The sequence below is a fragment of the Melopsittacus undulatus genome, chromosome 4, assembly GCF_012275295.1.
Source record: "Melopsittacus undulatus isolate bMelUnd1 chromosome 4, bMelUnd1.mat.Z, whole genome shotgun sequence".
Taxonomy (NCBI): Eukaryota; Metazoa; Chordata; class Aves; order Psittaciformes; family Psittaculidae; genus Melopsittacus; species Melopsittacus undulatus.
In genome coordinates this window covers 704,628-815,516 of record NC_047530.1, presented here as the reverse complement: position 1 = coordinate 815,516, position 110,889 = coordinate 704,628, and the positions used below count along the sequence as shown (strand labels likewise).

At 49.1% G+C, this 110,889-nt stretch overlaps 3 protein-coding genes across 7 annotated transcripts; 1 reads left to right on the top strand and 2 right to left on the bottom strand.

Moving 5' to 3' along the window:
• Positions 1–5,354: 5,354 nt before the first annotated feature.
• Positions 5,355–6,283, bottom strand: INAFM2 (InaF motif containing 2). The gene has a single exon (XM_034061591.1). The coding sequence runs from the start codon at positions 6,157–6,159 to the stop codon at positions 5,761–5,763; it is 399 nt and encodes a 132-aa protein (XP_033917482.1). The 5' UTR covers positions 6,160–6,283; the 3' UTR covers positions 5,355–5,760.
• A 1,770-nt stretch (positions 6,284–8,053) lies between these two features.
• Positions 8,054–62,207, top strand: PLCB2 (phospholipase C beta 2). 3 transcript variants are annotated; one of them, XM_034061463.1, is made up of 32 exons: positions 8,054–8,076; positions 23,852–23,929; positions 26,213–26,281; positions 36,018–36,158; positions 36,910–36,989; positions 37,586–37,639; positions 39,877–39,952; positions 40,558–40,658; positions 41,051–41,217; positions 41,397–41,543; positions 41,812–41,969; positions 43,847–43,929; positions 44,310–44,394; positions 45,632–45,803; positions 46,410–46,507; positions 47,612–47,708; positions 48,565–48,649; positions 49,137–49,261; positions 50,204–50,358; positions 50,743–50,907; positions 52,182–52,281; positions 52,765–52,869; positions 53,787–53,872; positions 53,972–54,065; positions 54,577–54,630; positions 56,057–56,267; positions 56,427–56,595; positions 58,138–58,214; positions 59,804–59,899; positions 60,346–60,403; positions 60,733–60,819; positions 61,387–62,207. In XM_034061463.1, exons 3-32 carry the CDS (start codon positions 26,216–26,218, stop codon positions 61,657–61,659), a joined length of 3,465 nt encoding a protein of 1,154 aa, XP_033917354.1. In that variant the 5' UTR covers positions 8,054–8,076; positions 23,852–23,929; positions 26,213–26,215; the 3' UTR covers positions 61,660–62,207. The 3 variants fall into 3 exon arrangements, with proteins under 3 accessions (XP_033917354.1, XP_033917352.1, XP_033917353.1); XM_034061461.1 differs by lacking the exon at positions 8,054–8,076 and adding an exon at positions 19,670–20,086; XM_034061462.1 differs by lacking the exons at positions 8,054–8,076; positions 54,577–54,630 and adding an exon at positions 19,670–20,086.
• Positions 62,208–66,834: 4,627 nt separating this feature from the next.
• Positions 66,835–106,632, bottom strand: PAK6 (p21 (RAC1) activated kinase 6). Of its 3 annotated transcripts, XM_034061499.1 has the most exons (12): positions 106,291–106,632; positions 94,381–94,700; positions 93,910–94,108; positions 93,260–93,323; positions 84,248–84,456; positions 79,233–79,850; positions 75,369–75,857; positions 74,597–74,730; positions 71,887–72,013; positions 71,592–71,717; positions 70,854–70,988; positions 66,835–68,923 (listed from the first exon to the last, which is right to left on the bottom strand). In XM_034061499.1, the coding sequence occupies exons 5-12, from the start codon at positions 84,449–84,451 to the stop codon at positions 68,756–68,758; spliced, it is 2,001 nt and encodes a 666-aa protein (XP_033917390.1). In that variant the 5' UTR covers positions 84,452–84,456; positions 93,260–93,323; positions 93,910–94,108; positions 94,381–94,700; positions 106,291–106,632; the 3' UTR covers positions 66,835–68,755. The 3 variants fall into 3 exon arrangements, with proteins under 3 accessions (XP_033917390.1, XP_033917391.1, XP_033917392.1); XM_034061500.1 differs by lacking the exons at positions 93,260–93,323; positions 93,910–94,108; positions 94,381–94,700; positions 106,291–106,632 and adding an exon at positions 88,356–88,476; XM_034061501.1 differs by lacking the exons at positions 93,260–93,323; positions 93,910–94,108; positions 94,381–94,700; positions 106,291–106,632 and adding an exon at positions 88,359–88,434.
• Between the last annotated feature and the right edge of the window lie 4,257 nt (positions 106,633–110,889).

The window sequence follows — 110,889 nt, the reverse complement described above, 5'->3', positions numbered from 1 at the left end:
ATTTACTATTCATTTCTACATCAGGCCCTGACCTCAGCCTGGTCCAGACAGCGCGAGCCATTACCAGCACACACCAGAACTGGTTTGCCTCGTGGTCCACACAAAACAGTCTCAGATGAAGAGCTTGTTGCCCTTCGGCAACAGTTGGATACACAATCAGACAGGCACTGACACTGCCCCTGGTCCAGCCCTGCTGCTGTTCACTGCCCCAGGCTCCTTTCTGAAAGGAAAACCATCACTTTTCCCCCTTTCTTCCCCTTTTTCTCCTGCAAATCCAAGTAACTTTGCATACAATGATGCCTGGGAAGTCTGTACCAAGCTCCAGGGGTGGAACTGCACAGGTAGTGCCTGTTCCAAGTGGATTTTTCCTGCTCTTTCCTACTTTGCTCAATGCACTTTTGGCTGGTGCCTGGGTTGGCGTTTTCACCGAGAACTGTGGCTGTTTCTTCTTGACAGTAAGACTGCAAGGTTGAAAAGCTGATGTAGAGGGATTATTTATATGAAATAAAAGTCATAATGAGGGAAAAGCTCCAGTTTCTTCATGTTTCTCAGTCCCACACGTTGAGTTTTCTGCATTGAATCAGTCATCTCTGCTTTCTATAATCAGTAATCTCTGCTTTTTCTATAGCAGCAGCTCCAATTCAGACTGCTCTCCCCTTAGGATAGAGCCTAACCCACCCCAGGAGCTGAGAACCTGCACCTCTCCCTGCAGGCAAATGGGATGCTGGCAGCTTGCAGAGTGCAGAGTCATCTGTCTGCAGAGGCACCTGATTCCAGCAGTGGGGAGCTCAGGGATGTTGTTATTCCCACTCTTCCAGACAACAGGAAAGCAGCAGCACCTCACACAGAACACCTTGTTCTTTACAGCAGATGAACACTTGCTGCTGGACACCCCTCTGCTTGGCACAATTGAGCATCAGGTTCAGCACAGCAGCTCTGCAGCTTGAGGTCCTTTCCAATCCTAACTATTCTGTGATTCTATGATGCTCTGATCAAAATGGGTTTCAATACTAGCAAATCAACTGTGGTATAAAGAGAGCAATTTAAAACCCCTCAAGCCAAGGACAAAGCATACATATGGATAAAGTTGGAGATACTTCAGTATCCAAGACAATCACTGCAGGAGACAACCACACAAGATGTTGTCAGCAGCTCCAGCCCTGTCTCAGCAGCCTCATCCCTCCAGCAGCAGACCACAGTGAGGCCCTATAGACTCTGGAAGCAGAAAGCAGCATTCCGTGCTTCCCACACCAGCTCAGGTGGTTGCCAATGTTCCAGGAGCCCGAATCTAAACTGGCATTTAGTGAGAAATGTTTGCATTTAAAGCACACAATGCAGCAGTTGGTGCTTTGTATGTTATGTGAAAGCTTTCTAAGTCAATCAGAGGCACGGGGAAGTTCCAAATGTTGCCTGCTGCCTTCCCTGTACAGCCCCTGCAGTGACTGGTGCAAAGCTCATGCACTGGGAATGCCGCAGCCATTCCCTGAGCACAGCAGAGCAGCCCAGGTCCCAGCTGTCCCCAGCTCACAGCCAAGCTGCACCTCCTCACCGTGATGCTCCAGCTCAGGTACAAGTGTTTCTCACCCCATTCCCCTCTCCATACACTTGGTACCTGCAGGACTCAGGCAGGCATCACCCCCAAACCCCTTCCCACAGCAGCCCACTGAGATGAGCTTTGGCTCCTGTGAAGAGATCCCTGATACCCAGAAGCAGCCACTGATTGTTACCACCACTACACCAAGAGGCTGCTTCAAAGCCACACTCACAAGTTAAGCCAAGAGTAAAAATACCACATTCCTTGTCAGAAAGAGCCCAGCCCAGGATTGCAGGATGAAGAGAGGATGTGCAACATCAGTGGAACCCACGAGAGAATGTGCACAAGGAAAAGGTACCTTTTAGAAGCTGAAAGCAGGAGCCAGATGTTGGAATGCATTACATGCTCCAGTAACTTCTCCAGCTCTTCCCCCCCCTCCAGTCCCTCTGCATGTGAGTTACACCACATGCACTCACTGAGCTCAGTGCAACACCACCAGCGTGTGCAGGCAGAGGGCAAGTGGTGTGTGTCAGTAAATAGGTGTAAGCCCAGAGGCACCTACATCAAAGAACCGAGGTCTCTCTGATCCAGGTACGCCTTAGATTGGACATCAGTTAAGTCCTCACATCATTCCTTTTAGGGAATGCTTCCCATGGACAGAGCTTGCAGCTCAAATCCTCTTGTAAGGATCTATAGGGCAGAAGCTGTTCCCTGGGAGGGTGCTGAGGCGCTGGCACAGGGTGCCCAGAGAAGCTGTGGCTGCCCCATCCCTGGCAGTGCTCAAGGCCAGGTTGGACACAGGGGCTTGGAGCAGCTGCTCCAGTGGAAGGGGTTGGGGTTGGAACTGGAGGAGCTTTAAGGTCCCTTTCCCTCCCAGACCAGTTTGGGATTCTATGATCTAAGCAGAGGCCACATTACATGGGCTGGATGGACACCCTTGTCATGAGAGCTGGACAAGGCAGGAGCAGCACCAAGCTTCTCACAAGGAGGAATTGGAATTCCTCCCCAAGACTCAGTCAGAAAGGAGAAGCAGAACATGGCCTGGTCCTCTCTCCATCCTCCTCTTAAGTGATTAGGAGTGGAAAACTCAAAGCTGATGTACAGCAACCTCTGGAACCCAGGCCCTAACTGATACAGACTTAAAGCTTGGAGGAAAACTTGGCATCACAGAATTGAGCATGTTTTAGCAATAAAAACTGCTATAAAAAGATAGAAGCACTATGCCACTATTCCAGCTCTATTCTTACAATGATCATGCTTATGGGAGCATCCCACAGCTGGAAGGTTTGAGACCCAAAGGCAAGGGCCTGAGATACTGCACTCACAACCCCCTCACCACCAAGTCCAAGGAAGGAGTGTTCCCTGCCCATGGCAGGGGGGTTGAAACTTGATGATCTTAAGGTCCTTTCCAATCCTAACTATTCTATGAAGGAACATTAGGAATCATGTGGTTACAGTGAATTCTATCTAGGAAGCAACACAATATCCCCCCTCATGCAATGACACCAAGTGAACCGAGTTATTTTCCTGAGCAATGAAGGGGAAGGCTGAATTGGAGCTGAAGTAATACAGGAGAGAATAGTCTGCCTCTGAAACCTCAGGAGGTTGGGGACTGCACCATTTCAGGGCACTAAAGGATGATGTTCAGATGCAGATGACAGCATTATAGTGCTTAATTTGACAGCCCGAGATGACAATCCCACTGTTACCTGTTGCAGCCAACCTACTGCCCAAGAAACCCCTGAATGTAAAGCCAGTTACAGCTCAAACAGTCCAGATGAGCTAGTTTAGTTCACTTAGAGTGCACTTGGTCACTGATCCCCTGTGGTCTGCCACAAGGAGAGTAACAAGCACAGGGACTGGCTCCTCACAGGCAGGCACCAGTATCTGAGGGAACATCTTCCTCTGGAGGCCTGGGATTCCCGGCTGGGGAAGGGATGGACAAGGGGTTTTAGGTGAAGAACGGAGCTCCACAAGGGCTCTGGAAAGCAAGGGACTCACATCCCAGTGAGGCCCAGCAGCCCACGACCCTTCTGCATCTCTACAAGCTGCAGTTTCCCCTTCCTTGCACACTTAGTACAGCAGCAGTGCGGTACCAGGATCCTCCCAACCAGCTGTGACAGGTACAGCCAGACAAGGGTTTCATTCCAGTCTCAGTGTACGCAGAGGAGATGCAGAGCCTGGGAACTCCTCAAGCCTGCGCGCTCCTACAGGAACCAAGACAGCCACAACCATCTTCCGATGGGCTCATCAGCTATTTTTAGCAGCAGAAAGGGAGGCGACCATCAGCAGTGAGCCTGTTCCCTGGGACAACTCTATGTCACTGTCCCAAGGAGCCTCTGGCACCAAACCCACAGCTTGGGCAAGGAGCTTGAGGTTGCTGCTGCTCCCAAAGACATCTCTCTGCTGTTACATGAGGTTGGAAGAGGGCCATGCAGCCCATTTAATTCAATTCACTTCCTCTCCCATCTGCTCCACGCAGCCATGCTCTATGAGTCTTCTGAGAGCAATTGTATTGACAGTGATGAATGCGAGGAGTCCGGGCACACCAGCATGCATGGGATGTGCTACCAAAGCCACTGTGGACTCCCCAGGTCTGAGCTGCAGGCCAGGAGCACAGAAATACCTGCAATTCCACCCAGCTTCTGTTCATCCTCAAAGCTTTTAGGAGTTAAACTCCCCCCCAGAGACACTGCCCAACTGGTTCTGCATTTAGCACCAGAGCCAAGACTCAGCCTAAACTCAGCCGGCACCAGTGAGCCTGGTTTCTTCTTTACTCATTCCTCCCTGAGAGCTGCAGGACTCTCCCCTACGAGCAGAGGTGTATGCTGAGGACAAGAGCAGCTACTGCAGGTACGTGGCAGCCCCATGAGCTGCAGGCAGATGCACCAAGAGCACAGAATCAGCCACTGCTACACAACAGACACCATCAGCTGCCTCTGCACTGCATTAGAACACACAGGACCCCGTGTGCCCTCCAGAACACTGGAAAAGAGGGTGGAAGATCACATCCAAACCATCCCCTCCTTGCACCCGACTTCCTTCTGGGAGCCTGCTTTGTACCTTTAACAGAGGCTATGCTCAGCTGATGACACAAGCTTCGTGCCCCACCACCAGTCCAAAGCAGCTGATTTAGGTATGAAACACCTATTTCCCCCCCACCTTTACACAAGTCAAGGCTGTATGTTACAATACATTCATGACCTGCACCACTGAAGTACATACACCGTGTCAGAGCACATTTTATCCCTCAGCAGGGGGAATCTGAACTGCCAGGGTCGTTTCACCAGGACACAACAGCCCAGCAGCCTCCCAGTTAAGGCACTCAACCGAAAGCATCAACCTGACAAGCAGCTGCTCAGGACACAAGGCTTATGGTTCCTAGCTCACAGCCTGCAGCCCACAGCCACTGAAGGACAGGTTTTAGCTACACAGAACATCTCTGAAGGCTCCAGGGGACAGGAACACAGAGCTGGGAGCAGTCACATCACAGCTGGCATGGATGCACCTGAAGCACCAGCCCCAAGAGGCCACCAAGGACAGTCTGAGCTCTGCCATCCCTCATGGGCAGGAGCAGAGGGCAACAAGCCTCAAACATCACACACCACCAACACCAGTACTTCACCTGCTGTCCCCGAAGCTCAAACCTCCCTAGTGCTCAGTTACACCATCACCAGTACAGAGCCTTCTCCAGCATCACCTAAGGAGACCAACCAACATCAACCATCACCATCAGACCCCTTAGTGACCAAACCATTCCTGCTACCCAGAGGGCCCAGCTCTTCCTCCCAGCCCCGCAAACATAGTGCCTTACAGAGACTTTCATATTGGGAAAATACTTTAATATAGTAAACAAGTCAATTTACCTTCCACATGGTTTTAAATAAGTTGTGAAACAAAACGGGGTTACTGAAACAATGGGTTACAGCCTCTAAACTCGTATGGTCCCCAGCTGATCCAACAGCGAGGAGCTCTGGCCACCGAGATCCCTTCCTAGGTAACACACTGGCGTAAATAGCGCAGGAATTCGATGCAGGATCCACGGGAGACGCTAGCCCTGGTGCGGGGGATACCGAAGCCACAGCATTCCCTGCTGAGGAACAACGGGAGGAACGGAGGTACCGCAGTCCCACCGGTGAGCACAGTCCCTCGGCCCGAGCTCTTCGGGGCTCCTCCTCCGCCCCAAGCACAGTCCGGCAGCCCCGGCCTCCAGCCCCGGCCTGGCCTCAGGGGCCGCCCGCAGCGCCCACCTCAGCCCCGGTCGGCGGTGACGCGTCCGGCCGCTCCGTGTCCGTGGGGCCGGGCCCCGGTGCGGGCCGCGGTGTGGGGCCGGCCGGGGAGGCGGCCGCGGGGCCCTGCGGAGCGGAGCGGGGCTGCGAGGCGGTGGCAGCAGCGGGGCCAGGACCGGGTCCGGAGCCGGGACCGGAGCCTCCGCGCACCGGCTGCCAGATGAGGCTGTAGTAGACGGCGAGCACGATGGCGGCCAGCGACACGGACAGCACGTAGGCCAGCACGGTGGCGAGGCGCACCCACTTCTTGTTGGTCTTGGCCGCCATGCGCGCCTTCTTCTCGCCGGTGTACGTGGCCGGCTTGCCCCGCTCGGCCCCCGCCTCCTTGTCCTTCATGGGGGCCCGGCCCTTGGCCCGTTGCTCCACCGCCCCCTCCGTGCTGGGCCCCGGCTGCGGGCCCGGCTCCGCCGCCGCCGCCGCCTCAGGACATGCCGCGGCCGCGACCGCCCCGAGCCGCGGCCGGCGCCGAGGGGCGGGGCTGAGGGGAAGGGGCTACTCCGTGTGCCCCCCCCACCTGCGCATGCGCGGAGCTGGGGGTGCTCCTGAGGGGGGCTGAGGGGAAGGGGCTACTCCCTGTGCCCCCCCCACCTGCGCATGCGCGGAGCTGGGGATGCTCCTGAGGGGGCTGAGGGGTGGGAATGGCGGCGGTGGGTTCCTCATGGATCCCTCATGGATCCCTCATGGATCCTCATGGATCCTCATAGATCCCTCATGGATCCCTCATGGATCCTCATGGATTCCTCATGGATCCTCATGGATCCTCCTGGATCCCTCATGGATCCCTCATGGATCCTCATGGATTCCTCATGGATCCCTATGGATCCCTCATGGATCCTCATGGATCCCTCATGGATCCTTCATGGATTCCTCATAGATACTCATGGATTCCTCATGGATCCCTCATGGATCCCTCATGGATTCCTCATGGATCCTCATGGATCCCTCATGGATTCCTCATGGATTCCTCATGGATCCCTCATGGGTTCCTCATGGATTCCTCATGGATCCCTCATGGATCCCTCATGGATTCTCATGGATCACTCATGGATCACTCATGGATCCCTCATGGATCCTCATGGATTCCTCATGGATCCTCATGGATTCCTCATGGATCCTCATGGATCCTCATGGATTCCTCATGGATTCCTCATGGATCCTCACGGATTCTCATGGATCCCTCATGGATCCCTAATGGATCCCTCATGGATCCCTAATGGATTCGTCATGGATTCCTCATGGATCCCTCATGGGTTCCTCATGGATCCCTCATGGATCCTCATGGATCCCTCATGGATCCCTCATGGATCCTCATGGATCCCTAATGGATTCCTCATGGATCCTCATGGATCCCTCCTGGATCCTCATGGATCCTTATGGATCCTCATGGATCCCTCATGGATTCTCATGGATCACTCATGGATCACTCATGGATCCCTCATGGATCCTCATGGATTCCTCATGGATCCTCATGGATCCTCATGGATTCCTCATGGATTCCTCATGGATTCCTCATGGATCCTCATGGATCCCTCATGGATTCCTCATGGATCCTCATGGATTCCTCACGGATTCTCATGGATCCTCATGGATCCCTCATGGATCCTCATGGATCCTCATGGATCCCTCATGGATCCTCATGGATTCCTCATGGATCCCTCATGGATCCTCATGGATCCGGTTCTTCAGACCGGGACCCCCGCCTGTGCCCCCCCCACACCGGGGTGGGGGTAGGTACGAGGCTGATGGTGCCTTAGGGGTCCCTCTGCTGCGGGGGGGTCTGTGGGGCGGGCGGCACCCACCGAGCTGGGCTGAGGTGAGCAGGGCTCAGGGGGGTCCCCTCTGCTCCTGGGCCTCGCTTGTGCTTGTCCCTGCTGGTAACCCCTGTGGAGATCAGAGGGTGTCCTCATAAAGCAGAGCTGCCACAGAGAGCAAACCGGGTTTAATTCCCTTCAAATCGGGCCTATCCCTCACCTCCCTAAACCTGCCCTTAGGGAATGGGTTGATACAATCCCCTATGTGTTAATATCCCCTAAAGGCATCGCAGTCTTACACAGGAAACGTCTAAACCGCTGTTCTAGAGGCTGGGTTAGCCTGGTGCAAGGTGTTTCCTTTGCAGTGTGATTTAGTTGCTCCTTACACAGCTATTTTCTCCTTCCCTTCGCTCTCAGGTGTGCTGCAGCAGGAAACCTCTTGTAAGCAAGGAGACCTGGAGCAATGCAGAACTGACCGTCACCCAGATGGGCACCAGAGGAAGTGAGTGATTGAGGTCTCAGTAATGGCAGCGTTCTGGTTTGGCTCTCAATAGCAGGAAGAATGTGGGAGAGAAAGGGGAAAAGCTCTTGAGGTTTACAGGAGGATTTATGGGGTTTGCAGCTCTGAGGGGGAATAAAATGGAGTAAGTCCAGAACAGCTGTAGGTGTAAGAGGTGGATTGTGGTGGCTGAAGGCTCCAGGGCTGCTGTGTGGCAGAGCAGGGAGCTCCCAGTGCCCCTGCAAGGGGCTATGAGTGGCTCCTGGCTCATTGTTCCTATAAGGGCAAAGGGATGTGGGGACTGAACTGGCCGGGAGAAGGCAGCCGTGCACATGTGGGATGTTAGGAATCCAGATCCTGTGCTTGCCTGGAGGGAAGGGTTGAAGGGGGTGATGTTGTGGTGCCAGCTGCTTTTGGATGTGCTCTGGATTTTGGCCTCAGCACAAGCCTCATCTATAGGTTCATCATATATATATAGTGAGTGGATCCCTTTGTGACTCTGGCCAGCACTGGCAAGGGTAGCAGGGATTTCATTGCTTCTTTAAGGCAGGGGATGCTTATCTTCCACAGCAGGGAGACTGGACTAAAGGATTCTTAAGGGTCCTTCCCCATCCAAACAATGCTGAGCTACAGCCTCTACATGCTCTGTCTCTAACATGCTCTGAGCTATATGCTCTATCCTGAAATACTTAATTATCATGAAATATTGCTATAACCTTGTGTGTCATGGCAACATTTGTTAGTAGGCACCTTTCTGTGCCCCCCCCCCCAATCTCTTGCCCTCATTAGTTACAGCTGACTGCGTTCTTGCTGAAGTCAGGTTTCACACCTCTGAATAGCATGAACTGCCCCTTATCCCTTGCCCTGATGAATTACAAGTGACTGCATTCATATTGAAGTCAGATTTCACACACCTGAGCAGTGTGAGCAGATGGCATCCCACTGACAAAGCCTTCCTGGGGCAGAGGAAGGCATTTTGTGTGGTGTTCTATAGATTCTATACACAAATTCCCTTGAGCAGTATATGTTTAAGTGTAGTCGTATATGTGGATTTGTAGCAATTCCTGCAAAATGGATTTCCTACTGATATTCCAGGTCTGTAGTCACATTCTCGCTGGCCTTGGTTTTCCTGCTGTTGATGCTGCCAGGGCAGGTAAAGCCTTGCTGGCTGCTGCCTGTGTCTGCTCTCAGCTCTGCCTCAAATCATCTCTGCACAAATGGGCTCCTTGCAGACCCTTATGCTGTCTGTGATCTCTGATGTCGCCATTGGTACAGTCTGTCATGGTCTGTGGTTAAAGGCTGGTGAATTCCTACCTCCCACAAACCCTTCCCTATGCTCTTCCCCAGTGCCAGGTCTGGAATTTGGGGGGATTGACATGTACATCTTGTACATGGTTGAATGAGGTCTTGACAGTTTTTGCCTGGTGCTGTCTGTCCATGCTGTTTTCCCACATTTTAAGTCTATGCTTGGAGATGCTGTGTCCTCCTTTATTGCTGAACTCTACCCCGTTGTAGTGTCTAGAAGGTGGCAGACAGTATCACTGCTCACTGTTCAGATGGGTATTATGAGGAGATTGATAAAGGGTGTTTAAAAGAGTCAGCAAGTCGATACAGGAAACAGGCACGGAAGGGAACAGGGAGGTGATAGGGATCAATACGATAAAAAGCCATTATAGCTGCAGATCTCAGTCCTGTGTTCCCCACATTAATTTCCCCTCTCCTGGGAAGGAAACTGATCCTTCTTAATCTCTGCTGCTCTTTCATGGTGCTGCCTTTATCTCTGCTCACCAAAGCGTTGTTGATAAATCCAACAGTTCACAGCACTCCTTTGCACCAGTGGAGTCCTGGCAGTCTGGCTGGCCTAAGGGCTTGCACTGGAGGTGCAGAAATGGTCCCAGCAAAGGCAGTGAGTGTGGTCTGGTTGAGATCCTGCTACACCTCGTGTCATTTGAACTCTAGGAGCAACTAAAGATGTTCCAGCTACAAAATGTGGCAATAGCTGATTGCACGAGTTACTCTCCTTCCTTCCTTCCTTCCTTCCTTCCTTCCTTCCTTCCTTCCTTCCTTCCGTCCGTCCGTCTCTTGCTCCCTTCCCTTTACTCCTCAGCCCTACAGATCTGTAGCTGTCTTAAAACTGAACTGTGCCATTCTAGAGACATTCTGCCTTCAGTCTGACATCTTCATCTCCCTTTTGCACTTACTTATGGCTTATTTGGGCCGCAGTTTGCCTTCTGGCTGTGGTGTAGACTTACCCTTCATAGAATACAATTCTGTGGTGGTATTAAAGAGATTCAGAGTCTTCAGACAAGACTTATTAACTAAGTCTTGTTGGCTTTTGCTAAAGTGAGGTGCAAGCTTTTCTTTCTACTGTGATCAAACAGATGGGCGTGAGTTTCTCTGCAGGTCCTTTTGTTCACGTGCAGGCAGCTGCCAGAACGCGTGTGCCTTCTGTTCTTAAACTTAGGGCTTTGCTAACAACCACCCATAAAGGCAAATGAGAGCCAGGAAAGCAGAGCAGCAGTAATGATATTTCCTTTGTCATCTGGGTTTTAGCAGAACTACCAAGCTGTGTGTTGAGTAGGCTCCTGTGGTGCAGAAATAGAGCTCTGGGGTGCAGAGCCCAGAGGTCTTGTAAAGCCACTGCATGTGTCACACGCTAAACAGAGCTTGCAAATTGGGCCTCTCAGAGACTCCATTCCTAAAGAACACAGAGGAGATCGCTCACCTGAGGCAAATGCAGTTGAGGGCACACGGTGCACCACAGCAAAGGGGAGCCCTTTAACATGTAGCCTTCCTCCCACAGTTGTCCAAACACTGTATTCTTCAGGGTCCTATTGTTAATAAACTTTGGCCTGAAGGTCTGCTAGAAAACTTACCTATGAGCCTGCTAGTTCCTGCCTTACCCCCGTGTGTAGCTGAAAACCCAAGTGCTGAGGCAGACTGTTGAAGATCGGGTGTTCTGCCCACTGACTGAACAGCACTGCTTGAATTCTGCTGTTACCTGTTGCAGTGGGGTGTTTGCTTACTCTCCGAGGGCCCCTGAAGGATGGAGCTAAATAAACCTGTGGTATTGATTTCCCATGTTTGGAGTGAGTGGAGAGCATCCAGTGCTTCAGGACAGAGAAGACTTAATTAGAAGAAGATTATTGACCTAAGACATTACCTCTGTGCAGCCCTTGCTTCTCTAAGTGAGATGCTTGATTGCATTGCCTGGGAGGTAGCCAGGTCCCTACTGTTTGATCCTCCTGAGGCTCTCTGTACTGCTGTCTGTCAGAGCGGGTATGTCACAGCTCATCCTGCCCTGGGATGGGGTGGGCTGGATGGATTCCCTCAGCCCCATTGCCCCCCTGCTGTCATTACTCAGCCTTTCCTTCCTGTGCCCTGTCATTAAGAGGCAATTCCATGTGACACTCTACAAATGAGCAGGTCATTCCATGAGGTGTGTGGTCTGATTACTCCACTTGGGTTAGTCTGTGGAGCTCCCAAGCTCATAACTCACTGCCATGGTGCTGTACAGTGCCTTGTCTGAACCCTGCTTTTTGTTCTTGGTGGCTGCCTCCAGTAGTGTGACCTCTGTGGGTGGCTTATAGACTTAATAAAGAATTGTAACTTCTTTATTAGCTGTGTTGCTCTCTGAACTTTTATAGTGTCTCCTTGGTGCTGGGGAGGGGGGAGATGGATGGGTTCTTTCCACCTGCCTCCTGATGCTCTAAGGATGGAATAGGTACTATTAAATTCATCTCTCTTTCTCTTGGCTGAAGTCCTTGAGCTTTGCTAGGCTGGAGTCTTCTATCATAGAGGATGTCTGTGCTCTTGACAGGGGACAGTCTCTCGTGCTCTCCTGTCTGCTTTTCTAAAGGCTATATGCCTTATTCCACACTGTTATTCCAGTCTCCTGTTTGGAGCCTGAGGGAAGCAGATTCTGTTCTTCTCTGGCACTTCCTTAGGCTTTGCAATCTTCTCTGTCATACGTGGGAAGGTGCTGTCTCTCTTGTTAATCCAGTAACAGATGGGGGAGGTTGGGGATGTTCTTTTAATTCCTTCAGCTTCTGACTTAGTGGTGGTAGTGAAGTTTGCACAACCCACTGTCTTGCACTGACTTGGAAAGTGATCTGCAGAGATTATGTGGTGGGTGGGGGAGACAGGAAAAATGATGCTGAATTGGAGATGTAGTAGCAAGGTCTGGTTTGCCCAGGACAGAGGCCTAGGGCAGAAAGCTTCTGATAGGGTGGTGCATCAGCTTCAATCTTTGTATCTCCAATTTGGTGAGGCTCATTTTGAACCATCATCTTATGCTGTGAACCAATTGCATAGTATAGAGGATGTGTCAGTCCTTCCGGAGAGCCTTGCACGCTGTTTCCTTGGTGGGAAAACTCTTGAGAGTGATAATGATGCCTGAAAAGGATTTATTGGTTTGGTGTTAATGTTCAGAAACTCCAGTAAGTGGATACTGGTTCAGACTCTGCAGTGGTTCTTTGCCATTTGCTCTAATCCAGAGGTTTCCAGCACCCTGAGCTGTAGGTTTCACACATCAGGTTGTGGAGACTTGTTTCACTCCGTGCAGAATGTCAAGAGGGTGGATATTGTGGGTTTTAATGAGAAGTTCCTTTCTGTGTGTGAGCCTGTGCTGCCTGTAGCTGTGTCACAGTCTCTGCAGGAATCTGGAGTCAGAAATCAGCACTGCATTGTTCATCTTGCAAGGAGGAAATGTGCACGTTCACACCCTGAACACCCAAATGGGGTTCAGAGGGCTGTATTTCAAACATAGCCACCACTTCTTAAGGGATGGGACAGCAGTGATTAATGATTGTAATGTCTGAGTGCATCTTTGCTTCTGGTTTTCATGGTGTGAAGATGCTGATCTCACCTTTATGTGGAAAATGGATGTGTTGGTATTCTCCCATCTGCGCACAGATTCATATATACATATATATATATATATATAGTATTTGCTCCCAGGTCTGTGTGGGAGAGCACTGATACAGATTGTCTGAAAACACAACCTGTGATGTTTGCACAGTGACAGCTTGAATAAAGAGTTGCACCAGCTTGATTGTCCTTACAAGCACTGGGACAGGATTTCCTTGGGAAGCCTTGTCCACACTCTCATGATGCAGCCCCGAAGCCAGAGTGATCCTGGTTTGGTCTGGGTTGCTGCTGGGTTTCAATCTGAGATAGTTTAAATGGTTTTCTCCCCCTCTGGATGGAGAAGGGTGTTTATTCAGTAGTTCATTTTGCACTTGCTCCAGGCACTTAATGCAGCCAAGTTCTTGATGAGACCAACCAATGTGTTCATTTCAAAGTGAGCTTGACTCAGATTTGGGGCCTTGCTGAGGTACACTAAAGCAACATGAAGCTTAACTACTTTAAAGATGCAAATAGATTCTTTTATGAGGGCAGCATGGGGTTTCACCCAAGTTAAAATAATGGAGCTTTGGATGTGATAATGCTTCCTGATCTGTTAGGTTTTGACTTCTTCTGCTTGTGTGTGCTTGGCTTTGGCAGCTGACCTCCTCCTGGTAACCCTGTGCACGGGAGGGTTGTTTAACTAAGTTCAAATGGCAGCATGAAACCTCCTCCAGTTCTACTGGAGCTGGTTCTTGTCATATCTGACCGTCTTCATACTTCTGCCATCCTGCTTCAGGCTGCAACTGGAAGCTGTGAAGTCCTTGGAGAAAGGCTGTTTGTCAAAGGTCTTTTCCACCCTGGCTGGTTCTATGATTCCAGTAGCTATTTCCATTGCACTTGCTGCTTTTCCCTGTTCTGAACACAAAAGAATGGCTGGAGTTGCAGCAGGGTTAAGTATTTCCTAGAGAGCTCTTTGAGTCTGTAGTCCCTGTGTGTTTGTGTGGTATATGTTCCCTGCTTGAGAATGTGATGACAGAAAGCATTTTCAAGATCTAATTTTGACCTCTAGAAGGACAGGAGATGATTTAAAATATCCTGCACTGATTGCACTCATCAGGACTAGAAGAACTGTGTCAAAGTGACAAATAACCATAACCAAGGTAACAAGAAGGGCCTTTTCTGGTGAGATGAGTCTCTTGGAGAGTGGCAGTGGAGAGAAGCAATGGTCAGGCCGTGTGTGTACTTGTGTGCCCATTAGTTAAAGGCACAGGGCTGACTCTAGCTGCCTGTGTACATGGCAATATTGCCACAGCAGTGATGTGTCAGTAGAGCAAAAGTGAACAAAAATGGGTTTCATCATCTTTTTAGGATCTGATATAAAACCTTCATCCCACCCACAGATGATTATCATGAATCATAGAACGGTTCGGGTTGGAAAGGACCCTAATATCATCTGATTCCAACTCCCTGCCATGGGCATGGATGACTCACACTAGACCATATCAAAGGACAATGCTGAGGTAAGATCTTGCCCCTTCAGCTTCATATTTCCAGTTGCTGGGACTATCAGCTGGTGCAAATCAGCTCCATTTGGTGCCTTCCATGGACTATGGAGCCCTTTTGCCTTTTGAGATTTCTCAGCAATAGCTTCAATGATCTAAATGGAGGTTAATGAGAAACTTGTGGAGGTTCAAAGTGGTCCTTAGCTTGAAAAGCTTGTCAATGTCTGATTTTGCACTATTCACTTAAACAGTGAAAACCTACATGACATTTCTTTAGCAGCCTCTATTGGAAAATGCCTTCTTTCCTGCAGACCCAAACTTGAATCCATCACTGCTTCACAACTGCATTTCACCTCCAGGAGGTGGAGAGTTTGGAATATAGAATCATAGAATCATAGAATAGTTAGGACTGGAAAGGACCTCAAGATCATCCAGTTTCAGCCCCTGCCATGGGCAGGGACACCTCACACTAAACCATATCACCCAAGGCTTCATCCAACCTGGCCTTGAACACTGCCAGGGATGGAGCATTCACAACCTCCCTGGGCAACCCATTCCAGTGCCTCAGCACCCTCACAGTAAAGATTTTCTTCCTTATATCAAGTCTAAACCTCTGCTGTTTAAGTTTCAACCCATTACCCCTTGTCCTGTCACTACAGTCCCTAATGAAGAGTCCCTCCCCAGCATCCCTGTAGGCCCCCTTCAGATACTGGAAGGCTGCTATGAGGTCTCCATGCAGCCTTCTCTTCTCCAGGCTGAACAGCCCCAACTTTGATGTGCAAAGGCCTTTGCAGTGGGGAGGGGGATGCTTGGAAGGTTGAAGCTGGATATTACAGGTGCAGATTCTTGGCCTAACACCTGAAGAACTGGAGACCATAGCTGAAAGCTGTTCAGCTCCATTAGTGAATAGGCAGAGTGGTTCCTGGGCAGCATTCTGAGGCTGCTGGAAGTGGGAATTGGCAGATAGGAACAATGCAAAGAGGTCTTTCTTAGTTTTTATTGCTCTTTCATCCTGAATCTGAATAGTGCTGCAGCAGGAGCCTCTTTCTCTGGAATGGGATTCACTGGGGTGTGTTGCCTTTCAAAGTCAGTGCATTGGGGCTCATGTATATGGACACGGTTATATAAATCCACATGGTGCATTTGTGCTGACAAAAAGCTAGTGTGGGTGTATGGCCACATTATCCACTTTAATGTGGTTCTGGAACCAAGCTGATACCATTTGCTTCTCATGCAGCAGAGCTGAGAAGCAGAGCTCTCATCTCCGACCTGCATGAGTGGACATGCCTATCAGGTAAGCAGGGTTCAATCCTGCCCCAAAGACAAGATCAGGGTCTCAGCCAGGACTCGGAATCTGCTGTGGCAGCAGCAAATGCACCCACAAAAGACAGCTTATGGTTAGAATAAGTTGGGCTGATAGAGTAGGAAGAAAAAGTTGAGGTCAAGAGCTAAATGGGGCTTCCTCCCCAGTATGCTGATTCCCAGTTCAGCATTTGACACTGTGGGTAGACACAGTGGGCAGTCAGATGGATCCATCTCCAGATTTGGTAGAAGTCTCTTTGCTGCCCTTGCTGCTGTTACTGTGAGGTAGCAGGAGATGGGCACATGGTCTGGTTTGCTGCTGCCCTTCATCCTCCTTCCTCTTCTGTTAACGGCCCATCTTGGAAAGTTTTGTTCCTTTGCTAGCAGTTAGGAACTGGTGGTTCAGTCATCCCTGGGCAGCAGCTACTTTGTACCGCAGTGATGTGTAGGATGCTTAAACTGTGCATGAGCCTGTTTGCATCCATCTCCTGTGCAGTCTGGACATACACAGAAAGCCATCAGAGCTGGGATACACAGTACTCCTGCTGTGTATCCCCATGCAGTGAGCAGTTAATAGTGACCTAGCCATGTCTCAGAGGTTGATCTGAATTTTGTAGATTTTTATTACACAAAACCTCACTGCTTTTCATAGAATCAGAGTCCCAGACTGATTGCATTGGGAAGGACCTTAAAGCTCACCCAGTTCCAACCCCAACCCCTTCCACTGGAGCAGCTGCTCCAAGCCCCTGTGTCCAACCTGGCCTTGAGCACTGCCAGGGATGGGGCAGCCACAGCTTCTCTGGGCACCCTGTGCCAGCGCCTCAGCACCCTCCCAGGGAACAGCTTCTGCCTCAGAGCTCAGCTCAGTCTCCCCTCGGGCAGGTTCAAGCCATTCCCCTTGGCCTGTCAGTACAATCCCTGATGAAGAGTCCCTCTCTGAGGAACTCATATAGTATTGTGGCATCTGTGGCCACTTGCCTTTGTGTGCTGTAGTCCACTGCCCTCTGACTTTTGCAGGTCGAGTTGGAGTCATGCTGTCAGCTGAGAGCTGTCCTAAATCTTTGGCTTTGTGGTTTGGGCTCAAAGTAGGGCCCAATATGCCCTGGCAGACACCCTCAGCGCTTCTTCTCTCCAGCGTGGTGAGAATATTGGCCTTGTGGTCCTAATGGTGCCATTAATCCTTTCAGGATTGCTGGGGCTCAGAGGGCAGAGCAGGAAAAGGAGCAGCGGGATGAGCTCAGCTTAGTTTAGCTGTGAATTCCCCACTGGTGTTGGAGGGCAGTGCTCAAGGCTGTGTGTGCAGTATCGTCGCTGTTCACTAGAGGACAGCATTTCACATTGCAAGGTACAATTGTCATGGAACAGTGTTGGAAGGGGGTTCTTACAGGTTTGTGTGTGCTGGGAATAGATTGGGGTTGAGGTTACACAACAAGGTGCTAGAGCTCAGGAGCCATCCAGTGAAGGCTGTTCAGTAGAGCAGGGCTTAAATCACTGTCCACACACCCTGCCTTGTCAAATCTCTGATGGGTAATGCTGACTGCTGTGCTGCTGCATGGGCTCTGTGGCAGGTAGGGGCTGCTGAAGAGGTAGGGCAGGGACAGAAGGAAGTCTGCAGGAAAATAAGGTAAAAAATGGAGTTTTTGCATGTCAAAACTCTTGTAGAGGCTGGTGGGTGCATAGTGAAGGGCTGAAAGCAAAGGAGGTGCAGGGCCCTGCACAGAGGGGCTGCAGCATGAGTGGACATGGGGTGATGGGCCTTGCAGGAGAGAGAACATAAAGGGTGGTAGAATAAATACTGCTCAATGTGCTGCTGCTGCCTGCTGTGATATCAGAGCTCTCAGCAGAGGGCAGGACTGCTGCTCTGTTCTATCACTGTTCCATCAGCCATCTCTTCATGCAAGGGGCAGAAGCTCCCACATAGCACAAGGAGTGTGAAATGAAAGATAAGGAGGTTGGGTTATGCAAAAGGAAGCGAGCTTCAGCTTTTGTGACCAGCTCTAGGCAAGCAGGGACCTTGGCAGTTGGTGCAGGACAGCTCTGGCTTGGGTGCTGCTCTTCATGGTGCCTTTATTTTCAGTTCACTGATGTATTCCTTAGGGAAAGCTGATTTGAGTGACAAGGGAGTGAAGCTCTGGCAGGGTTCATGCTTGCTCTAGGTTTGTTGGTGAGACAAAGAAAGCTATTGAATAGCCAGGTCTGAGAGAATGCAGGGCAGAAGCTGCCTGTCTGTGAGGCCCTGGTTGTGACAGGAAGCAGACACAGTTCAGGAAGCAGTATTAACTGAGGTCAATTCCATTTGGGCCCCTGGAATCAGCAGCTGTGACTGATCTCACCTGCAGTCCCTCTGCTCTTGGCAGCTCATCCCACCTTTCACTGCTCACTGAGACCTCCATGGCCTTCCTTTGGTGCTTTCTGTGTGATGGAGGATGGGAGGAGTGCAGCACTTCTGAGCAAGATTGATTCTCTTTATCCTTTACACAACTATTCCCTAAGTTAAAGCTAAGCAGCACTGAAACTGCTCTGGTGTAGAGGGATCAGGTGAGGGCAGAGAAAACTTCTCACTGCAGGCTCCTGTGGCCTTTCTCTGTACATACCTGGGCCTCAGGGTTTGTTCCTTAGAAGAGCACAGAGAACAAACCCTGCCCTGCAGAGCCTGGCATTTCACTGGCATTTATACCAAATGCTGGGGTGTTGCTGACATCCCTGAGCACTTCCAGCTCAGCTTTTGAGATCTAGGCAGATGCTGGCATCTGCTGCTTGGGAATAACAGCAATCCCTGCAGGGGGGTGGTGGGGTGCTGTTCCTGGTGATGCTGTCTTTGCTGGGCCTGGAATACTGCTCTGTCAGTTGGCTGCTCTAGCAGCACGTGTCACACATGCAAAGGGAGCTTAGTACCACAAGGATGGCTTGGTTATAGGAACAGAGGTGATGGGTTTCCATGTCCTTAGTCTTGGCCCTGAGCAACCACAGCCTTGGGTAAGCCACCTCAGTTCACTGCCCCAGTAAAACAGAGCTGACAGCCTTAGCTTGGATAGCCAGTTCTTGGCAAGTATTCCATGCAGCTGCCTCCCTTTGCATAGCAGGAGGCTTTGTCCACCCTTGTTGGAGAATCTGCACTGCTTCCCACAGTGTCTTGTCCCTCTTGAGCAATGGGAAGTGCCACCCCTTGACACCTTGTTGTGTCCTTCCATAAGGAGAAAGGCTGAAATCCCACCATGTGGCTGGGAATCCCATTACAGCAGGGGTAATGCAGTTACTGACACTTGTAATTACATGTGGACCTCAGCCTTCTCGACTGACCTTGCCCATGTCAGCCCTCTTCACAAGCCACTCTCACCCTGGTTAGCCACATCTGCCACCAGAGCTGCTTTTCTCCTCTGCTGCTCACCAGTTAGTTCTCTTGAGCCAAGGTCAAGAACAGGGTCTTGGTTTTGCCCTGTTTGCCATTAACTTTCTGTTCTGCTTCTGTCACTTCCCTGCAGCTTCATCATTCTCTCACCTTAACTCATCTCTCCCATTCCATGTTCCCACAGTATCTGCAGTAGACCCAAGTGAGCCTGGGGGATAATGCAGTCCTCAGGACTCCTGTCAATGCTTCATTTCATCTCTCAGGGGGATTTCCATCTGCCTCACTTTTCAGGCTGACATTCAGAAGAACCCATGAGAAAAAGGAAGAAGGTTAAAGACTGGAAGTGCAACAAGTGGCCCCAGAAACAGCGGCTGTAGGGAGCAAAGAGTGAGTTTGTTTTACATGATATTTGGGCTGTTGCATGAAGGGGGCAGTCTGCTTGTAGCCAAAGCCCGAGTTGTTCTGTAAGCACATCTGCTGAACTAGTTTGAGTGTTGGCTGGTGATGTCTGCACTTCATCAAGACAACACTTAAGGAAGTTCAGTTGCGGAAGTGCTACGGAGTGAGCTTCACCAGCACAGCTCTGAGGAGTAGGTCCCTCCTGGAGCAGCAGCGTGCGTATAGGGCTGCCCACACGGGCATCCCAACCCATCACAGGCTTTCCTCTAGGTGACCTTGGGCTCAGCTTCTCGCTTGCTTGGAGAGCTGTTGATTTACAATGCAGATTCATCGGTCCTCGCCTGCCTGTCCCTGCCCCTCCTGAATTTGGCTGGGATATAAGAGGCTGTTTGCTTTCTGATGCCAACAGTGGCCATGGCAGAGAGCCCTGCCACGTGAGAGGCAGAGATAGAGGAGAGGGGGCCAAGGAGGAGTGAACTGTGCAGCAGCTATTGCTTCTGGTGGCTGAGGAGCACATCTGCAGGGCAGGATGTCAATGCTTACCCCTGTCCTGCAGCCGCCGGAGGTGAAGGAGTATCTGTCCAAGGGTGAGCGCTTCATCAAATGGGATGATGTGAGTACTATAGATTTTCCTTCATTGTTTTATGTATGGTGATGTGGTAGACACTGTGTTTTCATCTGGGGTTATGGGAGCATGTATTCAGTGCTGGGGTTGGGACATGGTGTGTTGTACCTGAGAGCAATGATGTCTGGATAAGAGGAGAGCTGAGGGGAAAACCAATGGGTGTATCTATTAGGAGTTGATGATGTGGCTTCTGCACCTCTTGTTACTGTGGAGGGTGGAAGTAGATGGAGTGTGCCACTGGGTCTGGTGTAGGACCTCAGGGTCCTGTCTGTGTCCCAGACCTTGGGAAGGTGTCACTGCTGGCAGCTTCTTTGGGGTGAGAGGCAAATGGCACATTTGGACCTGTCCAGAGGAGCCTGAGGGGCAGGATTTACTGAGAGGACTCTGTGCTTTGCAGATAGAGAGAAAATCAGGCTCCAAGTTGCTTCCTCTTATGGCTCTGTTGCAGTGGAGAGAGGGTGAGCCATGTCCTCCTGTGCCTGCTGGCTGTGGGTCTGTGAGCTACCAAGTGTGCAGTGGCTGAGTAGCAAAGGGCCAGAGCCTCAGAGGCTGCTGCAAGAAGCTGCTTCTTTCCAATTCAGTCTTCATCTATCTCTGCAGTCTCTGTTTGCCTTTCATTGTGAGGAGCAGAAAGTGGGAACAGCAGAATGTAAGAGCCCCCTCCTCACCGTCTAAGAAGGCAAAAGAGTATTTACCCCAGTCCCCACCTACCTGAGAAGGGGACAGCAGCTGCCCATCCATTCTGTCTGCAGTGTGAATTGTCTGCTATGGAGCAATGGTAAAACGGGGGCATGCCAGGTTATGATTATTCACCAAGCTCTGGGGAAAACATGTGATGTGGTATTGCAGCTGAGATGTGTTAAAAGGAGCCTTCAGTAGAAATAGGAGGGATTAATGCCTACTTTTGTGGGTGTGAAGCTTGAATAGAGTTTGAAGTCCCAAGGCAGTGTGTGTGGGGGATGTCAGTTACTTGTATGCGTGCTAAGCAGAGGTGGTCCAGAGACATAAAGAAATGTCACATACAGCTAGCAGAAAGGGTGGATGCTGAGGGATACACATTGGGATATTACCAGGCAGTTACTCCACTGGCTGTACAGGAACAGGAGGGCACCAGGGCATGGTGGCAAGTGCAGCCTTCCCATTCTTCCCAGTCTCCCACTGCCTGGAGAGTGCACATGTGGCTGCTTTGAACTTGAACAGGGGTTTGGTTTCTGAGAACAGCAGCAGCCAAACTTGTCTACAATTGCTGCTGACTTCCTATGCCCCATCCTTGGGGACCACCTTCCCAAAAGCTTAAAGCTGGTAAGTCTTTCACTGGGAATTCTGATGGCAGTGAGGCTCCCTTGAAATCCAATGTGAATTAACTTGGGCTTCCAAGCCCCAAGTGTTTTCTTTGCTGCTGCAACGATAGGATTGAGGGAGCTCAAGTCCTGTGTGGGGTTTTCACTATGGCTTATGGGTTTGTAAATGTTCCTAAAAGGTTGTCTCTGATGACTTAGTCCTTTACTGACCTGACCTCCAACAATGAGGAAAGCCACAAGTGTTCTGTTCTGGTCACATTGCTCCATCTCCTCATGCGTTCCCACTCCACAGTTAGGGCAAGCTACAAAGGATGGTGTAAGAGCTCCAGGCTGCAGGGTTGCTGCTCTTTAGGGGTCACAGGCCTGTGGGGTTTGTCTCACCTTTTGAATTGACCTGGCCATGTTACCGTAGGTAACAGGCTTGAACTCCTTCCACAGTATGAGAGGCAAGCAATGCAGGTAGATGAGACTGGTTCCTTACATCACTCTGTACAGTTTGGGACTGGAGTGGAGCCTTCACTGTACCCAACAGTTTGTTGAGGAAAACCAAAGCCCCCTTCTGTAGTGCCTTCACCTCATGCAGCATCTGCAATGTGCTCCTTAGAGCAGAGTGCAGTGGGGCTGTTCTGACCTGCCCCACAGAGTTACATTTGGGGTCAGGAGCAGCTCTGCTGTGCTTTGTTCAGCAGCCACCAAGCTGGGGCTGCTGAGCAGACTAAAGAGGTGAAGTCCTACCACATGCATGATAGTGTGTTTGAAGAACCAGCTTGGGAACACTTCCACACCTCAGATAGGGCACAGGGTAGTAGCTGACCTCTTCAGCAGAGCAGTTACATGTGGATTTGTCTCTATGCTGCCTCTCAGCCCTTGTAGTAGAAGCAAAACTGTTTCTGCCTCTCAAAGGTTATGGATTACATGACTTTACCACACAGTGCTTGCTTTTTGCCCTGCAGTTGAACTCTACAGTGTGAGCAGCAGCCAGTTTGGCTGCCAGACCATCTTCTATAGGATTCCCCATTTCCTTTGTTGTAGGAGAGCCCACCTGCACCCCACAGCCACCCATGTGCCTGCTCCAGAGGGGAACCCTGATCAGCTCTCACCAGTCCCTGCTGCAGCCTCACTTGCCTTCGAGAAAGCTGCTTCACAGGAGATAAGGTTAATCTAGAACATGGCCCAATACTTGGTGCCTGTTCTGCTTTTGTGGCCATGTGCTCAGGGAGCTAACCAGGAGCTCTGGAAACATGGGCATGATGCTGTTCAGGTCAACAGTGTCCCTGGTACAGCATGAGAAAGGCAGCAGGGAGTGAAAGCAGAAGATAGAGTGCTCTGTTGCATGGGCAGTTTGCTATAGTGGAGAATACTCAGTCTGAAAACTGAGAAATACAGATGCACTCTGGAGCAAAGTATGAGTTCAGTAACAAATGGGAGAACCCAAGGGCAAGTAATAGATACAGCTTCCAAATTGCAGTACTGGTTTCATCTCAGTAGCTGGGTATTTCAGCTTCATGGATTCAATCTGAAGCCATTCCCAGAAATGGATGGTAGACCTTGTGATCCTGTCTTGTGTTGCACCAGAGGTCAAGTGCAGTGAGGAGTTATGTAGAGTGAATGAGCAAATGAGCTGGGACCCAGCCAGAGCACCGAGCATCCTTCATCTCATTCTCCAAAGCGCTCATGCTAATCCATCTCTTCACACAGGCTTGCATGTGAGATGGGATTGTTGCCTTGAGAAGAGCTGTGAAGTTGCTTTAACTGGAAATGCAGAGGCAGTGCAATCATCCAGAGGTGAAGTGCACAGCCTCATGTGCAGTACATGCCTCAGCTCTGATCTGAGGGCCTCCCTGTTGTATTGGGGTCAGGATTGGCCCTGAATAATTCCATCTAATTTTGCTCCTGTAGTGTGGGTGTTTAAATAACTGCTGCTTTTCCTAGTCTGTGTAGAGCTAGTGCTTGGAGTTTGAATCACTGCCTAAAGCAGCCTCATGTGCTGTATTAGATGGACTCATTCTTGAGCCTTCCTGGCTTAGGTCACTCCCTGTAAAGACAGCCCAGATAACTCGTGTGAAGATGCCCCTGATGAAGGGTATCTCTGCTTTGCCTGGGCTACCCCTGGAGCTTGTGGAACACAGTCAATGCCTTGGGGGATAAGGCAGTTCAAATGAAACAGTTAATTTCATCCACAGCTACTTTCTTCTCTTAATTCATTGTACACAAGGCTCCAAGAGAGTTTTTAGCTAAATGTGTGGTGTTAGGTGAGACTCAAGCTTCAGCAGAGCTCAGGTTCTATAGCCTCACATGGAGATGTACTAAAATCATCTGGTTCATTTCCATAAGCCAGAGGATGATAGACCCAGAGAGGTCTGTATCTGAGCTGGAAACGTGCATCCCATGATGGGCTCTCCAGGTCACATAAGGTGTTAACCTGCTTTCTTCTGTTTGTCTTTTTTGTCAGGAAACAGGAAGTGCTTCCCCTGTGATTCTTCGAGTGGATCCAAAGGGCTTTTACTTATACTGGACCTACCAGAATAAGGTAAGTGCTAAGGCTTCACACTTGGTCTCCAAAGAGCCAGGTCAGGTTTGTGTAAGCTTAAAACACTTTAAGTGCTTGAGTTCTGCACTCCAGAGCAGACTGCCACCCTCATTCCCCTACAGAGGAGCTGGGAGTCCTGTGCTTCTTCCATGGCAGATGTGTCTTGTCTTCAGATATCCAGAAAAGAACAGGAGATAAAGCTGGCATGCCAGAGGGATGTGTGGCCTTTCTGTGCTTGTCATGCTGGCATCTTGTACCGGCAACGTTCACTAGATGTGCTTCCAAGGACTTTGGAGAGCAGAAGAGTTGGTATCCTTGTTACCCAGTACCCTGAAGGGTTCTCCCATCCAGTTCAATGGTACAGTTGGAAAGATCATGGCAAGACCTGCAATTACCTGTATGCAGCTTCAGCGAATGTGTACCTCATGCTGCCTATGTTATAATTAACTGATTTCTTGGGGGTTTTAGACATTTTAATTTAGCAAAGGGTAGTGACCATAGTGCTACAGAGACTACAACAAGTGTAGAGAGCGAGTTGTGCTCCTCTCGGGGCAGGGTGATGTGTAAACCACAGGATGCTGGAGGAGAGAGGGAGGCAACAAACAGAGGAAAGAGAATTCAGTTCCTCGCTGATGAGTAGCACTGGGTGGCAGAGAGATCTGGCTGCCTGGAGATGGAAGGCTGGGCTTACTTCTGCTTTCCAGAGCAGGGCTGTGGTTCAGCTCTACTTCCTCCTCGTGACCTACATGCTCAAGAGGCATGGGAGATAAAGAGACAGAGACATTAGTCCTGTCCAGCACCCTGGCCAGGAGACCTGATGTGATTTAGTGAGCTCTGCCTTTGCTGGAGATGTGCCCCAGTACAAGAACATTGTCACGGGGTGGGGACTGCCACATCCTCTAGAAGATGTGTTCTCTTTTCAGCCATCTCCATCACTCTCATTCCCCTCTCAATATCCACTCCTGGCAGTAGGATTTTTGCTGTACAGGTTCCAGCAGACAGTGGGAAGTGGTAGCACTGGAGGAGGTGCACAAAATGGGACAAGAGGAACTGTTATCACCATCAAAAGTGGGATATTTCCCTGGGTTGCTGGTACAAGAGATTTCACCTGGGAAAGGGCCCAGGGTAAGGAAGCAAAGCTCACATGAGGAAATCCAGACTTGAGTGGTCTCATTTTCCTGGCAATGCCATTGATCATCATCTAAACTGAACTAACACATAAGAGAGGTGCACTGGAGCAGCAGCCTGCTTTACATCCTCGGAGAAGCATGTATCTGGCATCTTTTGTATCCTCTGAGGGGCTCTGCAGGCAGGGTGAGCCAGCAGGAGTGAGAGGCAGCTGCTGGCTGTCATGGGGGGCTAGGGCAGGCTTGTGGAGGTCTTGTGCAGGCTGGCATGAGCCTTGTCAGGGATAAGAGATAGGCTGATACAGAGAATGATGTGGTATACTCAACAGCTTGTCTTTTGAGTTTGTGTGGCTTTATTAATCTTTGGCTGACTCATCCTAAGGTCTGCTTGTCATGAACAGCAAGACAGAAACTGCACCTCTTTTGCACTAGGGATTCAGAAAGGAGTGGGATTGGGAGTAAAACTTTGTCCTGCTTGACAATGAAGTGTTGCTACAGCCAGAAGACATGGTATCCACATTGTTCCTTATTGTGATCTTGGAAAATATTGCCTGTTGCAACAAGTATAATTTGTTCTCCAGATCCATGGTGAGGAGGCAAATTAGTAACAGAGGAAGGAAATTCAGGTTGGATATTAAAAGAACAAGCAACACAAACATGACAAGTAGCCAGCAATGAGGACATGGAGTGGGTTGCCTGGGGAATGTCCTCCATGGGAGTTGCTTTGGAACAGACGAGGTGAAGATCTGCTGGGATTGAGCTGGGCAGAGTGGTCCTGTCTGCCTTCCAGCTCAGCTGCTCCAGGTTGAATGTTGGAGGCAAAAGACAGGCTGAGAACAGGAGTGGGTTGTATGAGCACGTGGACTTGTAGCTGGGATAATGTTTCCCTGTATAAACCCACATGCATGTCATGCACTCCCTCTCACAGTGATCCACACCAAGCCTCTGGCCTCACCCTGAAGAGGACAGTGCTGCAGGCCACTGTCACCTCACACAGGCTAGCTTGGGTATCAGTGGCTAATGTGTCCCAGCCTGCACTGTTCTGGTGGGAGAGCTCTTCCCCAGTGAGCAGTGCTGACTGAGACTTGCTTTGCAGCTTCTGGGGGGTCTGCAGTGAGTTTATTTCCTCATCTTCCTTGTCCTTGTTCTGTTATAGGAGATGGAGATTTTGGATCTAACCAGCATCCGAGATACTCGAGTAGGGCGATTTGCCAAGATCCCCAAGGTGAGTGCATGGCTTCACTTCTGCTGCTTGCTCATGTGGGAAAGACAAGGCTGCCTTTGGCACAAGCTGAGGCAGTTTACCTGCCTTTCTGCTACAAGAAGGTGGAGAGGTCCCTGTCTTCTGCCATCACAACTATAGATCAGCAGGCTTTACTCTTGTCTGTGAACCCCCCAGGGGTCCTCTGTGCACCCAAAAGAAAGGCACTTCCAGACTGTGGTGTATGAGCTTTGGGAGAAGAATGTGCACAACAGCTCCCCTTCCAAAAGCCTGCCCAAAGGCTCAGTTCTCTTGCACACAGCAGCTGTATTCTCTCCCTGCCCTGCATCTGCCCAGCTTTGATGTGGGCCTGGGACACTGGGAAGCCCTGCAGGAGACTTGTGATGCTTCTCCATTGAGTCATCGGAGCTTCTCTCTTGTGTGAAGATGCCCAGACCCAGTCAAGGCAGCTACAAACCTGTAGTGAGTGAGATTCCAGCACAGTGTGTGGTGGGGATTTTTTCCCTTTAAAGGGAAGAAAATGCAGTTTCAGAAAAACTAGTGTTTCTTTATCTTTTTCTGTCCAAATAATTCCAATTGTCTGCTTGCAGGGGGCAGACTGAGGGAGGAACATGAGTATGGCTTTGTTCTTGCTTTCAGTTGTAATTCAAGCTTCCTGCAGCAAAGTTGTCCTTGTTAGGACTTTTTTCTGCATCTGTTTTTGGTTGTTTTTAACTTTCCCATGTATGGCAAAAAGGCAAGGAGAAAACCAGAGGAAAGCTGGAGCATGAAAAGGAAATGAGGGAGTACAGATAATGGCTGTGTATGGTAACACAGGTGATTAATGCAAAAGGGGAAGGTTTTGCAATGAGAGGCTCAAGCAGCCTCTTTGCGTAAGTAGGATGAGTGTTTGCTTAATACTGCTCTGTAAATGTGTATTCTGAGCTCCCTGAGCTCATGGTTCTGAAAGGACCATAATGAGGTGGATGCTCAGAGAGTTCCAGAACAGCTCACACAACTCTTAGAAGTCATCATTCCTTCTGAGACACTGTTTCCTTCTTGGAAATGCACTCAAATGAAAACTCAAATGGTTCATCAGCCTCAAGCTTTGTCTGCAATTGGGTTTGGGGCAATAATGATTGAGAAACGTTCTTGGAAGGTTTGGGTTTTTCACTTGAGAGAGTAAAACATTTGGAGCTGGTGGAGGTGGGTGCTGCAGTCAGGGCAGGATGCACTGAGGGGAAGGCCAACATAAGGGAGAGACATGAGACACTGTTTTCTAGGGTGTTAAAGTTGCAGGAATAACCTGTTTACAGAATGAATTCAGCTTTGATATGGTGTATAACTTGATGGTGTAAGTATGTGCTGAGGCCATAGGTGGAGATCCTTCTGGTGGCCGTGGGCAGGCCAGAGAAAAATGTCCTGGATTTGATCAATTGGTTAAGGAAAGTTAATTGGAGACTTCCAGGAGAAACCCATTGGCACAAGCAGTGTCAGAGCTGCCTCTAGGCACAGGAACTGCTACTCCAGCAGTATCTTCCCCTGAGGAGCCCCTGCTCACAAGCCCAACCCTGGTTTTTAAGAGTAAACCACAGTACAGGTTGGGGTGACCACATTCCATGTGCAGAGGAGAAACTATGATGGCCTTTTAAAAGAGATTTTTAGTGAAAGCACAAAGAAGTTTGTGAAAAGAATGAGGAATTTGATGAGCAGCAACAGGTACCAAAAGCAGAAGGGAAGCAGTGGCTGTGGGCCATAGTTAGCTCTAAATGTAGTCAGTAAAACTGGAAAGTGGCCCCTGTGTTTCCCATCATAAGCAAAGGGTCTTAAAGGACAGAGTAAGAGGGGACAACTTGGCATGGAAGAATTACTGTTGGAGAAGGCCTTTTGAGAGAGAACCAGCAGACTGTCAGTGCTTGGGCCTGTGGCATCACAAGGGGTGTTCATGGGTGACCTATAAGAGATGTGGAGAGGCCAGCCAAGGTTTCCCAATGGAACCGAGTTATTTGGGGTAATAAAATGAGGACTCACTGGTCTCCCAGTTGCTGATTGACTGCATCATCTAATAAGTGATACAGTTTAATACAGATAAAATCAGGCAATGCACACAGGAAAAAACTAATCCTAACCTTGTGTAAATAACAGGCTCTGAGTTGACTGTTGCTATTCACAAACAACATCATAAGGATGTGGTAAAATATCAACAGAGCAAGATTTGCTCAAAAGAGTAAGTTTTATGCTAGGAATTAGAAGGAAATAATTAGGAAGTCTCATGTGGAGCCTGAATGCACCCATATTTCTGTGCATCTCTAGTGTCTTCATGTCAAATGAGACAAGTGCTGGAACAGGTAGGGAAGAGCAGCAAGAATAAGGAGAGCATGGGGATGGCTACTGTGGGAAGAGATCTGAGTGGGCTGGGATTGGAGCCTGAGGGGGATGTGGAAGATGCTGTGCTGTAAGATCAGGAGTTGATGGAGAAGGTGAGCATGAAACAGTTACTCAGTTTCTTCCAATGTGAGAGCTCCACATCAAGTGGAATTTTCCAAAGGCAGGTTGAGTACAAGCAGAGGAGGAGCTGATGGTTTACACCTTGTGTCACTGGGCTGTGGGATGCACAAGTCCCACAAACGTGTGAGTTAGAAAGGACAAGAAGGAATTGCCCTTTGGGGGTGGTTAAAGGCAAGGTAATGCCTCTGGTTTAGGTGGCTGCAGAAATGTGCCAGGGAAGTATCACTGCCCTGTCATACTTTTATCCAGGTGTCTGGTTGGATCCATGGTCTGCCCTGGGTAGCTGCTGTGTTCTATCCGTTGCCATAACCCAGAGACAGTATTTTACAGTCCTGGGAATTGCCTACAGCTCATTTTGTACAGAGAGACAAAGGTCAAGCACCGAGTGATTTATGAAGCATTCTCCCCAGGCAGAGCGATGCTCCTGATGACAGCTTCTGCTGGGAAAATCCCAAAGGCTTCCTGAATCCTGCAATTCACAGAGATCCTTTTAAAATAAGTTGTATTTCCCTTTTCAGGCAGTTTTCTGGCATTTCTATGACAACATGTACTAAAATGCACTAAGCTGGCTCCTTATCCATCCTGTCCATGCTAGAGAGGGACTCTTCATCAGGGATTGCAGCGATAGGACAAGGGGTGATGGGTTCAGACTGAAACAGGGGAAGTTCAGGTTGGAGATAAGGCAGAAGCTGTTCCCTGGGAGGGTGCTGAGGCGCTGGCACAGGGTGCCCAGAGAAGCTGTGGCTGCCCCATCCCTGGCAGTGCTCAAGGCCAGGTTGGACACAGGGGTTGGAGCAGCTGCTCCAGTGGAAAGGGGTTGGGGTTGGGGCTGGAGGAGCTTTAAGCTCCCTTCCAATCCAAACCAGGCTGGGATTTGATGATTCTCTTCTGGGATGATGGGGAAGTGTTATGTGGGCACCAAAGTGGCCATTGAAGCAAAATGGTGGGAGAGATGTACTGGGAATGTCTTGCTTACACATGGCTGAGCTCTCCAGGATGCTCCTGCCGTCACCTGTGCATCCAACTGGCTTTCCTGGGAACAGAACCTGCTCGAAGGAACGCAGAAAGCAGGGAAAAGTTGTTCCCATGGATCACATCTCCACGCAGGGCAGCTCTGTCTCATGTGCCATTGCAAAGGGTATAGATATGAAAAACAGATGTGATGAAGCAAACACAGATCTGTTAGAGGTGAGGGGGGAAGAATGACAATGTGCTGCCTCCCATCACTAAACAGTGGCTTGGGATGCAACTGCTGAGATGAACACAAACTTACTTGTTTCATTGGCTAGAAATGGAGGAGAAGGGGCTAGCAGGTGATATTTAAGACAGTAAAAAGATCACAGCTGTTGGGAGCCTTAGTACCAATAGCAAATTGTGCATCCCATTCCCCTTCTCCACATCCTTCCCCCCCTATTCCTTGCAAGTGATGCCACAGTAAATCCACTGTTTCTGTGGGGCAGAGCTTGTTCTGCTTTTCACACTGAATTGTGGCTGAAGGAATTAACATTGAAGTGCTCTACTGAGAGTATCCATCCTGCTCCTCTGCAAGGTACAGAGCCCTTTCTGGCTGCGTGAGGGTGGAACATGCTGAGGTGGAAGAAATGAGTCTCCCTGCTAATGGGTGCTTGTACTGTGGATGCTGGGAGTAACCTGCTCTCAGCAGCACCTTCCTCCTGCTGCAAAGCAAGAGGTTTGGGGTTTGGTTTTGTAACCTCTCTATACACAGCAAGAAGCACCCCCCAAAAAGGCTCTTCTGTAAAGGCCTGGTGTCATATGCACTCCTATGCTGTCAGCATTGTCCCTGCGAGCTGGGAGGCAGGGTGTGGTGGAATGTCCTTCCTGAGCAGCAAGTGTTTAGGGAGTATAGTCAGTCTGTAAGGCAGAGTGGGACGTAGAATCATAGAATAGTTTGGGTTGGAAAGGACCTTAAGATCATCCAGTTCCAACCCCTGCCATGGGCAGGGACACCTCACACTAAACCATGGCACCCAAGGCTTCATCCAACCTGGCCTTGAACACTGCCAGGGATGGCATTGAAAAAGGGACAAGTCACTAAGGGCTGGCAGCAGTAGGAGCCACCTCTGGATCATAGAATCAACCATGCTGGAAAAGACCTTTAAGCTCATCCAGGCCAACCATTCCCCAGCACTGCCAGGGCCACCCCTAACCCATGTCTCCAAGAGCCACATCCACACATCCTCTAAGCACTTGCAGGGCCGGTGCCTGCAGCCCTGCCCTGGGCAGCCTGTTCCAATGCCTGAGCACCCTCTGGGGCAGGAATTGTTCCTCAGCTCCATCTAAACCTGCCCTGGTGCAGCTTGAGGCCGTTTCCTCTTGTCCCATCCCTTGTTCCTTGGGAGCAGAGCTCAGCCCCTCCTGGCTCCATCCTCCTCTCAGTCACTCCTATGGAGCCATCAGGTCCCCCCTGAGCCTTCTCTTCTCCATCTGAACCCCGCAGCTCCCTCAGCCCTTCCCCATCTCTTGTGCTCCAGGCCCTGCACCAGCTCCATTGCCCCCTGCCCCAGCCCCTCAATGTCTCTCTTGCAGTGAGGGTCCCAGAGCTGAGCACAGGGCACGAGCAGCAGCCTCAGCAGAGCCCAGTGCAGTGGGTGAGGACCACTGCTGTTGGCTCAATAGGAAGTGATTCCTGGAACTGACCCTGCCTGCAGTCAGGGGCTGCTGTGCTCTCCCTGTGAGCGCTCTCCTCTCTCTTCTGCCTGCATCCTGAGCCTTTGCTGACTGCCATATGAGGGCTAAGCATGCCCACAGCCCTCCATTCATCCTGTGACCTTCTCTATGCCTGTCTGGGTTTCCCCTTCTCACCCCCTTTGCTTTGTTTGCTCAGTGTTCTGCAGTGTTTCTTCTCCATGGCAATGTTTTTGAGGGACAGGGCAGAATGAACTCGGGCACATGGTCAAGAGGCATAAAGATAAGAATTCGCAGAGGCTTTGAACATAAATGAGACAAGATAAAGAGCTGTTGAATGTAGCTCAGCAGCCTGCCTGAGCACATCAGGATGTTATTTACAACACAATCCTGTGTTTTCCTTTCAGTATCTATGAACAGCAATGGCTGCTCCACTGTTGTCTTTGTGATGCACCAGGACCCAAGAACACTGACACAGAATGTCATAACTGAGCCCAAAACATGCAATGGTTTAGGCTGGGCTGGGCTGTTGGCTTCATCTTGGAGGTTGTTTAGACACTGCAGCAGGCGGTGGCTTTGACACAACATAGTTATTCATCAACCCAGAAGCTGTATTTTGTCATGAGCATAAACCAGCTTCATCCTTCACATATGTTTTGTTGTTACTGGAGTCAGAGATGCAGCCTCTGGATGTGTACAAGGGGGGAATGACACCAGAGTATTCCACATGTCATGCTAACAACGAGATGATAAAGCAGGGGTGAGTGGTGTTTAGGAACAGCACAGAGAGCACTCTCAGAGCCCAGGGCTGGGCCATGGACTCTAAACACAGTGTGGGTGGTCAGTGGCTGTGCTGCTTTGCAGGGGGAAGGCAGCAGCTCAGGGGCTGGAGCATCATCTCAGTGCTATGCCATGGACCCAGCAACGTGCCTGAGCACAGGATGGAGCTAAAGACAGTCTGATGTTCAGGCCTCCAAATAGAACAGTGATCACAAGAAGCTGCATGGAGACAAACTGATATGTGTGCGTGCAGCAGAAAAGCAGGTAGAAGCCTGTGGCCTGTAAAGGGTCTATAAACAGTGGAGCAAGGGAGCATCACATATGAATAACAGCCTTTTTCCAAGCTGGGCCCTCTTTCTACCTCTTCCATCTTCCCACAGCAGTGTGAGCTCTTAGACCAGAGGGGCAGCAGGAGCTGTGGATGCAGAGCCTGCATCTCTCCCTCAGTTCCAGCTTGATTCCAGAGCCTGCGGGTTGTTCTGTGCCTGTGAATCTCTGTGCTGCTGCATTTTCTGGTTCCTTTAGATAAGGCAGCAGTGAGAGCTGGGAGTGCTTCATCTGCCTGGGGTTTTCCTGCCTCTCCTGCTGAATCCCACCATCGAGCAGTGCTGCTAATGAGGACACGAGTGTTACCTGCAGAGCCAAAGGCATTTGGGTAATCTGAGTGCTCCTTTTCCCTTCTGGCAACTGAACAAGCCTTTTCTTCTCCAAAAGGGAAGATTTGTGGTCACATCCTGTCTTCTCTTACCACAAGCAGCACATCATGTACTGTGTTCATAAAGATACAAAGCTGTCAGGGTGCAGTGAGCTTGGCAAATCCCAGCTCTAGTTTGGCTCTATCCCATTCCAAGCAGTGAAAAGGCTGCCTCTGTCTCTTGCATTAGGCCTGGCTCTTTGTTTGTCTTTGCATGAGAATTTGCTTCTCTTTGGACTGTGGACCTGGTTTGGACAGATGAGGATTTTAGGGAAATGAGGAAGGTAGGAAGTGAAGTGCAAGCTGCAGCTGCTTGTCAGGTGGCTTGGTGTGTGTTTGGGGGGTTTAAGTGGATTTTCTAAGCCTGTTTTCCCTGCGGATTTGCATGGCTAATATGGTTGTCCTGCTTTTCACATAGCAATTCCTATTTTTCCCTTATGGCCACCTGCAGCATGGCACAGAGTAATTACATAGTGAAGCTGCAGCACGAGGTGCTGAAGGAGTGCAGGTTGTGGAAGAGCCAAGATGTGGCAGCAAGTTCCATGCTCTTGGACACAGCCCTTGGTTGCCTCTCAGCATCTTCACTCAGTGTTACACCATCAGCACTGTGTTTATCCCACAAGGGACATGATCCCCATGTGGAGTAGGGAGCATGGAGTAGGTGACTTGACTCTCTTAATGCCAGGCAGGAAATCAGTCACTGGGAAAATATGACCCAGTTCAGATCCCTGACAAGATCACAGAATCAACCAGGCTGGAAAAGCCCTTCAAGCTCATCCAGTCCAACCATTCCCAGCCCTGCCAAGGCCACCCCTAACCCATGGCACTGAGGGGGGTGAACCCTTGCAGGGCCGGTGCCTGCAGCCCTGCCCTGGGCAGCCTGTTCCAATGCTGAGCACCCTGTGGGGCAGGAATTGTTCATCAGCTCCATCTGAACCTGCCCTGGTGCAGCTTGAGGCCGTTTCCTCTTGTCCCATCCCTTGTTCCTTGGGAGCAGAGCTCAGCCCCTCCTGGCTCCATCCTCCTGTAGGGTATCCCCTGAGCCTTCTCCATCTGAACCCCCCAGCTCCCTCAGCCCTTCCCCATCACACTTATGCTCTAAAAGAGCATCCTTCCCCTGCTGCAGTCTGCTTCTCCTGACATGCAGCTATCAGCTTCACCAAGGTAGGCATCATAAGTTAATGCTGTTAAAGGGCATGGCTTCTAGAAAGTGGCACAGACAAAGAAGAATGGTGAACAACAGCTTCTGAGAAGGTGATGAGCTCTCAGGCTGTTACCAACAGGTAACAGGTATCAGGTTTGGCTGGTGGAGCACAGCTACAGAAAGGCAAAGGCTCTGATCACCATCACACTGGGACATGGTGAGCCAAGAGCCACCAGCATGCAGAGAAGGAAGGGCTGGGAGGAGCCTTCTGTAACAAATACAGGAAATGAGTTCAGCACAAACCACAAGTTCTCTATTGTCTCAGCTGGGTCTGATTTACAACACTGGAGGTAAGGAAACTGAACCAACGCCAGTGGCTTTGCAAGATGAAGTTAAGTTTGAAGTTGAAATCCGAACACTTTGCCACTTGGAGTGAGAACTCAAGCTCCATCAAGAAGTTGCTATGAGCACAGAAAGGTGTGGGTACATGGTGCTCACTTCTGCAAAGGAAGGATGCTCACAAAGCAGGAATGAAGCATCTTAGACATTCCCTATTAGAAAACAGGTGAATCCCCTGGGCAGGTGACTGCTTTCCCCTTCTCTCCTTCCAAATGCTCTTGGATTAGACATGTTTCAGTTAACCCCTGAGGAGAGTGGCTTTCCTGAAGTGAGAGGCAGGAATCAGTTGATCTTGGGTTAGGATCCAGCCCATCCCCTTCTTCCTAAAGGTGCCTGTTTGCTACAGATGTGTCAACATTGCAAATGCTCCATTGGAAAACTGCAGTGGGAAAAATCTGTGGACTTCCATATAAAATACATCTGCAGCTCTGTTTGTGACATGGGACTGATGTGAGAACATCTGGGGCTGTTGGTTTGGAGTCTAAATGTAGAGGAATGTCTGTCTATAGCAAACACAAAGGTAAAGTCATTTGGCTAAAGTGAATGGGTGCTGTGTTAGTGATGTTTTAAAGCTGTTCAAAGGCAGGAGCTCACAGGAACCCCTGTGTCTACCTGCAGGTTTGTGCATACAGGAGAGCTCAGCTCCAGCCCCAGTTCAGCTTCTGGGTCTGACCTGCACTGCCAACAGTTCCCCATCCTGAGTTCTGCCCTTAGTTTGGGAAGCAGCAGGTGCTCTGGCAGCCTCTCTCTTTGCTTTGATGTGGATTTAGCCTGTGCTTTAGATAATGAATTACTGTGCTTCATTCCAGGATGGGGGAATTTTATCTCTTCATACTAAATAGCAACCGTCAGTACAGCTCCAGGACAGCTCAGCTTAGTGATGCCTTATGGAGGAACACACGAGATGCTAAATCATTTAAAGGGATTCTAGAAATACTTTGATGGTGATGAAATCAAGTACCAGTAATAGGATGAGCCTTAGACTTCAACCAAATCTCTGGTGAGCCTTTGCTGGAGGATGCTGTGATTGCTATGGAAAAAGCCCACTTACAGCAACTGACAACCAGCTCAGAGGGAGAGAGCCCATCTCTCCAGTGACCCAGCTCTAGAGCTGGTAGACATTGCAGGCCCCAAACAGCATCTTCCTTGTGATGCACAGAGGTTACAGCAAAAGGTATCACACTGATCTAAAAGACTTTCTGTGTTCTGACAAAGGGCTCTTGCAGTAACCTGATTGTGCACCTCTGCTATGTGCACCTCTAATGCTCCTCTTGACTTGTCTGCAAGCTTAGGCTGAACTTCCAGAAGGAGTTTCCTGTTCAAACCTGGACGTTTTCAGACCCAAACAGCACTTTTGTGCAGTGATGTTAGTCACGATGTCGTGTTCCATGGAGGACCCAGGGGATGCAAGCTCCAGAATAAAGATGAAATATCAGGAAAGCCAAGCAAAGGAAGATTGTATTCAAGGATTTGCAGCCCTCGAGAAGCTTGCTGGGGATTTGGGTCAATGTTTGGACTGGATCCTGGTGTTTCCAGGTACGTTTTGTCTCATTCTCCCTTCATCCCCATCTCTTTCATTTCTTTTGCAGTGCCAGAAGCTCCGGGAGGTGTTTAACCTGGATTACCCTCACAGCACCTTCCTGCTTAAGACTCTGACCATCGTATCTGGCCCTGACATGGTTGACCTCACTTTCCATAACTTTGTGTCCTGCAAGGAGAATGTTGGAAAGGTAACGGGTCCTGAGGACAGGGAAGCACTGGGAACAATAGGGACTGGGGCATCAAGTGGGGAGCAGGAAAGGAGAGGGGAAGAAAGGGAACCTGAACCCTTCCAAAGGGAACAGTTACACTGACAGGGTATGGAACAAGCAGGTTTGTGTACCAGTAAAGTGTGGTACCTCCACAGGTCTAGAAACTTCTGCCCTGCGTGGAGGAGGACCAATAGAAATTTAGTCCATCATTTCTGTCCTTCATGTGCTTTGTATGGGTAAACACAGAGCTGAGAAGACTCAGTGGGAGAGTTTTAGCTGCTAATACATACAGGCAGTAGGAATGTGCTAGAGCCAAGCCCAGGGCACAGTTATTGGGATCTGAAGCCTCGCAGTGTCAGGACAGGCCTGTTTACCAGGGTTTATAGTGGCAGGACAAGGGGGAATGCCTTTAAACTGGAAAAGGGTACATTTAGAGGGGATATAAAGAAGTTTTTACTATGGGGATGCTGAGGCACAGGGTGCCCAGAGAAGCTGTGGCTGCCCCATCCCTGGCAGTGCTCAAGGCCAGGTTGGACACAGGGGCTTGGAGCAGCTGCTCCAGTGGAAGGGGTCCCTGCCTGTGGCAAGGGTTGGAACTGGTTTAGCTTTAAGCTCCCTTCCAACCCAAACCAGTCTGTAGTTCTTTGCCCTTTCCATGTTTGTTCCTGTGTACTTAGTGCAGTTCCATAATGCCCAACTGCCTCTGCCCTGTGTGTGTGTTTGTTCCCAGAGCTGGGCTGAGGATATTATGGCCATCGTTCGGAACCCTCTCACATACAACGCCTCTCGGTACACCTTCCTAGAGAAAATGTAAGTGCTTTCTGGCAGATGCTGTTCTCTGACACGTTCACATACTGCCCCTTCTGTCTGTACTAGAAAGAAGAGGCTTTTAGCATGCAGGTCCTCTGGCAGCCTCCAAAGCAAGCCCTGTGTCAGCTCAGGAGCCCCAGGGGGTTGGTAGTTGGCTCATGTGCTGCAGGACATCTGGCTGGCACAGGACTGCTCCAGCCAAACACACACGTGGGATGGGACAAACTGTACTTCTATTCCTGAGACGTGTCTGCCTCCACAGTCACAGAGTGCTGCCTCTCTGTGCTCTCCAATACTGTTTGGTTGGCAGCCTGGAATCATTGAGGAGTGCTAAATAATAGGAGATACCATTATTTCATATCTGTAGCTTATGTTTCAGAGGGATCTTTCTGATATCTAAGCTCTCACAATTTGCCTGTTTCCCCTTTGCAAGAAACAGGAACAGGTTCTGAGGTTGAGCTATGGTCTGTAGGACCCTGATACTGTTAACTGTTAAGCTTGTTTTCCAAACAGCATGTTTTCACTTTCTCTTTACTTAATAGGAGATCTGAGGTTATACAAGTGCATTTACATGTTCTCTTTCTTTTTTTTCCCAGCCTGGTGAAGCTGAAGATGCAGCTTAATGCAGAGGGGAAGATTCCTGTCAGGAAGTGAGTACATATAATTGTTTCATTGTGTGTTCAGTCAGACTAAAGGCAGAGCAGCTGGTGAGAGGATGCTTGCCCAGTGGCTTCAGCTGCCTGCTCTTTCTGCACCTAAGAGGCAGAGATCATTCTTTCTGGATTCAGGCCATGAAAGGACTCTGCTGCACCAAGGTTTCTCCCAGGGAAGGGCCTGGGATGTAATTTGGGTCTTGAAAAGAGACTGTTTGTGGCCATAATAACTGCCTGGTGGTTGCCAAGAAATAATCAGCAAAACCAACCAGCCTTGGTGCAGTTCTGATCACAGCTTGATTTGCAACCTAAGTGCAAAGTGCATCAAGTGTAGGACTCATTTTACCTTTCACATAAAGAAAACATGGAGCTTTTTGCCTGACTCCTCAGCTAACCTGACATAGGGGTCCCTCACTCTCACTTGGCTCCTTTCTCCACGTGTGACCACTACATCCATTCTCCACTTGTGCAGTTCCTCAGTCTTTACTCTGGGTGTGTATGAGAGTGAAACAGCCTTTCGAGAGCAGAGCTCTGGGCCAGGGTTAGTGCTGGTTCATGTACAGAACAGTGGGGGTTCACCCTTCCCTGTCCCCAGCCTTGTGCATCAGTAAGCCAAGGCTGCTTTGCTGAAGCAGAGACCAGCCTGTTACATCTCCCCTGTGCTGCATGGCATGAATCTGGAATTGCTTTTGTGCCACTCAGAGTGTTCCCCAGTGTCGTGGTTTAAGCCCAGCTTGCAGCCCAGACCCACTGCTACTGCTGAACCCAGGACACCCAGTAAAACCATTCCATGGCTGCTGCTGTGTCTCCTCCACATTGATTCAGCTCAGAGGGTGACCCAAGGCTGCCATGCCATGTTGAATTCCCTTTGGGCACATGCATCACCTCTTGTAAGGAGAAGGACCTGCAGATAGTGGGTATTCACTGGGAAGCTTTGAACCACTCTGCTTCTAGTTTCTGCTATGTTACAGCATCACAAGAGGCAAGCACTAATCACCTGTAATAAATACACTCCCCACTGTGTGTTATACTGCATAATGGGTCTAGATGAAGCCTGTGCTGGCTCAATGGGCTCCTGGCTCATTGAGCCTTACTCAACAACACGGGTTTTGTTGTTTGCTTTGGAAACCACCAACCAGCAGAAACCAGAGTATTCATTAAGGGCTTTTAAAAATGGATAGGGCTTTAATAACTCACACTAGGGAAGAGTGCTTTGAATTGCTCTTTAAATGCAAGCAAGGTGGCATTACTGCAGAGGCAAACCAGCTTATTCTACTGAAATAGGCTAGGAAAAAATACCTGGTACAGGCTGTACCTCTGTGCAATGCCCTGCTCTGTCTGTCCTGCAGAGTGGTAAAATGCTCCACTGTGTAAAGCATTAGACCATTAAATAGTGCAGGTTGAGAGGCAGGTGTATGAACCCATTCCCTTTCTCCAGGTGCAGGTGTATGTCAGGCTTTCAAAGCTCCATGTCTGAATCCCTCTGCAAATTCCACTGAGCATCTGCCTTTAGACATTTCAATCCCTTCTGAATCATAACAAGGGTGCTGCAGTTTTGCCTTGCAAAGGGAGCTGATGTGCCCTGAGTTTGCATAAGTCCATTGCAGCAGAACACTTTCCCACCTGGCACATTGGGCACTCTTTGCTCCCCTTTCTGGCTGTGAGCACCTGGGATGCCAGGAGCTGGCAGAGCTGACATCCACATTGATCCATGAGGATACCTCAGAGCTGCTGACTGGGGTATTCTGAAAGCAGGGTGAGTGCAGTTGTTACTATTACATAGTGCAGCAAAGGGGCTGCTTTAAGCTGAAGCCTCGACTGAGTGCTTTCTGCCCTGCAGTTCACTACCCAGCTTCCTAAACAGGAGGTGAGCTTTGGTTTCAGCACAGCAAACTTCAGTGCTTCCATCAGGCAGCACACCAGGTTCTTTGCCTGTGTAATGCCTTTCTTCCTTGAATTTATGGAAATCCTTTGGTTCCAGAAAATGCTGCCTTCTTTCAAAGCAGCAAATACGCACCATATTTGTTTGCTTGTTTTGAATGTTGTCTTGACTACAGAGTTATTCCCTGCTAATGCCAGCTACCACATGGATCTCACTTTGTCTGGTTCATGTTTGCAGGCTCCTGTAGCCTCCTTCACTGTGCAGTTTGAGTGTCTGCAGCTGCCAGCACCCAAACCCAGACCTTCCTGACTCCACCACATCACTCTGGTGATGTCCTTTTCCTTGTGCTCAGTATTTTTCAGATGTTCCCTGCAGACAGGAAGAGGGTGGAAGCAGCATTAAGTGCCTGTCACCTTCCAAAGGGCAAGGTAAGGGTTCTACTTGGTAGCCACAGACCTCACTAGTTTGACAGTAATCTTTTTGCCTGCCCTGACTGTTGTGTTCTTGCTCATCTAACAGTTGTGACACCTTTTCCTTACCCCTAGCTGCCATGCTTAGCTGCAGGCCTCCTAGGATCAGTTCTTGCTGCTTGTACTGCAGTAACACTTGTGACTCCATCCCTTGCACTGTGGGGCACAAGAAGTAGCATGTTCCCTTCAGCCTGTTGCACTGGCTGCTCTTTGAAGCAACAAATCCGGTGGTTAATCTGGGCACTTCCACCAACCACAGAGAACAGCCCAGGCCTCTTGACAGCTCCAACCACTGCACAAGAGGCACCGAGGGGCAGTTTAAATGGTTGGAATTGATCTGAAATGTCTTTTCTAACTAACCCAATTGATTCGGTGATTCTAAATGATTGTTTGGCAATAGGGCATTGTGCTGCTTGTCTGCTCCATCTGTTCTTCCCTAAACACCTTGCCAGATGTTCTAGTCTCTTACTTGCATTGTCACATACAAGTGCTGGTCTGTGGGTGTAAACGGAGAGGTGAGATGATGGTTTGTGATACTGACTTGTCCTTATTGCATTCATCAGAATGATGCCATCAACCCAGAGGACTTCCCTGAGACTGTCTATAAAACTTTCCTCATGAATCTGTGTCCACGGCCTGAGATTGATGAGATATTTACCTCACAGTAAGTTTCCCTCAAGCCATAGCAGAGAACTTGATCTCTTGTGGCAAAAGATAGACAAAAGGAAGGAGAAGGGGGTTTAATGCTCTGTGGTTTGTCTGGTCTCAGGCCTTAGGAGGGCAGGAAACCAGGTCACAAAGCTGAAGTTCAAGTCCTTTTAGAGTTTGAGTCAGTGGCTCAGAATAATCTTTGTGCTCCCCTCGGTACAAACTCCTCATAGCATTGAATTGGAGAGGAAAAAGAAAGACCACAGCAGTGGGAAGCATCATTTACAGGAAGGAATGTAGACAACAGAGAAACCTGTGGGTCCAGGGATGTGGACACCCTTTTGTGAATGGGTTTTGTGGGTAATACACAGGCCTTAACTCTGCTCCTCTGTCATTCCCTCACTGCAGCCATTTAAAAGCAAAGCCCTACATGACCAAAGAGCACTTGGCAAAGTTCATCAACAAGAAGCAGCGAGACTCTCGCCTCAATGACATCCTCTTCCCTCCAGCCAAACCTGAGCAGGTGCAGAGCCTCATAGAGAAGTATGAGCCCAGTGGGATTAACATCCAGAGAGGTGAGTCTTGATCTAGAGGCAGTGTGAAAACAGCAGAGGGTCTCACACCTTCTGCTACCCTGGCTTCCCATGGGGAGCAATCAGCCTGATTCTCACAATCCCAGTGTTGCAATGTGCTGGGGAGGAGGTGTCAGAACCACTTTGTTTCAGTGCTGTTAACAGCCCTGTTTTCCATGTAGGGCAGCTGTCTCCGGAGGGGATGGTCTGGTTCCTCTGTGGCCCTGAGAACAATGTGATAGCACTGGACAAACTATTGCTGTACCAGGACATGACTCAACCGCTCTCACACTACTTCATCAACTCATCCCACAACACATATTTAACAGGTATGGGCAGTTCCAGAGGCTGCCTCAGCTCCCACGTGTAGGTACCACACTGGGATGAAGGGGTGATGATGACGGGTGGGCAGATGCATGCCCTGAAGTTCAGAGGGCTGTAATACACCCTGCGGGGCTTGGCACTGTGTAAGAAACAATGTCACCCTGTGTCAGTCTGCCCCGTACCCATGCTGAAGGGCAGCAGAGGTTCCTGCTGCTCCTGTTGATGCAGAAGCTGTCGCAGGTGTGTATCTGATGCTGAGCCTCCCTCCTGCAGCCGGTCAGTTCTCTGGCATCTCCTCTCCTGAGATGTACAGGCAGACACTGCTGAGCGGCTGCCGCTGCGTGGAGCTGGACTGCTGGAAGGGCCGCCCCCCGGAGGAGGAGCCCATCATCACCCACGGCTTCACCATGACAACAGAGATCCTCTTCAAGGTATGGATGGGAAGAGTTTGCTCCGTCGATGCTTCCCCTGCTTGGGTTTAGACTGATGTCTCTGAGGAGGCTGCTGAGGGAGCTGTCAGATGGGTTGGCTGAGGGCAAAGATGTTTGATGGCAGTCTGACAAGTGAATGAACGTGGAGATAGAGTGAAGGATGAACAAACAGGCAATAGGTTGGAGTGTGTGTAAGTTTTTGGCGTGGGAGGACCAGAAGAGAGGTTGCTGGCTGCATGAAGATGAATGAAGGGAAAAGGCAGGCAGGCAGGTAGTAGTGATGGAGAGGTGGTTAAGTAGATGTGCCTGCATACCCAGGGCTGTGAGGTGAGATGGCTGTATGGACAGAAAGGTGCACTATGGATAGATGCACATCAGAGGAACAAGCAAGAAACAAATGGTGGGTTAGGAAACAAGTGGTTCAAATGAGTGTATTTCTAGCTGGTGAGCAGCACTTTCTGTGGCTTAGAGCCCCTCATGGTGGTGCTTTGCAGGAACACCCTTCAGGTACTTCCTCATTACAGGAGTGTGTGCAATGTGCTCAGTGGAGCAGCTGGGCAGGTGGCTTCCCTCAGGATCCAGCTCCCAAGCTTCAGAAGCACTGGGCAAAGCCTATTTCTCCTTTGGAAACCCAGAACGTTTAAGCACAGAAGTTAAGCAGGTTATAAAGCAATGCATCACCCTCATTTCCCTGCACTCCTTCCCTCAGCAGCTGCCAACAGGCAGAGGCAATTCAGATTCTTTTTAAAGCTATTTATTCTTGTTCCATTTCTTCCCCCTCTTCCCACACTTCACTATTCCTAAAATATTTATGTGGGGAAAAAAACCCAAACCCAACGTTAAGATCTGAGCTATTGTCATACTCCCTGTCAGTACTTCCCCACCTCCTGTAGCAGCACTGCTGCCTTGGCACAGCAGCTCACTGCAGGTAGGGGACATAATGGCAGCTGGAGGTGCTGTAATTGCAGAGTTCTGCTGCAGTATGTGACTGTTCCTCCAGGAAATGGGAACCTGTTAACACAGCGTGTGCCCAGGGATTAGTTTTACATAACATGGGGATCATTCCCTCCACCTCTCCCTTTCCTACCACTGCCTCCAGCCTTTTAGTAGCTTGCTCTGTAGCTTCTCCTCCCCTGAGCCTTGCAGGGTTCTGTGGTAGAGAATCCTCGTGGTCCATGGAGCAGCTGTGGCAGTGCTAAGACTCTCTCAGTGCTAAGATCAACCAGGACTTGGGGGACCAAAGGAGGCTGTAATTGCAAAGGAGCAAATGACACTTTTCACTGTGTCAATTGGATAGCACAAGGAAAGAAAATAGGGGGAAACTGTGGCAGTTTAACAGGGGCTTGGGGAAAATAGGGTTATTTTTTCTTACGCCATTAATGCTGAGCAGGTTTCCATGGTGTTTGCATTTGGAATGTCAGCAGTGCTGGTTATGAACATCCCAGTTTCCCCTGCTGCTAGACAGAAGGATTTTATAAGTGGGTGACAGAAAAGGGCAGGTTCAGCTGTAAGTTTAAAGAGGGTCTGTAGCAGTTTGATGAGGATTGAAGGCACCTTTCTCCACCAATTCAAATACTTGTCACTGGCAAGATGCTTTCACATTCGTTTATGTGTACACTGAACTGTAAAACTCATACTCCTGTATCTTCAGCTTCATTTCCTATGCAGTCTATTGGGTTTAGGTGCATGTTGTGTCCTCTGGAGCTGGAATCCAGGCAGGTAGGAAAAAATACTTCTCACCTTCTTACTGGGAGAAGTTACTTTAAAGAGAAGCCTTTGACAGTGATCAGTTTGGAGTCTGTTCAGTGGGAGCTGAGCTGCATTTCTCTGTTACTAACCAGTGCTCATCTTTTCTCTGCCCTTTGCCTCTCATTTAGGATGCCATTGAGGCCATTGCAGAAAGTGCTTTTAAAACATCTCTCTACCCTGTCATCCTGTCCTTTGAGAACCATGTGGACTCGTGAGTATCCAGTGACTGGGAGAACTGTGTTCTTGTCCAGAGCACAGAGTGTACAGACAAGAGCTGCTGGGTTTGTGAGTGCCTGAGATCTGAAACATCACTTGAGATTTCTCAAGCAACTGGAGGTGGGGCAGAGCTGCAAGATGAGCCAGAGGCTGCAGAGTGAGAGTGACCACAGTTGTGCAGCCTTCTAGCTTGGGATGGCAGAGTATGGACAAATGGATGTTAGCCTGGGAAGGGACTTTAAGGTCTGCATAGTGAGGGCAGGAGATGATTTTCTGGGTAGAGTACATGGGTCTTGGGATGGTTGTTCATGTTAAAGTCTGGATTTGGGCATCTGTTTTCTTGTTCACTCCTGCTTTGGTCTCTTTGTTCATCAGGCCCAAGCAGCAGGCGAAGATGGCTGAGTACTGCAGAACTATATTTGGAGATATGCTGCTGACAGAGCCACTGGAGAAATACCCAGTAAGTGAAGCTGGGGAGGGAGGTTTGGTGGAGAGGTCTTTCTGAAGGAACCAGTCACTCCTGGTGCTAGGAGAGCAAATACAGGGACAGCGAAAGAGAAGATGATGCCATGGACAAATAAGCTTGGTTCATAGGGGTAAGCAAATAGGAAATGAATGGAAGATCTCACATCACAGAGGTTTTCCTAAGCACTTGCTGGTTCTGCTCTTGTTTAACACTGTGACTTCAGTGACTTGGGAAACTGGGCTCTAGGTAGCCAAGTGTATTTCTGTACATGGTACTGTTTCAGATCTCTGCCAGCACTTGCTTTGGAAAGAAACAGGAACAAGGGCTTAGCAGCATTTCAGGCTCTTCCTACCAATGCTTCTCACTTCCTACTTCCACCATGGAAATATTCCCTTTCAGGCACAGCCAGGCAGGACAGTGACACACAGAGCTTTGTGCCCAGAATAGCTGAGTAAATGTCCTGATCTGCTTGACCCTGGTTGTCAGCTTACTTGTACACCATGTGTTTTTGTGGACACAGTGACATCCTTGGTCTCCATGCCCATTGCTGCTCCAGCTGCCTTGCACATGGTTTACAAATACCAGGCAGTGCCTGTGTTTTAAAGCAGTGAAATCAGAAGAAGAGCTGAACAGAAGCAATGAGCAAAGCAGCAGTTCCCACTGCCCAGACCCAGGTCCTTGTCCAGGCAACAAGGAGAAACAAGGGCTGTGTGTGGGGAGAAGCAGTTCAGGGTATTGGCTGAGTTATTACTAAGCTTATTGCTGTCTGTAGAGGGAGTGTGGGTCTGGAAGCAGAGTCTGAGTCACACGTCCTTGCCTTGAGCCACCTCCTCTGGGATCATTTTCAGATCTGCTGCAGGCAGAGGGTTTGAATATGGCCTGAGTGCTGATCCAGGGCTGAGGCTCTGGGATAATGAGAGAAGTAGGTGGCATGTGAAAGCCAGAGGTGTGTGGATGCTTCAGGCCATGTAGGTGGGGTTTTAGCTGAGGTGCAGGATAGGTGGCTGGGAACAGGCTGGCATGTGCAGGTAGCAGATGTGTAAGGTGTAAAATGCTGCCCTGGAATAAAAGGTGAAATCTGCATATAATGGGATGGATGGATGGAGAAAATAAAGTGTACAGTGAGTGAGAGATGGGTCCATGCACCAGTAAATGGCCATAGGAATGGTACTGGGAGGGACAGGAGAGATGAGTGTTTGAACTCTTTGTGATGAAAGGTGATCTGTTGCAGCTGAAGCCAGGAGTTCCTCTGCCAAGTCCTAAGGATCTCTTAGGGAAGATCCTGATTAAGAACAAAAAGAACCAATCTGTCTGTGAGAAGAGGCAGAACTCTTTGAAGAAAGGGAGGAATGTGGAACCAGAAATCACTGAGCTGCCAACCCCTACGGATGCTGAAGATACTGGTATGTCTGAAGGGGACTAGTGTAGCTAGATGAGCAAGTCTGGCCCACTGGAGACCTTCCAAACCACCAGCACTAGCCTGAGGCAAGCCAGTGCTAGTCATTAATTCACTTATCACAAGAAGCAGCACAAGCTTGGAAGAGGAATTAAATCCTCAGAATATTTTCAAACACTTCAACCAAAATAGACAACCCACTTGTGCCCTGCCCATCACTCAGCTCTTCTGCCTACTGAGCCATATGGCTCCGTGAGTCATTCATTGATACACACTGGGTTGATGGAAGGGAAGCAGCTTTTACTGCTTGTAGCTCTTTGATAACTACAAATTCACCATGGCCTAATTCTTCACTATGAGCTCCTTGAAGGTTTAGAGAACCTTCAGCCTCACTCCTCCCTTCCTCAAGCCTGTCACTCCTTGGGCTCAGGGCACTTGTGGTAGAACAGTGAATTTTCAGGCCCTGTCATGGTAGGAGCACATGAAGTCCATGATTCTACTTACTGCTCCTGGTGATTGTGAGGGTTTGCAGAGCTCTCCATGGCCAGCAATCTGCAATGTCGTGTCTCAGTGTGCTACCTGTGGGTGCTACTGATGTGCTCTGTGTGGTTAGTCTGGGCAGGTGATGTGGCTGAAGAGGAACCCGAGGAAGAGGATGAACATCTTGGAAACCTGGATGAAGAGGAGATTAAAAAGATGCAGTCGGATGAGGTAATGTCACTGCTGGTTCTGTCCCTTTCCTGGGGCTTTGCTGGCTCTTTTTCTGCCCTCAGGTTTTCTCTAGAGCCTCACCATATCCATAGAATCCCAGCCTGGTTTGTCTTGGAAGGGAGCTTAAAGCTCCTCCAGCTCCAACCCCTACCATGGGCAGGGACCCCTTCCACTGGAGCAGCTGCTCCAAGCCCCTGTGTCCAATCTGGCCTTGAGCACTGCCAGGGATGGGGCAGCCACAGCTTCTCTGGGCACCCTGTGCCAGCGCCTCAGCACCCTCCCAGGGAACAGCTTCTGCCTCAGAGCTCAGCTCAGTCTCCCCTCTCTTGGGCAGGTTCAAGCCATTCCCCTTGGCCTGTCCCTACAGGCCCTTGTCCCAAGCCCCTCTCCAGCTTTCCTGCAGCCCCTTTAGGCACTGGAGCTACTCTATGGTCTCCCTTAGCATCCTCCAGACTGAACCAGCCCAGTTCTCTCAGCTTGTCTTTATAGGGACTGAATAGAGATTAACCGAAAATATAAAGGAGAATGAACTCTGCTATGATCAATCCTTCCTCCATGCAAGGAGATTTTTGCAGGAGAAACTGTATAAGAGAAATTACATTGCAAGCACAGGGTATGGCAGAAGAGTTAGACTCTGCCTTTGATATTCTGCATGATTTGGAGGTAGTCGTTTGCCTTTGGGGTGTTTGGAGAGGCTTAGCCTTAGTCTGATAAAAGTTGTTATCAAAACCTGAAGTTCTGCTGCTGAAGGGGGAATTTGATCAGCATCCTTGAATAAAAATCCCATTTCCATCTCCTGGGGCCACTCAGAGAGGAGGGAAAGTAACATCCCTGTTTGTCCCACACTTGATGCTTTGAGAGGTTAAGGAGGGCCTGGGCTTCTCACATACTGACTGATGCCTCTCAGTGTGCCTCAGTGTCAGCTTCTGCCAAGTTACTGGAACTCTGTGCCCCTGGCTCTGCTCTCACAGTGTAGCAGGACCAGGAAGCTAAAGTGACTGGTGCCCTGATCAGAGCAGGCACTGGAGCTGTCTGAAACCCAGGTGGGGTTTGTTGCACCTCCAGGTCTCTTCATCTGCTGTCTCTTGGGTGTTTTCTCCACAGGGCACTGCTGGTTTGGAAGTGACAGCCTATGAGGAAATGTCCAGCCTGGTCAACTACATCCAGCCCATCAAGTTTGACTCCTTTGAAGTCTCTGCCCGTAAGTCAGACTGAATCCTTTCAGAATCCCAAGCATCCCCATTCCACCAGAGCATTGCTTTCAGCTGCTCTTCCACCTTCACCCATTTGATGTTGTGTTCACTCTCTCCCACATGTGCATGGTCTCAAACACTTCATTTCTGCTCTCCTCCCTGTATTGGTATGGAGAAGACAGGCAGATGTCAGATAGTGCTCCCAGTTATACAAGTGAGAATGAAAAGCAGCAGCGTAGAAGCCAGTGACATCTCTGAGCTTGCTTTGCTGCTTCTGGAGGCAGGATTGAGCCCAGCATTCCTTAATATACGTGCGTGGCCTTCCTCTTCTGTGGGGATTGGACACAGAAACGTGTGAAACACTGAAAATGCACTCAGTTTCTGTGCACAGAATGGGCTCTTCTGAACACTTCCCACATTTGGGTCTAGCTTTGAGTGAGCTGATTTGATTGATGGAAGAAAGAAAAGAGAAAGAAGAAAATAGGAGAGCGAAGAAAGGGAAACCTGACAAAATAAAAGAGCTTTGAATAGTTGGATTATTGGGACTAAAACCCCAGGCAGGAGCTGTTCTCTAAATGTGACTGACATCCAGAGATGGGCGCAGTGATTGTCACTTAAGCTTTGGGAACCCATCCTGTCCTACACTACAGAAGTGTTGTCTCCCTGGTAAACATAAATCACCTTTGTCACTTGTTCTTCAGTCCCTTTTCAAGGGACCAGGGAAAGAGAAATTCCCTTGATAGAAAATGGTACCTGGGAGAAGGTGGGAGAGAGCAGGACAGGGGCTACGTGGGTCCATTGATGCTCATGCATGGGAAGGGGCTGGAAATGCCTTCTCCTGAATGCTTTCTGATCTGTTTCCAGAGAAGAACCGGAGTTATGTCATCTCCTCCTTTACTGAGCTGAAGGCTTATGATCTCCTAACCAAGTTCCCTGTGCAGTTTGTGGAGTATCCTTTTGTCAGCCTTTGTCCACAGTAGTTGGTGGTACTGGGTGTGAGGAGTAACCTGAAGCTTGGGTAAGGCTGAGGCATCTCCAGCTGGTTTGTGATTTCAGTACCTTGTAAACCAATCATCAGAGATATAAAGTGTGCAGGTGGGATCTTCTAGGGGGGCTTGGAAGCTGCCCAGAGGGGTTCTTGACAGGATGCATCTGGCTGTAGTGTGCACCATGGCAGCCAGATGCTTGTCCTTAAGTGGAAGGGGTATGGGAGAAGAGCCTGGTGTTGCCAGGGCCTCTCTCACTTCTTGTCTGGAAGGCTCTGGGCATTTGGTAGCAGAACTTGATAGAATAGTTAGGGTTGGAAAAGATCATCCAGTTCCAACCCCCTGCCATGGGCAGGGGCACCTCCCACTTAGTTCTCATAGCCTGGATACATGAGGTAGCCCCAGGATACACACGGAGGGGTCGGATTGTTTCCAATAGCGTATGTGTAGATACAACAAGCGGCAGATGAGCCGGATTTACCCCAAAGGCACCCGGATGGACTCCTCCAATTACATGCCCCAGATGTTCTGGAACGTCGGCTGTCAGATGGTGGCACTCAACTTCCAGACCATGGGTGAGTGTCACATTGTCCCCCAGCCCCTGAGGGGTGAGGCTCTGTGCGTGTTCACTGGCTCTTCCCTTGCTGCTCTTCCCATGTGTGTGTTCCATGTGCCTTCTCCAGAGTGATGCTCATCTTTGAATCCATCCCCCAGCACACACCTGGTTCTTCACACTTCTGCATACACAGATAGGGGCTTGCTGTCACTCAGTGCCTGGGTACCATCTCTGGCTGTCCTATCACATGGTGTCAGACTAAACACTGCACAAATCCATCACAGGCTCCCACTTCCCTGGGCTGCTTCCTCTTTTGCCAGGCAGAGGCAGAGCTCCATCTGGCTGCAGGGCTGGCCTCTCTAGGCCATTGTTTCCAGCATTTTGACCTGAGGCCTTTCCCTTGCTGCACAACCAGCATGAGAAGGGAAGAAAAGCCTCCAGAGAATGTGATCCTTTATCCCTCTTTCTTCCTCAGAGGAGTATCAAGAGAGTGTAGGAGAATAGCTGTAGGGTCAGGAGGAGAAAAAGCAAAGCAACTTTAAAAGGGAGAGGGTGAAAGGTTGGCTATGAAGAGGTCATTGTATTGGAGACAGGCTCAGAAACCATCAGGCAATGTTCTCAAAGGAGAAGATGGACTGAGAGGAGGCCCAGAATGAGCAGGGGAAGGAGCAGGGGGGCTCAGACAACTGTTCACACCAGAAAGAGTGAATCCTTCAGAGGAGGCTTTAATTTAGTTCTGCCCAAGACTTGTGGTGCAATTATAAGCAAAGCACTTGCCTTTCTTACAGCAGCTGCTGTAATATCTTTCCCTGTAGGGTACTGAGAGGCTTTAATTAGTGTCTGGAATTGTTCTGGGAGCCTTTGGCTCGCATTAACAGCATCCTTCAGCTCGGCTCATAGCATGCAAGCACCTGAGGAGGTCCCACAGAGATGTTTCTCACTGTGTCCCTCTGTGTCTCAGATGTCCCCATGCAGCAGAACATGGCTCTGTTTGAGTTCAATGGCCATTGTGGGTATCTGCTCAAGCACGAGTTCATGAGGCGGCCAGACAAGCAGTTTGACCCCTTCTCTGTGGACCGCATCGACGTGGTGGTGGCCAGTACCCTCTCAGTCACGGCAAGTACAGACCATGGCACCACGAACACAGCTGGCATCTCTGTTCCCACTGTTTATTACCCACTGGGGTTCTTAGTGGCAAATGAGCCTGGGGAGTCCTGTGGGAGAGTGTTTCCATGGCAACCCCCAGGCTTTGCACTGCTTCAAATTAATCAGAATCGCATGAAAATGAAAGATGAGCATCTGCTCCACAGCAGAAGCCAAAGCTGGGATGATGGGGAGGGAGGCAGGAGGCTGGAGGCAGTGATGAAGCAGGAGACACGGGTGGAAGCTGCTGCAGAAAGGGTGGTTTGGGGTGGGAGGGTGACCCTAGGGTGCAGGTGGGGGTGGTTGAGCTCTTCTGTTCTCTTCAGCAGCTGCTCACTGTCTTCCTGCTTGTTGTAGATACTCTCTGGTCAGTTCCTCTCTGACCGCAGTGTGAAGACATACGTGGAAGTGGAGCTCTTTGGGTTGCCAAGGGACACGAAGCGCAAATACAGAACCAAGGTGACCTCCACGGCCAACTCCATTAACCCTGTGTGGAAAGAGGAGGCTTTTGTTTTTGAGAAGGTAACAACAGTTGATGGGAATTTAGACAGAGAATCCCTAAAGATCCCATTGGACACGAGCACTGCCTCTTGAGAGGTCAGTGATGACACAATCCAAACAACAGTATCCAAACCAACTCCCCATCACTATTTCCCTGAACATTCCTGGAAACCACAGGCACCAAAAGTCTCCTGTTTGGGATGCACTTCAGGCTGAGCTGATTGAGCACCAGGAACCAGATGTCTGTGGTTAACTGTAAATGGGAGACACAAACTAGAGAAGTGATGGCACCAGTGGGAGGTTCTCAGGATAGGAAAACTGCTCTGTTGGTCCATGAGAATTCCATGGTCACTAATCCAGCTGTATTGAAGATAAAGGTCATGATAGTATTTGGCCTTTCTGCAGTAGGTCACAAAGGGAAAACACACATTAGAGGCTTCATCGCTGTTAAGCACACTGAAATAGCAGCAGATATTTGCAGGCTCTTGGGATGTGGCAGATAAATATTATCCTCATTTCAGGAAACACTTTTCAGGCTTCAGTTCTGGCAGAATAATCCTTAGTTTCTGTTACGTCAGAAGGGGGGAGGAGGGAGACAGGAACCCTTATGGCAAAGTTTCCATGTTTGCCAAATGAGCCTTCTGAGTTCCTTCCCTTCCGTGGGGAATTGCTTCCTGTAAGCTGTGGTTTGGAGGGTTTGTTGCCCTGTTGAGGTAACTACCATCCTGTGATCCTGGGCAGCCTCTCCTCTGGGAAGCCTGTGTTTTGTGGAGTGTGGGGTTGTTCAGACTGGGGAAGAGAAGGCTCAGGGGGGACCTGATGGCTCCCTCCAAGTGCCTGAGAGGAGGATGGAGCCAGGAGGGGCTGGGCTCTGCTCCCAAGGAACAAGGGATGGGACAAGAGGAAACAGCCTCAAGCTGCACCAGGGCAGGTTCAGATGGAGCTGAGGAACAATTCCTGCCCCACAGGGTGCTCAGCATTGGAACAGGCTGCCCAGGGCAGGGCTGCAGGCACCAGCCCTGCAAGGGTTCACCCCCCTCAGTGCCATGGGTTAGGGGTGGCCTTGGCAGGGCTGGGAATGGTTGCACTGGATGAGCTTGAGGCTCTTTCCCAGCCTGGTTGATTCTGTGATTCTCATTTCTGGGAATTCGCTTGTGTCTGTGAGAAACTGTAGCCTTGGATGCATGGCACTGGTTTGCTGGAAGGAGGAGAGAGTAAGGTCCTACTTAGTGAAGCTAATACGTTGTTCGAGGTAGAGGTGAGGACACTGGTGACTTCCTCTGTTTTTTCCTTAGATCATGATGCCCGAGTTGGCATCTCTCAAAATTGTGGCCTGGGAGGAAGGAGGGAAGTTCATTGGTCACCGCATCATTCCCATCATTGCAGTGCACTCAGGTAAGTTTTGTGGCAGTTCCTTCAGCTTTTGTGCCCTGAGACCCATCCTCTGGAGGCTGAAAGGAAGCTACAAACGTCTTTTCTTATCAAGCATTTCAGGTTGGAGGTAAGGCAGAAGCTGTTCCCTGGGAGGGTGCTGAGGCGCTGGCACAGGGTGCCCAGAGAAGCTGTGGCTGCCCCATCCCTGGCAGTGCTCAAGGCCAGGTTGGACACAGGGGCTTGGAGCAGCTGCTCCAGTGGAAGGGGTTGGGGTTGGAGCTGGAGGAGCTTTAAGCTCCCTTCCAACCCAAACCAGGCTGTGGCTCTATGATCTGTATGTTTTGCTACTTAATCACCATTCCTGTAGGCAGCAGAGTCTTCAAATCTGTCCTGTGACAGCCTTGGCTTAATTCCATGATCTCTTCACTGTGCCCTCCTGGGTTAGTGCTGGAGCACCCAGCCAAGCAGGGACTGTGTCAGCTCACCTCTTCTCTCTGTTCTCAGGCTATCACCACATCTGTCTCCGCAGCGAGAGCAACATGCCCCTCACCATGCCCTCCCTGTTTGTGTACCTGGAGATCAAGGACTATGTTCCTGATGCTTGGGCAGGTAGAATGCACATGGGGGGGTGCTCTGGCTTTGGCCAAACTGGGATCCAGAAGCACTTTTCCAGCCTGGGGAGTGCTTTCTTTCTGCACCCTTAATTGCTTGTCAGGATGAGCCTTGAGTTGGTGCCAGCATCCTGTCACATCCTTGCTTTCACCAGAAGCATGTGGGTCCCATATGGACTGAGGCACACGTGCCTGATGTGCAGTGCTCACATAAGGGGCTCTGGATTAGTCTTTTTATTGCCTCTACTTGGAGGCAGAGAGAGGTTCCTATGAGTAAAGAGTTGACAACTTTCAGGGACTGACAACAGTAGGGGTTTAGGGAGCATAGGAGTGTTCTTCTTCCCTGTTTGAAGAACAGGAGGTGCTTCCTCACACTGAGATTCAGGGATCTTCCTCAAACAGTGAGAGGTGAATCAGAAGAGAAGCCCCACTGGAGGTGAACAGCAAAGCCTTTAAACAGTTATGCACAAAGCCAAGCAGAATGTGATAGAAGTTCTTGTGAGTACTGGCTGTGTTTAGTCTCTCTTCTCTGTGTTCATACAAATGAACCTTATTTATGGGGAAAACCCCATTAAATTGATGGTTTAAACACATGCTCCTAAAACAGACCAGGTGTATACAGACTGGACTGGAACTGGAGCAGGGAGCTGTGCAGGTTAGGAAAGTCTTGACCTGGCTTTGGAGTTTGGGAGCAATGTGCTCTTTTCACCTTCATGCAGCTGCCCTGAGCATCAGTCCTGAGCTGTCACCTCAGAATGGGACTGAAAACACTCCTGTCCCTTGGTCCAAATAGAGAATACAAAACTTCCCTTCTCCATTTCCTGTCCTTGGCCAGAAGGGAGCCAGAAGGCAAAGGAAATCAGATTACAGTGAGTTGTGTGATAATCCAAGCAAAGATTTTCTCCTTGTTTCTAGATCTGACTATTGCTCTCTCCAACCCCATCAAGTTCTTCAATCTGCAGGACAAGAGATCAGTAAAGGTGAAAGATGGCTCAGTGGAGGTGAGTTTGACCATGTTCTGTCATTGACTTTCTAAACCACGTTCCATGGGTTCAGCCTGAAATAACTGAGCTTTGATTTACTTCTGGTCTTTGTTTTAGAGGCTGGGCACACAGAGGAACGCGTCTGCTGAAATGAATGGGATGCCAGACTCCAGTGGGAAATTCAGCCTGCCTCATTCCAACGGGCCTGCAGGTAAAGCTGTGGGTGTGGGATGAGCTGAAAGCAGAAGGGAAATTCTACTCCCTACCAGACTCCCTACTGTACCCTTAGATGGGCTCATTCTCTTCACTTATGTGTTACAGTACTTGACAGCTCATCAGTATTTCTTCCATATGTATCAAGGGATTAGTGTCCTTTCAAATATGTTGGTATCAAAACAAGTCAGTTTTCTCCTATTTCAGACCAGAACATCCTTCTCACCTGATCAGAACAGCCTCACATGTGCCAAATCCTCACCAGCAATGTTCAGCCTTACACACAGCAAATGCCCTTTTTCTCTGGCAAGGCAGAGAAGCCTGTTCCCTTTCTGCTGTGCCTGTTAACACAAGTGTTCCTGAGCACTTAATCATCTCAGCAGCTTTAATTAGTACCTTTGTGTTGACACCAACATCCTACATGTGGCCCATGCTCTTGGTGAGCTCTTACACTGCCTGTCTGCAACCTGAAGATCCCAGATAAACAGGAACCTCTTTTGTGCTTCCAGGAGCAGCAGCATTTGCCAAGGATGAGAACTTGGTGGAGGTGCTGCAGATGGCAGGTAATTGCTCACACTGTTCACCTGGGCTGAGGCCCTGTTGGGCGTCTGATGTTCCCCCTCTGCCCAGTTTCTCACTGGGATAAGATAGAGATGAAACCTCTGCAAATAACTCAGACCTGAGCCACCCCTGCCCGTGGCAAGCAGCATTACATACACAGCACAGGAACCTCTGGGCTCAGGGAGCTGTTTCCCTGCCTGTGGCACCAGTTCCCCATTTGATAAGTGCCATGGTGTGTGCTCAGCGCCAGGCTGGGATGGAGCTCACAGCAGGTCTCAGGGAGGCAGAGGCTTGGAGTTGTAGCCCATGCCTTAGGCAAGCTGGGCCACTGGCACCTGCATGGGTAGGGCAGAGGAGCACTGGCTGCAGCAGGACTGCAGCAGCTCAGCATCATAGCAGGGGAAGAGGCTGGAGCTGCCACATGGGTTCTGCTTGGGGCCTTTACTGAGGGACTGACTAAAGCAGAGGTGATGTGGCCACAGGGAGCCCTCAGCACACATGCACCCTGTGTAGTAAGTGGTGTTCACCCCATTTTCTGTGTGTTAGTGCAGTGTGATACAAACCAGTACAAGCAGCTGGTAACCAGTGTGCCACAAAGCTGAGCCGAAGGCACAAGAGGAAAGTGCTGCTCTCAGGATATGCTGCCAAGTAACTGTTATGTACATTACATTTTGTTCTTAGCAGTTACTCCTAAAGGAAACATTCCCCAGGACAGGCTATGGTTATTGTAGCTCGGGTAAGAGGCATCACAAGGGATGGAGGCTCAGACAGCTCTGGGTTGGGATCAGACTCCTTGCATTGCAGCAGTACTCTTCCCTGTGCTCAGCACCAGCCCAGCACTGAGCTGCAGACACAACCCCCAAGTGCTCCTCAGTTATACACCTTCCAAGCAAAAAGAAACCCCTGAGCAGACAACTCCCTGTGGCCTTTCTGGCCCAGATAAGCTCATCTGCCTGACGTGCTGCTGCCAGATAACACGTTCCCCACCAGTTCCAGGCAGCATCCCCCTCACTGTCATTCACCTCAAAAGCCCTTTCATTTATTCCTCACAACTGCAGAAATGTGACATAAAATGGGAGGAAAGTGCCTGTCATTAACTCAGTTCTGCAGAAAAAACAGCAAGGAAATGACAAAGCTCTTTCCTTATCATTGGAGCTGCCACTGCCTTAACAGTTGGGATACTTGGAATTGTGGGGAAGGCTGCAGGGCATCAGATGGATGGCACATCACCACCAGAGGTTCCTCTGGCCAAAAGGCAGTTCTTGTGGCCACCCCTGAGCCACACATCCCCCTGATGGTGACCTGAGCTCTGTGTGATGCTGAAGGGAGGGAGGGGAAGCTGAATGAGGGCAGTGCTTGGCTGACCCCATCACAACAGGTACAGAAACGCTGCGGGAGGGCAAACAGGCTCTTGTCTTTGTGTTTTAGAGCCAGAGACAGCCAGCCTGCCAGAGCTGCAGCAGATGAAGCTCTTCCTCAAGCTGCTGAAGAAGCAGGAGAAGGAGCTGAGGGAGCTGGAGAGGAAAGGAAGTAAAAGGAGGGAGGAGCTGCTGCAGAAATACTCTGTGCTCTTCTCAGAGTCTGTCTGCTCCGGAGGCAAGAAGAGGATGGTGCCCAATAGGAAAACCCTGAAGAAGAGGTAAGGGCCTGGCCAAGAGGAGCAGGGACTCCCCTTCTCTGAGGGAAGCATGGGGTGGTGCAGGCATCCCCATCTCCGTGGGCCTATGGAGTGCTCCAGTGTTCCCAGTGTGGAGTGGGCAGGAAGCTCAGGATTGCACCCACTGTATCTGTTCTGCAGGAGCGTGACTAGAGGTGATGTTGGTACCTGTGCACAGCCTGTAGCCATGGCAGAGAGTGCTGACAGCCAGGTCATGGAGCTGAGGGAGAGGCTGGAGATGGACCTCGTGCTCCTGGGGGAGGAACACCATGAGGGCATTCGGAGGAAGAAGGAGCAGCACGCCACAGAGGTGAGGGCCACAGGGGCAGGAGATGATGTAGCCTGAAAACCAAGCTCTTCACTAAACCATGAGCTTGGAAATGTGGCCTCAGGGCAGGAAACAGCCCTCAGAGCAAGGGCCAGGTCCCTGTGAGGTGAGGGAGGGTGGAGGTAGGATGCTTGTTTGTTAGAAGCTATAAAACTCCAGCACAAACACTTTTATAGGCTGCAATTGAAAAGGAATGGAGGACTGCCCTGGAGCACACCAGGCTCCATCTGCTTAAACTGTACTGATAGCTCAGCTTGGCTCTAACATGGTGTTTACTGGCTTCATACACCCCAGGTGCCACCTCCAGGAGCTGGGTACATGGGGCTGTACCAGGTTCTTGGTTCCCTGCTTGATGCTGTACCCTCAGAGCTCGGGTGACACACGAGTGTATGCTGGAGCCCTGCAGGTTCACTGGGGCAACCATCAGGGCATTACAGACACACTGTGGGGACAGGCACACTGACCACTGTCACCCGGCCAGGACAGGTGACACAGAGCAGCCCCACAGTACCTATGGTGCTAAGAAAATGAAAGCCTTTGTGAGGGACTGTACTCATAGAACCACCCCCAGCAGCACCAGCAGGGCAGGATCTCCTTCCTCTTGAGCTCTAGGAAGTGTTTTGGTGTTTGACTTAGTGGAAGTCCAAGTAAGTGTCCACGTAAGGAGTCCTGCAAGTGCATCAGGGCTTCCCACACCCTCAGACTCCCCACCTTAAGCAAACACCAGCAAGAGACACGGTAAGGCCTGGAGACAACGTGGAGTCCATGAGGTGGTGGTGACAAACAGGATACACCATCTGTTCCCATGAAAAGGGCTTATCCAGGACTAGGAGGCCTTTTCCTATCAGTGTTTTCCAGAGCAGTTTGCATCATGTGTCTGAAATCCAAAGCTCCCTGGTGCACGTTGGCTTGACAAGCACCTTGCAAGCTGTCTGCAGGACTGGCTGCTCCAGCCTGAGCCACCCCTCAGGGGAAACCAAACCTGCCTCTTGAGAAGTCACTTGCCTGGAAATCAGGCTCCTCACCAGAGAGAAGCTGAAGGAATGAAATGTTCTTGTCCCATAGCTGTCAAAGACTGAGATTTAGTGAGCAGGGCATCACAGGCTGAGTTCCCACAGAGCAGCAGCCAGGGGGTCCCTCTGAGGCAGCAGTGCAGGGCTGAGCACACTGCCAGGAGCAGGAGGAAACACAAGGCACGAGTCCCATCCTCTTGCTGTTGTTTAGAAGGTAACTCTTGTTCCCCACCTACCCCCAAGCGCAGTGAATCCAGTGCACACAGAGCTGGGAAGCTGTCCATAGGGATAACCTGGAATGTGTCACACGGCTCACAGAGCTCTGGTGTTCCCCACGTGCCCATCTGAACTCACCTCTGTGGTGCACAGGGTTGCACAAAGCCTCAGGGATGAGCTGGTCCTGGCCCTGAGTGCAGGGAGGGCTGAAGCTGAGCTGGTGGGATGAGATCTGGATGATGTGCTATAGGCCCAGCTTGGGTTGGTTTTGATCTTGTTTTCATCCCTTGACCAGCAAGTCACCAAGATCATAGAGCTGGCCCGAGAGAAGCAGACAGCGGAGCTGAAGGCACTGAAGGAGACATCAGAAAGGTAAAGTCAGGCTTTGAGTACCAGACTGCTCATGGATGGCTCTGGCCTGGGGTTGCTGTTGCTGCTACCTCTCCAAGCACTGGACTACAGCCAGGGAGTGAATACAGGGCAAGAGAAACAGTTCTTGACATGGGTTAGTCAAGATGCCCAGCCTTGGCAGTGCTGGGTTATGGCTGGACTGGATGAGCTTCAAGCTCTTTTCCAACCTGGTCGATTGTGATTGTGCTTTGGTGAGAAGTGGAGGCAGAGGGATGTGACACAGGGTCTCACAGTTGCACAGTGGCTCTTGTCATCTCCAGAACAGTGGTCCTGCCACCAGGCACAAACAGGACACGAGTTCAAGCTGCCGGAAGGAGCTACTGGGCACTGGGTGTTGTCCCTGCTGCAGTCAGTGCATCACATCACATATAATCCCTTCCAGGCCCTGATGAGCTCAGGCTCCTGAGTGAATTGAGCATCTTGGCTGCAGTACTTCAATAAAGCAGCAGAATGAACCCACCAGTCTCTAGGCAGGCGTTCATCCATTTGTTCTTGTAATAACTTTGTCCTGAAGCTAACTCCTCACTCATTCCTCTTGCCCATTACATCCTCTCTCAGTCTTTAGTTGCTAACTCAGGCAAAACTTCCCCTGTTCATGTCCCCCACCAAGACAGACCATTGCTCAGCTGTCAGCACAGGCAGACAAGACTAAGAGAAACAGGTTGAGTAGCTGGTTAATGGTTTGCTCCCCATACAATGGCCTGTAGTCCAGTCCCAGCTCCAGCTGGCTGCGAGGAGCTGCAGCAGGATTTAAAGCTCTTGAGCAACAGGCAATAAAAATGGCAGTTAAATTGAGACTGCATAAATAACAGAGGGAATAATGTGAATGGAAGAAGCCAGCCATGGGTCAGTGGTACTTAGGGGGAGCTCTGTCACCAGGGAAGATCTTGAGCCTCCAAAGAGCAAGAAGGAGGTGGCAGATAGCAGTGAGGAGGCATTCCTGCATGCAAGCAGTGCAGTGGGGCTCGGCTCAAGGAGCAGATGCTAGAGGGGGATGTGCCACAAGGGTGTAAACCCATGAATGCTATGGAGAAGAACAGGGAGGTGATTACTCACTGCTTCTCAGAAGACAAATGTGGGCACCCAGTGAGCTTCTCCCTGTGGGTGCTCACAGCAGAGTTCAGTTCTTGGCCTCTCAGAGCAGGGAGCTTTGGAATCCAAAAGGAAAACTGAACTCCAGGGTGTGGGAGCCATTCATGGGAGAGAAATGCAGAGGCTGGAGGAGAGGCAGGAAACTGGGAGGGTAGAGGAGGGGAAAACGTTTGTGGTTTCTGCTGTGCAATCCCATCCCACAGCTCATGCACCTTTGTGCTGGCTTCAGGTGCCTGGCTCAGCTCTGCCAACCATGGGGTTCCTTCACTCCAGCAGTGTCAGCACTTCCAGCAGGTTTCATGCTGCTCCAGAGGAGCCCAGTGCAGGGACACAGCCCAGCTCCATCACATGTGTCTCCTGCTGTCCCTCTCAGCACACTCACTCAGGCTTTGCTTCTCTGAGAGCAGACATTGGGGCTGCTTTGGTCTCTGGTTGTACCTCCTCCCTTCTCTCCACAGCAACATTAAGGACATTAAGAAGAGGCTGGAGGCAAAGAGAGTGGAGCGAATCCAGGCCATGATGAGGAATACCAGTGACAAGGCAGCTCAGGAGAGGTACTGGGGTAGCTGTGGCTGTGCAGGACACGAGCTGGCCTGCTCCAGACCCATTATGTGCTGTTACAATACAAACCCCTGAGCCTGTGTAGTCAAGTACTGCACAGCTGTGACAGCTTCACCTCCTTTAGGTGCAGAAGAGGGCACAGCCCCTCCTGTGCTTCTAGCTCACAGCAAGCTCCTTCTGCTGTCTGTTAACTGGAAAACAGCATTTTGCACCCAGTCACTTGCCTTATGTCTCAGTCAAGTTTGAACTGAAGGGTTGTTATTTACCTGTGTTAAATTACAGCAGCCTCTCAGTGTGGGAGGAGGCTGAGAGTGGAACTCACCTGTGCTGGGTGGGCAGAGCAGCCCTGGCCTCGTCTATGGCACTTCATGAGGATTGATAGGTTTTGTGTGAAGGTAACAGATGGGTTTTGGTGTCTGTGCATTTCCTTTCTTTACAGGCTGAAGAAAGAAATCAACAACTCTCACATTCAGGAAGTGGTGCAGACCATCAAGCTGGTGAGTTTGGCCCTGGCTCTCTGCCCTCTGTGCCATGGGGTGCCTCCTGTCCAGCATCTGTGGGGCTCACAGAGCCCGAGTTCTTCCAAGGCACTTAAATGCCATTAAATTGGCTCTGAGTGCCTCAGGCTGCCAAAGGGCAGCTGAAGGCAGCTGCTCCCCTTAACTGAACCCCAGGTCTGAGGGTCTAGAGAGGCCTTGGAGCCAGCAGACACTGGGCAGGAGGGAAGGGCAGTGTGGTGCATGCTCTGCGAGCCTGGGACTTGCTGCTGCAAAGCTTTTGCTTACAGCAGCTTAAATTCAGGGGGGTTTATTTGTTCTTGTGGAAGGTGACAGAGAAGACAGCCAAGTACCAGCAGAAACTGGAGGAGAAGCAGGCAGATAACCTGAGGACAATCAAGGAGAAAGAAAGCCAGGTAAAGGCAAGGAAAGCTCACTGAATGCAGCACAATGCAGGGATCGGTCCTCCCGGAGCATCTCTCACTACACTCATCCCCCACACACACACAGATTGCTGAGGAAGTGAATGACTGAGGAGGTGGCTCTGCAGGAGCCTGCACTGATGGGAGTCAGAGGTGCTGCACCCCTGCCCCAGCGTTCAGCTGATCATACAAACCCCCTGCCTTTACAGTGTGATGGAAATGGGTCTCTGGAGGAGATGTCTCATCCCTGAGCTCCTCAGACTCTCACAGCACAGACACATTCCTGTTCTTCCCAGGCTGATGTGAGCAGGCAGCTGCAGCCCATCAAGCTGCAGCACCCATCATGATGTAAAGCAGGAATCCTCCCCACTCTCACCTTCAGGGAAGTCAGGGATTGCCTGGGGCTGCAGGCAAAGCATTCAGAACAGGTTGAGACCAACCTGTGCGGCACCAGCCTCTCACCAGCCCCTTGGTCTCCCTCAGAGCAGGTTTTTACACCATTCTCAGCCTCATGTCTGCTCAGCCTCAGTGTCTGGGGGTAACTGAGGTCTCTGTTTGCAGCTCCAGCGGGAGGCACAGGCTGAGTATGAGGAGAAGCTGAAGAGTCTGAGTATGGAGGTGCAGGAGATGGTGAAGAGCTATGTGAAAGCCGGTTTTCCTGGGGAGCCAGAGATGCCAAAGGAACCAGGTCAGAGTGTTCCTGAGGGAGAACAAGGCTCTACACAACAACAGGAAGAACAGGCTCCGGTGGGAGAGGTGTCGAGGCTGACAACAGCCTCACCTGGGCCCCCAGGAGCTGAAACAGAGGCTGAGATTGAAGAAAGTGTATTGTGAGAGACACTTCCCTCACTTACTGCTCTGGGTTGGGGTTTCTGAAGGTATCTGGAGGAGTTAAAGACCAGCCCCACAAAGTACTGCTGTCCCTTCCCTCTGGGGAGCCCTGAAGTCCTTCAGGACAGAGAGTCTTTAACCCAGCCATAGGAGAGAAATGGGTGAGACCAGGGTCTAAACCAGGAGCATCTTCCACCCTGTTGTTAGTACAACCTTTGCCCTTTGAGACAGCACCAGAGGAGCTGTCGGTGTCTTCACCCTCACTCCTTAGCTTGTCCTTCAGGTTTCTGTGTGCTGGAAGAGTGAGCTGAGTCAGGGCAAACCTAGAGCAGGTGGTGATTGATCTGCAAGAACAGTTACACCTTGAGCCTGCACTGCCACTGCATGAAGTGCTGCTAGAGGAAACAAACCCAGCTCAAGCAGGTCTGAGGGACACGATGCTCCGAGCCTGGTCTGACACCTCCCCATGGTGTTCCCATGATACTGGAATTAGGGGTTGTACATTTCTGACTTATTTATTTTCTAAACCAATAAACCATTGCATTTCTTAACCATCTGCTCACCTTTGGGTAGCTGCAGTTGGTGGGGAGGGACACGAGTCCCAGATGGTGCCCAGCACACCCATGGGTCAGTAGGGATGTTGGGTGCCCAAGTTGTCTGTCATCTCTGCTCCCAGTTCTCCAATTCAGCTACTGAATACCCAGTGAGGGGTTTCAGACACAACATCCCTCAAACACTCTCCTCTGCACTAGTTCATTCCATTCCTTACTGTATGTAATAACCAGATCCAGCACTGTCCAGATGCTGCTCCCGATCCCCCTCCATCATGGGTGATGTTGCCTCCCTCTAACACAGCAGCTGCCTCCTCCTCTGGAGCACAGGTCAGAAGTGCCCTCAATAGGAGACAAAGCTCCTCTGGTGATTTCACATGGGTAAAGCCCAGGCAGAGCAGCAGGGCCTGACCCAGGGATGTTTTCACTCCTCTCTGCCCCGACACCATCACCCAAAGATCCCATTTCACAGGGCCAGGGTCAGGCCTAACAGCAGTTGCAGTGACTGCAAGGATGCTCTCTTCTTCTAAGCCAGGTCTGGCACATTCCATCTCCCCACAAGGCTGCTCCTACCCACAGCACCAGCACAAGCTTCAGCCCATCTAACACAGAGCACCACTACTCCTGCCTGCACCAGCCTATACACAGCCTCTCACAAAGCCCCATTCCCTTTGTCCTCCAGCCCCTCTCCTCACTGTGCCAGCTCCCAGCAACACCCTTTGGGGAGAGCCCTCACGCTGCCTGTGAGCACTTAGGGTCACCTTAACCCAGTGCTCATCTTTGTGCCCTCTTTGGCTCTCTCTGCACCATCTCCTCTCAGATCTCAGACCCCAACAGCCTTTGAGCTGTACAAACAGGTTGGCCAAAGCAAGGGCTGAAACAATGGCAGAGTAAAGCATCTTCACAAGGCTTTTCTATAGGTGTGGGCATTTCAGGGAGCTCCAGTGGGACACAGAGGGAGGAAAGCTGACATCAGCACCTTGGATTCATGGTGTTAATACCCTCTGAGGTCTGGAGCTTGAGGAAGAAAACAGCAGGATGACTCGTAGCCTTTCCCCCCAGCAGCTGCTGTTGTGCAACCCTTCTGTGGTTAAACAAACCCTGGCTCAGCTTTATCAGATCTGTGCAGAACTGCATGGAAAACAGTGGAATGTTTAACCCAGATTACATCTCAATGCTAAAACCTTATCTTCCAAGTGTGCTTGCGTGAGTGTATGCGGAAGGATCACTAAGTGAAACCAAAGGCACATCTCAGAGGCAGCACAGCCCATGTTCTGCATCCCCACCTTTCATAGAATCATTGAATCATAGAACCATAGAATAGTTTGGGTGGGAAATGACCTCAAGATCATCCAGTTCCAACCCCTGCCATGGGCAGGGACACCTCACACTAAACCATGGCACCCAAGGCTTCATCCAGCCTGGCCTTGAACACTGCCAGGGATGGAGCATTCACAACCTCCCTGGGCAACCCATTCCAGTGCCTCAGCACCCTCACAGCAAAGAATTTCTTCCTTAGATCCAGTCTAAACCTCTGCTGTTTAAGTTTGAACCCATCACCCCTTGTCCTATCACTACAGTCCCTAATGAACAGTCCCTCCCCAGCATCCCTATAGCCCCTTCAGACACTGGAAGCTGCTCTGAGGTCTCCATGCAGCTTCTCTTCTCCAGGCTGAACAGCCCCAACATCTCAGCCTGTCTCCATACAGGAGCTGCTCCAGCCCCTGAGCATCCTCGTGGCCTCCTCTGGACTTGTTCCAACAGTTCCATGTCCTTTTGATGCTGAGGACACCAGCACTGCACACAAGCAGTCTCCTGGTGCTCCTCTGTCCCCACACAAACTGTGGTGCCACTTCTGGAAGACAAGACATGGAGAGAAGTAACTCATGGCACCAACCCATCTGTTGCTGTAGAGTAACACAACCCACAGTGAGCACCATGGCTCACTGCCGGCACCAGTACTTGGTTACTTACCTACTCAGGAGGGGAAATGCCACCACCTGATTTTCCAGCACTATTTCATCCCACAGAATGCCCACATCCTTAAGGATCTTCCAGTGTACAGCAGCCTTCCAGTGTCTGAAAGGGGCTACAAAGATGCTGGAGAGGGATTCTGCATCAGGGACTGTAGGAACAGGCCAAGAGGAACAGGTTTAAACTGAAATGAGCCTGAGCTGAGCTCTGAGGCAGAAGCTGTTCCCTGGGAGGGTGCTGAGGCGCTGGCACAGGGTGCCCAGAGAAGCTGTGGCTGCCCCATCCCTGGCAGTGCTCAAGGCCAGGTTGGACACAGGGGCTTGGAGCAGCTGCTCCAGTGGAAGGGGTTGGGGTTGGAGGAGCTTTAAGGTCCCTTCCAACCCAAACCATTCCATGATTCCATCTCTTCCCATGGCTGTGCAGCCCTGCCTGTGCCTGTGCTTCCCATAGGATACTTGCTGACCACAGGATGATCTAGCAGCTGGATCAGACAGGACTCTGTAATGAGGCTGCTACATACAGAAACCAAATCAAACAGGACAACAACACCAGGTCACACCTGGAGCAGCACCAGATTTAGGCACAATCTCAGATCCTTTCCTTGTTTCCTTCACCTGGCACATCCTAAAGCTCATTCTCCACCACCACCTTCTCTGAAACAAGAGCATTGCTAACAAAGAGCAGGTGAGCTCTGTTCTGGTTCTGTGGAGGAGAACTCAGCTCTGACAGGTAGGGAAACTCATTGCAAACCCCCATAGGCAGACATGGCACACACCTGGGTGAGAAGCTCAGCCCAGGGGAAAGCTTCCTCTTGGTGCCTCATCACAATCCAGTGGGAACTGGTGGGAGTGGGAACATCCACACCACTGGGATCACAGCTCTCCCCTGGGCCTGCCTTGCTGTTGGCCCCTTTGGCACCACCGGGGTCTTTACAGACACAATAGAAGCCTGGAGGTCATTGCTAAAGCAAAGCAGTTTGCTATGGTGAATAGATCCCTGTGAATGGGATGCTGCCAAGCAAACACTGAGGCAAAGCCCCACAAAATGCATGTGGCTGTGGCTTTGTTTCCATCATCACTCCCAAGGCAGTCAGGGGTTTAAAAGCCTTTGATGGCTCCTCACAGCTCCAAACCAATGCCTGGCCATGCTTCCCTCCTTTGTAAGCAGTAACTCATCCCCCTCCAGTCTGCACAGCTACGATGCCTGAGTCTTTAAGTGAGGAATGGTCAACGGGGACAGTTCTCTGCTCCCTTCCCTGCCATCAGAGGAGACTTTGCCTTCAAACATGTAGCTGCCACGCTGCTGTACCAGAAGCTGCTTTACATCTTCCTACAGACTATATCCAGGTGAGAGCTACAGCTCAGGCTCTGTCCTGAATGATCCACAATCACCTTCTACCTCCATCAATAAAGATAAGCTATTGACACACAACCATCACTACACAGCAGGAATTGCTGCTCTGTAGCTACTGTATTTTAGAGGCACCCTCCCTGCCCCTCACATAGGGTTAGGATTAGGGTCAAGATTCATGACTTGTTATTACCCCATTTATAGTCTGGGCCCTAGGGTGTCTCCAGGCTGCAGGATCCCTCACAGCAGATGGAACAAGCTAAGTCAGGAGCCTCATTTGATGCAGGGCCCTTCTGTGATCACTGCTTAAAAGACTCTGGAGACAGATTTGGGCTGCTCTGAAAGAGATGGGCTAAGAAGCTCCTGTGCTGGTAGCAGAGAGCCCTGATTGAGGACAGGCACCATTAGAGGTAAATGTGACAGCAGGAACAGACCCTGTTTGATGCAGCAAATTGTCCCTATAAATGCAACCAGGCACCTTCAAAGGGCTCCGTGTGCTGAGTGCCAGGCCTGGAAGAGCCGGATACCTGCGAGGCTGATGGGAAGGGAACATAAAAGGGATGGATTCAGGTGAAACTTGACACAAACCTGAGTGCAACGTTGCTGAAAGCAGATACACAAAGGAAATCAGAGCAAACCACATCTCAGAGTGTAATTACCCATGGAGCAGGTTCTGAGCTCTGCAAGGAGGCTGCATTCTGTTGTACACTTAGGTACCACTCAGCATCACTCCTGAATACACTGCAATGCATATCACAAACCTGCTCTGCTTCTGCTCCTGGGGAAGGAGCTGCTGGCCCTGGAGATGCATCTTCAGCCTTTTCACTAAGCTAGGCTTATCTTAGGCTTTGTGTTTGATTCCACTCTCATCTAAGCAATGGAACAAGTCAGTGGTGCTGTGCCATGCACGAACTGTGAAGAGAGAAACACAAGAGTCAGATATTTGATGGTATATTGGGCAGAAGGATGGAAACTTTCTGCATCCTTCACTAATACAATGATGAGGTTTAAAGCTTTATAAGCTATTTGAATGCAGGGCCCTGGCTGGGCTTGCTCAGGCTTGAGCCAAGGTTTAAAGCAGTGTTCAGTGTTAAACCCCTGCCTCCAAGAACTGTTTGCTTCAGGATCCAGGCTCCTACTACAGCCCCTTCTTGCTTTAAAGGCCACATGGCCACAGAATAGATAACCTTGGAGGTTCCCACTTGATGTTCTTAAAGGTCTTTTCCAACCTGGTTGGTTCTATGAGGCCCTTCACAGCTCTCAAGTACAGATGTATTTAAAGCATCTCAGCACCACAACAGGGTTAGGAATCAATCAAATCTACTTTAATTTAAAACACGAGTGCAAAGGATTCACAACTACAGCCGAGCAGGGTCCTTTGTTTCAATTAGAAATCTCAAAGCCCTGCTCTTTGGCATAAAAAAAGCAGGAGATCTGGGATACAGAAACAGTTTACATCAAAACCTTCCAGTGCAGCTAAAGAGGAGCCAATGAATTCATTCCAACCAACTCCATCAGCCCCAAACGCAGGCATCCAGTCTAAACCAGCCCCATCCCTGTACTGGCCACAGTGTGAGAGCCAGCGATGGTCCTTGAGCAGGATCTGAGCTAGCAGAGATGAACCACCCCTGAGGTGCTCCCATCACCATGGTCTACAGAGCCAAGCTATGTGCCTTGCAGACTGGGTGCCCACCATTTGCTGGCTGGCATCAGTGCAGATGAATCCCATCCCAAATTACTTCAAGTAATCAACTGTGGCTTCAATTCTGAAGCAGGATCTGTAACTGGAGTCAAGAGCAGAGGATTGAGCTTAGTGACATCTGCAGCTCTGAGGTTCAGTTTGAGACAGAACAACTGTCCCAGGGATAACTTAAATCCCAGTGAATTTGTATCTGGGGTTTCCAAAGAGGATCCGAGTTCCACGTGTAAGTTACACCCTTAAGACCTCACAACAACCACGCACCATTACTGTACAACGTCACATCCTGACCTCGAGTCCAACGACCCTTGGCTAGCTCACTGATCAGAAAGGGCATCATACAAAACAGCTACACCTATTTGAAAGGAGCTAAAAGAGCAGTTTAGACAACCGGGAACCTTCCAAATGCAGCAGCAAAGGGATGGTGGGGAAGGGGCACACCGAGAATAGGACATACAGCAAAGGTTTCTCAGCTCCCCATTGACTGCAGTAGCAAGGTGGGGAGACAGAGGCTCAAAAAGCACCTCATGTGAGCACAAAACTCCCTCCTGGGATGTGCAGGAGAGCTGAAGCTTCCCCATTCAGTCTCCTTGAGCATCCCTAAAGTGCTCCCCAGTGATTGGCCCAGGGAAGTGATCCTGGGAGGAAGGACTGGGAAAGAAAGGTGCTGGAAATCAAACCCAGGAACCAGCTCCCCCCATTCCAACCAGCACTTGGAGGTGTTGCATATGGTGAGCTTCCAACCTGGTGGTAGGAATCCCTGTTGTCAGAGTCAGTATCCAAGGGTTTCCCCCCTCCCAAAGTTAAAGATCATGAAATGGATTCAGGATTGACCACTAAACCATACATATTCCTCAAAAGAGAAGCACGATGATGCAAGAAAACCATTTAGAAACGAATATATACATATCCCATCTGCTCCTTAGGAATGTATGTACAGCTCTGGAGGTCCACATCTCACCCAAGGGAACTAAAACCATCTGAAAAGGTCCCAGAGGAAAAACCCTGTCCAGTCTTTGTGCATTGTCTGAGAGGTTCAGGGGGTCTGTGCCCCACAAGGTACAGCCGAGTCAGCTGTACCTGTGTACAGTACCTGTACACTGTACACTGTATACTGTACATTGTACTGTACCAGCTCCAGTGTACAACGAAGGAAACAGAGATCACATTTGTCACGGGGAAATACTGTTCCACTTCAGTAGTCAGCAGCCACAGTCTGCAGGAACCTGCAGACATCCACATATGCAACTTTAGACTCAGCTTTAAGATGCCACTCTTCAGAGCAGCGATCCACGAGCCATCAAACACCTGCGTTGCTCTTGAGATGCACTTGCTCTCATTGGGATCCAGTCTGTATTGATTGTCTTCAGCAAAAGAGAAGCCACAAAAGGCTGAGAATTCCCATTCAGCCTCTAAAATGACAAGTTCCAAGCACCATTCCCAGGGCGAGGCTGCCTGTTCATGGGTCAGGATTAACAAAACCTCTCCATCTTTGTGAATCCAGGTTTAATGAGCATGGGACAGGTCAGCAGGTGGAGGTTCTCTTCCTGTACTGTTGGATAAGGGGGACCAGGCACTCGGGTAGCCCTGTCTGGAGCAGGAAGGGGTGATCCAGAAGCTCTTGTGCTGTTGCTCTCTCCAGCGGGTCCCGGGTCAGCATCCTCTCCAAGAAGTCTCTTAGGACTGGGGAGGTCTGTGGAGAAGCAACCAAGTCAAGCCCATAAAGGAACCATGCACCAACCCACTGCTGAGGTGGCTTGGGTTAAAAGAGCCTGTGCTAACAGCTTTGCAGCCCTGCTGTACAGAGACACAGCATGAGGAAGCATCTGTCCATGCTGCAGCACTAATGTCACTGGTAGCATAAGGTTTGCTTTTAATGGGGCACAGCAAGTTAACACAGCAGCCAAATCCTTCCAAGGAGGTTGTGAATGCTCCATCCCTGGCAGTGTTCAAGGCCAGGTTGGATGAAGCCTTGGGTGCCATGGTTTAGTGTGAGGTGTCCCTGCCCATGGCAGGGGTTGGAACTGGATGATCTTGAGGTCCTTTCCAATCCTAACTGTTCTATGATTCTATGATCTCAGTTAAATGTATTTCCCATTTTGTTATTTAATCCTTTCTGCCTTTAAACTCAACAATTCAACAGATTCCTGCCCCCCAATGCACATCACTCGGGTGAGAGGAGTTCATTCTTTTACTGGCCACAGGCTGTGGAAACAGAGCAGTTAAACAGGATTCCCAAATAGGTGCTGGGAGCCTGATGCTGCAGGTACAGGAACTGAAGAACAGTGTAGCAGAAACCAGCAGCAGGTCTGTGCTTTGCAAGAGGTGTTAAAGCCCCTTGGGCAGCCAGACCCAAGAGCTGCACATCTCTTGCTGGTGGTTATCCTCTGGGTCATTAAAATGAATACAGAAATCAACCTGGCCTGTATTTAGTTTAATGCCACTCATTAGACCCACTTTAGATTGGGGCATTTCCCCAGCTCTGATTAACATGGAAGTAATGTTCTTCACATAAGCTACTGCTTATTTTACAAGTGCTTTGAATGGTTTCACTGGGATTGCTCGAGGGAGGAGGCACAAAACAGCTCAGGACAAGCGCCAGGATTCATCACTCTGCCCATAAATCAACTTCTACTATAGAAAAGCAGCACTGATCACCCCAGGTGGTGTCTGTTCAACCTGTTGTACCCAGTTCTAGAGCAGTTGACCACTGTAATCAGGATGGATGCACAGCTGGTGCTGAGCCCTGCTCAGACAGCAGGATGATGGGGGGACCACAGCCACTGGCCTGCTAATCCAGAGCTCTGCTGGACGCCAGTTTGCTTCCCAGGACTAAGTGGAGCAGAGCAAGCCTATAAACACCTTTGGCTTTCACAGCCCATGCAGGGTCTTCTCACCACCTAAGGTGTGTGATCCCAACCAGTGTGCAGCTGAGGGCAAGCACTGGGTGCAGAATGTGACCTTGGAATGCAGGTTCATGTTGGGAAGAGGGAAGAGCAGCTGTGGATGTGTGAGTGTCTGCTGTTAGTCTGCTAAATAACTCACATTGAGCAGCTGCACATACTCTGGTTCATTGGCAAGGCTCAGGATGCTGCAGAGCTGTTTGATCTGAGAGGCTTGGGCTGAAATGAGAGGACTGGCTCTAAGTGGTGACTGAAAGCTAATCACTGTATTCCTTATGTCACTGCTACTTTGTCATATGGAATGATGAAGCTGAGCTCATCTTCAAAGCGGCTGCAGCATCTCCATGAGCTCTGTCTGTGCTGAGCTCTCCTGATCAAACCGTAATGCAGCCTTTGCAGCCCTGAAAGCCATGAACCTCTCAAGGATCCTCTCATTTACTTCCTTAGAAGATGAGCTGCTCCATTAACATCAGCACGATGTTAACTACTGGGTCCACCTGAAGCAGCTTTGATTTGCATTATCAGGTCGATGCCCAAGTGACCTTACATTATGAGGGCTATTTCCCAGAGCAGCCACTAGCTGTCAGCACCAGCTTGCATCCACTGAGGCACCAGGGCCAAAGAGGTTCAGCAAGATGACTTTCACACTGGTTTTACTGGGAACACCTGATATGGATGTTTCCCCATGCTCACTATAGGTTTACATGGCAGTCAGCTCACCCTGTGGAAGTTCTTCAGCTTGGGAGGAGGACTGTCACGGAGCCTCTTCATTGCCTGGACTGGAGAGTCACTAAAATAGGGGGGTTCTCCATCCACCATCTCTATCACCATGATGCCCAGAGACCAGATATCCACCTGTGGAAGCCAATGTCACATCAACACACAACAGGTCCTCGCTTTGCTGCTTCCACAACAACCCACCCATGACAAATGGCACTGAGAGAGTGAAACATTAACCTCCTTGCTGCTGTTGGACTATTAACAAAGAGCTTTCCACCTAGGACTGAGCCTCTCTGATGTTGCAACACATACAGGTCTGCAAGTAACTGCTTGTGCTGCTCGTGGTTGGTTGTGAACAACACGAGTCATTCTGCTGCCACTGCACGTAAACCTGGAGCTCACATCTGTGTCTTCTCCCCTCCCTTGATGGCATTGGTTTACTGATCCATATCATGCCACAGGCTGCTCCCTGCCAACATCTGTCCACACCAGAGCAGATACAAGTCTAGGCCAAGCTTCAGGTCTAAGAATAGAGCAGGTTTACGCCTTGTTCCCGGAAGCAGAACAACCTGTTCTTCTCCTTCCAGAAACATTGATATCATCCCCATCAAATGTGGAGTCCTAATTGTATTTGTATTTAAACAGGCTCTAGAGGCTCTTCCTAGAAAAGCCAACAGTTCTTTTCCTGTGACACTTCACAATAGGATCTCCTACCTCCTGTGGCACCGGGTCCCTTACCTCAGTAGTGTATGGTATCCTTGCAATGACTTCTGGAGCCATCCAGTAGGGAGTACCTACTAGGGACTTCCTCTTAGGTACATCCTTACTGATCTGAGCACAGAAGCCAAAATCTGAGAGCTTGACCTGTACAAACAGAAGAGCAACCAAGCTTAAGAACACTTCTGAAACACCCTGGAGGGGAACAGCAAAGAAGACAAAGGGAATAAGAGGGTTGTGAACAGAAAGGCAATAAGGAGACAGGCTGAGGCTGCAGCAGGAGGCAACAGGAACCCATCTGTGTGAGGAAACATACCCTTCCATCCAGTGTCAAAAGGATGGAGTCACTCTTAATGTCTCGGTGAATGACCCCCTGAGAGTGGAGATAGGTCAGAGCCTGCAGCACTGATTCACACACCGTTGCAATCTGCTCCTCATTTAGCCTGCAATGAAAGGATACAGAGGGTGAATTGCATTGCACTGGGCAGTTGACAGTCCTCATCCACAGGTCCTCTTTGGAGTGGTTCCCCATGACCATCACTATCTCACCTTTACTGTTCTTCTATGACTGCCTTTTCCTGTTGAAAACATCCTTCCCCAATGGTTGGCAATGTTAAGTTTTCATAAGTTTAATAGAGAGAAATTGCATCTAAAACCTTGTCTCTATTCATTCTGTAAGATGCTGTTTCAAGCAGTTTTGATAGGAAAGCTGCTTCTTTGTGCCAAGGTGCCACAGGAACTGTTGAGACAGCTTTTTCTTAAGCCAATGTATTAAAGCCATTGTTCACAGGGCTCATTGTGCAGCTTCATCCAGAAAGCATCGAAACACATCATTTGAGAGTGAATATGGGGATCCTGTACAGGCTTCATGCAAGCAGACACTTGGGATGCTCTTATACCCAACTAAAGGTAGCACAGACTACAAGCAGGGAAGATGCTCCTGAACGTTATCACTCCCTCTGTTAGCACACACTGAGTACAAGCAGTGAAAAACGTATCCTTCCATTGGTTGGTTGGTATTCCATATCTTACCCTACCAAACTGACCATCTCACCAGGACAGCCACATGGAGCTGCACTGTGCCACGCTGATGGCAAATACATCTGAAGGATGGCAGGGGCTACTTTCATTGAGCTTCTAAAGGGAAAAGGGCAAAGGCTAAGTGAGGGACTACCCCAATAAAGAACCTAACCTATGTAGAAACAGTGCTTTTCATTTCACAGTGAGCTGCAAGAGAAGCTGATACACTTCTGGGCTCTAGAAGATAACAAGAAGTATGCTTCCAGCTCATCACATATGGAGTTTGGTTTCAGTCAAGTGATTACATAGTGTAAACCAGATTACTAGAGAATTGCCTCACTCCTGGAGATGCAGATCACTTATCAGCCTCAGCAAATGTTTCATGAGTGGAATGAGGGTATTTTCCTCCCTGTGAAAGCCTGATAAAGGCCTGCAGCTTACCTTTGATACCTGCAGCTTACCTTTGATACCTGCAGCTTACCTTTGATACCTGCACTCACCTTTGATACCTGCAGCTCACCTTTGATACCTGCATCTTACCTTTGATACCTGCAGCTTACCTTTGATACCTGCAGCTCACCTTTGATACCTGCAGCTCACCTTTGATACCTGCAGCTTACCTTTGATACCTGCAGCTTACCTTTGATACCTGCATCTTACCTTTGATACCTGCATCTTACCTTTGATACCTGCAGCTCACCTTTGATACCTGCAGCTCACCTTTGATACCTGCAGCTCACCTTTGATACATGCTACAGTTAGAACAGATCCTGTTCCCACTGTGTGGAACAACAAACCTTCATTAAAAGCTTCAGAGGAAGGCTTCATAAGATAGCTCCCATCTAGGTTGAGGTCCCACAATGGAATTCAGTCTCATTGGTGGGTATAAACTACACAGACCCTTCATAAAGCTCTTCAGAGCATTCATCTTTACTTCCATTGGTCCTAATACCAGCTGAGAGCTGCACAAACCTCAGCACTCTTCAGGCTTAAACTTTGCTTCTCAAACCCTGAGATGTGGCTCTAAACTCAATGCTGGAGGGCCTCCCAGCTCCTTACCCATGGGATTGTAGAGGCTACAGAGGACAATGTGCTTTTTATGGCTCCCAACACATCACAGATACACTTCAAAGCAGAGAAGCCCAAACCCAACAGAGCAAGATACGTGCCTTAAATCCACCACAGGCCAGTCAAAGCACGTAAGTGAATTAAAGGCATACTGTGATTACAAAGAAGCAAACACAATTAGTGTTAGCAATCCTGCCTAATTGTAATCCAATTCAGACTCTGCATGTTCAAAGAAGGAAAGCTCATCTTAAAGACTCTCTTGGTCACTCTTTCCATTAGCATTCTCTGCACCAGCCTTGCAGGATTGCTTGGAGGCAGGACAAGGATGCTCCAGGGTCATGGGTAAGACACAGTCATCACTGCAGCACCAACACCTTGTGAACACCTCTAAAGGCTATCTGAGAACAGCTTCTTTGCCCTACAGAAACACTTTGGGCCTTAATGAATATGAAGTGATGTGGATAAGACAGCAAATTTAGGAGAGTGTCCGGTAGCTGCTATCTTTAGGCAATGACATTTGGGAAGGAGTCCAGGTCTCCGGGCTCTGCTGCACCTCTCTAGAGGAGTTAGCCACAAATTCAATCTCACTGAGGTTGTACCACTGAGAACTGTGTGCTCTTTAAGACTTATTCAATGAGCTTCCTGGCCACGATTCAATAGGAATAGTAAACAGTCCTTTTTATGTACTATATTCTACAGGGAAGGTTATCAAGTAGATAAATAGCAAGTATCTAAAGGGATCAGGATAGTAAATGAGGTCCCTTCTACATCAGAAGTATTAGCACATACTTAAATGAATGACAATTAGAAGTGTAGTAGTTCAGGGCACTGCAGACACAAGGTCTGAGGGTAACTCTCCTTCCCAGAGCTCTCCACTCACCTGCTTCTGCCTGTGAGGTGGGAACACAAGTGTGGATGTGTCAGACTTAGCTTCATACCTGATCTGAGACACGATGTCTGTGAGGGCTCCCCCCTGTAGGAACTCCATCAGCACCCAGAGCTCCTCTCCCACCAGGTAGCTCTTGTACATCTCCACTACGTTAACGTGTTGGTAGTCCCTCATTATCACCACCTGTAAAAACACAGTGAATTGACCACCACCAAATCACTAACAACATCTAGTCTCAGCTAACAAAGCAAGTATGCACAACCCTATGTGTACAACGCAATAGCCTCCAGCTCCCAATTGTTTCTCTTCCATCATAACACCATTGAAAGGAGATGTCTCCTGCTCCCCCCTTCTCCTTACCACCCTGGCTCTTACCATGGCTTCATGGTGGGCACCAGAACCCATGAACCAGAACCAGAACACCTGCTTCTTTGTGCCAAGGTGCCACAGGAACTGTTGAGACAGCTTTTTCTTAAGCCAATGTATTAAAGCCATTGTTCACAGGGCTCATTGTGCAGCTTCATCCAGAAAGCATCGAAACACATCATTTGAGAGTGAATATGGGGATCCTGTACAGGCTTCATGCAAGCAGACACTTTGGATGCTCTTATACGCAACTAAAGGTAGCACAGACTACAAGCAGGGAAGATGCTCCTGAACGTTATCACTCCCTCTGTTAGCACACACTGAGTACAAGCAGTGAATAATGTATCCTTCCATTGGTTGGTTGGTGTTCCATATCTTACCCTACCAAACTGACCCTCTCACCAGCACAGCATATGGAGCTGCACTGTGCAGAACCACAACCCCTCTACCCTCACCTCATTAAAAAGGAGCTCCCGGCGCTGCTGCTTCCTCAGGTCCATCATCTTCACAGCCACCTGCCTCCCCGAGTGCTTCTCTCGAGCAATGCAGACAATACCCGTGGACCCTTCACCAATCTTCACATAGTTCTCCAACAACGTCCGGGGGTCCCCTTGGTCCACAACCATCCTCAGGGCAGCTTTGAACTGCTCATGAGTCACAACCACCGGGTCCTCACTGCCCAACTGCCCCTTCCCAGTGTCCTGGGGAAGGTGGAGGTTGCTGGTGCTGGTCTGGGTCTGCCTGTTCCGAGGGGAGCCAGCAGGGGAGGGTCTGCCCTGGGGCACTGCCATTGCCTTCTCCACCGGTGGGGACTTGTGAGGGGTCCCAGCATCTGAGAGCATCCTGGGGGGATCGGATGCAGGCTGGTCGGGTGGAAGGGACTGGGCTTTGGCTGCGAGGCTGCGTGGGGAGCCCCATTGCTGCGGCCTGAAGAAAGCATTAGGCTATGGGGAGAGCACATGAAGTGGGAGAAAGAAAGAGCAATGGTTAGATTCATGGGAAGTGTCAGGAAGCAGTCGTGTGTTATCCCACTGTGGCCTAGGACATTTAGTGCAGATTGGAGTCAAGAGCTCTGGGTTCTTTTCTTCCTGTTAGGTTCTGCCCAACATTTGGTCAATGAGGAACCAAACACGACCTGGCTCCAGTGAGCACTCACAGCCAAGAAAGCACCATGTGCTCGGCTGCATCTCCAGAGCATGACCAGGAGGTCAAGGGAGGAGATTCTCCCCCTCTACTCTGTCCTCACTTGGAGCACTGTGTGCAGCTCTGGTGTCCTCAGCATAAGGACATGGCAATGTTCAAAGCAACTTGAACATAGGGCAACACACTCTAGTGTGGGGCACCTCTGCCCATGGCAGGGGGTCGAAACTGGATGATCTTAAGGTCCTTTCCAACCCAAAGCATCCTATGAGTCTATGAGCATACACTGCATGACCAGGGGAAGCCACATGGATGCAGGTTTTCAGGGATCAGTTACAGGATGGGTGCTGTGTTTTAAGGGCCCCCAGATGGAGGCAGTTTAGAAAGGACCCTTTAAAACACATGCTTTAAAACCAAATACCAAATAAACCCAAAGCTCCCCCAAAGAGCAGCTGCTCTAAAGCATTCTGAGCTTGTCACAGAACTCAGGGCAACCTGTGCTGCAGAGAATGCAAGAATCCTTTATCCCTCTGTGCCTCTCATCTTCCTATATATAAAAGGAGAGAGGATTCATGCCAAAGCTGTAAATCACTTTGATGTCTTGGCCTAATTCCCTTTGGGTAATTCTGCTCTGCCTACTGAACACTTCCCCTGCACTTTCCACTGGTACCTGCAGAGCATTCCTGTCCATCAGACATGGAGTTAGCATTGGTCCTGGGGAAAGCGCCTTGAACCAGTATAACTGTGTGTGTCCAGGGGGAGACTTCAGCCACGGAGAACTATCCACCTTGTCATCAACTGGCTCTGAACTGACTGTGATGAATGTTGATGACCTGTGCTCCTTCCAGGCCTTTGGAGACCTCCCATTGAAGCATCAAGCCCTGCTTGGTTATGAGATGCAGTAAGATCCCAGCCTGCAGCAATGTGGCTTCGGGATGCACATTCCCATGCTAACACTATGTACAGGGTTCCTAAGAAGGATGAATGTTGGAGTGCTGGAAATGTTAACTGCTTAAAACCCAACACTATGGAGCAGGTTTAAATGACATTATCTACTTAGCTCTATGTAAAGTAATAGTGGGTCTGCCAAAGTAGTGACTTCAGAGGGAGCCAGCCTATCTATATTATAGGGCAAAATAACAACTTCAAAGCACCAGCTTCTTCTCTCTCCCAATTGAGACAGATTATTAATACCGTTAATAACATGCACATGGGAACTGAAACCCACCAATAGATGAAGCTTTCCAAGGGCTCTCATTTTCCTCGTCTCAGACAGACAATAATTGCAGAGCATTTCATTCCAGGCACTTTGGGTTTAATCAAGGACTTTAGTCAACAGTGGAATCTGCATTAAGCCTCACATAGGGCTCATCCTCCTGCATGCACACAGGGGCCCTGGAAGCCTCAGTGAGCAGCTCCTGGCACTGGGGAGCAGGAGAGCACAGCACAACCTGCCTGTCTGAAGCTCCTTCCTCCTCATTCAGAGCCTGCACAGACACGCTCATGGCAACAAGGCCTTTATTTCCCAACTCTTGTTTTGTCTCAGGAGGGAGAGGAAAGAAGAGGAGGAGGAGACAAGAGGGGTTTATGTAACCCAGAGCATGCAGAGGGCACATAACATGTGTGCAAGCTGACACATGTTTGCCTAACCACGTGGAAGCATCACTTCCTGCTCCTGGGATCTGACAACCCCTCTATAGACACAGGCTCTGGACATTGGGAGATGTCACTTAACTCATGTTAAGTTGAAAGGCAAGAACATCCAACCTTCCCATGGTCTATAAGCAGTGCATCAAGGCACCCACCTCCCATTTGCAGCCAGTTGTATCCCCATGCATTTCCTTTCCAGTGATGCATTTCTAATACATCACAATTGCACATCACCACCTCCATTTGGGAGGGAGAATAAGGTTTTAATCAGAACAGCTTAGGAAAACAGTTGTCAGTGACAGCACAGATCCTTCACTGGAGCAGGGAGATGGTCTCAAGGTCTTTCCTACCCCTCTCCTCTCACAAACAGTTGAATCTGAGCATCCAAGAGCCCACCACCATTGGACCGGTAACCTCTGCTCTTCCCCATGGAAGTGCTGAGGCAAAGACACTTGTAGAGGAGAAAGAAGGGGTCAGTTCTAAGTATCAGGCCTCCAAGCAGCACAGACCAGCCCAGAGACACTGAGAGAGCAACGAGTGCAGTCTGTGCTACACAAGAACTGCATCCCTTTAAACCCCACACCCTCGGAAAGGGGATGAGCAGGAAGAAGGCTGAAAGCCTTGAGCCTGATCCTTATGCACCCTGCAAGAAGCCAGGTCGGAGCAAGTCCCACCCCATAATACACTTTGGAACACTCAGTGTTATTGGGCTAGTGGTTCCTGTTGTCTGAGTTCAGGAACTCCACATCTGTTAGAAATGAGCCTGGCCAAGCACCAGCCCAACCTCTGAAACCACCCAGCAGCTCTGCAGGGACAGGGAGTGCTGGGTTAGACTGGGATGGATTAGAACAGTGGCCTCAAGGGCTGCATTTCCCATCCAATAACAGGAACCAAAGGTTCAAGTGAGTCACCCATTTGGGATAGCTTTCATGGGGGAGATGGAGCTGTGAGCTGTCCCATCCTCACCAAAACCCAACAGTCAGACACCCATTTGACAGTCCTGGGGTTCCTATTGTAGGCAGCTTGGCAGATAGAGCTACAGCCAACAGGCTCTCCTGAGGTAGTTCTGTTTTGCAAAGGCAGAATACATTCCTATGGCAAATGATGGCAATTTCCCAAATGGCAAAAACACATTTACAATGTGTGTAAGTTATGTCTTTACTACTACAGAGGGGCAAAAATGAGGCAGTCCCCCACCTCCTGCAAGCACAGCTCCACTAACAAGCCTTTCTCATGTAGTATGAGATGTCCCTGCCCATGGCAGGGGGTTGGAACTGGATGATCTTAAGGTCCTTTCCAATCCTAACTATTCTGTGATTCTATAGATCTGGCTTCCACTTTGAGCTAAGCCTAACAGGATGTTCTGTGAAGCTTAGGGAACCTGCACGTCCCCCTGACCAGGTCTGGTTTGATTCCAGCATTAATCACAACAATCATAGATGGTTACATGATGTTTGCAACCGGATTTGTTCAGCTCTGGAGCTGTGAGGTCAACACTACACTCACCCAAAACCCATTGATAACTCTACCTTTATCTGCAGGGAAGGGCCTGGCTTGTTGGAGCCCCCGGATGAGGGGAACACGCTGCGGAAGAGCCTCCTCTTCAAGCTGTTCTCCCTTGACTTGGAGCTGGGGCTGCCTTCCCCTGAGGGCCTGGAGTTTGCCTGTCGGACCACACAAGGCTGAGGCCAACACTCATCCGAGCTCCTCTTCCCTTCCTTCTCACTGTCCCCTGGTACAGCTGCCATGTGCTGCAGTCCAGAGGCACGCTGCAGGCAGCTGCCATCAGCACCCTGGAACTCCGATGGTCCCAGGGACTGAGCTTTCATTACCATTCCATTGGGATGAGCCTGTCCTTCCAACCGGGGTTTATAATCCGGCCACATCGTCTGCCTCCGGGTCACCTTGGTCCCACCGTTGCAATTGAGGTAGTTCCCGTATTTGTCTGCCCAGTCTACTTCAGGGCTCTGAAGATACATGTCCGGGGGTCTGTCCTCCCCCAGCAGCCCGAGGGACTGTGCTCTCCTCCTGCTGGTGGGGCTCCTGCCCCTCAGAGTGTTGGAGCTGATGGCAGAAAGCTTCTGGATGTCGTTGAGTATCCCGGAGATATAACCTTCCACTTCCACTGTGCTGCCCCTCACCACGGTCTGTGGAACACATAGGGAAGTTAGAGGTGGAAAAACAGGCTCAGTTTATCCTGGCAAAGGTTGGATTTTGTTTGTGTGGCCAAAGAAGACTCAGGAATATAGGGAAAAAGAGAGAATTCTCATAGAAACATGGGATGGTTTGGGTTGGAAAGACCTTAAAGCTCCTCCAGCTCCAACCCCTTCCACTGGAGCAGCTGCTCCAAGCCCCTGTGTCCAACCTGGCCTTGAGCACTGCCAGGGATGGGGCAGCCACAGCTTCTCTGGGCACCCTGTGCCAGCGCCTCAGCACCCTCCCAGGGAACAGCTTCTGCCTGAACTCCCCCTGTTTCAGTCTGAACCCATCACCCCTTGTCCTATTGTTCCAGGCCCTGATGATGAGTCCCTCTCCAGGTTCCTTCTGACCCTTTTAGTCACTGGAAGCTGCTCTGAGGTCTCTTCTTCTGTCTCTTTTTCATTGTCCTTTGCTGCAGGGAACTAAAACCAGGCATCTTTGGGCTACATCCTTCTGTCAGAGGCAGCAGAGCTTTCATCTGGAACAGGGAATTCTGCTGCTGCACTCACATTATAAAGGACAACATTCCTAAAACTGTTAACCAGGGCTATTTTAGCACTCCTGACCCTTCTGGGCTGAGACTGTGCTATACTACATCACTAACCTGGGCTCACCAAGCTCCTGAGGATGTGAGCTCTCAGAAGCTGCAGCATGTTGTAAGCTCTCTCTGCTAGAATCACCTTGCTATTCCAATCCAAGGTTCACCTCTCCCCTGAAGCACTCAGCAGTGTTGTAATCTGCTTCCCTTAGTCTGGTTCCCAACAATTCCTGCTAATGCATCTTCATCCTCACCAGTGAGGACCACACTGTTCCAGCACTGCATCCTCCTCTGCTCCGCCAAGCTATTAGTATTAACAATGATGAACAAAGGGTCACAGCAGCTCACAACTGCTTTGTAAGCAAGCCATGAAGAACAAGGCTTCCATCCAAGCAAGCAGCAGCACAATACAAGTAGGACACTTGAATCTGATGGTACATTATGCAGTGCTCTACCTTGTTTATTCTGGAACTGAAAAGCTTACAGAAGCATTTTTAGTGCTGGGAACCAAAAAGCTTCATTTCTTCATAGGAATTCACAGCATCAGATCACTCCTACACTTCCCTGAATCTCTGCCTGAAGAAAGCCCTTCCCTAGAGGGAAGCAAGCTCCTGTTTGCTAACTGAGCTCCAGGGAACTTCTAAAGATGCTGAATTAATTACATGAAGCCTAATATTTAGCTGGTGCAAAACAGCAGCTCCAGTACTCACAACCAAACACCACTGCAGTGCACAAAGGGAGGACCAGTGCCTGAGAGTGACAGGCAGGATGGAAGATGCCATCAAACAAGGTAAAGAAAGGACCGTCCAACTCCTACCATTGCATACACACCATCACCTGCAGGAGGGAATCCAGCTCTCTCTTCAGTCCTGTTGTAGCAATGTCTCCTTCACCACATATATCTACCTTCATCTATGGCTGCTGTCAAGCAAACAGCACACTGAGGACACTACTCCTTAAACTGTTTCCATTACTTCTGCACCAAACTTGATAAGGGAAAATAATAGCAAAAGTCAATGGTCAGAAGCCCCATCTCTGAAATCCATCAGTGGGGTGAGAAGAGCCTTCTGTCAGCTCTAACTCATCCATTAGACATGCCAGAGATACCCATTACGTCAATAATGCACTCAGTTAGGAGCACTAACTCAGAAATGAGCCTGCCAAATGCAATATGCACACCCCCAAGTCACAGGACACTCAGAAGATGCCTCCACACCTCTGCTCATGCTTGCATGGGCAGATGGGAGAGAAAGAGGCCCTCCTCCAATGGATGAGTCTATGTTCCTACAAACTGGGACAAAAGAGAACTCAAAATGAAGTGTGAAGTTAATACCCAGAGCCAGCTAGTCCAGAGTACATGGACTAAAGTCCTTCTATAAAGACCTACACCTGACATGTTCTCAAAGTAAGAAGTCGGGACTGGAGGAGCTTTAAGGTCTCTTCCAAGACAAACCAGTCTGGGGTTCTATGATAGTTGAATCCAGGACTCTCTGTATAAGGGCTTTGTGCCTAATAGGGCCAATTAACAATTAAAATAAAGAATTAAATCTAGAATCTTAAATTCATTGGTATCTTTCAAGGGGAATGTGTTCAAATGGTGTTTACCAGAAATAATCAGCTGTGCAGTCTAGGAGAGGATTTGCACTTGGATTTAGTGGGGTAAAAAACCCCAGTACCAGTTTAAGATCCTTTAGTTTTTAAACCCTGTTGGTATTCTACCTTTGATCTCAAAGATTTGCACCTCCCTTCAGCTTTTACCATCTACAGGTTTAATAAGTCAGACATGAACGTACTGACTCGTATTAAACTCTGGCTCAACAACTCCAATAGATCTCTTCGTATCCATTTCTATTCTGATAGCCACATCTCACCCTTCTGAGTAGACTTTTCCTAATACATGAGAAAATGTCCTCAGTTTACTCTGGGAATGCCATAGGTACAGTATCCAGAGCCTAAGTGAAGCCAAGATACAGGAGAGGGCTCTCATTTCTCCCTGACCCAAAGCCTGATACCCTGTGATTGATGGAAATTGGGTTGCTTGACATGATTTGCTCTTAATAAACCCATGCTGGCTCCTGGCTATTACCTGCTATCTCCCAGGAAGTGGTTGCAAGTACATTACTTGCTTATTTGTTCCAGTCTTTTTCTGGGAATTGAAATGATTCTGACTGATCTGCACTTCCTTGAATGTCATTAGGCTCAACTGCCTCAGAAACATGGGACTCATCTCAGAAGCCTCATTTCTGTCCATGTTTTTACCCCAGCCTGCATTCCCACCACATCCTGCTCGTGTTAATGGTGTTACCCCACTGATCACAGTTCACCTTTTCAATAGACTGAAGTATTAAACATTCAAGGGAGACTTCTTCAATGTGTGTGAAGATCCTTCAGTGTCATCTGTTATTAACTTCCTTCCAAAATCAGCAGGGACAAATCCTTTCCTTCATCCTCCTTCTGCTCCTCTGTGTACTTACCCTGTCTCCATAGTGTCCTTTATGTTCTTTGAGAAGAGCATCTCTCTTTGTCCCTTGGCCTTCCAGTTTTGTTCCTACATACATTTCTATCTGCCCTTTATAACTTGACCTAGTTTCCACCCTTCTGAGCAATCCTCCTGCAGTTTAAGCTCATTAGAGAGCTCCTGATCTAACCAAGTTGGTCTCTTATTACACAGTTTCTCTCTTCTCTGGATTGTGGCCCTATCTACTACATTTGAACCTCAAAGCACATTCAGGATGCCATAAACCAGAAGGCAAAACCTCCTCCCTCTTTTCTTCTACCTGCTCTTCCTGAGTAAGTTTTTCCTTTCTAAAATAGCATTTTGCTCATAGATCCTGGTGTGCCATTTAAATTGCAGGTTTGATTTTGCATTAATGCTTGCGTTATACTAAAATGTACTCCCATTTATTCCCAGCTATATATTCATCAGAAAACTACTTTCTTTTATGTCCCCCCTAAAATCCAAGTAGTAGCATCTCTATTTTACAACTTGCCACTCAGATTTGAGGCCCCTGTAGGGTTTTTATTGACCAGGAACAAAACCTTCCCACAAGCTAGCAGGACTTGAAGCACAATAACTCTGTCACTGTCTTCCATTGCATTTTCCAAGAGGTCATCATGACTCTGCCTCTCCTCACACAGCAGTCACTTACAAACACACAGTCTCCTGATGCCATTATAATAGCCATCTAAATGTACCCATACCAATACAAGGATCAGGAACTTGTTTCTCCTTCCTGAAAGACTTGCTTTAAGGACATTCTCCTATTTACTACGTCCCACTTTGTGTTCAAATGCTGGTTTATAAACCCTTTTAGCCTAAACCTTAGTTTAGACCTGCTCCCTGTTGTGTCTCATTCACTTCACCACCCATGAGCAGCCAGCTAGTGCTGCCCCACTCCCACTCAGGCTTCCTGTTAACTTAACTACCACCAGATTTGCTCACCCACGAGAATGACACACTTGCTAAACAGCTCTCTCCATGAATCCTCCTCTTTGCTTCCAAGTACAACAGCTGAACACATCCCAGGCCCTGTCAGCTACCGTGGGAGCTTTCACAGGTCCTGGTTACAGTGACAGGCAGCCAGCTGGTTATCTGAATAGTGACACTATGCCAGCTAAGGACACCGCTGTCCTTATTTCTCATGAAGTTACTATTGGACAGTGTTATCCAAGCCCAGCCCTGGCTATCCACTGAATTCCATACTGATCCCACCCTTAGCCCTATCTAAATACATATTGCCTCAACCTGGGCCTCCCCAAGGAGCAGGGAAGCCCAAGGGACAGGGAAGAGTAGACTTCCTTTCTTACCTTCATAGGCTGGAGTTGCATCCTTGTGATCCTTGAGGGGTCCACCACTGGCTTGGGGCGCCTTAGCGTGTCGAGGATGTTCTGCCATTGAGGTGGCAGACCCACAAACTTGCCCTCCTTTGGGTCAAAGGAGGTGTGGACACGATGCTCAAAGTTCTGAGGAGCAGAGATCTCCGGGCGTTTCTTCTTCTTCTTGCGGAACATGATGCCTGCATCAGAGAAGGCAATGGCATCAGTGCATGGCCAGGCTCAAAAGGCCCATCAGTAACATCACATACCAATTATATCAGTTGATTACATTATATTAGGAACATTCTGCAGTGACAAGCACTTTAACAACAGAGTTGATCAGCTGTTTTTACAGATAAGGAAATAGAGGCAACCAGAGAGCAATGACTTGCTCAAGAGCTGGGACTTTGAGTGACCTTTCTCATGCTCTGCCTGCTGTGAAGCAGTGCTCCCATTTCAGCAAAGGAACAGAGACCCATATCTATGTCTGAACTCTTACACTTGGCTCCCTTTACTTCTGCAAATACATATTGCCCAATATAAGCATTTTAAGTATCTACAAGAGATACGGTCTTGTCCATGCCCATTGCAGGACGATTGGAACTAGATGACCTTTAAGGTCCCTTTCAAGCCAAACCCTCCTATGATTCTGTGATATGAACCTGGGTTAAAAGGCTTTAGAGGCCAGCCAGTTAAACAGTGTTAACTCCAACCAGCCTGGAATGCAGAGTGGTTATGATCAGGGCTCAGGCTGCTCACTGGTTCCTCCAGTTAAGTAAAGTACGTTGAATTCCCATTTAAAGGCATCAGAGTTGGGCAGCTCCTCCTTCAGCAACAAGAGTGATTTCTGGCTCTCAGAAAGCTAAAGCAGAGGGTCTAGGAGAGGGAGGAGGGGGTAGGTGGAAATCAAACCTGTCAGCAGGTAGCTGAAGAAGCTAAAATTAAACCTTAAGACTCCTTTCGCTTGGGGGCTGAGAGAGACAGTTTGTGTGAAGAGCCATTACAACTGCAGCTACACTTAAATATACTCCAACACAAGAGACAACAACAAGCTGCATTTAGGCTTTATAGCCAAAAAGGGATGTAGATGGAGAGAAACCAAAAGGTTTAGAGCTTTTTGAGGTTGGGAAGATATAAAGAACTGGAGCTCTGCAGGCAATCAGAGAGGTGGGGAGCTGGTGTAACTGGAGGGCTGTGATGGATAGACACAATCTCTTCATAAAAGACAGGGAAGATGGGAGGGGAAGTTACACTTTCCATGAAGAACCAGCTCAGGGGTAGGGAGATTTGCTATGAAGAGTCAGGCTTTTCAATGGGAGAGTGGTAGAAGTCAGAGATGATAACAGGAGAGGCATAACAAGGGATGTCCCAACTGGATAGAAGGGAGAACATCTTTGCTCCAGGAACAGGACAGTCCAGCACTGAGCAGGACAGGCTGTGCAGTCTCCATCCTCAGAGGTTTTCAAGACCAAGTTTCCTCTTGCAGATGAGCCCTGAACAGCCTGATCTGACCCTCCAAGACCCTGCTTTGAGCAGTGGGTAGGACTCCAGGTCTCTTGAGGTCCCTTCTTCCCTGCGTTGTTCTCTATTCTATCAACTGGTCTGATGGCTTTGAAGTTACAGGTATTCCAAGTTCCATTTTCCTGTTTGCTCTTGAAGAAACATGTTTAATGGGCAAATTGCTGTATTACTGTCTGTGGATGCAGTGGGAATGGTGAGCCCCAGCTCATCATCTCCTCTCCAAGGTGCTGTCAATGCATAGGATGAACCAGGCAATGGGAACCATCAGAGAGATGGGACAAAGCAGACCCAGTGCCAAAATGTATTTAGGTAGTGCAGTGTTAAAGCTCTCTAGTTTGGGAAAAACCTGTGCAGGTTTCTTTAAGTAATATCCATCAGTAAGGGGGAAAAGCCTGGATGTGCTCTTCCCTTTCCACTGACAGCTTTAATACTAGCACTTGTTTCCACTCATACTCTTAAAGTCATGAACGTTGGCTCCTCCTTGACATCAGGTAGAGGATTATTGTCACTTCAACTCTGTAATGTTCAACACTGCAGTGATCACTCTTCCCCTATACAGGACCTCAGCTTCCCACTATTTGTGCTGAATAAATACATACAGGGGTCAGAGACACAGAACACGTACAGAGATAACGTGTTGTATGGATACAGACTCACTTCTGTATCAGCAAAACCTCATGCTTTTCTCCCCACAGTGAAATAGGTCAACTATTCCCCAGGTTGCTCCACTTCAACCTTGTTTAAGGAGCAAAGTGCAGGTACCAGGTCAATGCCAGCTTTGCTTCCTAGTGCTGGACTGAGATCCTGAGAACATGGACACTCTGGCTTAACCTTTGGTTACCGTGAGCCTGCAGTGACTGCGATGGGAAGTGGTTGTATGTTGCAGAAGGGTTTACACCACCTAAACCCCCTTGGTAAAGTACAGACTTCACACACTGACCATTGCACTACTACATGCAGAAACCTACTAAGGATACCTTATAGTTGAAAAGGAAAGCAAAAGGTTGGGCAAGTAAAAAAGCACTTACAGAAGATGCTGGAAGCAACTGCTCTGCCTAGAAGAGCTTTCACAGCCAGGATAATCTTTGCTTATAATATGTTCCAATGAAAACCCAAATACATCTTAATGGAGAGGTTATGGGAACAGCCTCTGTGCTCCAGGTCTGGACTGCAGCTACTCACAGTGATTCATAGGATCAGAGTCACACAGTGGTTTGTGTTGGAAGGGAACTTAAAGCTCATCCAGTTCCAACCCCCTGCCATGGGCAGGGATACCTTCCACTGGAGCAGCTGCTCCAAGCCCCATCCAAGCTGGCCTTGCACACACAGAGGGCAATTCCTTATGGAAAACAAGTGCAGACAACCCTGGAAAGGAAAGATATTCTAATAGCTCCTGGTGTTAGTACTATTCAGACCAACAGCTGGTGCTACTGAGGAGCTTGCACAGCCTCCAAGGAAAGCAGGAAGTATCTCTGTAGTATTATATCAAGTGCTTCAGTTCTGAATCATTGACTACATGTCAGTCCTGACAGATACTTGATCCACCAGAAGAGGGGTATTTCCAGACCATTTCAACCAGTACCATCCCTTCTCTTGCTGCTAACTCTCATTCCTCATCTCATCAACATAAAGAGAAGATATTCAGGGCACAACATACAGTGTCTTACAAGTTTGCTCTTTATCTGCTTCAGGTGGCCGGTAAAATATGGTGTTACAACCATTAGTATCAATTGTTTTCAGTCATTTCCCCTGAAGGAGAATGATTCCAGCTCAACTAACTCCAGATGCAAATCTGGGAAGCCCAGGTGATATTCTGGCCTCAAAGAGAGCAGTGGCTCTATGCCAGCACATCAGTTTGCATAAGCACAAACACTCCATTTGCATACTTGCATTCAGTCAACACCTGGACTCCACCTAGATCCTCTATACAAAGCATGCTTCCTACACCCAGCAAGAAGCATCTACTACAGTCATGGTCAGTTTGAGGGTGAGGAGCTGACATGGCCTGACTCTACCTTCTGCCTGTAACAGACATCTTAACAACAGCAAAATGTAATCAACTCCAAAACCAACATACCCCAGGGTACCCACTGACATTTGTTTTATAGTCAGCATCAACCTTTGCTTATACAGACATTGCTGTATCAGACAGGTGGTTTAAACATACCACTGCATTAAGAGCAAATGAAATGAATACACTAAAAATAGTTACTTGAGAGCCAATGGATCGCAATGATCTGTGTAGGTTTTGCATTTCATCGAGGTCTGGATGTAAGCAGGCTGCTTTCACTTGTGGTCTGCATGCACAAGCTGTTTACTTGTATCTCCAATAGCCAGCTACAGCATGTTGCAATACAACACATAAAACAGGCCTTTTCTAACACAGTAAGAAACGCAGAACAACATTCTATGCAGAGAAGGGTTTGTAAATCAAGCCAAACCTGTATTCAAACGCAGACAGCATCCCTTGAACACAACAGCACAAATCCTGTGACACTGATTTTATAATCACCTCCCAGACTTCAGTCTTTCATTCACTGTACGAAATGTCACAAACACAAACAAGAAAAGTCACTACCACAAGACAAAAGCAGTCGGAGATGGGAATTCTCTCAGCGATCCATTCCTGCTGCCTGGGAAACCACGTTAGGCTGTTCAGCTCCACAGATTCCTAGAGGATACAGTTCCAAGAGCTGTCACATCTGCCAGGGAGCATGAGAGCAAATCCCACAGCCAGAGCAGGGGGAGGGATCGGCTGGGAAGGAGGGGCAAGAAGAGAGAAGGGTCAGGCTCAGAGGAAGGGGTGGGAAGATGAAGGATGGAAGGGGAATGAGAGTTAGGGAGGGAAAGGAATGGCTGGGAGAGAGGAGCAGGGCACAGGGAAGAGCCAACCCCACTGCAAAACACAAGTGGATGAATGTTAGCAGGCATTGCTCAGTCAGACACCCAGTTCAAACACACACAGCAGCATGCACTGTCATTGCATCCGACTTGCATCCACCCCCCACACACACAGTCACATACTCCATTAGTATAGATGCACTGTACTTATCCATGTCCATGCTCCATCCACACCTACACTTGATGATAGGAAGACAGCAGAGCGACTTCAGCCTCACTTGTGTAGTTTCCAGTTAAAAATAAGCTCTCCCTCCCCCTGCTCACTGCAGCAACCGAACACACTTCTCAGTGCCTATGGCTCTGCTATCGCAGATCTGGATGCTGCTCTCTGCATTCCATCCCCACACAGCAGATAACAGTGGTCCCTGGGCTGGAGAAAGCCATTCCCTAAGTGCTTCCTCAGCTGTCAAACCACTCAGGACAGCTACAGGAGGAGGGGAGAGGAGGAGAACTCTTCCTGCAGGACCTGCAATATGCAGATTGAGTTTGGAGGAGGAAGATGAAGAAGATTCCAAAGACCCCACCAATTAAAAGGGAAACCATTTCCATGCTCAGGTCACTGTCACGTAATGCATTTCAAATGCAGCACGAGTTAAATAGGCCACTATTGATGCATGTGCTCATGCATACGCATGTGTGCTCATGCATACATATGTGAACATGCACAACATGATACTTCACTGTGTTTGGTACCTCCTAAATCCTAATGTTTGCCCTCCTGACGTTCCTGACATGCCTCTGGTTTAGAACAAGCCATAAACGTTGGGAGCAGTTGGCAGACCAAGGAAAAGGACAGGATAATACCCTGGAGGAGCTACAAACCTCAATGCAACTTCACACAGCCAGAAATGCCAACAAAGGGTGGGCAAAAGGGGGAATGAGCTGATACTGGACATGAGACCTAAGAGCAGAGAGGTTGGCACGATGGCACCTTCCACATGGGTCTGCAATTGTGGTCTTAGGAACCCTGGGTTAGGTACTTCAGTTCATCCTAAAGGAGGAGTGGATATTGGCTTGGTGTGCTGTCACTTCCCCAGTCTTGAGTCCTTTCACTCCTCTTTCAGCCCCCACCAGTGTTAGAGCAAACCAGCAGCACAGCAACCTGATGTAATGCTCTAAACCCTGCCCAAACACACACACGAGTGCACAGGTTAATATTACATTAGAAATGAGCTTAGGGGCAGAATATTGGTTATACTGGTGGGTTTCTGCTTGACAAATGAGGAAGAGAACACAGCTGCGGGATGGCTTTGGCTGCGTTCCTCTCAACAAGGCCACGGTGCTGCCTCTTTTCCTCCTGCTCCATTTCCTTGCTCATAAATGAGGAGTAAAGCCTGAAACGCAGTGAACGCCTATTTGCAAAGCCTGTTTTGGACGCTGCTCAGTGACACACTTTTAGGTGTGTTTTCAGACCAAATCCATTCCGGGACATAGAAAAGCACTTGCAAAGACCTCCTGAACTTTCACAAACCAGTACAGGCACATCCCAAATGCTTTTCCTTTGGCAAATACTGGTTTTCCCATTCTTCCCAGTCCCTGAGAGATCCCAGCTCAAGTCCCCATCCCATTGTGGCAGTGTCTGAAGCTGGGCCCCTCCCTGCACAGGTTTCATCTGAGCAGACAAAAGGAAAAGGAATGAGTATCCTCATTTGCAGATGAGACAGGACACAAATTAGTAGCTTGGTTTCTTCCCAGCTCTGTCTACATTAGCAAAGCTAAAACTGCTCCTAGGGATGTCTCCTGCCTGCTTTTTAGCTTCATATCAAGGGCAGATCCAGGCCCAACACACCCTGGCTTCCACAGAGAGCAAACATGGGTGCACAGCATGACATGCTCTGACCACATGTTTGATCTCGATACCAGCACGCAGGTCTCGACACTGGGACAGAAACCAGCAGCACAGGCAGAAATCACACCCAAACCTCAAGTGCAATCCAATGCCTTCATTATCAGATCAGCCTTTTCCATCTGTGCTTGGGTTTGTAGAGGGTTACAGCTAACAAATACCACTGCAGCACCCAGGGAGGGCTGCAGCTCATCACAGCATCCTCACCCACAGCCAGCAAGAGGAGTGCTGCAGTCATAAAGCTGAGGCATAAGCCATTAAAACAACAATGACCCTTTTCCTCCACCTTTTAAATACCTTTATATGTGGCTGTGAGCTGGTCTGGAGAGAAAAGCCATGCAACACTGCACCTTTGACACGTGCCTTACCCATGGACACTTCACTGTTCCAGGTCCAAAGAGTATCCACATTGATTCAAATGAGTTCACTGACATTACTTCCAATGGGTTTACTGACATCACTTTGCCATGAAGGATGCATTAGGGTTAAAAACAAGTGGCTGTATTTTGCTGTTAATCCTGAATATCAAAAAGCTTCAAGACAGGGATTAGAGGCTGAGGGGCTTCGTTCTCCACTGTCTTGTGTGACAGATCCATCCAAAATGAGCATTAAAATACTACCAAGGTTAGAATAAGAACATTTAAGGTCTGTCTCTAAAAGAAAGCACATGAATAGCAATGTCTTATATATCAGATAGGAGGTTATGCTGGGACAAGTGCAAGGGGCCACATCTGGCATGCTGGGTCATACGACACGTGGAGGAGCCAAGGCTGCATATGGTGAACATGCTCCTTCCAGCAAAGCTCTTTGAAATGCTGGATGCCATGATCTGCAGTTCTGTTTGAGCCCTATAACCTCCCTGTGCTCCTCCATAGCACATCATGGGTCATAGACCTGGCTGCCTCTGGAACACTGGGTTATGGGAAGGAAGCTGCAAATGTCCATGGCACAGACCTTCCAGTAGGGAAGCACCAGGCAGGATCCAAGCATGGCTCATGGCTTGCACCCAGACCTGTCCCAGTAGAGGCACTGGTGGCTGAACACAACCCTCACTCCAGCAGCATGGCAAAGGGCTGGAAGGGAAACCTCAGTGATTCCCTGGAGCATCCGAGTACAGAGATGCAAGAGTTAAACTCCCTTCCAACTAACACTAAGCAATCTGAGTCCTTATTTATGATCATCATGTTCTCTCAAAGTGAGATACAGATATATTTAATTGCTGTCAACAGCCTGCAAGGCAGTTTACTTGTGTTATTCCCACAGGATAATTGATGGGAAAACTGCAGCCCAGGCAGTGTGCCCCAAACAGGGAGGAGACAGACGAGCTCAGACCCCACAACCTGGCTGACTCTCAGTGCCTTCCTACTCACTGCTGTCAGCCCCAAGAGGGAAATCCAAATCAGAACAGACTCCTTGGGAGTATCAGTTATTCTGTTCTGCTTGGAAAGGGAAAACGTTGCCATCAGTAGGGATGTTCACATAGCACTTCATGCATTCAAACCTGAGGTGCACTTATAACACAAGGAAAGATAACTGTTGTCTGCAGTTAAGCTGTTCATCAATGAATTACAGAGTAATCTCATTACTAACACTAAGTTAAAAGGGCTCAGCCTGAGGGGAAATGGAATTCCCTGAGATCTTTGAGGGACTTCTTGAACCCAAAGTTCAAATCTATTTCAGCATCTTACATTCACATTGCTCTCTTCTGCCAGACAAATGGAAGATGAGTCTCAAAACAGCATCATCATCACTAACAACCAAATGTCAGTGCATTAGTTCTCAAACCACACTGAGAAAACCCTTTAAACCAGACCTGTATCAGCCAAGCCCCAGTTCTGTACACCACTGTGCTGTGTCCATTGTAACTCCAAAGATACTGGTGGAGGAGCAGGGTTAGTACAGGTCTATTCCAGAACCTCTTTGGAAGCTTGCTATCCTCTCTCAAGCTGCCAGTGCTGTGCAGCACAACCTGCTAGTGAGGCTTCAGCTGCCCTTGGTGACTTCAGAGCTGATGGTCCTGTCCATGCACTGGTGCACAGCTCTGGATGTGATCAGACTTCAGCATCTCTATGAGCACCCTCAAGGAACCACAATGTGCAATGCAGACTTCAGAACCTGGCTGGGGTTTTACTTGCAGTTGGTGTAGACTAGTCCAAGCTGCTTTAAGCAATCTGCACTAAATATCTCGCTCCTTCCTCTGCTTGTGAATTTGCCTAAGCACATTAGAGAAGTAGGTTAGGAAGTGCTCTTCTGATTGGAGGCAGGACAGCAAACTCTTATAGTTGCTTCTCCCTGGCAACCAAAACCATTTTGCAACCAAGGAAGAGTTATGTTTCTCACTTTTGCAAGCCTAGGCAGCAGGACCCAGGTATACACATACCCCTGTACAAGGAGCAGATTGGAAGCAGAGTTACTAATCCAGTTACTAATAGCTCCTTCCGCTATTTAATCAGCTTTGTTATTAGATACATAAACCATTGGTCACACTTAGCACAAAGGATGTACATACCAAAGCAGTGTAGAGTATTCAAATCAATATCCAGCTTCATCACACTAAGAATGAGCCTTTCCAGTGGGACAGGGGTTCAGAGTCATGCAGCAGGGATCCTTCCCCCAGTGTAGGGGCTGACTCAGGTCTGACCCAAGCACAGAACCCATAAAAGCAGAGGAAGACCCAGCAAATACCTCTTACTCTATGCACATTCCCCCTCCACCTCACCCAAGAACTCACTCACCAGCCACAAACTTCTCTTCTGGTTTTCAGTACTCTGTCCCCAGATACATTAAAGCGTTAATGTCCTGGCAAAGAAAGAAGCAAAAGCATCAGCAAACCTCCTTTCTGCAGCTGTAAATACCTTGCTCTTTATGTTGGTTACTACCTGGCAAAAGTGATTAAGCACAAATGTCGGGGGCAGCTTAACCAGGAGGAGATGAGCCAGCTTTCAGGTAGCCAAAATCCGCTCACGTGCCCATATACACATGAGTACTATGGGTGAGTGTTAGTGGGTGTGCTGAAAGGCTCCTGGAGGCCACAACAGCCAGAGGTCAGGAGTACAGACATGCAGGGAGTCAATAAGACCTCACAGGATATGATGAGGGTCCTTCAGATACAAGAGATCTCAGAGGAGATGCTGCTATGTCTCCCATAAAGGCAATGAGCATGCATGCTCCTGACATGCTGTCTGCTTTCCCAAGCATCATCCAGAGTAATTTTAACCCCTTCTTCATCGCAGCATTTTAAGAGCATCACCCTGCAAGACTCAACCTCTTCTTCTCCATATTCCCCATAGTCTTGAGGCTCAATAGACTCTAAACCCCAAGCACCATAGACCCAAATGCTGGTCCACCTAAAAGACACTGGGAAGTAAACCCCACAAGATCTTACTGTCAGTCCTGCTGCAACAATGCTGGTAGAGGCCAATTCCAAGGGAGAGGAGAAAGAAGGGTCTGAAGGGAAACTCTCCCACTGTCATGCAGCAAAGCCGATTGGAGGACAGTGTTGCTGGGCTATAGGAGTAAAGCTGAAGTAAAGTCCTTCCCAAAGGAATCCAGCTCCCGGATTTGCTTCCCTTCCAGGACCATCCCTTGAGAGAAAGACATTCATGACCCCCTGCTCCATTCCCCTCTCACTCACCCCTAGGCTGGCACTGCCAACACAGGCTAAGCCTTGGCAGTGGCTTAGCCCCGCAGGGAAGGGGTTAAGCCGTAGCAGCACAGCCACGGGGGAGTGAAGACGTTAGTTCAAACTGACAAACCCAGTCCTCTGTAAACAGAGGCACAGCAGCCATTAGGACACGGTTGTTCCTGCTTTAAAGCGAGCCTATGTTGAGCCCCAAAGCCGCAGGAGGGAGCTTACCCCTGACTCCTCATTGCTCCGTAAGCTGAGGTGAGGTGCGAGCGCTCCGACACCGGGATCCGCTGACACGGCGATGAGCTCGAGAGGCAGAGACGGGAGCAGGGAGCAGGGAAAGGGGTGGAGGCAAGGCTGACATGTTTGTACAGTGCCTGCTGCACCTAAGCTGCCGAGTTTGACTTCAGGGCGTGGGAGCAGATGGGACACAGAAGCTCTTAGTGCAGGGAAGCCTCAGGTTCCTCTTCCAAGGCGAAAGACAGACGCCGACAGCAGAACCTCTTGGGACCATCTCGGCTTCTCATCCTCTTCTCCTTCTTTGGTCCCTAGAAGGGATGAGAGAGAGCTCAGAGTCACACCTGGGCACTGAGGTCTGCTGGGTCCCAGGCAAGAGCCATGCGGAGTTCATCTCCTGTTCCCCTCCATCCTTTTCTTACACCCCCACTTCACTGCTGACTTAGTAAAGCTCAGCTCTTCTCTCTGCTCCACAGCCTCAGGGCCTGGAGCTGCTGCAGCTTCTAACGAATCCAACATCTCCACCAGTGTTGCCTGGCTGCAGATTCCAGGACCTGCCCCGATCCCCTTGTCATTGCTGGCAGGAAAGCTTTGATTCCTTGCTCTATGGCTGGGCTATAGAAGAATTAACCCATGTGTTTGCATTGCAGATGAGCAGCACATGACCGGGTGCTTTTACTTTCCCCCTCTTGTTGTGGGGTGTGAGTCAGGGCTGTGGGGGCTGAAGTCTTGTATCACCCTGCAAACCTGACACTGTGCCTTGGGGCTCACAGCTCCTGGATACAGCCAGTTCCATAAGCACCTCGTGTTCAATGGGACACCAGCTCCATCACCAGCACTGATGGATGGGCAGAGGTGGAAAGGGGCATTGCAAACCAGGAGAGTCAGAGTTCACATCAGCAAACCCATCAGTGCTCCACTGCAAATAAAGAGGATTCCTGGCCTCTGCAAACAACTGACAATGCTGCCTTAACCCTAGGATGCTTTTAGGTCCAAAGAGCAGAGATAAAAGCCTTAAAAATCCACCTTTGCTGAACCACCCTGAAAGTAAATAAAGGGCATGCTACAAATAACCATTAGGCTGTCATTGCTTCTGCTGGGGGAGGTTTGTCCATCAGAGGTGGGCCAGCCCAGTAGCCTTTTAGCCATGTTTCCCCATTCCCATTTCCCTTCCTACTTGTTCATCCCACCTAACTAGGCTGCAGTGTCTTTGTACAGCAACCAGAGTCACAGATCTATTGGGAATGCAGGTCTAGTGATACTACAGAGAAGGAACAGAACTGGGGTTCATATAGAGAACATAAAGGGAACCCTGGTATTGTAGCCGGTGGTCTGAGGTCCCTAATCCCATTTCCAGACCTGAAAGCTGCTTCCTGAAGGTGCTGTCACCACTTGTACATTACACAGCAGGTCCCTGCCTGCCAGAGCCTGCCAAAGAGACCAAGGTTTCCTGCCTGTTACCCCACAGCAGCATCCCTAGGGTACAGGAAATAAAGGTACCCAGGTTCCTTTCTGCGTGGGGATGAGCTTGTGTCCCACCGGGCAGGCCCTATACACAGGTCTAACCAGAGCAAGTCCATGTTAATAATAGTAAATAAGCTACAATCGAGAGAGGGGGACACATTATTCCTCTAAAAGACTGGAACTTGCAAGGCAGAAGCAGCCTGGTGAAGGATCCGAGATGAGGGAACAGCATCATCCTGTTAGGTGTGGAGGAAAGGGCAAAGTCGCTGTCGTCTGTTGCATCTCTGCTTTGCTGATGTGCCAGTCAGTGAGGAGTCGTCTACACCACCATAGCTTTGGGAGCAGCACAAAGAAATGTCATTTATATCCTACAAGGAGTCACCCAGGCTTGGAACTGGCTTCAGATTTGCATAAGGATTATATTTCATGGGCTTACATGCTAAGACAGCCTTCTAGAACAAGACACGAGCTCTTTATAAATGGAAGAGCCTGATTTTACTTGTCAAGACACAAGCGGAGATGAAACCAAGGCAGCTTTGAGTTGGTGTGAACCTCTGCTGCCTACAGTCTTAATGAGAAATGAGGACACTTCCCAGTGTTTCTGTTCACAAGTTTGGTCCCAGCAGTCCTACACTCTTTGAGGAAACATTTCCCAGTCAAAAGTGATGCATTTCTGATGTTCCTCTTTAGCAACTGTCCAATATTAGACATTTCTCTGCTCCTTCCCCTTCCCACTGCTCCCTTCTTACCTCGGGAGCTGCACAGGATAATGTAAGTAATGATACTCACACATCTCTATAAACACACACATGCACACCCCACTCCTCCTACGGCTGCTCTACTCCATGCTGCTCATTCAGGTCCTGGCTATGGCAGCCAGAATGGGCAAGCAAGAAGTGCTGCAGGGTACATTGACTAACTGCTTGCATTGCAGACTGCCTGATCTATCTGCATGCACAGCAGAGGCTATTCCATGCTCCAGGTCCCATCCCCAGACACAAAGCAGAGCAAATTCAGACCAGAACTGCAAACCTCACCCTGCCCATCCACGTCACTGCACCAGGAAGGCATCAGGACCTCATGTCCTGTGCTGTTGCTGTAATAGATTCCATTTAAACCCATTTCATCTCTATTGGAACAGGATTTTGTGAGAGAAAAGAAAACCCTATTCAACATTTTAATATGGCAACAGGCACTTCCAGTCTTCAGGTGGCCAATTCTACCATATGCAAAGCCTTTCTCCTACCTTAGTCAGGAGAAACGCACTTGGGCACCTTTTGGAGCTTGTGGGACCTGGGCAAACTGTTAGGAAAAGCCTATCCTGCTTCAACAAAGCTTCCAGAGAAGCCTAATCCCAAAACACAGCAAATGCATGCAGGAAGTCCCAGTAAGATCAAAGGCAACTTCACCCATTGGAGATTAGCTGTGGTTCAGAGCTGGGCCTTCTAGCTGGGCTCCTTTGAGCGCTGGGATTTGCTAGGAAGCACAAATGCACTTCCATCAGAGAAGTGTGGTCTCCCTTGTCTTTCAGAACTCTTAAAGTCCAGACTAAGCTGGGCAGGGAAGGGAAAACATACACCACCAACTGGGACTTTAGGGGTTAGGAGGAGAAAGGCTGTGCTGCAGATCCACAGAGCATCAGCATCAACTGGTGGGAAGAAGCACAAGATAGGAATCAAGTCTGCAAGTCTCCTAATCAATGCATGACATTAGCCAGGACTGGAGATAAGCAGGGAGCAATCCAGAGGCAGTTGCACTTACAGCTGAGCTACCTTCCCCAAGGCTACTGCATCCAGGGATGGGCAGAGCATTTTGAGAGTGCTATTTGGATTGCTGGCTGTAATGATCAGGTTATCCTCCTGCTTACTGTGCATTGCTGACAATACAGAGGCAGTGTCCTGGAGATCCCAGCAGGATCCACTAGGTCCTAGTTGATGGGAAGCTCACCATGAGCCAGCAGCAGCCCAGAAGCCCCTTGTCTGCAGGGCTGCACCCGCAGAGTGTGAGCTGCTCATTCTCACCCTCTACTGCATGAAAGGGGGACCTGAGAGCAGCTCCAGTGCCTAAAGGGGCTGCAGGAACCTGGAGAGGGGCTTGGGACAAGGGATGTAGGGACAGGCCAAGGGGAATGGCTTGAACCTGCCCAAGAGAGGGGAGACTGAGCTGAGCTCTGAGGCAGAAGCTGTTCCCTGGGAGGGTGCTGAGGCGCTGGCACAGGGTGCCCAGAGAAGCTGTGGCTGCCCCATCCCTGGCAGTGCTCAAGGCCAGGTTGGACACAGGGGCTTGGAGCAGCTGCTCCATGGAAGGGGTCCCTCACCAGGCTGTTCTAGATGATGATACATTCCCTGGCAGGGCAGTGGGGTGCTCAGAGTCTCTCTTCACCATATGCACATCACCCATCACAACCCACACTGGGACACATGAGAGAAGAATGTTTGTGCTGCTTCAGGCTCTTGGGGGCACTAAGAATCACAGCCAAGACCAGGCAACACCAATGGTGGAGCAAAGTAAAGCCAGGACTGGGACCTGCAGGTTCTGCTGGAGCAGAGAGCTGAGAACACAGGCAAGGAAATAGATTAAGCTTAAAGCAAGCAATAAAACAGCAGACTCTGAAAACCTTCACTCTCGCTGTGATGGGGAGCTGGAATTAATGCTCCAGAGGATCCCCCAAACACAGCACACGCTGTTTTGCTACTGGTTGAATTCCTGTGGCTTGGTAGACATTCCCTGCAGATAATATCAATAGAGCTTGGCTCACAGCCACCTCCTGCTCCTTCCAGAGCTTTTACTTGCAAAGATTCACAGACATATTAGGTTATAATAGAAGTAACGTCATTCTCCATCAGACAAGTCTGTGCCACCCTCCATAAGAGGTCTATCTGCTGCTTCCCACAAAGTCAGGACTATCAGTCCATCATGAGAGCAGGAATTCAGTGTATCCTACCTTTTCCAGCAGCCAGGTCACCTTGGGAAAGGCATTTTGCACACTGGCAAAATGACTGTGACAACACTTAACTCCCACAGAACAGAGGCGGCTTAATCTGTTGGGTTTCCAGGCATGCTGCAATCCTTAAAGATGCTATAGAAATGCAGATTGAAATCCCTAGCTGACATAAGAGGAATAGGGATTCCAGCTTTTGTTCTGAAGAACTAGGTCAGTCAGTTATTGCAACAGTATTAACCAGAATTCAGAGTATTTCTAGTGGCTAGAATAATGGTAGCAAAAGTCTAACGCCATTTACTGCTATTAGTCACCTTCTACATCTGAGGACATCCAAACCCAGCTCTCAAGAGCCTAGAATACTTTGAGGGCTGAAGCTTATGCTTGTCAAACCCCAAGCACGTGGCTCTGTGCAGCACAAGAGCTCCAATCCCACTTGCTGGAGGTAGGAAGCAACTGCCCTCATAGATGACACAGCTTTAAGCAGCTGAGCACATGGAGCTCATCTCTGAGAGCTAGGGGATGGGTGGTACAGTCACCCTCCCAGCAGAAGCCATCCTACAGCGAGTGCAGGAGGGTGCTTTGCACTATGGCAGTGTATGGGAAGCTTATTTTGGAGGAAGGATGGTAGAGGCAGAGAGCAGCTGTTTGAATGGGAGGTGAGGAAGAGGGGAAGCACTGACCATTGCAATGGGGATGAGTATCCAAAGCTTATCTCAACCTGCTCCCCTAGGAGTAATTTCTGCTCTTTCCTGCTAGGAGCCAGATAAGTGTTTTATCTACTTTATCCTCAGCTCTCTCCTCCAGTCTTCATTCAGGCTGCAGGTTAAAATAGCCTAAGGCTAGCACAAGACAGAGGACACTGTTTCAGCAGGACACAGGCACATGATAAAGCTTCCAACCACCATTAAATCTCCACTAAAAAACCACTGTAAACTACCCAGAACATTTATGCAGCTATTATAGAACCATAGAATCCCAGCCTGGTTGGGGTTGAAAGGGAACTTAAGGTTCCTCCAGTTCCAACCCCAACCCCTTCCCATGGAGCAGCTGCTCCAAGCCCCTGTGTCCAACCTGGCCTTGAGCACTGCCAGGGATGGGGCAGCCACAGCTTCTCTGGGCACCCTGTGCCAGCGCCTCAGCACCCTCCCAGGGAACAGCTTCTGCCTCAGAGCTCAGCTCAGTCTCCCCTCTCTTGGGCAGGTTCAAGCCATTCCCCTTGGCCTGTCCCTACAGGCCCTTGTGAAATAAAGGTCCCTATCCAGATGCTGTCAGTCCACAATAAGAAACTACAACGTGCCCACAGTCAGGCAATACACATTACGAGGGACTGAAACATGCTGCTGATTCTGGTATTGCAAGAACGTTTTTATACCAAAACCCTACTGCATGATTAATGGAGTCCAAGCTGAACACAGTCATACAGCCTACCTGACCACATGGACCTGCTGGCATTTGGCTGCAGTCAGAACAAATGTCCTTCCTTTGGAGCAAGTCTATGTCCTGCTGGCTGCTGTGTGGGTGAAAGCAGAGAGGAACAACTGAACTGGAATCCTCTTCAAGGTAATCCAGAAGTAATCCACTTTATATCAGAGAATCACAGAATGGTTTGGGTTGGAAGGGACCTTAAAGCTCCTCCAACCCCAACCCCTTCCACTGGAGCAGCTGCTCCAAGCCCCTGTGTCCAACCTGGCCTTGAGCACTGCCAGGGATGGGGCAGCCACAGCTTCTCTGGGCACCCTGTGCCAGCGCCTCAGCACCCTCCCAGGGAACAGCTTCTGCCTCAGAGCTCAGCTCAGTCTCCCCTCTAGCAGGTTAAAGCCGTTCCCCTTGTCTTGTCAGTACATCTATGTATATAAATGAGTAATTAATGAAAGGAAATAGATTCTGAATAATAAGAATTAAATAACTCTATAAAGGAGCAACATAAGACACAGCCATTCAAGCTGTTCATAAAGTCTTATGTCTCCTATTCTGCAGATCTAGAGATGCCGAAGATGGCATCATAAATATAAGTGAAAAATATCACTTAACCTTCTACTTAATCATCATTCATCAAACGACTAATTCAAAACCACATTTCTTGCTCATCTGCTCTCTGCAGTGCCAAAGAAAGTCTATAAATAAATGAATTCAGAGAAATGTGTTCAAATCAGAAGAGTATTAACTTAGTTCATTTCCATCTGTGACCTTTAAAACAAATTCAAGCCTTGTTCAGACTCAGAAGGAGCATTTACTTGCTTTGTTCTTCAGAGCATTGATGCACACTGGGAGCCTGGTTAGCAGTTGTGCTCAAGCAAAGGTCTCCTATAGAAAGCCTTGGATAGTCATCTGGGATACTCTTCCATACCCTTCTTCCAATAAAGAGCAATCCCAGCCCAAGAGCATCAATCACCTCTTATGAAGGTGACCACAAACCAGAAGTAGCCGGATGATTCAGGTGACCCTAAATCCTAAGGGAGAGTTTAAATCCATGCTTTGCAATGACACAGAAATAAATGGCAGTGTTCCTTAAATAAGTCCCTGGCTCAGCTTTACGTCACTCCGGCTGCTATTTTGCAGACGCTTCAGGAGCACATATTTAGAACTGGGAAGAGAACACAAAAGACCCAAGAGCTTTGCAGATTCCTCATTTGGGAGTAAGCAGCAGAATTAGTGTTTTCTTCCTGTTAACACCCAACAGGGCCCATTTTATGTGTCAGAAATCAGGGCGCTTCCTCAGTCACAAACAGGAGCATCTTGTCTCCTAACATCATCTGTGCTTGATGGGGTGGTCCAAGATCTAAACTACTTGTGACATTGCTTTGTCCAGGTAGGTTTCTAATGGAACAAACACAGCATGAGTTTTCACTTTATGGCCCAAATAGTCCATGACAGCATCTAGGTTTGCAGCCTGGTTTTCCATACCTTCCATTACACACCCAGGAGCTCTGATCTCCACAGATGAATTACGTGTGTACCCAAACTGGACTGTAGCATGAACAGCTCAAAGGTGGCTTGCCCAGAGAGACGTCTTTCCTACAGCATCTGTTCTTCAGATCCAATCCAAAGCCTCTTGAAACCAGAGGTTTCTCACTGACTTCCACAGGTCCCAGATTCTTATTCCCAGCTACAGGACAGGAGTTCATTTGTAACATCATTGTATGCATTTTTGTACTTTCTTTGGACTAAGCCCAAAGTACTCATTATGGAGTGTAACACCCTGCTTAATTGTTCCAGAAGCCAATCATAAGGCTACTATGAATGTTAATGAGCACTGAAGCAAGACCCAGATGGTTTTTAAAGCAAAATTATCCCATCTTGGTTATTTTAAGCTCTGTTTAGTGCCTTCTGGCCACTACACAGATTAACCCGTCTATTCCTGAGCCAGATTAAGGCCAGACTTTCATACCAGTTCTCCCCATCTAAACCCAGCTCTTCAGCTCCTGCAATGACTCGAAAAGTCACAGCTTTGAAAGGAGACTCAAAGGTTGATATGGGTGAGAAGAAACCATACCTACAACACGGCAGAGAGGACAGTGGCCCTGATCCACAGGCTGTCAGTAACACAACCAAAGCTCTGCAGCCTATTTAGTGCTGCCTTCTGGACACAGTAACATGGATATGATTGAATTTAGAAGAGATTGGTAAGTGTGATCTATGAAAGTTTTCATCAGAGAATCAGAAACCCAACATACAGTTGTTTGTATTAGGCATAGGGAGGGAAGTAGGAAAACCAGAGAGCCATCAGGAAGATAACACTGCCACTACAGACAGCCCAACTGAACCAGACTCACAGGTGACAAACAACAGAGCTCAGAGCCATCAAAGTGACATTATCTCTTGTCTCTGCTGAACTGCTGAGTGTGTTTGCATTCATCTCAGTTTAAGAATGAAAGCACCCTTTTTAGACAGGGATGTGTCAAGTATCTCCACATGTATTGGCAGGGTACCTGCCCCTGGCCAGTGGATGCTGACTGCAGGGCCTCAGCTGAGTAGAAATGACACTGCTCAAGGCTGTAGTTTGGCTACACTCTGATTCTTTGGAGCAACCTATGAGCTACCTTCCAGACCTACCACAAACCACTATTACCCTACTCCATCCTTTGACTAAACTTGGGAGTTTTCGGGTTGTGCTTGCTCCCTGCAGAGCACTGCTGATGCAAATGGTACCCTGCGTGTCTCAGAGATTCCCTATTTCCCCTTGGCAACCTGCAGGAGCAAAAGTACATCCCTCAACTCTTTCCTCAGTACTCTCTGGTTGAAGCAGCATCATTCCTGCTTGACTTTAAGCACGTCCAGAGGAACATGAATTCTTGGTTAATGCTGCTTTTCTGTGCACATCTCATCACCAATAAGTGACTAGAGCAGCACATGCCAGGCTTTGTTAAACCAGACAGCTTTTAGACAGTCAGGATGTCAGATGTTTCAGGTTGGCTGGGGGTTGGAGGGGGTTTGGGGAGGTTTGACTGATTGCTTGGCTGGTTGGGTTCCTTTTCCAGTTTGGTGTAAGGGGGAAGGAAAAGAGAAAGCAAATAAAAAGAAACAGGTTCTACTACCTGCTTGTCTGGTCCCCAAGCAGCAGGATCTTCTCTCCCTTTCCTACCTTGGGCAACAGCAGTTCTCATCCCAGTGTCCCAGGACCTCTTGTTAAAGCTCTTTACAGTCACTTGTGTGGGTTTTGCTTTTTGCATTCTGGGAGGTTTTGCCCATTTTGTCTGGTAAACAGATGGACGTCATGGGAATGAAAGGGATGAAGCGGAAAGAGCAACAGAAATCAAAGTGCATCATTATGCAAGGCAGCTATGGAACAAAATCATGTCACTGTGTATTACTCAGTGGAGAATGGTTAATGATGCTCTTTAAGCACCTTACCAGAATGGGCATCACAGCTCGAGGAACGCAGACAGAGCTCTGTAAAGATGAACTGAGGAGTGGGAGGGAGATGAGGAAGCAAAAGATGGTTGAATGTCCTTCCTTGCCTCCAGATGCATGACACATGGCTCAGTTCTCCCAAGTCCGGGCCTGAAATACTCATCTTTGATTCACTGAAAGCACATTGAGCAGCAGGAGTGTGACACACTTAACTCACTGTCATTTGTTAAAGCAGAGGAGTTCAACCTCCTGCCTCTGCTGGGGTTGCCAAGGAAAGCATCAGCCCTGGCTTCAGTAACTCAGCCTGAAATGGCCTGAGAGCCCTGAGGAGCTTTAACAGGTTTCAGTCCCTTTTGACTTGAACCACGTTTGAACTCCTTAGCAGTGAAAAATCACTCCATCCTGTTACTATTCCTCTGAGCAATAGCATCCAGGCCCCTTTTATTATTACATTAGTGTAATTTTGTCTCCGACATTCCCCCGAGAGGAATTATTCATGTCCTGCTATTATTTATTTTACTACTAAGAGCCTGGCTTTTAGCAGTAGTTTTAATTAAATACCAATCCTCCTCCTCCTCCTCCTCCTCCTCCTCCTCTTCCTCCTCCTCCTCCTCCTCCTCCTCCTCCTCCTCAATTAGGATCACCTTTAGCTAGCTTGCTGTGCTTTACCAGCAGTACCACTTGCTTCCTCCCATGTACCCCTTCCTCCACAGCTCTCATAGGAAAGGCAAAGAGCCCATATCCCACCAAACCCTAGCAGCAAGAAGACATACAAGAACCATCACATGGAAGATAATACAGTGCTTAAGACTGGTTATGCAAAGTTCCATTTCAAATTGATGTCAAGTGACACTGCCAAAAGCAACAGCACCTTCCATACCCCCCAAAGCCATACCTGTGGCTGTGCACCAGTAGACAGCACGCTGCTACTACTGTCCCTCTTTGCTTTCCCTTCTCCTCTGTAGTCCTGCTTACACATCCCTGCTCTCCTACCCTCTGATGCTGTGTCTATCCTCTCCAAATGTCCCATTGAAAGTCACCAGGGCAGGTTTTCTTTGGGAGTTTGAGGTTCAATGTGTCCACACGCTGGGTAAACACCTCTTCAAAGCCTTTGCTGTCCCTGGATAATGAATCAGAGCACAGTGTATTCCAGACCTCAGTACACAGGATTCTTGGAAGCTGCCCTAGATTAATGTTTTGAGAGTTATTCATTCATGCTCCCCAGGTGTCAGAGGCAGAACTGATGACTCCTGACTGGGAAGCTGGCAGGAATATCCTCATCTCAACTATTACTTACACAGTGGAATCAAACTGCAGCAACAGCATCCAAGTGCGGTAACTGCTCCAGCACCTGGCAACGCCAGCAGCAAGGCTATACACTGACTGCTGGCACCCAGCACCCTCCTGGCCACCCTGCCCTGTCTGAGCACTGGGCACAGTGATCTCACCCAACCACTCTGCAGCCTCCCCAGAGCACAGCTTTCCCTCTGGGTACCATCCATTCCTTACCTTGCAAAGGGAAAGGGAGGCAACAAGTCAGAGATCATCTTGATTTCAGGTCTCAGACTCAACAAGCTCTTACTCCTTCTCAGCTCTAGGTGCAGTTTTCCAGCTACACTTTACTTCCTTCAATATAACATTGGTTTGCTTTTATGAGCACATATTATTCCTTTCCCAAGAGCAAAATGGAACTGAATACAAGTATTAGATCAATCAATGTGCAAAGAGACAGCAACGACTCACGCCTACACAATGTGCTGCACTTCCAGGCTCAGCAAGTGCATTCCTTCCTGGTGCCAGCACCTCTAAAATCCCTGCTCTGCTGGACTTCCATCAGGGACTATAACTTATACACCACAACCTAAGCATGCAGTGAACTCGGAGGAGCTTCATGTTTTGGGTTATTCTGAGGGGAAGAGAACATTGATCATAGGAGATTTTTAGATGATATCAGCTTTTTATAGAGCAATCTCTGGATATTCAAGGTACTTTTTCCACCTTAAATGAGGCTTTGCAAGCAAGTTGCCTGCAGCTGGGACAAGGAGCTCTCTAGGACTTTCTGGCCCCTCCACAGTTTTCAATAGAGATAAGCTGGTTGTTCAGCTGTGCTTCAAATATAGGCTTTAAAAACATCCCATCTCCATACTCGTTTCAACTGCATTTCTTCAAAGCAAACCTATTAAAACCCTTTGAGTTCAAGTTTCTAAGGCAGGAACCATCTCCCTTTCGCCTCTTATAGAACAGCAAATACTCTATCGATGTTTAAAAGCACTAAAAGACATTAATAAACCACAAGCTCATGTCTGTTAACTTTCATTCACCTTCTGTTCTTACAACACCCATCATTCTATGTAAGTACACAACCTAGAAGCACAGGCAATAGCCTTTATTCACCGCTAGAACACAGGCAGGCAAACAGGCAGAGTTAAAAGCATTCCCCCTCACCCCTTTTTACAGCTTCAGACCTCAGAAAATGAGGTTTTATTGGCTGTTTTAAACGTGTAGCCTAAAGAGGGAGTGCCAGGAACATCAGATTGATCTCAGCTTGGGCAGGTGAAAAGGGATCACAGAAGTCATCGCAGGTTTAAGGCTCACGATGCTGGACCCTTTGCCCCATCCACCTCCCACAGGAAAGGTCTTACCTTGGAAATAAGGTCTCCGAGGAATCCTTGTGGAGTGAATTGAGTCTCTCCTTCCTCGTGAGCGCAGGTCGGTGCTTGTCTTAAACACGGGAAGCATCCCTTGCTCCAGGCAATCCTCAGCTATTTCATCTTCAAGCCTCTTGTGAAGGCTCCAGCCTCACACACACGCAAGCACACCGAGCTCAGCCGCTTACTCACCAGCACTACCCAGTGCCAGCTGCCGTGGAGGAGGGTACCAGTGCCACACACTCCTCCTCCTGCTGGCATTCACCGAGGGAAGGTGTCCTCAGGCTCGGAGGACAGAGGGAAGCACAGTGTTAAATCCCATTCAGACTGCTGAGGTCTCACTGTAGCCATACGCTGTAATGTGGTGAATCAGTGTTTCTGGGACCTTTCTTATCGTGGGCTGTGCGTGGAGTGACATTTGGCACAAAAGGGAAGAGCAGGATACTAATCAACATCCTACTGTATAAAGATGATACACACATTTGTCCTCAAGTGAGCCTTGAAATCACAGGAGGGCTGACTTCATCTGTACTCTGGGGCAGGGAGCCCACAGACATAACACTGCTCACACTTTGAGTATCAAAGGCTCTTTACCCCATAGAGATATAAACTGCAGACCAAGAGTGGCAAATACAGCATTGCTCAGGCAAACCAAAGTGTTCCTTATCAATATGGGATGCGGTGCTATGGCCCTTTCTAGATGTCAGAACTGGGGGGGTTGTGTTAGGGTGCTGAGGCACTGGAATGGGTTGCCCAGGGAGGTTGTGAATGCTCCATCCCTGGCAGGGTTCAAGGCCAGGTTGGATGAAGCCTTGGGTGCCATGGTTTAGTGTGAGGTGTCCCTGCCCATGGCAGGGGTTGGAACTGGATGATCTTCAGGTGCTTTCCAGTCCTAACTATTCTATGATCTTGTGTAACTTGCCTGAGCCCATGGCACACAATTCCAATCGTGCACAATATAATATCAAGTTGACACTTCTGCAGGCTCAATTTCAGCAGCAGATCCCTACAGAAGGAGGGAGGAAACCTGTTCTAAGGCTCCAGACTTCATAGGGATGTAAATTAGGCCAGATTTATTAAGCTGATTGAAGCAGTGACAGTTCAGGCTGGCTGAAACTGCAGATGTAACCATTACCTTCCTGCTACTGGAGTCCCAACTGGAAGCCAGCAGAATCCAATCCTATAATCAAGACAGCAAGTGGAACAGCTTCCCCCCACTGCAGTCGGTTGAGAAATCAAGTGAAACCCAGCAGGGCTGCCAGTGAGGCAATTATGTATTTTCCATAGGTAGTCTGATAAAGCAGGCAGTTATTTACAGCTTCCTGGCATGTCAGTCACTTCAGTAGTTCCTGGACACCATTCAGAAAGGAGAAGCACTTTTTCCTTTGGAAGATAAAGGTGATGTATCCAAGAGACAATTCATTCCTCTTGCTTTTAGACTTGGCTTTCATTTCATTCCTCACCTGGATAACCACAAACACGGGTTTGGGAGCATTAGGTAAGGAGAAACCTGCTGCTAATCCCTTCTGAGCAGGGCCTGGGGTAAAATCCAAGCTGTTGGGTGAAAGCTCAAAAACAAACAGCAAAGCTGGAAGGGGGAGAAAAGGGGAGGGAGCAAATAACTGAGGAGTGAGTCAGTCCTGCTCCTCCTGCTTAGTCACCTGTAGTGCTTGCTGCTCTCCAGACACACCGGAGATGGAGGATAAGATGCCTTCCTCCCACCCACCTCCTCCTCCCCAGAAAGGGATGGGGCAGAGTTTTAGGAGCAGTCATTACAGATATAAGCTTGGCAGAGAAGCAGAGCTGACAGGAGCTTGTTTGCTCACGTTTCCCACCCCCTCTATCACCCCCTGCACTACTTCTCTATTAAATCATCCTGAATCAACCTGTTCATCTGCTGGTTTAAGTTTCAGCTCTGGTGCCCTGCAGTTTGGACATCGAGGGAGTTGCCATGGAGAAGAAGGTGATGTCATTGACACAAAAAGCACCGAAGTTACAAATACAACAGGAACAGCTATTTATAAAGAGCTGCTTTTCTCCCCCCACTCTTTGCTGGGGTGGGTGGAGGCAAAGGCAGCAGTTCCGCTCTTGAGGCTTCTGTCAACAAGTCTCAGCAATGTATTCTTGTGATAGAAAGGCTCCTGAGCCCATGAAATAGCTGAGTGCTGTCAGCTTTGGGACTTCATTCATTAGAGCTGGAGTTTGCTTTCCAGCTCTTAGCTGGTTTTGAGGTCATTTAACACTCATGTTTGTGTAGGAACTTGTAGGCTGAGAAATCTCTGCAGCATCACCAAAATGCAGCCACTTCAGAAAGGAAAGACCATAGCACATCACCAAAAGAGAAGGGACAGATGCCCTGCTTTGTGTAAAGGCTTCACAGTGAATGCTCCATCCCTGGCAGTGTTCAAGACCAGGTTGGATGAAGCCTTGGGTGATATGGTTTAGTGTGAGGTGTCCCTGCCCATGGCAGGGGGCTGGAACTGGATGATCTTGAGGTCCTTTCCAATCCTACCTATTCCATGATTCTATGATTCTATCTTATAATCACTTTGAATAGCAACTGTGACTGTTGGATTTGCCATAAGTTTGTGGGGTGCCTGCATGTTATTGCAACCTTCATATAATGAACCACATAGCACACATCAAAACTGCAAAACAGAAGAGAAAGGAAGGTGATAAATTTAACCATGAACAAACCCCATCATTTTAGAATGCATTGGGAATAAACTGGGAGGAATGAAGGATGGTTTAAGGATGTGACAGGGAAGCTATCAGAGGTGTTCTGGGTATGGCACTAAGCTAAACATGCAACCATCTCTCACACAAGGCTAAAAGCTGACTGCTAAAAAGAATTAGCTCCAGATACAGGTCAAGGTCCAAAATTCAGTTCTGAGTTTAAAAAATAGCTTAGTTTTCAAAGACAACAGCTTAGATCATAACAGCTGATAGAATAACTACACCCTGACTTCAACAACAACATCAGAGTGATGGTTCCCATATTTTACTCTCTGGATACTATCAAATATCAAAACCAGAATCTGTTTTGGTGGAATGTTACCGGTTGAATTGTACCTTCCAACTGCCCAGAAGCAATAGAGTGCAACAGAAATCACTAATCCCAGCGCCGGTGGGGGAACCAGCAACTACATGTACCAAAGGGTTACCTTGGGTTTATCAACCATTTATCTTCCACAGAAGTGAAACATTCATAAATATGCATCTTTAGATAGGAAAAGATACATAAAGGTATAATACCTGTTTTATAAACAGGAAAACTCCAGGAATTAGATGATTTGATAGAATCCCATGCGCTGCCAGCTCTTCAGTCTGCAGCCCTCTTTGTCTCAGTAAGAGGAGCTCAGCAAAACTGCAGATGCCAGAAGCATTCTAAGGCCTTTGCCAATACATCCACAGCTTCTGCAGCACAAGCCCCAGCAGTTTGGCTTTTACCATAATGAAATGGCAAGAAGATTGAGGAGAAGCAGTTTGCTTACCTCTACTTTACAAGTCCCATCACTCAAATGCCATTGCAGACTTTGCTGTCTCTCATTTTAAGAAGGACCAGTGTGAATTTCCTAAGGAAGCAAGGGAAACTGTGGCTCTTATCCAGTGTAACAGTGTATTCCAAAGCACATGGCAGTTGGTCCCTCTATCCATACCGTTACACATCCATTTCTGGAAAGGATATAAGGAAAGATGCCTATGGAAACCACAATAAAGTTAAAGTGAAGAATATACCATATAGCAAAAGGCCGCAGAAACTTAAGGTTGTAATTGAGAAAGTCAGGAAGTGATTTGTGGACAGCCTAAAAGTAGATGGATGTATAGATGGATATATTGCTTATGTAGATAATAATGTCCTCAGCTTAGCTGCTAGGAAGCAAACCCACATTTCAGTCTTGGTGCATGGAGCAGAAGTGAATGTTCATAAAGAAGCAGCAATCAAGATGGGTCCAGTGTTCAGCTGTGTGGGAATTATCTGCTGAAAGAACTGAGGATCCCAATGAGTTTTCCAGTGTTGTCTGGCTCTCCAGCTGGAAAATCCTCTTTTCCCAGGAGATGAGGAGGAATAACTTTGATAATCGCATCAAAATGACCTGTTCCTGTTACACATTCCCCATGTGTGAAGCAAATGAGAGTTTATCTTTCCAGCTGCCCACACTGGTTGCCAGTAATGTTTTCTGGTTCAGGCTAAGCAAGACTTTCAGCTGACACTTAGGTTTTACATCTTGATAGAAAAACTGCTGCTTTTAGCTGCACAGGAGCTAAGTGGTGATTTCCATGATAGAATAATATGGCACTCTCCACTAAAGTTGTATGAAGGGAAGGCTTCCATGGTTCCCCTCCAAACACAGCAGGAGCAGGCGACGTGCCACTGAACAATAGGTGCCTGCTTACAGTTGGATGTAATCCCTGACATCCTTATCTCTTCAAGCAGGATATCAGCAGATCTGGACTGTGGAGCCATGGGAACAGGCTAATGAAAGGACAAGTTGTAGCCAGTTCAGTTCACACTGAAGGTGAAGTGCTCATCCAGGCTGGCTCCTGAGAGGTAAATGCAGAGCTAAAGGTGTGGCAGAATGGTGCAAACGG

Bases quoted from the DNA above. Each gene is read 5' to 3' on its own strand.
- PLCB2 (XM_034061461.1), top strand. From the start codon at position 20,003: ATGTCAATGCTTACCCCTGTCCTGCAGCCGCCGGAGGTGAAGGAGTAT. The intron at 39,953-40,557 runs GTAAGGGTTCTA...TGCATTCATCAG, and splicing joins GTCACCTTCCAAAGGGCAAG to AATGATGCCATCAACCCAGA. The intron at 59,900-60,345 runs GTACTGGGGTAG...CTTTCTTTACAG, and splicing joins GACAAGGCAGCTCAGGAGAG to GCTGAAGAAAGAAATCAACA.
- INAFM2 (XM_034061591.1), bottom strand. From the start codon at position 6,159: ATGAAGGACAAGGAGGCGGGGGCCGAGCGGGGCAAGCCGGCCACGTAC.
- PAK6 (XM_034061499.1), bottom strand. From the start codon at position 84,451: ATGTTCCGCAAGAAGAAGAAGAAACGCCCGGAGATCTCTGCTCCTCAG. The intron at 79,851-84,247 runs GTAAGAAAGGAA...TGTGTTCCACAG, and splicing joins TGCAACTCCAGCCTATGAAG to ACCGTGGTGAGGGGCAGCAC. The intron at 75,858-79,232 runs GTAGAGTTATCA...CTCTCCCCATAG, and splicing joins GCCCTTCCCTGCAGATAAAG to CCTAATGCTTTCTTCAGGCC.